The 144,179-nt window shown below is 40.7% G+C and overlaps 4 protein-coding genes, 1 non-coding gene and 1 pseudogene across 22 annotated transcripts; 2 read left to right on the plus strand and 4 right to left on the minus strand.

Annotated features, from left to right (window-relative positions):
- Nucleotides 1-7,561: 7,561 nt before the first annotated feature.
- LOC118730742 (5'-deoxynucleotidase HDDC2-like) lies at nucleotides 7,562-9,339 on the minus strand. The gene has a single exon (XM_045588845.1). The coding sequence runs from the start codon at nucleotides 8,208-8,210 to the stop codon at nucleotides 7,677-7,679; it is 534 nt and encodes a 177-aa protein (XP_045444801.1). The 5' UTR covers nucleotides 8,211-9,339; the 3' UTR covers nucleotides 7,562-7,676.
- Nucleotides 9,340-10,935: 1,596 nt separating this feature from the next.
- On the minus strand, nucleotides 10,936-23,319 carry SMIM19 (small integral membrane protein 19). 4 transcript variants are annotated; one of them, XM_036458907.2, is made up of 4 exons: nucleotides 23,178-23,319; nucleotides 17,879-18,016; nucleotides 15,498-15,622; nucleotides 10,936-12,453 (listed from the first exon to the last, which is right to left on the minus strand). In XM_036458907.2, exons 2-4 carry the CDS (start codon nucleotides 18,010-18,012, stop codon nucleotides 12,389-12,391), a joined length of 324 nt encoding a protein of 107 aa, XP_036314800.1. In that variant the 5' UTR covers nucleotides 18,013-18,016; nucleotides 23,178-23,319; the 3' UTR covers nucleotides 10,936-12,388. The 4 variants fall into 4 exon arrangements, with proteins under 4 accessions (XP_036314800.1, XP_036314803.1, XP_036314802.1 ...); XM_036458910.2 differs by lacking the exon at nucleotides 23,178-23,319 and adding an exon at nucleotides 22,697-23,042; XM_036458909.2 differs by lacking the exon at nucleotides 23,178-23,319 and adding an exon at nucleotides 22,657-23,042.
- Nucleotides 23,208-117,224, plus strand: SLC20A2 (solute carrier family 20 member 2). Of its 13 annotated transcripts, none has more exons than XM_036458894.2 (15): nucleotides 23,208-23,343; nucleotides 27,770-27,899; nucleotides 29,409-29,510; nucleotides 77,351-77,903; nucleotides 82,941-83,081; nucleotides 84,373-84,458; nucleotides 87,352-87,448; nucleotides 98,391-98,507; nucleotides 100,453-100,545; nucleotides 100,622-100,846; nucleotides 102,126-102,717; nucleotides 106,633-106,818; nucleotides 107,910-107,994; nucleotides 115,677-115,914; nucleotides 115,987-117,224. In XM_036458894.2, exons 4-14 carry the CDS (start codon nucleotides 77,615-77,617, stop codon nucleotides 115,839-115,841), a joined length of 2,076 nt encoding a protein of 691 aa, XP_036314787.1. In that variant the 5' UTR covers nucleotides 23,208-23,343; nucleotides 27,770-27,899; nucleotides 29,409-29,510; nucleotides 77,351-77,614; the 3' UTR covers nucleotides 115,842-115,914; nucleotides 115,987-117,224. The 13 variants fall into 13 exon arrangements, with proteins under 13 accessions (XP_036314787.1, XP_045444798.1, XP_036314789.1 ...); XM_045588842.1 differs by having other exon boundaries at nucleotides 100,643-100,846; XM_036458896.2 differs by lacking the exon at nucleotides 27,770-27,899.
- LOC118730929 lies at nucleotides 28,458-28,610 on the minus strand (annotated as a pseudogene).
- Nucleotides 62,822-62,948, plus strand: LOC118731030. The gene has a single exon (XR_004991732.1). It is a non-coding gene; the product is annotated as a small nucleolar RNA SNORA72 (small nucleolar RNA).
- A 10,859-nt stretch (nucleotides 117,225-128,083) lies between the features above and the next one.
- VDAC3 (voltage dependent anion channel 3) lies at nucleotides 128,084-141,923 on the minus strand. Of its 3 annotated transcripts, XM_036456941.2 has the most exons (10): nucleotides 141,684-141,923; nucleotides 138,928-138,996; nucleotides 137,831-137,880; nucleotides 136,676-136,678; nucleotides 134,955-135,107; nucleotides 132,951-133,003; nucleotides 131,303-131,530; nucleotides 129,939-130,089; nucleotides 129,083-129,140; nucleotides 128,084-128,612 (listed from the first exon to the last, which is right to left on the minus strand). In XM_036456941.2, the coding sequence occupies exons 2-10, from the start codon at nucleotides 138,992-138,994 to the stop codon at nucleotides 128,521-128,523; spliced, it is 855 nt and encodes a 284-aa protein (XP_036312834.1). In that variant the 5' UTR covers nucleotides 138,995-138,996; nucleotides 141,684-141,923; the 3' UTR covers nucleotides 128,084-128,520. The 3 variants fall into 3 exon arrangements, with proteins under 3 accessions (XP_036312834.1, XP_036312835.1, XP_036312836.1); XM_036456942.2 differs by lacking the exon at nucleotides 136,676-136,678 and having other exon boundaries at nucleotides 141,684-141,921; XM_036456943.2 differs by lacking the exons at nucleotides 136,676-136,678; nucleotides 137,831-137,880 and having other exon boundaries at nucleotides 141,684-141,922.
- Nucleotides 141,924-144,179: the final 2,256 nt, after the last annotated feature.

The raw sequence follows: 144,179 nt of genomic DNA on the forward strand, positions 1-144,179 counted from the left end.
ATTTAAGAGTCAGATAATTTGGAGTTTAGTTTTGCCTCTGCCAGCTTTGGTGATGTTACCTCAGATCAATCAGAAGGCTCTTCTAATGGTTAGTTTCTCCCTCTATAGAGAAAAGCACAATAAGATCATCTGTGTCTCAACCTCAGGTTGCAGGAGGCTCCCACGAGACCATGTATATAAAAGGCTCTGCCGGTAATCATAGCAACAGCTCACACCTGCAGAGCCCTTTATAATTTGCAAAGTACTATGACATTGTGAAATCATTCCTGTTCAGCAGATGAAAACCTTGGCAAGAGCGGTTTGATGAAACACACCTCACCCTGGCAGAATCAGAACTGAAATCTAGTGCCTATTCCTCCAAATTTCATTATTTTTTCACTTTATAATGCTGCCTCCTTATTACAAGAGGATTCCTTAACATTTTAAGCCATTAACAATAAAAGCTATTCACAGAGCTTAGTAATTTAAATTTTTTTCTATTTGTAATTTAATTTACATGCTAGTTTCAAGAGGTCACCTATTGCATTATAGTGCAATTAACGGTAATTATGTATTACCATTTATTACCTAAATATATTAAGTCATATCATTATGGCCAAAAAAGTGAAAAACAATTCTTTGAAGGTATTTAAGACCAGCAAGGAAATTAGGCCTGACATAAGGTGGCACATATTATGCTCCCTGGCACAGCCGCATACCATTTAAAAAAAAAAATATATATATATATACAATATATATTTTATTGATTTTTTACAGAGAGGAAGGAAGAGAGATATAGAGCTAGAAATGTCGATGAGAGAGAAACATCGACCAGCTGCCTCTTGCACACCCCCTACTGGGGATGTGCCCGCAACCAATGTACATGCCCCTGACCGGAATCCAACCTAGGACCTTTCAGTCTGCAGACCGACGCTTACCACTGAGCCAAACCAGCTTCGGCTGCATACCATTTTTTAATAGTTGGGTGATATTTTCAGTACAATAAAGAGCTATCCTGCATCTTAAGTTTTTTTGTTTGTTTGGTTGGTTGGTTGGTTGTTTTTTTTTTGTTTTTTTTTTTAGCATTCTAGCAAGGAACATAATGTTTACATTGCTTCTTCAGCTTTAGAATGCATCACTGCCTAATGAGCGTAAGTCCTCCCAATTGAATTTCTGTGAAGTTCTATTTAAAAAGACCACACAGACGTTGTACCCAGAGAGAGTTCATTAGTCTAGATTGTGTCCAGGTCTCAATGCAGCCTTCTCAGAGATGAATGAGCAAACAAGCCATTGAGCCTAGGACATGGGATAGCAAAGGAAACACAACAGACTGGGGCTGAGAAAAAAGGCAGAGACAGAGGGAGAAAGCGAAGCGAGAAAACCAGAAGTAAGAAAAAGGACTTTGTGTAGTCTCAGTACTGGCGCCATCCTGAGATGGGTAGATGCGCAGGAAAGAGAAAAGGGTGCTAATTAACATTCAGGTTACAGAAGCCAAAAGGAACAGTTTCCAAAAGTAGAGGAAATTAACTCTTTGCATATACGGGAGAGGAGCTAACACGCACTTACGGACTGTCTGCTTGGTTGGACTGGTGGGTTTCATGCTTCTAAGACCACAGGATCTCTCTGTAAGTTATGTCCCTGCCTGGAATCGATGGTAGCCAAGCCCGACACCCCCACACCCCTCGGGACTGAGGAGCAGCTGTGTTGCCCTCTGGCTGAGGCACCAGTAATGCCATCTACTAGTTGGACCAACCAATTAATTTCACAAGAGAAACTTAGGTTCAGCTTAAAGGGTTATAATTTGATTGCACCCTGCCTAAAACAAATCCTAAATTCGTCCAAATGACAATTAGGATTTAGTTGGGAAAATGGTAGATCGTGGGGGGTACAATATCATTATAGAAAATATAAAACGTATTTTGAAAAATCATCCATAGTCCCATAAGCTTACTTACATTCTTTAAATAATAATTTATGTATAAATAGGCTCTAAATTTTTATAATAGCCAAGTAAAAAGGAACTGTCTGGAACCACCAAAAGCTGCCAAAACTCCATCATCCAGATAGTATCAAAGCATAATAACTTTATTCTTAAGTCTTTATGTATCTTTTTTAAAAATTATCAGTTAATCCTTTATTCAAATTAACCAGAATACATAGTTTATGTATCTTTTTTAAAGAAACACTTTTAATACTTAGACTCTAGGATTCTAAACAATATTTTGTACAATAAAAAATGCATCAACAAACTGTTGCAAGGGAGGGGGAAAAAAACTGTGACTATTAAATATGATATGCTTCATTCTGGATTTACTTCTGATATTTATTAAATATACTCTGCCATTCTCACCTAGTAGTAGCTTGTGTCTGCGTACTATTTTGTATGCCATTTCATATATACATGCCCTGAAACCCTGAACTCATTTTCTAAGCTTCCATTTTCTCTTCACTCGGTTTTTACTCCACACTGCCATGAGTTTTGTTCTGGCCATGCCTAGAACATGGTCTGCTTAGAATGTTCTCTTGTTTCTCCATTGTCTTTAGAATCAAAACTTGTGACATAGAAAACTCTTCTAAGCTGGCCTCTCCACTTTGTGCCCTCCTCCCGCACTGGATGCAGTGTTCATGGAGACTTTGACAGGCACTGCTGGAGTGTTCTGCAGGACGCATGCACTGGTTAATACTGCTCCCATCCCAGAGCCGAATGCCCTCAGCCCCCACCCACACTTAGTGCTATCCAGCTTGCTCATTTTGCTGGTCTAATTGGTGTAAAATGATGAATGAATGAATGAATGAAGTCTGATATTTTTTGTTTTCTCCTCTGCTAATTGCTCATTCTCAATGTTTGCCCATCTTCTATTGGAACACCCATCATTGTTCCTTATTGGTTTGCATTAGCTCCTTCTCAGTATTAGATATTGCAAAAATCTCCTCTTGGACCTGTCAAGACTATATCCACAGTGTCCTTTATTGAAGAGAAATCCCCAACTTTGCTGTATGTGTATTAACACATCTTTTGCTTGACTGTGCTTTGAGAGTTTTCATACTCATGCTTCAAGGTTGCTCTAATATAATCTCCACTGTGAAATTCATCATCACCTCTTCTAGGATCTTGAAAGACTATACTTCTGGTATTTTATCCTCTTCAAAGAATTCTTTTAGATATTCTGTCATGGTTTCTGAAGCCTGATCTCTGGTCATTATTTGTCCTTGAATCCCCAGCACAGTCTGACTCATGGTAGTTTGGGGGTGGTGGAATGAATACATTATTCCATCATTTTAGTGGCCATGTCCTTGTCTATGTTGAATTCCAGTAAGTCATTTCCTCTTACCCCTACAATGCCTTAGCAAAGAACCTTATGCTCCTGTGGTTTCTTCTGCTCATAGTTATTTGGAGTTGGGTCTCAGACAGAATGAATCCTTTAGCATCTGATGATAGCCCCAAGTTTTGGAAGCATAGGACAGCCATAGAGGGTCACATATATTGATCATCAAGGAGAGGGAATGGACTGCAGAGAGAAGAGAACAAGAATCTATGGGGTCTAGTAGAGAGAGACGGGTGTTTCCTTTGTTCTTGACAGGTTTTCTGCTTTGATCCCTGGATGTCATAAGGTACCTCTATGTTCCTTTATCTACAGAAAGCTTGAGTAGCTTTCTCTTCTTTATAAGCAAAGTTGCCCAAAGATACTCATTCATATGTTTTCTCCATATGAACAGAACATTTACAATTTTCACTAGTGATGATAGTAACTTGTTCAATAAATATTTATTGTAGCTCAGTAATCTTTTTATTCTTTTAAGAGCCACATAAAAGTGGACTCAGATTTAACTTGTCATCTACTGATCTCTTTTTATTCTTCTTTTTTCCACCAAATATATTTTTATTTCAGAGAGAAAGGGAAAAGGAGAGATAGAAACATTAATGATGAGACAGAATCGTTGATCAGTTGCCTCCTGCATGCCTGCTACTGAGGATCAAGCTCATAATCTTGGCATGTTCCCTGACCAGGAATTGAACTCTGCCCTCCTGGTTCATAGGTTGATGCTCAACTGATGAGCCACACCAGCCAGGCTCTTTTAATTCTTTAAGTGGGCACTTCCATGCTTATTGTGGCTGAATTCATGTAATATGACTCATTACAATTTGATTCATCTTTTTAAATTAACAACATTGATCATGTATATTGCCATGTAAACTGTTACTGTCTAAAATGATATGAATTCTACTTTATATTTACAGTTGTTGGCATCTAAAATTTTTCAGATGAGAATGGAAACCTCGTTGAGTAATTTGGTGCCTTGGCGGAAGGACCTCCCTTCCCCCCCAAATATTTGTATATTGCTCCTATTTTATTAAAAACATAATGAAACCTCTCTAAATCAGTGTTCTATGATTTCACTTTGCAGTAGTTCATACAGCAACTGGGTTGAGTAAATGTTTTTACTTTAAAATGTTTTATTGGGTAATAGAACACAGGCAATAAAATCTACACAAAACACATATATAGTTTAATAAGAAATTAAAAGGCAGACACACCCCTGTAATTACTATCCAGGTCAAGAAATAGAACTTTGCCACACACTCCAGAAGCCACTCACAATCACAACCCACTTGAGGTTAATGTTTGGTTATATAGGTGACAAAAGGATTAGGTAACAATAGTGCAAATAATTTCCAAGAGAATGTTTACGTATATCAGACTATTTTAAAATTTTTCTTTAGAATACTTGTTTGATCCATCTTGTAAGAACACTTGAAACATGTTTACTAATAAAGTCAATGAACATTATGCTTTTTCTTTTATTAGCAACTAGAGGCCCAGTGCATACATTTGTGCATGGGTGGGGTCCCTCTGGGTGGCCTGCAGGGATCAGGCTGAAACCCACAGTCCAATGCCACCCACAGGTCCTATCTGCAACTCCCACTCATCGCAGCTCCACTGTGCCTGCTGTGGGCTCGAGTCCAATCAATCCCAATTGGGAGATGCTCACTCTGCCACAGCAGCATTCACCAGCCATGAGCCCTGTGTCTGGCGCCCTCCCAAGGGGAGTAGCCTGTGGGATCCAGCTGAAACCAGCTCTCTGACATTTCCCCAAGGGGTCCTGGATTGCGAGAGGGTGCAGGCCAGGCTGAGGGACTCCATCGGTGCACGAGATGGGCCAGACATGCCCTGGAGCCCTCCCTGTGTGTGTGTGTGTGTGTGTGTGTGTATATATATATATATATATATATATATATATATATATATATATATGCATGCAGCCTGGGGTATGATTTTGTGTATGGGTGGGGTCCAGCCAGCCTGGTGGGGTGGGGGGTTGGGGGGGGCCTGGGTGGTTGGCCAGCCTGCTTGGTTGAACTCCTGGTCGAGGGGACAATTTGCATATTAGCCTTTTATTATATAGGATATACACTGAGTGGCCAGATTATTGTGTGTTCAGACATCATAATAATCTGGCCACTCAGTGTATATACTTTTAATATGTCACCCTCACTACACTCCTCCCAAGTGTTAATTTAACAAATGAGGACGCCAAAGATAAATTTGCTCAAGGGACAGAGCTGGAATTGAAATCAAGTTGATTTGCCTAACACCTCTTTCCATTATATCCTGCTATGATAATTCTAAGTGGTTCTTATTTGTTCATTAAAACAGGTTTGCCATACTTCATGCATGTTACTGTATGTTATCAGAAGTAAGAAACTTCATATTTTTAAAAATATACAAATGTTTCACTCCCAAGAATAGCCTTTTTTCTTGATTCATCTTAGTAATACTTCCCTTGATTTTAGCATAAATTAGATAGACTGGCTCAAAGAGAGTATACAACAATGACAACTCTATGGAATACGTATTCTATCAGGCACCAGGTTAAGCAGTTAATGTGGTGAGTTTCATTTAACCCTAAAAATAGTTCTTTAAGGTGGGAGTTACTATCTCCACTTTTCAGAAGAGGGCACAAAGCCTGCTGGTAAGAAAAGGAGCTGGAATGTATCAGATCTTTCTCTGGCCACAGCCCACGCTGCTAGCTCCGCGCCCCCCCCCCCCCACCCCCCTTACAGGCCCTCGGAACACACGTACTCACTTCCCATTCACTGACCACTGATGGCCTCTGAACTGCAGGATCCCTTTTCTTTTTTCTTTTTTTAAAACTTGTATATTCTTGAGTCACTGAACTGAAATTGTGGCAAAAAGAGGAAATAGAAGAAGGGAAAGGGAATATACACACCCCAAGACCTGTATGTGCTCCTAAGGCTAAGTCTCTGGGCTTTCTTTCCCTGATTTGTAATATGTCAGGATACGTGTTTTGGAGGAAACACTAGATTTCATCCAATCATCAATAGAAAGCCCTGGTGGCTGTAGTTTCTGAAACTTACAAAATGGATGCACAGGAGGAGAGGGACTGAAACCTTCATGTCATGCTTATGAGTTACTGTGGGTATTTTAAAAAAAACATCGCAGAGTACTATGGCAGAGTGGTGATGAAAAAATAGCATTTTCTCTATCAACTGATTTTAAATTTAGATTACTTGGCAATCTATAAATCTATCACTATAAAAGGTCTTGTCTTCTTCATTTTCAAAGTCATAACTTAAATGACAACCAAATATGCTAAGTGGCTTTTGTGAACACGCTATGGTCTTTGCATGCCCAGACTTGCCTGGTACAAAGTGTACAAACCAAACAAACATGTGCTTTATAAATTGTGGGTAATCAAATGAATACAAAAGGAACAAAAAGAATCCTCAAAATATCGTAAGGAAAACTTACTTGCTGCCATTTGCTTGACTTCTATCTCAAAGGGACTTGAATGAGGCATGCTGTTATTTCCCAGCAATAATGTCGACATTATTCTCTACTGGAAACAATGCTTGAACCTCCTAACCACTCCGTGTGTGAGAATCATAGAGAAATAGAATGGAAAGGATCTCAAGAGAGAATGTAATTCTGGTTTTCAATATTGATCCTCTCCCCTAATTTCTCTGTGCCCATATTTCCATCTGAAAAATGGAGATAGTATCAGGGAAGATTTTTTAAATGTAGTAGTTGAAGTGAGTGATAATTATATATAGGTGACTTGATTCGTGTACTGTTTAAGTTCTCATTAACTGGCTGCTTTTCCTGGGACTGCAGAGAAAGTTAAAGAATACATATTCTAGCCAAAACCGGTTTGGCTCAGTGGATAGAGCGTTGGCCTGAGGACTCAAGGGGCCCAGGTTTGATTCCGGTCAAGGGCATGCACATTGGTTGCGGGCACATCCCCAGTGGGGGGTGTGCAGGAGGCAGCTGATCAATGTTTCTCTCTCATCGATGTTTCTAGCTTTCTATCTTTTTCCCTTCCTTCCTGTAAAAAAATCAATAAAATATATTAAAAGAAATACATATTCTAATGGCCTGGAGGGATTAGGGACTCCATTTTTGTCTGGCTTTTCTCTTTAGAACTCTTAAAAACATAAATTGGTTACACAGTGAAAGAATATTAAACCCCACCACCAACCACCAAGGGACTTGGCATTGAATTCCAGGGTGCTCAAGGGTTTTTTGTTTTTTTTTTTTAGGCAAAGTATCAAGATTTTATTTTTTCAGGAAAAGGAAAGCCACAGGTTTAAAAGCAAACCCTCAGGATGAATGGCGAGTCTAGCCGGCCCAGTTAGGCGGTTATAACACCCCAATACAGAAATAAGGAGGCCAGGCCTAGAGCAGACCTAGTGCTGCCGTGGAGTCATAGAAGTCCTTCAGCCTCCCCGGCGTGTTCTCCAGGTCTTCGTGCTCAGAAGCCTGAAGAATCATCTCACATTGGTCCAGCTGCTTCGCAAATTTGGCCTCCGCGCTAGCTTGGGTCTCATACTCTTCCCGGAGTTCATAGAGCTCCTTTCCGAGATCCTTGGGGAGAAGCTGGGTTAGTTGCTTCATAGCTTCCCCTTCTCGCCTATGTTTTTCTTCTTTGGGGATGTTATCTGCTGGTGCTATGTCCCCAACGATGCATTCTGCCTTATCGTGAACCAGGGCTAGGCGTACACATCTGTCTTTGTTCAGATGATCATCCTTGGTCACCAGAACCATAACTGCCATCCTGTACATGTGATCCGACACGCTCTCTGGCTTCTCGACATTTCTGTACACCCAGCCAGTCCGTGGGACTCTCTTGAGCTGCCCCACGAGCCGCAGGAACTGCAGCAGGTTCCGGGCGCCGCGGCCCGACCCGGCCACGGAGGAGGCCGAAGCCATGGGCACCGATCAGAGGGGCGGAGCGAGCCGCGTGGCCCTCAGGTGGTTTATTATTTAGAATCTGTCCACGCCTGGGGTAAAGGCAGTCTTATTCCTATTTAACAGATTTAACAAATTGAGACCTAGTAAGATTAATGATAAGCTCAAATTCAAACAGATACATCACAAATCAAAACAGTCTGGAACTTAGGTTTCAAATTCCGTGTTCGATCAACTAAATTGTTACCTCAAATTTTATTTGAACTTCTTAGGAGAAAGAAGTTCAAATAAAATTGTTGGTTGGCCAACAATGACAAGTAAAAGATTATTTGATCATGAAATGATTTCCCTCCATTCAGAATTGTTTAAACTAAATTGAAAAAGTTTCAGTCAAAACTGTCAGCTAGCAGAACAATTTAAGTGTCTGCATTTGTCATATACTGGTTAATACCTTCAGTTCAAATTTCTCCACAGCTTTAATTAAGGACTAGCGTTTCTAAAAATGTTATAATCCTTTTGAAGCATACTAGACTTGCCAGGGTCTTTTTTTTTTTTTTTTTTTTTTTTTTTTTTATAAACAAAGAAAGGGTATATTTTACAAGTATTAAGTTAGCATACGTAGGAATTATTATAAATTCTATTTCACCATATCAATGGGCCATAAGCCATTAAGTAAGGCACCTACGAAGTAGCCAGAAGCATCCAGCACCTTAGACTGCAACTAAACAAGCAAATGTTGAGTAATTAAGTTTCCAAACACCTGTATTCATTAATAAATTGTAGATAAGTGAACCTCTGTCCTTGGACTGGGTTTCTGAAACTCAACCTCCACTCCTCTTCAGAAAACATCACAGGTCTTGAAGATGAAAAGAGAAAGTGAACTCTGATGAGCAAAGTCTTAAGGAAGAAAAGGAGCAACTCCTTTCCCAAAAAGATTTGCCGGTAAAAGCCTCCACGGCCCCCTATGGGTGCATATATATAGTTTATCTGCAGTTAGCCAGGCCAGCATCCCCTCTCATGTTCTGGACAATTGACATATTTCCCCAGTCTAAGTTGGTTCCCAATCAACATTTTATTGACTAGAGGCCCAATGTACATAATTCGTGCACTGGGGAGGTTGGGGGGGTTGTCCCTCAGCCCAGCCAGCATCCTCTCCAATCTGGGATCCCTCAGGGAATGTCTGACTACTATATCCCTCAGGCACAAAGCCGCAGTCCGATGTCCCCGAGGGGTCCTGGATTGTGAAAGGGTACAGGTGAGCCTGAGGGACCCCACCGGTGCATGAATCCGTGCACCAGGCCTGCAGTTGTTAAATAAAATCCCTGGGATGGAGCTGCTCTTTTAAGAATCTCTGGAACCAGTAAACAAGAAAAACTGAGTAAGTGAACACAAAACAGTGCCCTTTCAGTATCAAATTTTGGGCTCCACTACGATCAATGGACCTGGACAGTAAGTGGCCTCCCCTTTGACTTATCCCAACTGCCTACTTAGGATATGGAATGTTACTAATATTCATATATAGCTTTAGTTTTTTACTCTAAGAAAGGGTGGAAAATACATCAGCATAGAATCCAACGCTAAATGCCACTTTTATTGTAGGTGAGAAGTCAATGATAGTAGAGAGATGACCTGCTGCTGAAAGTCCCCATATGTGTTCAGGCATTCTACAGGACTAAGGAGAGTTTACCACATGAGGTCTAAGCTTAGTTCCTCATCCTTACTTTTAAGTCCTCATTTAAGACCTGTCTTGCCTGTACAGACTTATAGGAGACTGCCGAGGGTCAGAAGGTAGGTGGGAAACTTGTCTTGCTTATAGTTTTATGCAAGTTTGGCTCTGGCTTTATTGGGTAGGTAAGTGGAAAACAGGTTAAGAATAAGATCCAGTCCCTATTCTCACTATTTTGCATAGATGATAAAGGTATGGGAATAAGTAACCATATTTCCTTTTAGTTTTCCTGCACCTGTTTCTATTCTAATTATTAAAATCTAAGTCTATAGACAACACATGACTAGCACACAGTGATGTATTTCACACCTATTTGTTGAATGAATTACTTCATTCCATACACTTTTGTCCTTTTCCTCCGATGTATTTGTTACTATCTGAAATTATTTTTATTACCACTATTTTGTTATTTCTACTCAATATTAAAAATACTTCTGACATTACACCAATTTTACCATAAACTCTCCACATTTCATCCTCTGACGAATCACATTAACTCCACCTGAAGCAGTGTGAGGTCAAGAGCAACATCTGTTTTCCCTGAGTGCAGCTGGCTGGCATCAGCTTAAACAACTATTTAACGTGCTCAAGCTGTGCACCGAGAGAGGTTGACCGGTGCTTACTTACTGCTCAGTATCTTCTGCATTTAAAAAGAAGAAACAAAAGGACACAAATGTTATTTACCAGCTTATTAGTCATCCCTCTTTTCTTCCAAAGAAAATAGCTCCACTGAATCTGTGGTGGATTGGGGGCAGGAACAGGACAATCACCTGGAGTCGCTTTGAAGTGTGGCTGCAGGCTCCCGCCCTCTCCAGCTCAGCTGTGGAAGCAGAGAGGAAACTTCAAAGGCAGACTTACTGCTGTTCCTGCCAGTGGGGGTGAGTGATTCCCGTGTTAGCTTTAGAGAAAAAAATCAGGAATTCATCCGCTCTTGCTTGCCAGGGTTTGATGCTCACCGAATGATCTATCAGTGTTTAGTAGGACTGTGTCTAGTGGACACAGATAAACACAATCACTATCTCATTGTGATTTACATTTATTTACATACACTATACAAATAATCTGAGATGGCCAGGTTTGTGATTGGTCCAGATTGTGTCACACCTCAAGGACAGCAAGTACACTGTTCCTGCTCGGTTTCATCCTCTGCTGATGGAAATACATGGTGTCTCCTAAGGAAAGTAGAGTTTAAGAAGGCCGTCTCCTTGCCACTCTGCTACCCCCAGCCTGTAATTAAAACTGTTTAATTTTACACGGTTGTAGTTATACATGGTTCTTCATCCTTTGTATAGGAGTGCATTCACTCACTTGTGAGTTAAGGAAGAATTGCTCCATTTGGTCAACAATTTACCTCAGACAGTATATACATTTTTGAATGATGTAATTTAAAAAGAAAATGCGATTTCCCTGATTTTATTTGGCCTAAACCCTTTCATTTAAAATTTATATTCTTTTACTTTACAACTAGAAAGGGAAAAGAAAATAAAGCTGACAGATTAACCTTAACTCCTAGAATTAAGAATATTTTGGCTCATAAAACTAATTCTTGGCCAGTTAACTGGACAGTTAAACTTCCCTGCCACTACCTTGAATCAGCTTTTACTTAACTACGACAAAGGAGGTAAAAACATTTCAACGTACAGTAGAAAATGGTACAAGATAGGAGTCTTCAGGGAAGCTTATTATGCTAAGAAAACATAAGAAACCAGACAGTTGCGTTAAACATCGACAGTCTTACGATGAAAAGCAAGTTGCTAACAACAGTTATAGAAGTGCCCATTTATTTGGCAACATGGCCCCAGTATGGTCGAAAGAAGACTCTTGTGATGGAAATGAAACTCTGGGATTAAAGAAAAAAGCAAACGAACTCCTAAGAACACATGAAGGGAAAATTCCAGAAGGCTTCCATAATCAGCAGATGGGTATGCTTCCTGATATAGAAAGACAGTCCACTGTGCAAGTTCTGAAGAAGCAAGTAGTAATTCAATTAAAGAGTAGTAACCGACACCAATGAGAACACAAATCAGTCAGTTATCCATGTTACATTTATCACAGAACACAATCTGAGAGGAAATTATACCAAGACTGGATTTCCATGTTTTATTTTGCAAAAATTTGAGCTCCAAGTGGCATAAGTTTCATAGTCTCGCTTCCAAAGATGGGTTTTCACTCCTGATTGCATCTTGAAGAAATCAAAAGTGTTCACAAAGTAAAATTACCACCTCTGTGGTTACAGTCTTTCTTCCCGTTTTCAGGTCTTCTGAGCCATTTTTTATTTGTGTAACAAACGACTCAGAGATGCAATTTTAAAAAAGTAAAAGAAAATACACCAAAAATGTTGGATAAAGATCACAAGGAAAATTATCGTATGGAGACAGAAGACTTTTTAAAGATGCTGTTCATGACTTGGTGGAATTAGGAGCTTGCTACAATACTGTTTAGCAATTATTTATGCTGTTCATTTTCTGAGATTTCATTCCAGTGAGAGCTGCACACTGTCAGCTTGGTTTTGTGGTTGTTGATGCTCATACTTCCTTGCTATTAAAAAAACAAAACAAAACAAAACAAAACAAGAAAAACAAGAAAAAAGAGATAAACTTAATAAAATAGCAAAATAATTACTAGTTAATATCATTAAACGACAAGTCATGAATCTCAGTAAAGAATTAGCTTAGAATTAACCTTTTTTCTGTTGGAGAAAATTTTTATTATACTTTATGATCCTCTAATATCTCAACGTTGCTGATATCCATTTTATATGCTATTGTTATTGCTATTATTTGTATATCAGGATTATTCAGAGCTTTAAAATATGGGGTAAATATTAATTAAACTGTTAAATTAATATTCTGCAATTTACTTCTTGCTTGCCCTCTATTACCACTTTAAGATAAATTAAGAATAATGCTTTTGTCCACATAATAAGGAATTTGACTATATTTTAACTAGTAAGCCTAAGAGATGTATTATTGAACTTTGTGATTACTATAAACTCGATGGGGAAAAAAAAAATTCTGTATTCTCTTTGTACTTCTGAGAAATGTTTATTTGAAGAATGGTCTTATCTGGGCTGGGAGAAGGGATGGAAAACTGGGGGACATCTATAAAACTGTCAACAATAAAATAAAATAAAATAAAATAAAATAAAATAAAATAAAATAAAATAACGGTCCCAAGCTAAAACTAGAGAAAGTACAGGGCTAAAATCTTTAGGAATGTCATCGACTATTTAACTTTAAAACTTTCAGTCTCTTCATTGTTTCTTAGCCAAGAAAGAGATACCTCTTGTTTACAGTACATGTGGGTAAATTCAGATTTTTGTGGCCTAATGCTTATACAACTTTGGGAATCCTTTTTAAGAAAAAGAATTTTGTTTGCTATTTCCTCTTGAACTGCCAGACTTTGTTAGGGCTAGATATGTCACAAAGAATGTTCCAATGATCAGGGGTTCACTAAACGTGCAGATCCACACACACACACACTCATTGTTTATAGAATAATGGCTTCCAAAATTGTCTACATCCTAATCCCGCCAATCTGTGAATATGTTACCTTACAAAGGGGACTTTGAAGATATGATTAAGGTAAGGTAAGAGAGGGGGAGATTACCCTGAATTACCTGGTCCCACCTAATCACATGGACCCTTAAAATTGGAGAACCTTTCCTGGCTGAGTTCGGACAGAGGGGAAGAGATAATAGAAGAATGAGGAGATCTATGCAATGCTGCTGGCTCAGAAAGAAAACAGCATTTCTGCTAGCAGAAAGAAATCCCTGTTCACATCTAGATTTTTATTCCAGCCAGACTGTTGTAGGATTTTTAACCTATAAGAACGTAAGACAATGTATTTGTGTTGTTTTAAACCACAAAATTTGTGATAATTTGTTATAACAGCAATAGAAAACTGATATGCCTTACAAAGACAGGAATTCTGATCTTATTTTATGCTGTTCCCATCAAAGAAGAAAAAAAGCCTGTACACTGTACAGTGGGTTTATAATTGTGCATGTTAAACTACTGAATATACAACTGGTAGGAGGTAACTTCTGTTTTGACTAGGCATCAATGAAAACTTAATTCTTCCCTTATAATTTTCCTTACAAAGCTTCTGACGTTATACTTAAAAAAAAAAAAAAAGTAATTTTTTTAAAGGATTTTTTTCTGTTGTGATAAAATATAAATTTGTATAAATTTGCCATTTTAGTCAGTTTTAAGTGTCTTCCTTTTAAAGGCTGAATTACATTGTGCTGTACTGGTATTTAAGTAGCATTGTTTGTGTATCCATTCATCCATCAAGGACACTTGGATTGTCCCCACCTTCTGGCTATCGTGAATAAAGCTGCTATGTTAGTTTTACTGCTTAGCTTGAGCTGGTACAGAACAAAGTGCAGAAGGAACAAAAGAAAAAAAACAGTGAAAGTGTATTTCTCTTAGCTGATCAGTCCTGTAGCTGCCTACACAGGTGCTTTCCTTAGAGGAACTGCTGTTACCAGTTCTTAGGACAAAATTTATGCTAAAGAATTTTTTATAGGTCTTAACTGTGTAAAATATATATGCATGAATATATTTTTTCTACTTTTCATCTAAAATTTCACTCTTTGGTTTTTCTATGCGTACACACACACACACACTCTCTCTCTCTCTTACATTTTTACACAGATATGTTTCTTTTAAAAAATATCATCTTTTTTCTTCAAATCCCACACTCTCCCCTTCAAGGTAATAATGTTAATAATCTGACGTGTGTCTCTTCAAACCTTTCTCTATGCTTGCATAGTTCCATAGAACATTTATATTATATGTAGATAATATAAGGTACGTTGTGGTCATTTGACTTTAAGAGTGGCATCGTATAATATACTATTATATTTTGCTTTTCTCAGCTTAATGATACACCACAGAAATAACACCCTTATTCTTTTAAATGGTGGCATACATGGTTGTGGCCTACGATTCATTCTAACTCCGTACATTTAAACCTTGTTTCTTCCCCACTACCTATACAGTCACCGTGTTCAGTACTATGGAACATGTTGATATTGAGATATGACCCCTGACCTTGCACGTTAATATCACATGCCATATTCCTGAAAGCCATTCCTCTTCTGCTTTGGCTTGCAGTAGTTTACTTATAATAGAAGAGACTGACAGCAAACTCCATAAATAAAACTTCTAAACCCAGCTAAAAGTAGCTCCAACTCAACTCTCCCTTAGATCCCCTCAAATGCTCCTGGCCACAGAGAGGGGCGTACAAAGGAGGGCAAATTAGAACAAGAACAGATAGCAATCTTACCTGGTTATTAAAATAGCTAATTTTTTTTTTCCCCCAAAATTGCCAAAAGAACAACCCCATATATTTATTCTTAGGGTCCTTCTCAGTCTTGGAAGGGCCGGTACAAGCACAGAGTCCTGAAGCATTAACTTCATGCAGACCTCCTTTGCTGACACTGTGATGAGCTTCTGAAAAGGGCACGCGGTTCTCATTATCAACTATTTCTGACAACCTTTTACTAACTGTGTTCAATTCCAAAAATTCTACTTTAAACGTGCTTCTGCATATACTAAAGCACAGAATATACTTACAAATGGAATACATTTCCAGTTGCTGTCTTAAACGAATTTTGCTCATCGTGTCATAAAAGTTGGGTTCTGACAAGGTTCCTGCTGTAGGTGGCACACTGAATATCCTCATAATTTTCCTCTTATTCCTAAAACACAAAACCAGTGCAGAAGAGAGATTTGTATTAATTCCTATAGGACTATAATATTCCCAGGATCGTTGTAATCGGAAACTACATTTAAGGACTTAAATGGCAAGGAATTCATCTTTTATTTTGTCTCTGTGGATGCTTCCTTGACTCAAGTTCTCTTTCTTTCACAAAAAGTACGAAGCTGTATGCCCTGGCCTCTATGGCTCAGTTGCTTGAGCGCCACTCCATGCACCGAAAGGTTGCCAATTTGATTCCCAGTCAGCGCACATGGCCCAGGGTTCGATCCCCAGTTGGGAGGCAGCCAACTGATGTTTCTCTCTCCCGTCTCCCTCTCCCTTTTTCTTTTTCTGAAAATCAATAAAAACATAATTTTTAAAAAGTATGAAGCGGTATATGTATAGCCACAGGGATATACAAAAGGAAAGGAAGTAGCTGAACACATCCACTTCATTCCATAGCGATGTGCCTCTGTTGTGCTTTCACTCCCTACCCTTCCAAAAACCAAATACTGTATGGAAAAATGCATAAACAAGAAAATATCTGATCCCCCCCCTTCCCTCTCCTGTCCTCCAAATAAAGCTAACTTTCTGGGTTTGATAATAAACAAAATGTAAGCAGATCTTAACTTTGGAAAATAACAAATAAGCATATTTCTCATATACAATAGCACGACTTTAGTGGAGCTTCTGTATGGCCATCTCTTTAAAATTGGTAACCGTGCCCCTGCTTTTAAAACTGTGGGGTGGGCCGAAACCGGTTTGGCTCAGTGGTAGAGCGTCGGTCTTCGGACTGAAAGGTCCCAGGTTCGATTCCGGTCAAGGGCATGTACATTGGTTGCGGGCACATCCCCGGTAGGGGGTGTGCAGGAGGTGGCTGGTCGATGTTTCTCTCTCATCGACATTTCTGGCTCTCTATCTCTCTCCTTTCCTCTCTGTAAAAAATCAATAAAATATATTTAAAAAACAAACAAACAAAGCAAAACAAAAAACTTTGGGGTGGGAGGAAGCAGTGGCTATTTTTAGTGGAACACTGTTTCTTGCAAGTGGGCCAGTGCTGATATGTACGGCCTTCCCTAACCCATCCCCTACAGTCTGGACAGCCAATGGGTTAGCTGCTTCAAGGGTCAGGCAGCCAGGAAGGATGAGCCTGTGTGTCTGAGAGCAAATATAGGCTTTGAACTACTTCCGGGTCAAACATCTATAATTTCTGGATTACTAATTATTTTGAGCTATCTATTGTCTTTTTGACTTTGGCAGAGGATACCAAAGCATGTGCCTGTAAGCAGAAGCAAGTCAGTTCAACTAATAGTACTTTTCCTTTCCAAAGCCGCTTCCTGCCCCCGCCGCCCCCAAAAGGGAAAGGAGCCAGAGAGAGTAAGAGAGAACAGTTAACATTATGCTACGGAATCTAGAATTAAAGTAGGGAATATTTATTTACACTATGTGACACACCAGGCCTTGTTCTCAAGGGACTGAAATTTTTGTGGAATAGACGAGTAATCAGATAATACTATATTGTTCAACTAGAGGCCCAGTGCACAAAATTTGTGCACTTGGGGGTGAGGGTGTGTCCCTCTTGTGGGAGCGGGCCTAAACTGGCAGTCGGACATCCTTAGGAAAGGCTCCCGCCACTGCTGCTGCACTCGCCAGCAGTGAGCCCAGCTTCTGGCTGAGCAGTGCTCCCCCTGTGGGAGCACTCTGCCAACTAGGGGGCAGCTCCTGCATTGAGCGTCTGCCCCCTGGGGGTCAGTGTGCGTCACAGCAGCCGGTCGTCCCGCCATGTGGTCGATTTGCACATTACCCTTTTATTACATAGGATAAGTGCTATCAGATAGTCTTGCACAGGAAACAGAAAGGAACACTTCAAATGTGCAAAGAGAGAATTGCTAAACACACAGGAGTCAGTGTCTCTGCATTTTAGGGACACGGGCCAACATGTGTGCTCATCCAAAGGTGCCCGTGAGCACAGGCTGGGTGTTAGATATGACAGAACGGGAACATAGTGCAGCGGGGCTGGGTGCCAAGGGCTGCACTTCAATCTCCATCTCCTAAATAACAGGGTTTCCCAAGCCAAACCTCAGTGCCCAGTGCTCAAGGGCGTCAGTAGACAGTGCTTTCTGAGCAGGAACAAAAATGTGGATGACATTATTTTTTGTGCATTTAATTTAGATCAAACAAAAACAAACAAAAAACAAACCTGTAGAGCTTTTAAGTGCCCAGTTTCTGATCTCCCCGGAAGGACTAAAAAATTTACCTCTTGGCGTACACGAAGAGACCAAAGCTGACGAGGATCACTACCAAGTAGACGTTGGTGGCTTCATTCCAGGCCTCGTGAACGCTGTAATCGATAGAGCTATCGTCACCCATCACTCCGTAATCCCCAGGCATGTGGCTGAGAGAGAGGAAAAAAGGACAGAGTTTCTGTTAGTGAGGGGTGGTATGACTGGAGAAGGGCTGGCCAGCATACGTACAGCCTCCTGGCCACCCCCAGCCCTGCCGCCTGTTTCTGTATGGCCCACGAGCCAAGAACGGTTTTACATTTCTAAATGGATACATTTTAAATGGTTGTAATAACCTACATAATGTCCTTGATTTATTTATTTTTTCAATTTATTTATTTTTTTTTTGCCTCACAGCTCTCAAAGCCCAAAATATTTACAATCTGGTCCTTTAAGAAAAAGTTCACATGATCTCACTCAAGTTCACATGACCTCACTCATTTATGAATAATAAAGAACATTATAAACTGATGAACCAAAAGATAGATATAGAGACAGTAAAGCAACAAGCAGACTGCCGAATTATAGTGGGGAGGGGAGGGAGATCTGGGGGAGATAATAGATCAACCGAAGGACTTGTATACATGCATGTAAGTACAACCAATGGACACAAAACTCTGGGGAGGGAGGACATGTCTGGGAGGGGGGGGCAATGGTAAGATATGTACACAGATAATAATTTCATTTTAAAAAATAATTAACTTACTCTTGAAAAAAAAAAAAAGAAAAAGTTGGCCGATCCCTGGTCTAGATAACTAAGGCATGTAACACATTCCCCCTTATATTTTATTTTTAAATTTTATTGTTGAAAGTATCACATATGCCCCCCACTTTTCCCCATTGACCCTCTCCAGCCTGCCCCCACCTTCTACCCCAGGCCTTCACCACCCTATAGTCTATGTCCATGAGTTATGCACATATGCATACAAGTCCTTTGGTTGATCACCTTCTCTTATTTTTAAAAAAAATATTTTTATTGATTTCAGAGAGGAAGGAAGAGGGAGAGAAACATCAATGATGAGAGAGAATCATTACTTGGCTGCCTCCTGCACACCGCAACCCCAGCCTGTGCCCAGACTAGAAATCGAACCCAGGATCCCTTGGCCCATGAGACAACATCCGATCCACTGAGCTACACCAGCCAGGTGTCCTCCCCTTATTTTTTTTTTTGCTTTGAAACATTATAGCTTCTACATAAAGGTTAAAACTTGGGATTAAAAAAATCATATTAGTAAAGAGATTCAGACTAAAATATCACTGCAGTCTCCAAACAGTGACTATCACCCAGATCAAAGCAATTGAACACTTTGAAACACAGGCCCAAACCACTGGCTGTGATGCTCAGAAGAGTGTTGCACTCGTGACAGCAGCTGAGAAAAGATGTGACAGCCACGACAATGCTCTTCCACAAGCCTCAGATGCAACTGGAAAACGTCTGGCGCTTTATCTAGTTTTGCTTTACTGGCCAAATGTGGTTGAAAGCAGCTATGGGATAAAAAGTTACTTTTTTCCCGCTATTTACACAGCTGTGACTTCTATTCAAAGAAATGCATTCTTTGAACATTCCCACAGAAAACAAGGTAACAGCAACTGTATTAACTAGACAGCAAAAGAGCAATGGTTTCTTATTTGCGTTTGGGAAGGTAACTGAATTTCTCCTTTAATAGGGAGTTCCTCCTTTTGTGTTCAACATAAAAGGTAAGCCTAAGTGAAATGACCTAATATGTGAAAGAAATCCAGAAGTGTTATTTTAGACATTCTATAAAAAGGAAGCTGAACAAAATGATAGGTGATAACTGTTCTGTAGTTTTTAAGAATAAGACAGCCATTTTCTAATACCAAGAAAAAGAGTATCTGAAATGTCCAGAAAATTGTTTTGCAATTTCCCCATAAATATTCTATAACAATGAAGACGTTGCAGAACTTCATCCACTAAAATATTTTTCAACCTGTAAGCCTCCAAAACAATCTCTAATGTAGATTCGGCTCAGTAAGTTGCTAAGTGCAAGCTAAGGGCAGAGTCTGTTTTCTTTCTTACAGTGGGCCTCTGCATAAAATTAATGACATTTCCTCAGAGGTCTGCTGCTAAGCCAGGTGGCATGTTTGCTGACATCTGAAGTCTTCTGTCAGACATTTGGGGACATAATATACTCATTTACAATAAAGTGAGTATCATGAATGGCATTGAACTTAAATTGTTAACACTGACGGCAAGAATAATTTCTTTAAAACATCTATTGGTGTCTGATGAATATAAAGATGTCTTGTAAAAATTAGCCAGAGAATAATAAAACAGAACTTACTTTAAATTATAGTAATCTAAAGATGCAAGATCTAAATATTAAACATCAGACCATATCCATATCCTATATATTAATATCTGGCTGTGAACTTTCTTATAAGAGAATAAGAGGCACAGGGAACAGGGGGATTTGGCACAGCTAAGAGTTTCAATTCTTATTTCTTAAAACTGAACTCCAGAGTTTCTCTGAATATAATAATTATGACCGATAGTAAGTAATCAATCTACTTTAGAAATGAAAAATTTTGGAAGACCAGAGATGAATAATTGCTTATGATTTATGATTTTGTTAGTTCTAAAATGTAAAATATCAATGTGGTTAAAAGCAGCTATGGGATAAAAAGTTACTTTTTGTGTTTGGCAAAAAGAAATGACTTTAGATGTCTGATTGAGATGCTGAAAAAGGCCTGGAACAATTATGCAGCAAGGGTGGTAGCTTTTAGGATTGGGAGTTATTAACAAGTCAGGGAGGAAGCAGGAAACATATAGTAGTGGCCACTAGAACATTTGGCAATTGCCATTTATCTGACAAATTATGAGTGTTTCTTACCTGTTTCCTAACACCTGAATAGATCTGAACCAGGTTAATTTCTGGCTTCAATTTTTCACAAAATTCTGTTTATGTACCACTCAATAAATGGTGTAGTCCTATAGTACTTATCTTTCTCCTACTACAAATATGCCAGTAATTATAGAGGATTTCAAGTTATTGCTGACCCAGATGGTAAAAATTTAACGTGAATTATATAACACTAGAGGCCCAATGCACATAACCTGTGCAAGAGTAGGCCTTCCTTCCCCAGCTGCTGGCACTGGCTTCCCTCCGGCTGCCGGCAGGGACCGGGGCAGCCCGGCTTCGTTCCTGGAGGACATCTGGTCTAATTAGCATATTATGCTTTTATTATTATAGATATATTAGACAACATCATTTGGTATGCAATGACACTACTGCTCCATAGTTCCAGGGAAATGCACTAAAGCAGTGGTCCGCAAACTGCGGCTCTCGAACCACATGCGGCTCTTTGGCCCCTTGAGTGTGGCTCTGCCACAAAATACCACAGCTTGGGGGAGTCTATTTTGAAGTGGTTTAGAAGTTTAAAAAATGTGGCTCTCAAAAGAAATTTCAATCATTGTGCTGTTCATATTTGACTCTGTTGACTAATGAGCTTGCAGATCACTGCACTAGAGGTATGTTTAGTAGTGTCATCATGAAAGATCTGTACTGAGGGCAGACCTTTCCTGTCCATTTCTCCATCATGACCAATGGCATGGCTTTGTAAGGCTGCCAGGAATAAAGACTGGTTTTGTCCAAAGTCACAGTACGAACTGAAGGCTCACATGTGGCCTGAGCTATGACCATCCCCTTCCAGCATGCCACAGTCGAACCAAGCGCACACACAGACACCTGAGCGGTTCCGCATACCACCACAGCCTTCCTCTCCAGTGTAAAGCGAAACGCCCAGGGGCATTGAAATGTAACTAGCCATGTGCTTGGTTCATGATTCATGGATTTCTCACATTCATCATTTGAGAAAACTAAACCTTTCCCCTACGTTTTCCCTGTACAGTAATGCTTGAACGTTTTCAGTAAGGAGATGCTAGGGTGAGCTGACTTAAGTCCCAGGTAAATATTAGCATCCAGAGATAACGTTGATAAAAATATGACAGCTAGGGTTTGGTTTTAGTTTGGCAGACTTTTATGTTGAGAACTAGATGTTTTCTAGGGATTAGTGATTATATCACAAATTTTAAAACTAGCTTGCTGAGCCGAAACCGGTTTGGCTCAATGGATAGAGCGTCGGCTTGGGGACTGAAAGGTCCCGGGTTCGATTCCGGTCAAGGGCATGCACCTTGGTTGCGGGCATATCCCCAGTAGGGGGTGTGCAAAAGGCAGCTGGTCGATGCTTCTCTCTCATCGACGTTCCTAGCTCTCTATCTCTCTCCCTTCCTCTCTGTAAAATATCAATAAAATATATTTAAAAAAAATAAAATAAAACTAGCTTGCTGATACCATGTCTAGGTGGTTCTGAAACAGATTATCACTTTGTCATCGTGTCTTGAGCGTTACCATTTTTGTCTTTCAAAGAGCGCTTTGTTGTTTTGATACAAATTCAGATTAGAATCACTTCCACAGTTCCAAGAGTTCCTCATAACACAATCCACTGCATAACTGTGATGTTCTTTCTCAGTCCTCTGAAACACTGAAGGATTGGGTTCCCCAGTCAAAAGGATACACAAGCTAACACAGGCCTTCAGGAGGAAGCCAAGGGGAGGTAGGCAAGTAACATTTGAGGGTTCACGTGCTGGGCAGCCCGCATGTTCTTTCATCTTCACCACCACCCTGCGGGGAGGCACTAAAGCTTCCTTTTACAGCAGCACCTGGGATGGTGGTGGTGGTTAGAGTATAACCTGCCCAAATGTCACAGTCGGGGGGAGAGGGGGGGCTGTCACATGCATTTTACTCCCAAGCCTTAACTCTTCCGGCCCTGACCTCAATCTTGTGACACCTGCTCCTCCAGGGGGGATAATAAAAATCCAGTTGAGCGGGTCCAGAATCTAATCCTTGTCAGGAAGTGGCCGCGGGCAGAGGCCTCCAGAGCTGCCAGGTGGCCGCGTTTCCGCCGCTCACTGGCGGAGAATGATTCAAGCTTCGCTCACTCCCGCTGAACCCCCGGCGGGGCCGCGCGCCCGCCCTGTGAGCGCTGCAAAGCGGCTACTTGCACGACGCCGTCCGCGTTCCTGGAACTCGGGGACTCCCTATTTCCGGCGACCCCGAGGGGCTCCGAGCACGCGAGAGGCAGGTACTCGGGGCCTCATAGCATCCGGCGGGGGGGCGTGGGGCGGGCGCGACCTCCATCCGCCTCCCACCCGCCCTCCCCTGCGGGGCCGGGGCGGGGCGGCGCGCGGGCGGGGGGCGGGGTCGGGTGACGCGAGATCAGGCCCGGGCCGCGCAGGGACCCGGGTCCACTCACACTGCTCGCTCCGGAGGCGGCAGGCGGCCAGGCTGCTCGGCGCGGGGCCCCTTTCCCCCGGAGTCGGGGCCGGGCTCGCGGGAACCGGTTACCGCACGGACCTGGACGACCTGTGCTTCGTCATTTCCTGCCGGCCGGTCGGTTTCCGGAAGAGACGAGGAACCAGGTCTTTTCCCTCCCCGCCCCCCTCCGCCCGCCCCACTCCGCCCCCACTAAGCGTGTATGAACGGGAGCGACGCAGCGACGGCCCGGTGCCGCCCCCGCGCGTGAGTGGAGCCGCGCTCCCTTCCCCTCCCCTCCCCCGTGGCGCGTCACCGCCGGCCCCGCCCCCGGCCCCGACCCTCGGCCGCGCGCCGCTCTCGGCGGGTCCCCGGCCGCGCGCGCGCCGCCCACTGCGGTCCCCGCCGCCGCCGCTGCCGCGCGATCTCTCCCCCGCGGGCGGGCGAGCCGGGGCGGCCGGGCTGCCAGTGGGCGTGGGTGTCGGCCCCCCGCCGGGCAGTCCACGTGGGCCTGGCGGCGGTGTGCCAGCCCCGGCGGGAAGGAGCGGTGCCAGGTCATCGCCCCGGAGTTCCCGGCCTCTCCCCGCCCCTCCGCGGCGCGCCCCGGGTGTGACTCGGCGTGGGAGGGGGAATGCGCTTTGTCCCACGGATCGAGATGAGGCTGGGAAACACAAGACTTTCCTTTTTCCTGATGAGGGCGTAGGATTACTTTTCATATTTACCTTCACATTTATTTTTAAGAAAGCATATGCTCTCCAAACGATCTTATCATTTTCCCGACGGCAATAAAGGATGTGTGACCGAGACTCTTGGAAGTGCTATAAAAAAACTGGATGCTATAAGGGTGACACTGTAGATATATATATTTTTTAAATTTTGTGTAGGGACTTGAAACATGCATTTTCTAGCCTGAGGCAGGTAATGGATTTCTGTAGGATTCCAGGGCTTGGAAGTGACCAGATTTCAGGGGTTGGTGCAGCAGCCTTGCGAATAGATGGTCCCTTGCCCACGTGCTGAGGTCTTAACTATTCGTGTTGAGCTAGTTCTCCAGGATCACCTAACGGCTCCTTAAAACTCATGCTAGACCCTGTAGGGATTGTATTCTTAATTGGTAAGCAAAGCTAAGAGCCAATTTTTAACACTAACCCTTAGGAAGTGTTCTCTGCTGCTTTGCGGATTATTTTGTTACTGTTAAACTTACTTTTGTCTCTAGATGAACAGAATTACTTCACACTCACGTACTGGCTTTACTTACAGTATTAATGCATGTTAGCTTACACATGGTAGGTGTATGCATAATCATGTAACTTTACAACCATTTAGGTTTACTAAAAAGTTGGAAAATTAGAAACAGTATTAATGAGCGATGTTGAGTAATGATTGTTTGCCAGGCCTGTGCCAAATGGTTTACATGCTTTATCACATTCAGTCTGCCAGGATAACTTTTGCGAAAGCATAGGTTGCTCAAACGTATTTGAGTAGATGAGTTTGATTTGAAAGTGCCCAAATGTGTGTGTGTGTGTGTGTGTGTGTATATATATATTTATAATACTACTGTTCGCTTTTGTAGAATGAAGGTGTTGGCAATATACAATGACTCATAGAGAAAATGAATGTGTTTCTCAAGGAGGAAGATGGCTTTAAAATTGTGTTAGAAATACAATTAGTCCATTTATTTGAGTATTCAGTAGTTTCCAAAGCCCTGTATCTCTTATTTATCCAAATTCCCATTGTGTTTCATTGTCACCCAATTCTTGGACATTGGAAAAAGGTAAACATTGGGAAAGCCTTAGTGGCCCTTTCTGAAAGGCTTCTTTCCATATTTAGTTTTGAAGTGACATTCCTAATTAAGGATTAACAAATGACAAACAGGAAGAGTAATTTTCTAATACCAAACCAAGGAAATGAAAAACGGTGGGCTGGCTATTGCTTTGTTAATAAGTCTAACATGTTATGTGAGGGTTAAGAATGTTATATTATCGACATTGCAGGGGTTCTCCCTAATATTTCAGATTGCCATTAAATAACTGAAACATATTCAGTGTTGTGTCTAGTACATTGTGCATTAAGAAGTTAAGTTTTTGGTTGGATTTAATTAAGCAGTTTGACTTCCTTAAGCAAGAAGTTTATTTTGATTGTGTTTCCACAGATACAATCTAATGATTTATATAGACACTAGAAGCCGGGTGCACGAATTTGGACGTCTTGCCCAGTCCCAACAGACTCGCCTAGTCCCAATCAGGACTGATCAGGGCTGATTGGGGTGGTCTGGCTTGGAGGAGGGACTGCAGGAGGTTGGTTGTGGGAGCGCACTGACCAGCAGGGGGCAGCTCCTGCATTGGGCGTCTGCACCCTGGTGGTCAATGCACATCATAGCGACTGGACAACCGGTTGAGTAGTGGACCAGTCATAATAGTTGCATAGGCATTATGTTAGATAGATAGATAGATAGATAGATAGATAGATAGATAGATAGATAGATAGATAACAATGATGAGAATGACAGTGGGACCTAACAGTTTGCATCTTATGAGAGTAGTAGAAGTTGAAAAGTCTGGAAAGGATAAGGGAAGTATTTGAAAATGTGTCTTATTTGTGATTAGAGCATATGGGACTTTACCTATCTTCTGATTCTAGTGGGCCATCATTGACAAGGAAAAGATTGAGACTGCTTTGCCGGTTAGTGTTTATAAGAGAGTTCCTTTAACTAAAGGCATGCCGTTTGGGGAAGGGATGAGCGGAGAGTTGTCACCAATGGACGGTTTAAGAGGAAAAAGATGCATATGCTTTGTTTTGGAGTTGATGCGCCATTGTGTCTAACTGACTCTTGCCACCACATCTTCAGGCCCTTGCCTCGTAGATGTTTGATATTTGTATGCAGCCACTGGGAGACAAAGTAAAGAGGGGGAACAAAGCACAAGGGTGTACAGCAAATAGGTTATGTTCAGACAAAATTTAGGAGCTGGGCCTTCACAGCTTCTATTATGAAAACCGTTCAAGTATGATTGAGTGTATGTGTTTGTAAACCTCTTATATGTTATTTATATGGCAGAAACATGGAGACTATCCCTTTCGTGTGCTTCATAACCAATGGAAGATACTTAGAGTACATTACATGGGAAGTTACTGAATTTTTCTTTGCAGCCATTTCTGTGTGTTTTGTCATTGTTAAAAAGCTGGAGTGACCATAATGCCAGCATTGGCTCCTGCTTAGCATTGAAGCAGTGTTGTGCTTCATCAGATTGGAAGACAAGTCCTTTTTCAAAACGTGTTTCTCACGTAGAGTGCCCTTTAAACTTCCAGAGTGCGAGGACCTTCTCTGTGTCACTCATTGCCATCTGCCCGGAGCCTCGAACAGAGCATAGCATGTAGAAGGTGCTGAGTAAATATTTGTGAAATGAGCAAAAATATATTGGAATCTTTTCTTTCCGCCGATGAAGGTCCCACTTACCATTAGGGGCAGGACACTCCAGTTTTACCCTCTCCACAGAGTCCACAGACTACGATGAGCCTTTGAGTGTTAGCTGTTTATTTTAGTTGGTAGTATTTTAGTTAGGCAAACATTGTGTACACACGTGAAACAGCGCGATAATTTGGAGCTGAATAATACAAAGTAATAATAGCTAACATTTATGTTGGGTTTTGAATGTGCCAGATGCTGCGCTAGGCACCTTTACATGTTAATTTATTTAACTCCTACAACAATTCTTTGAAATAGGTTCATAATAATCCCATTTTTCAAATGAGGAAATGGAGGCACAGCAAGGTAATTAGGTTACTTGCCAAATATCACAACGCACGTAGTCAGTAGGGAGACAGGGGATGTGAAACCAGGCAGGTCCAGCTCTGAGTTGGTGGTTTCTTTGGGGAGTTTTACTTTACCGAAGACAGAAGAGACATCTAAAAGTTGACACTACGTTCTCGGCTGTAAAAGTTCAAGGCAGCATAAAAGATTGCAGTGACTCCGAGCTGCAGAAATAATGCTGTGTTTTCCAGAGAGCAGGGGTTGATAATGAAGTTGTTTAAGAGGACACTGGATTTTGAAATTAGAAACTGAATTTTGAATCTCAGAACTACGTAAGGATTAAATGTAAGTCTTTAGGTATGGAATTCTAAAGCAGTAATTCATCAGGGCATAGAACAGTGACTGTTTTATTTAGTGTCAGAAAACTAATGTAAAATAAAGTAATATTAAAGACGCTTGCTATCTTACCTATAGTGTTTTTCTCTTTAAAACACCAGATTTAAACGCTAGCAGTAGTCATTTACCAGAATGTGAGTGTTATGGATGGTTTCCTGTGCACTTCTGTCCATTTGCTTTGTTGTGTGAAATCTTGACCCATTTTTTCAGCTTGTCTTGGGCAATAGAGTACCTTATTGGGGCCAAGAGGCCTCTTCAAACCAAGTTATATTTAAAGCCACCATAAAATTATGCTGTTGATTTGGTAACAAACCTGGAGTGAAGTCATTTTGAAGCCACGTGGAATTAAATGAGGGCCCACAAACAAAATCCAACAAGATGAAGAAAAATGGTATTCTCTGAAAGCCCTTTGTCGGGAGCTGACTGTTATTTTGGGTGTTGGGCATCAACAGAGTCACTGGCTCTCAATGACCACATACGTCACCGACCCACAGCCGAGGAATCAGAGGAGGAAGTGCCCTTGAATGAAGCGTGGGCCGCAGCCCTGGCTAGCAGCCAGGGAGGACGCCGCATGCCCTGCAGGTACGGTACTCTGTTACGGGTCACTTCTGCTGGATCGGAGGTCATGGCGCTGAGCCAGTGAAGACATTATGCATGCTGCTGTCACTTTAACATCAGCACATGTTTTGGGATGGCCTGTCATAGAGACAACTTATATCTATGAGTATTGTCCCACAGTCCTGTTCTATTTAAATCCCTGAGAAAATAATTTGGAAAATTTGGCTTAAAATCTGCATTTAAATTTTTTATCCAATTGGCATATGAGCCTTAATTGCAGGCTCTTCTCTAAAAGGGGTGTTTTAGGGAAAGGAAGGGGATACACTGGTTCATATTTTAAACCTGTCAAGCTGGATAATTTAATGAAATGTGTACCCTTATTTTATGGACGTTAGGGTTGAAGAACTGTTTCCTGAACATGATCTAGTGCGGTGGTTCTCTAAGTAGGAGTAGACATCAGAATGCCCCAGGCTTTATTGTAAAAGTATCATGTTTTAGCCTAACCCCAGGAGCATGGCTTGCACATCTGTATTTGAAACCACCTGCCCTCGTCAGAAGAACCAACCCTGTGTTTTATAGATAAGAAAATCAGGGCAAAGTCAGATGACTTGCCTACAGCTGGTTCGGTAGTAGGTAGTATCAAATGCTATCTATACTAATAAAAAGGTAATATGCTAATTAAACTGATAAGGACAAATACTACACTTAATCTTAGCCAAAAGGCTGGGAAGGATAATATGCTAATTAGACCAGACATCCTTCCTGACAAAGCCAAAGTGGGGGGGGAGGGGGTGTGTTGCATGGCCGAGGCGGTTAGTGGCCACCAGGCCAGCAGGGGAGGGCAGGCAGGCAGGTGAGCGGTTAGGAGCCGGTGGTCCCGGATTGTGAGAAGGATGTCCTACTGCCAGTTTAGGCCCCATCCCTAATGTTTGACTGCCAGTTTAGGATGGGGCCTAAACAGGCAGTCGAACATCCCCCAAGGGGTCCCAAAATGGAGAGGGTACAGGCTAGGCGGAGGGACCCCCCCTGCCGCCCCCATGAATGAATTTCATGCACCGGGCCTCTAGTCACCAGATAATATGTAATTTCATGGTTGGGAGAAATTTTCTAGGTCATCAGTTTAGTAGCCCATTTTATAGCTCTGTATAAACCAGGCTTGTTCATAACATTTCCAAGTAAGATATGAGTGTAGAGAAATAGTGTTTTCTCAAAGCCCATCTTTTATCCTGGCCATGGTAAAATTTGAAAAGTCAATCACCAGAATTTCTTTACAATCTCAACTGATTTTTTAAATTAATTTTAGGGACTTTCAATTATTTGACATAATTTTATTGTGTACCCTGAGATGCCCTGTTAAATTTTTGGGGAAATATAGTATATTTAAAGTTGAAGTTAGATATTAAATTCTTATTTGAATTACTTATTTTTCCATCTTAGCTAAACTGTAAGCCAGAAATGTGTGAGAATTTGCACTTTTTAAATTTTGTGTTTTAAAATGTGGTTGATTTTTAATCTTTTTTTTTTTTTTTTAAGGCATCTTACGTTGGAAATAGCACAGTTCGGCTCCCATGTTCTCTTTGAGTATGAGAGAGAATCCTAGTTTCAGCATGTCCCCAATAGAGACCAAAGAACCAGGTTTGTTTCTTCTTCAAGATGTCTACTAAGTCCTGTGGAGCAGCAACTATTTCTAAAAGTAAATGATAATATCAGGTGCCTGTGAATGGACTATATGGCCAAGGCACTCATTAAGATATTCCTGGAAGAATGGTAAAAAGCTGGAGACATGGCAAATTTCAGGAAGTGACCCCCTCCCCCACCCGCCCTGTCACTTAGGATTTCTGAGCAGCCAAAAGAAGATAGTTCTGAAAATATAAGTGATAAGATGCTAGCATATTTCTTTACATGTTTCTTATCTTTGTTAACCCACCTGCTTTTGAGTTATTTTCATCTACTGCTATAGTTAGGAATCTACTTAAGATCAGAGTTTTATTCTGTGTGGATAGAGATCTAGTAGATATAATAGGAGAAATAGGAACAATTTATTGGGATGTTGGCCTCTAGAAATTGACTTTCAATTAATAATTACTAGAAGTGCAGGATGTTGATGAATTGCTTCTTCATATGATGTACTTCTGTCTCAGTCTTTGTGACTTTAGATTCATCTTTATCTATTCTCAGCCTCTGTGTGTGCTTCCTTTTATTTTGCACATTTTTTTGGACTTAAGATCCGATGACCTTGTTTTTTCAGAGTGAAAATAAGAATTATATCTTCACAAATAAACCTTTGGTATGGTTGCTCTTTCCCTTAGGTCCGTGGTCGGCAAACTGCGGCTTGCGAGCCTCATGCGGCTCTTTGGCCCCTTGAATGTGACTCTTCCACAAAAATACCACGGCCTGGGCGAGTCTATTTTGAAGAAGTGGCGTTAGAAGAAATTTAAGTTTAAAAAATTTGGCTCTCAAAAGAAATTTCAATTGTAGTACTGTTGATTTTGGCTCTGTTGACTAATGAGTTTGCCGACCACTGGCCTAGGTTTTTTCCTAGGGTCAAGAATAGAGCAGCTGCTAATCTTTTTCAGAGTTGTTGTTCTTTACTATTTTTATGTTCTTGTTTAATGCTTTGTTTTCATTTACTGTTTCTAAGTGGAAATGAAGGATGAACTGTTTCCACTTCATCTGTGTTCTGTTTTCAGTTACCTAGGAGAAATGGGTAGTGAAAGTTTATAGAAAATTTATAGCATATCTTAACCCTTAGAGTTTTAACCTTGTTTTAAACTTCCATCAAACTTTCTTAATAGTGGGGATCTCTCCAAATGCTGACTAATAAGCACATAGACAGAGAGACAGAGAAAGCTTTTATAATTAACAAAGGTAGCATTTCGATCATTAAGGTCATTAATGTATTGGTATGAAAATTAATTTGTGGTTTAGAGCTAAGATAATTTTTATATTTTTCAGCTCTTTTTACTTTTTGCAGTTAAGTCAGTTGACTACATCAAAAATTTCTTCTCTGTAAGTTGAGGAAACCTTTATTCTTATGTATGAAGTTTACCCAACAAAGAAGTAGAAGCAAAAGAACAGATTTTAAGGTAGAATTTAATAAAGTGAAATTCCAGAAACAATTTTCAACAATATACTTTTTCCCTTCAGTATGCCTGTTTTTCACTTCATCCCTTTAATTCCCTTTCTACTCATCTGCTTACATTTTTTCTTGTCTGTTCATAATTTGTTTGGTGTCTTTGCATTTTGCCTACTTCTTGCCTTTTCCATGATTCAGCCTCCCATTGAAAATACTTTCTATTCTCTTTACTTCTCTATTTCCCTGGGCTTGCATCCTTCTAGTCTGCTACCTCCCTGCTTTTGTTGTTGTCTCTTGTATTTCAGCTCCTGTCATTTCTAGCTCCTTCCTGTCTTACCCACACCTCTGTCCACTTAGCTTCCTGTCCACCTACATTCCACTCTCATCTCCTTCAGTGGTGATCGCTTCTCTTCTACCACCTCAGTCTACTTCTATCTCTGTAGTTCACTGATCTATCATGAGTTTCATGTAGCTCTGATTTCTTCTCATCTCCAAATTTATGTTTTCTTTCTGTACTTTTTAGTCATCGTGCATTTGTTCCATGAGCTCTTTTTTTGTTTTCCTGTCCATGGGTGGTAGGTATTACTAGACAGATTTGTTGTCAGTATTTACATAAAACAAGATCCTTGCTGGGTATTTCCTGGGTAGCCAGGATGAATCAGTTACTATTAGTTTTTCTTGGAACACTGAGCTTCCTGTGTTTTGTGCTTCTAAGAATTAGATTGGTATTCTAGAAGACTAAGATTATTTTAAAGAGTTAGGGTAATTGTATGATACTGTCATTTTAACTTTATTTAACAGCTCATGAACTGTGAATTCACTCCCTGCCTTGAAAAATTTTACAAAAGACATCCAAAGCATGTTTGGGGGTCAGATGGGAAGAGAAAAGTAAATACTACAAAAGGAATCAGTCAATTTCTGGAACTGGGAAGAAAACTAAAACCACAAACCACATTCTTTATCATTTATTAGGTGAAAGGTTGCTTGAAAGAATAAAATGTATCAGGAGTTCTTTTAACTAGGTCATCTTTGTTTTTAACATTTCCTATTAAGTTCCAAGACCTTTCTTTAATGTTTAACAAAACAGAAACTGAATCTTATAAATATTTATTTTATTTTGAGAGGCTTGATTTCTACTTAAATATTAACCTGTGTCATTTTGTAATTATACTGTAACATTCTCAAAGGGCCTGTGTTAGTTTCTTGTGTGGGAAAGTATATAAATTGTATGGTCTCGCCCCTCAGAACTCTGTAGTTGTGTAATGAAAAAGTAGCTTCTTGGCAAAATTTTATTTTATGCTATTGTTGATTTACATTGTCTTATATTTTTCTTTTTTCCTTGTATATGGTATAAATGTGGTGTTTTCTTGTAATTTAGTTTTCTGTAGTGTGTCTGAACTGGAAGTAGACTACTGTGAGAGTAGATATGTAGCTTTATTAAACGTAAAAAAGGAATATCGCATACATCACATAATGTAGTGTCTAAGTAAGTTTTAAAAATAACTTTACAAATGGAAGTTGAACATTTTGAATACTCTTTCTTCTGAGCCTTCCTTAATGTGATAGTATTAAGGAAGTTAATATTATTCAAGTCACTGGATATCTTGAAGCTAAAGAAATGGCTAATGGTTTGATAATAATAGTACTGCAACATTCAAAACTCATGAACAGCTAGTAAAAAACATCAGAACTACAGTTAAGATACTAAGAAGAAATTTGTGTAGACGTGCTAAGTATAGGACTGTTCTGGGATTACAGAGGACTAACATAGTAGAGAACATTGTATAGGAATATACTCTTATTACTTAGATACTGTTGCTGCTCCAAGCTTGGAAATCCCATTTTAAATTTGTCTGTATGGTTTTTAAGAAAATTAACCTTATTAAAGATCTTACTAGTCAATTCCCTCCTTCAAAAAACAAAACAAACCTGAAGCTTATTAAGCTTGGTCTGTTTTGCCAGAAGTAGTTCTCAATAACAGTTGCCTCTTCTCATAAATCATAGCTGTTCTCAGAGAATTTAAAATTTGCTACAATTAAGCATATTTGACAAGAATATGCCCCAAGCTTCTAAAGTGGTCAGCAAAAATGACATCATTGGAATAGGTCTCTGTAATGACTGCTTTCAGGAAAGTTGGAGTAAGACTTAGGTAATTAGATACAGAAGCTGTGGGGTATGTTATAAAATCAGCCTTTGTATAGTTGTAATCCCAACACTGGGTTGTATATACTAACCTGAATATAGTTCCTGGATTACATCTGTGTTTTTATTATTATAAAAGGGGTTTAAATTAATTTCCTTTGACAAAACCAAACTGAACAGTGTGCATATTCTAATTCTAATGTAGTAAGAAAAATTGGCACAGTGATTTACTATTAATGGTTGATTAATTTCTTCCTAAATTAGCAGATCTTTAAAATATGGGTCTATGTCCTAGACCAGTGGTCGGCAAACTCATTAGTCAACAGAGCCAAATATCAACAGTACAACGATTGAAATTTCTTTTTGAGAGCCAGATTTTTTAAACTTAAACTTCTAATGCTATTTCTTCAAAAATAGACTTGCCCAGGCCGTGGTATTTTTGTGGAAGAGCACACTCAAGGGGCCAAAGAGCCACATGTGGCTCCTGAACCATAGTTTGCCGACCACGGTCCTAGACTATATGATAAATTACAATAGGTTGGGTAAAGTTTTCCCTTGAATCAAATAGATTCTTCTGATCTGGGTTTGGCTTTATTATAAAAGTTCATTGATTCATAGTATGTTTAGACTTGTCTATTATATTGTAATTTTATGTATTAAGGGTCGTATTTGGGATAATTTTAAAATATTAATGTTAAGATATATTCCCAGCCCAGAATTTTAAGTAATTTAAAAAAGATATTTTGATTGATTTCAGAGAGGAAGGGAAAGATAGAAACATCAATGATGAGAGAAATATTGATTGGCTGCCTCCTGCATACTCAATCCTAGGGATTGAGTCCCCAACTCCACACCCTAGGCATGTGCCCTGACTGGGAATTGAACCGTGATCTCCTGGTTCATAGGTCAATGCTCAACCACTGAGCCACCCTGGCCAGGTCCAATCAGAATTTTTATAAAGTTTAAAATATATAGGTCTTGTGTAAAACCTCTTTATTAAAGTCCATTAGTTACAATCAAGAGATTTATGGCTGGAGTTAATTTATATTGCTTTTACATTCATAGATAGAAAATTGCTGCAGATGATATAGAATAAGCTTTGTCTTCTACTGCTATTTGTTATATTCTTTGAGAAACTAATTTTTTTCTGATAACGTTTTATTTTTCTTGGATTTTTAAGTTATTATTGATCTCAGTAACAGTTACCATTATGAAGCCTCAGTAGGGGCCGGCTCTTCACATACATTGAACTCTCCGCTACTACATATTGAATTTTCTAATAAAATGTAATGTTATGAAATAGTATGTGTTTATATTGATAAATAAGTAAGTAAATGTTAGGGCAGTTCTGCAGTTCAGTGGATTTGTTGGAACATAACATATTCCCCATTATAAGATGAAGACATTGAAGGGGATTATTGAACTGCTCAAAGTCACACCGATAGTAAATGGTGAAACCAGGATTTTACTCCAGGTGTGATGAAATCACTTTTCTATACTGCCTTTTAAAGTATTTCCCCCTGAAAAAGCAAAATCTAGTGATTTTATAAATGCATATTGTTATTCTATTCTATGTACCTAATTTCCCACCCCCAAAGATAAAATTACTTTGTTATATATTATAGAAGTAATGGGGTTCATTATTATAAGTAATCATTACAAGTATTCAATGCTTAGTGAAAAAACAAAACCAGATAATACAGGAAAATATAAATAGGGGCTGTGAAAATCACTAGTGGTTCTACTATTAAGACATTAAGACTTTAAGGGTACATGACTTTTTACTGTTGATGTTGAACTTGATATCCTGCTGAGGTAGCCTTTGTCAGGTTTCTCTACTGTCAAGTTACTCTTTCTTTTCTCTTTTCTATCTTGTGGTCTTGGGAAGGAAGTCAACTCACACCTAAGAATTAGGGGGTTACATTCCACCTCCTTGAGGGCAGAGGCAGAGTATCTGCCTGTATTATTTGGAATTCTGCTTGGGGGAGATTTAGCTGTCCTCCCCCATTTAGTTATATCATTATAGACTAATGGATATTTATACTTTGGATTATAATTCAATGCAACTTTATTGCTGTATCTGTTGCTATGTTAGCCATTAGGAACTAATATTTGATTTGGCTCCTGTGTCCCTTTGTCATACCCCTATCATTGTGGATTAATATCTTCATTTTCTATATAACTGCATAGCATTCCATTATAAGAATATGCCATAATATATTTAACTAATCCTTTATTAAGAGGGTAATTTGGTTAGCACATTTTTAATGTTACAAACAGTATGTGATGAGTAGTCTTCAAAAATATATTTATGCAATATTGATAGTTTACTCAGGAAAAATGCTTTATTAAAGGGACTGCTCACTTTATGTTTTGTGATATGACTTTTTCTTAAAGATTCTTAAGTATATTCCTGAGGAGAGAGCATTTTCACTTATCAGTGGGAAACAGTGGTGTATTTATCACTGTAGTTGCCTCTCTTTTTTTTCAGTGACAATAAACAGTGAACAAGCTGAATTTAAACTCATCCGGGTAAAACAAAACAATTTTTCACATTCTCAGTGAGTAAAAGCTGGAAGCAACCTTAGAAATCATGTACCATCCTGCATTTAGAAAAAGGAAACTGGTATTGTTAGATGAGACGGGAACATGCAGAAGCAGAAGCATTCCAGAGTCTGGATTTCTGCATAAATCTCAATTTCTTGTTACATGGGTATGTTTTATAGCCTGTGTAAGGAAATACAAAACTTTTTATTATGGAAAATTTTAAACATATGCCAAAGAAAACAAAATAGTATAATTAATCACTATGACCTGATTACCCAGCTATATCAATTTATGGTCAATCTTGTTTAAAACTCCTGCCCACTCCCCCACACCATGTTAATTTAAAGCATATCCAGATATTAAATAATTTCATCTGTAAATATTTTAATATGTTTTTAAAAAATCTTTTTTTTCAAAGCACAATCACAATTGTCATTATCAAACCTTAGAAATATTTCCATTCAAGGATAGTTCTAAAAATTTCCAAGGTTTGCATTCACCAAGAAATTTGATTTGGCATTACTGAAAATGTACTTTTTTGGTATAATTCTCCAGAGACTATAGAGAAATTCTAATGTATATCTTTCCACCATGCATAATGGCACATTAAGTGGATAACTTGATTGTATATAACTTCAAGAGTGATGAATACTCCCAATGTTTTAAGTATTTTCCTGAGGTTTCAATGCATAATTAAAATTGAGATTCTATTTCTCTCTAGAAAAATACCCCATATCTCAGAGGCTTTACAACCAAAATAACAAATTTCATTTTAAATACCCATTTACTTGCATTGAGTTTATCCTAGAATTGCCTGTTTGTTTGCTGTTAAATATGTCTTTTCTAAGTCAGACAAATCACTCTAAACTATTCCATTTAAAACTATTTTATTACAAATATTCATCTTGTTATACCTATTGTTTATTATATGCAGATTCATATTTTATTCTAACCCAGTTTAGACTTTTCTGCCTTGCATTTGAACAGTGTTGTAGGCTTTCTTTTTTTCATTTGTGAATAGACTTTGTTTTAGGCAATCAGCTTTATTTTGCTTCCAGTTTTAGTGCCCTGTTCATATTATTTTTTAATATTGGCTCACTTTAATCTACTTATTTTTATTCAGCGAACACCTTTTAAAGAGGGGAAATCAATGCTATGTTTCTTCTAATTTTTAAGCAAAAGTTGAAAGATGAATAAAAATAATTCCAGTTTCAAATATGCACTGGTCAAGTGCATTCAATTATCCTAGGCTGTTGTGTAGTATGGATTTAAGTTCCTGGAAAATATAGTATTCAGTATAGTGTGTTGTGACTTTTGTAGCATTTCATTCATTTTACCTATTTTAAGCTACTTTAAACTTTTAAACACTTGGTCGATACACTAATGATACTTTTTTTCTTAAAATCCTCTTAGCTTTGAAATAGTCTTAATTTTAATTTTGACATTATTGCTACTTGCCAATTGTGTGACCTTAATTGAATTTCTTATCTTTCAGTTTCCTCATCTGAAAAGTGAGGCTATTAATTAGCAGCCACCTCATTTGTTTGTTGAGTTAAATGAGATAAGCTATATTGCCTGGCACATAAATGCTCCATAAATATTATTTCAGTCATCTTTTTTCCTTCCAGCCATCTATTATATTGTTCCCCTTTACTTGTTTGCACTTTCACTTAGATTAAGAAAAATGAGGGGAGAGGTATTGGGGATGAAGGGATTTAAAAAACCATCCTATCTAATAAAAGAGTAATATGCAAATTGATCATCACTCCAACACAGAAGATGGCTGCCCCTGTGTGGTCAAAGATGGCCACCCCATGTGGATACAAGATGGCCACCACAAGATGGCCTGCAGGGGAGGACAGTTTGGGGGGACCAAGCCTGCAGGAGTGGGCAGTTAGGGATGGCCAGGCCTGCAGGGGAGGGCATTAGGGGGACCAGGCTTGCAGGGAAGGGCAGTTGGGGGGGACTAGGCCTGCAAGGGAGGGCAAGTTGGGGGCGACCAGGCTGGCAAGGGAGGGCAGTTAGGGGTTACCGGGCAAGCAGGGGAGGGTACTTGGGGGCAACCAGACTTGCAGTTAGGGGCAATTGGGCCAGCAGCAGAGCAGTTAGGCGCCTATCAGGCTGGCAGGGGAGTGGTTAGGGGGTAGGCAGAAGTGGTTAGGGACAGGCAGGCAGGCAGGCAGGCAAGTGAGTGGTTGGGAGGCAGCAGTCCTGGATTGAGAGAGGGATGTCCAACTAAACAGGTAGTCGGACATCCCTCAAGGGGTTCCAGATTGGAGAGGGTGCTGGCTGGTCTTAGGGACACACATCCCCCTGCACAAATTTCATACACTGGGCCTCTAGTCCTACATAATAAAAGGGTAATATGCAAATTGACCGAACGGTGGGATGACCAGTCACTGTGATGCTCAATGACCACCAGGGGGCAGATTCTCATTGCAGGAGCTGCCACAGGGGGAGCACCGCTCAGCCAGAAGCTGGGCTGATGGCTGGTGAGTGCACCAGTGGTGACAGGAGCCTCTCCCGGCAGCCCTAAGTCCCGAGTGCTCGGGGACTGCAAAAGGGTACAGGCCGGGCTGGGGGACCGCACCCCACCCCTCGCCCCCCCACAAATGTCGTGCACCTGGCCTCTATGATGTGCACTGACCACCAGGGTGCAGCTCAATGCAGAGCTGCCCTCTGGTGGTCAGTGGGCTCCCACAGAAGGAGAGCCACTCAGCTGGCTCATGGCTGGAGAGCGCAGCAGCGGTGGCAGGAGCCTCTTCTGCCTCTGCTACAGGCGGGCAGTAAGGAGCGAGGGGTCCCCGACTGTGACGGGGATGTCCCAGACTGTGAGGGTGCAGGCCTGGCTGAGGGACCCACTCCTGCCCCCTAGTGCACAAATGTAGTGCACTTGGTCCCTAGTATATATATGACACGCACACAGACCAAAGTGTGTTGATAATCAGAGGGAAGAGGTGGTGGGTTTGGTGAAGATGGGCAAAGGGGGGATGAATGGGGACAGAAAGAGACTGCCTTGGGTGACGATTATGTTTTGTTAAGTTATACACTTGAAACCTATATGGTTTTGTGAACTAATGTCACCCCAATAAATTCAGTTTTTAAAAAAGAATGATTTATGTATCTTAAATAAAAGACCACCTTCATGTTTTCCTCAAATTAAAAACAAAACATTTTGTTTTGAAATGATTACAGATTCACAGGAAATTGCAAGAAATATAGAGAGGTTCCATGTATCCTTCACCAAGTCTCCCCAAAAGGTAACTATAGTATAAGATAAAACCGGAAAATCCTTATTGGTATGATCCACAAGCTTATTCAGATTTCTCCAGTTTTACATGCCCAGGCCAGTTAAATTAGACCCTCTGGAAGTGGCACCCAGGCAGTGGTATTTTTAACAATGCTTCCAGGTAATCCTAATGTTCAGCCAAGGTTGGGAGCCACTGAACCAACAGGAATGGCTTTGGTGCTCCTATTTCTTCATTTTAGAATTTGATAGCATTTGGGCTGCATGCATTTGTGTTCTGTGCATTGGATGAATGTGGGATCCACATACCTTTTATTTATGGCTTTACTGACATGTATATTTTCCTAAGGGGGAGGGGGAACCACACTTGTGAATTGTTGGCACATTTAACTATATGACACAACCTTAATATGTCTAATAGAAGAGTGAGTGCCTATGAAGTAGAATCAAACACCCCAAACAGTGAGAACCTCGGAATCATTGAAAGTTAAAAAGGAAGTTAGGTTTCATCCAGTACATACTAGATGAAACTTTTTGGGAAATTATTTAGAAAACCTATATGGAGAGTTTGGGTAAGAGATCTGAGTCTTTATCGGTAGGTCCTATTGTCAGCCTTATTTAGGTCCCCCCTTTTAAAAATTTTTAATGTTTTATTGTACTTAGTAAGAGCTATATTTACTTGTAAAAAGTGAAAGTATGCAAAGATGAATAAAAAAAGAATCCTCCACCCATGTTCACAGCCTGATATGAATTCTTCCACACATTTTTCTATTTTCATAAAAATACTTTTAACAACATAAGGTCTGTGAATTTTTTCTTTTTTAAGTAGGATCATACTCTGCATTATTCTGAAGCTTGCTTTTCTTACTAAATAGATCATGGGTATTTCTCCATGAAAATAGATGATAGGTCTAACTCTTATTTTTTTTAAAAAATGAATAAAATCTTCCACATACCATAATTTATGAACATTCAGGATGTTTCCTCTTGTTCTCCCCACCACCACCACCACTATAAACCAAGGTGCAATGCACATCTTTGTATATATAACTGTAGGTACCTCTGCTTTGTTTCTACAATGTCTGCTTTGGTTTTGGTTAGATTTCTTAGTTTCTGGATACCTTCTCTAGATCAACAATGAGTGAGTTAATGTCAGTTTCAAGTTAATTGGCTTCTTTTGGGTATTAAGTTTCACATTAGAAAAATCAATTATTTTTTAAATGGTTATTAATGAATCCTAGTGATCAGTTTTTCATAGATACTAGAATCCCTAAGGTAAGGCACCTTAGTAGGAAGCTAATGGATAGGCTTCATGAGGGCCCATGATTCATCTGATATTCATTATAAGATTTTATACAAATGCACATTCTATTACTTTCATCAGATTTTCAGGGGGCTCTTACCCTTAAGAAGGCTGAAAATTAAATATATATATGTGTGTGTGTGTGTGTGTGTGTGTGTGTACTTAGTCCAGAGAACCTATAGAGCACTTTGAGTTCCCATTGACAGCAGATTTTTAATAATAATGTCTAATAATATTTTCTTTCTGTAAAAATCTGGGTTGCCATAAGTTTACTTAATTTCAAGGTGACAAACCTAGAAAAAATGACTAAAACCATAGATAGCAGACTCTAGATGCAGAATCTGAATAGGTTGTAATACTATTCTAAAATTAGCAAGATGAAATATAGCAAGGATAAACTTTTTACATGAGTTGAGGTATGCTTGGGGTGGAGGACAATCTCCGATTCACCTGAGATGAAAAAGAGCCAAGAGTTTATTTGACCACCGGCTTATATGAGCGTCACTATAATGTGGCTGTTAAAAATCTGAGAGAGTTAGACCACACTTGATGAATTATGCTTATGTCTGTGAACTCACATTTTAGGTGAAACATTGGCAAGGGAGGGAGACATGCATAGTGATGGATTGAGAAGTTATGTCACCTGAGGAACCACTGCTGAAGGCGTTTGGTTGTTGGATCGGAAGGAGAGGGTATACAAGAACCATCAAAGCAACCCCTAGATTAGGGAATAGGAAGACCAGGGGTAGTATGTATAATTTGCATATTGTGGGGCAAAGGAGTGGTCTGTGAATGAATGAATGAATGAATGAATGAATGAAAATTACAAGGCAAAGAATTTTGACTTCCTCTAAACTCTGGAGATATCACTCAGGCAGTAAGGTGGGCTGCCCTAGGAAGTAACGACTTCCCATCAGTAGAACTCTTTAAGCATAGAGGCAGGTGACTGGGATAGGGGCGATAGAAGGAATTCTTGCTGTTAGTGAAAGACTGTGCAACAGGACTTCAAAACTCTTAATTGGAATTTTATGTTCTCTCACAAGTGTTAATTCTAAAACAGGATAAAATTCTAGGATAATATTGTAGGCTTTTTGAAAGTACTTTATAGGAGAAATGCTTTTGACTCAGGCTGTATGATTTTTAGTTATTTCGAAAATACTTAAACGTTTATTTGAAACTACAATGCATAAGCTATTCCACTGTTAGACCTGAAGTAACTAGTCTGGACTTGTTGAGTGTGGTTCAAGTTTTATTTGTTACTTTTCAAAACCACATTCTTTTCAAGCTACAAAAGAGTATAGAGAAGGAAATTTCACCACTTCCTGGCTGAGTTGTGGCCTCTGGAAACACAAGACGCTATCTCGCTATCTCGGGTAGACTGATTGTTCTGAATTCTGACTCTGATAACAACACTGTGTGGAATTTGTCTCATGCTTTTCATTTACATAGATTTGCACTCAAATTTGCATATTTCCTGGGAAAATGTGTCTCTGATATTTGTTTTAAGTTGGTTGAGACAGAAATAGCCCTTATTTCATCTTAAATAATTGAAACAATATAACATATATATGTGTGTGTATATAAGTACATACACACACACACACACACACACACACACACACACACACACACATATACTCACACAGAGAGCTTTAAAAGAAAAAATAATTCTGTGTTTTAGAACATGTTGGGAGCTGCTGCCATTATGACGCCATGGTTTCCACTCCTTGTTGTAATGCCAGAGAGTCTAGGTTAGGGGTTAAGAAGATAGTTTCCCCCACTTACTGCCCATGTGACTCTGATCTTCCATATCTGTGTCCTCACTTGTAACAGGAGAGATGATAGAGCTTATACCAATGGCCATGTGAGTGTCCTCACTTGCAAAGGAAAGATGATGCTAGAGCTTAGAGCACTGTGAGAAAGCACTTAGCACAGTGCCAGGCACATGGAGAGAACTCAGAAAACCTGCCGTATTTTCTGTTCTCACCTTTTGTGCTCCCATCTGTTTTTTTCTGATTTAACATATATTGTCATTTTTTATGTTTTGTACTGTCTTGAACACATCATCTCTAACTATTTTTTATATCCTTATTCCCAAACTTATCTCCTCCTAACCCTACTCCTGCTTTATCCTCCTGTCTCCTCTTTTTAATTCATGGGACTACCCACCAGAGGTAGTATGGAAACATACTAATACTGCAAATTCTGGAGTCATACTCCATCACTTATCATGTGTCCCCTTGGACACTACTTAATGTATCCACATCTCAGTTTCTTCAGTTGTGGAATAGGTCTGATGGCGACCTGGCCTACAGAATTGGGGAAATTCAGTGAAATAAATGCCTATGAAGTGCTCATTATGATTCCTGACACTTAAGTGCTCAATACCCATTACTGATAACTCTGAAGGTAGGAATGAATGGTAGTGTCATCCTTAGTTGTTTTCCTCTCACCTGAAAGTCATCAACGCTATGGATTCTACCTCAAAAGACTCTCCTCCTTTTTCATCATTGCCTTTAGGTCAGGGTTTCTTAACTTGAATCCATTACACATAGAGGTTCATAATTCCCAGAAAATATATCTACATTTTTTATATTATATATGTGCATTTTTCCCAAGGGTCAGTGACCCATAAAATGTTCGTAACTACTGGCAGACTTTTACCTCTTGCATATACTCAGTAGCCAATAAATGGACATTTCCCCCTAGTCCCTGTGCCTCTCATCTACTCTATACATTATTGCCCACTTTTTTTTTAACGTGTTACATCATCACCTTATACAGATGTGTTGACTTCGTGTTGCCTACAGTGGTGGTTCTCACCCCTGACCACATGCTAGAATTACATGGGAAGCTTACTGATGCCCTTGTCCTAGACGAACTAATTGATACTAATATTAGGCATCAGTATTTTATTATAAAGCTTCCCAAGAGATGTTATTGTGTAGCAAGAGATGAAAGCCTCAGGGGTATGGGATAATGAACTAATATGTTAGCATGGCACATAAGGACCTCAACAGCCTAGCACCAGTCTACTTTTTCAGCCTAATCTCCTACTTCTCCCATTCATATCCCATTACTTACACTCTAGACATGTATTTTTATTTTGCTAATTTTAGAACATGCTCTGTTGTTTCCTGCCTCTGAGCTCTTGCCTGTACTGATCTGCCTAAAATGCCTTTTACCCTTTCTTTGCCTGGTCATCCTATATAATAAAAGCCTAATATGCAAATTGACTAAACAGTGGAATGACCAGTAGCTGTGAGGCGCACTGACCATCAGGGGACAGATGCTTAAAGCAGGAGCTATCCCTAGCTCACAGGTCCCAGACCAGCCAATATGGGTGTCACAGGGGCCCCCTAATAGCTCTGCCAGTCGCCCCACAGAGGGAGGTGACCAGTGGCCAGTGCCCTCCCCCTCATCTCCCCGATTGCCCTGCCAGTCACCCTGCAGAGGGAGGTGACTGGTGGTGGGGCCAGCAAGTGGGCAGTGCCTGGCCGGCCAATGAGGTTGCCAGTTCTCCCCCCCCCCATCACTCCTCCAGTTGCCCCACAGATTGGCCAGATCTAAGGACCCTACCTGTGCACAAATTTCGTGCATTGGGCCTCTAGTTTCCACAGAAAAACCTTTCCTAAGCCCCAAAGAGAATTACAACTCTTACTTTTGTACAAACTCCCATTATAGGCCCTACATTGTACTGTAATTATTTGTGTATCTGTCTTCCACACTACTATGAACTCCTAGAAGATAGTAGGATCCTTATTTATTTCATTTATCTAGTGCTTGGCACCAGGTTAAGAAGCTCCCAGAGAGACTAATGATAAGTAAATGAGAATGAACAAATAGCAGCTTACTCTGGCGAATCAGAAATCTATGGGGTAGAGGTATGTATGTAAATATGGTATACTAGATATGGCAAGGAATGCTCAGCAGAAGTTTTATCCTCTTTTGCTTTTTTCATACTTTTATAAAAAGAAAAGATCACAGAACACGAAGTTTCTCGTCTGGGGCCAGGAAAGTTGAGATCAGTTTTGAAAATACCTCCAAACATTGCTGAGCATTATGGAATATGTAGCATAAAGTCATATTTGTCTCCTTGGGCTCAGGGATTTCTGAATGAGAAATGGAGAGCCAGCCTTTCTGATGATTGCAGCTGTTTATTTTGCCCAGTGGATTATCCTTACTTAGTACTGATTTAAAGATACCCTTATATGGACAGTTCACCAGACATTATATGTTTCTAATTTTGATCTCACCCCTGGCCTTTGTGTTTTAGCTACTGCCTAGTCCTTCTCTTGGCTATTTTTAATTTTTTTTTTCTTCCCCTCAGTCTGTCTCAGAATTGTCCAACACATTTTAAAGAATCGTAACTCAAATGTGACTTACTCTTTCTGTTTCTTCAGTGTCCAGAATTAAGTTAAAGATGATTTGAAAGAGATTAATTTAGTAACTGGTCTCATGCTTTGGGGGGTATTTTTGGGTTATATTAATTATTTTTCCTGGACACTGACCAACGCCTACATGTAGGAGAAGAGATAGCTTGTTTGAGACTTATACAAAACACAGTGAGTACTAACTAGTCTGATGCCGTGATTTGGGTATACTTTGTTGTATGCTGTGTATGAACAAATAGAATATCCTTTGTCTAACTGGTTGCTTAATATTTTATAATTATATCTTTTAAGCTTGAATAATAAAGACAATATTTTTCTCATTCAAAATCAGAATCATAGTCGGAATTTATTAATATGCTATCCTTTTATGCTTCCATTCATCTTATTTAAAAAGAGTATTTTAGGCCTTAAAGAAATCAGATCTATCAAGAGCTCCTCCTTTAAATGTGGTTTACAAGAAAGGATCTCTATTTGCAAAACTTTTTTTTTTTTTTGCAAAATTTTTAAAAATAATTTTTTGTCATTTTAAGAGCATTTTAAAAAACAGAAATAGGAATATAATGTCAACAATGAGGAAAACAACTCTTACATGGGAGCAGTAGGTCTAAAATGGATAGTTGTCTCCTATTGCACTGTCTACAGTCAACCACAGATATCTCGGTACTGTTTGTCCTCTGTGAACCAGGGCCTCTGTGACAAAACTGGTCTCTGCTGTTTCTGAGAATGGCTTCTTGGCATATTATATTTACTGGGCTATTATAGTTCTTAGAACTGAGTTGTTAATCCTGTTCTTTTGTTTGTTTGTTTATTGCTGCTACTTTAAAAAGATCACTCATTGAAGCATTTTAAAATTAATTATTGGTGCTTAAGAGATATAACCATGTACATCAAGAGAATAATAGGCTGTACAACCCCGAAGAAACTAGCCACTGACTGGACTCTTGAAGTCAAGGGAAGTTAGAATCCCTTAGGAGTATTTCATCTCTTTTAGTTTGAGGTTGATTTTGAACAGCTTACCCTAAAAGTGACTCCTTCTCAATTTATCTGGTTGGGAGTAAACCATATCCATTTACAGCAAAACTATTTTTTTTAAATATATTTTATTGATTTTGTACAGAGTGGAAGGGAGAGAGAGAGAGAGTTAGAAACATCGATGAGAGAGTCATCGATCAGCTGCCTCCTGCACACCCCCCACCGGGGATGTGCCCGCAACCAAGGTACATGCCCTTGACCGGAATCGAACCCGGGACCCCTCAGTCCCCAAGCCGATGCTCTATCCATTGAGCCAAACCGGTTTCGGCATTTACAGCAAAACTATTAAAAGTTAGAGAATAAAATACTGATTTCAATATCTTGGTAAATTGGTACCAAGTGCTGTGTTCTACCTCACACTTGGATATCTATCTACCTTTTGAACAGATCTTAGATTTCCCTGTTCATAAGCATATAAATTGGTACTCTTAATCCATTTCTGAAGTATTGACAGGCTAACTAGCTATGAAGTATGCCAGTGTAATCAATCTTAAGGCTAGGACAGAGAAGTCATTGCTTTAGGGTATATATAGTTGTAATATTGAAGGACACATAATATTTGTTTCAAATGATGGGTTGAAATAAATAGAACACTATTTTAGCAATTTTGTTATCAGAGCATATCACTACTTCATTTTAGTTTAACATAATAGTTGATATGGCAAAAGTAAATTTGGTAATCAGGATTGAAATTTTCTATAAAGTTGTAAATTTTAAGAGTAATGTAAGTAAATCTTAAAAGGTTTCGTTTCAAAGCAAAGGAATGGAGTATTTTAGACTTTTTGAAGATTTGCTGCATAACAGACCACCTAATACTTAGAAAAACAAACATTATGTCTCACTACTTTATAGGTCACCCGGGTGGTTCTTCTGGTTTGAGCTAGCTTGGCCGATCTCTGTGGCTAGCTGGCTGCTTGGCTGGGGCCTCACTCATGTCAGGCAGTTGTCTTGCTGGCTGGCGCATCTTTGCTCCATGTGGTCGTCCCATTCTCAGTAGGTTAGCAGGGCTGCTTCATGCAGTGGTCTCAAGGTTCCAAAGTGCAACAAGAGAAAGTGAGCCCAGTGGGCCTACACTTTTTAAGTCTCTAGGTTATGTTTGCTGTTGTCTTGCTGGCCAACCCAGAGTCAGTGTGGGGAGGGACTATCCAAGGGTATGAATGTAGGGAAGTGGGAACAAATAGGGGTTATCACTGCACAATCTACCAAAAGGTGGAATTTGTACACATATGCTATTTAGTCAGTGTCTCTACATTCCCCCCCCCCTTTTTTTTTAAATATATATATTTTATTGATTTTTACAGAGAGGAAGGGAGAGAGATAGAGAGTTAGAAACATCAATGAGAGAGAGTCATCGATCAGCTGCCTCTTGCACAGCCCCTACTGGGGATATGCCCGCAATCAAGGTACATGCCCTTGACCGGAATTGAACCCGGGACCTTTCAGTCCCAAAGCCAACGCTCTATCCATTGAGCCAAAAATATTTTTTATTGATTTTCTTACAGAGAGGAAGGGAGAGGGAGAGAGAGTCAGAAACATCGATGAGAGAGAAACATGGATTAGCTGCCTCCTGCACACTCCCCACTGGGAATGTGATTGCAAACAAGATACATGTCCTTGACCAGAATCAAACCTGGAACCCTTGAGTCCACAGGCCGATGCTCTATCCACTGAGCCAAACCAGTCAGGGCAAGTGTTCCTACATTCTGACTCAGCCTTAGACTAGCAACAAGAGGTGATAGAATAGAGAAAAGTTAATCAGGCTTTCAAAGCTATAGAGTTTTCAGAGAGAGAGAGTTTATAGACTCTTGGTTTCTCTGAAATACTTAATCATCTAAACCCCCCTTTCTACTTTTTTTTTTTTTTAAGCTTTGAGATATAAAAATAGGGAAGCTTTAATCCTCACTCAATAAATATCCCAAATTGATCTTCATCAAGGACTATATTCATGTAGAAGGCGTGTGATCATATGGCTATGGCTATCATGGAAAGCTCTTATGTGTCTGGACTCTGTGCCCTTTGTATGGGCTCTCTGAGAGTTATAACTAACTCTCCCCTTGATGTCAGCATTAACACTGTTTTACAGGTGAGAAGGCAGACTCACCAATGCTGGCTAAGTGACCTGAGGTTATATAGCTAGATGCTGGTGGACTACATTTTGAACTCAAGTCTTTCTGACCTCACAGCTATAATCAAAGAGTTTCTTCCTTAATGGATTGGTAATTTTTTTTTTAATGCAACATGAAGCCTTTGAGTATTTTACATCTCTGAAAAACGAAACCATGGTAAAACATGAATTGTTTCCCCCTTTGTACTCTTTCCCTTCCCTACCACCTTCATAATTGGACCAGATAATCAGGTTTAATCTGAAACTGATGAATAGCTCAGAATGTAACTTTACTGCTAGTTCCAGATGTCACTTTTAAATATTTTGGAATAACCAATCTCTTCATGACTTTTCTAAAGTTCCAAAATAAAATTCAGAATCCTGAGATAGCCTGGAACATCTGTTTAAAAATTTATTAGAAAATAACCTTTATTTAAAAAATAAGCTGTGCTCCCTGCCCCCATCCTCACATGTGCTCCTGTAGCGTGTAACCAATAACTGTTCCTACTTACCAGAACGTTGTATCTGCCTGGGTGGGCACTGGCAGTGAGCTCCGTGAACACGGAGCCCTTGTCTTTCCTGTCTGTAGCCCCCGCTGGAATGGGAATATTCCCATCTTTGTTACATGCTTGACAGGGGAATTCTATGCCTAGGAAGAAATTCTTTTCTTCTCTTCTTCCTTTGATCTGTTTGTCTTCTATTTAGTTCTTCCTCCTTTCTAAAAATCATTTTCCTTTCTCTTTCTGTCTGTCTCAGTTCTTTTGCTTTTCATTTTCCCTACCATCTCAGTAGTCATTTTTTATTTGTTGTTTTGTTGTTTATCCTCACCCAAGAATATTTTTCCCATTGATTTTTTGAGAGAATGGAAGCGGGTAGAGGAGTAAGGGCCCGGAGAGAAATATCGATGTGAGGCACATCAATTGGTTGCCTTTGCACAAGCCCCTACCGGAGCTGGGGACAGAACCTTCGACCCTTCTGGGGGAACGGAAAGGGGTGAGGAGAGCAATTCTCAATCTATTGAGCCACACGGCCAGGGCTCATTAGTCATATTTTATATTCATTACACGTTGACATGATAGTGTCTTGGATATATTGAGTTAAATAAAATATATTATTAAAATCAGTTTCACCTTTTTATTTTTACTTTTTTAATGTGACTTAAAATTTTTTAAATCATATGTATCTGCTCTAGAGAATCTATATTTAGGTTAATTCACTCGTGCAAGTTCATAAAAATAGTTGTTTTTCTTTTAATTCCATGGATCTATTGGACTAAAGATCCCTTAGATCACCACCCTCCACTGGCATAGTGCTGCCTATCCCTCCTCCCCCACTACTAAAAGTTCATGAGAAGGAATGGGAAGAATTTATCTTGCTTTTAATGATGCACAGAGATTTTTTCTCTATTGGTATAAGTATGCCTGGAACAAAAGTACAGTTTACTCTTAAATTATTTTCACTAACAAAAAGGAAGCAGCAGGGTGACTAATGTAAATTGGAAGATACACTATTTTCTTTGGAATGTTTTAGTTCTTGCACTTTGGAACAGGTGTGGCCACTGTTGAAAGAAACAGTAGAGTCATACTCAGCATGATCATAAGGAACTGGCTTCAGTATAATCGATATAGGATCCGTCATATTGTTCTCTGATGAAAAATTCGATGCAGAAGTAAACTTGGTATATTTGCTTTATAGTGTTTTCTACTGAACTATGATGTAATAGGATAAGGGTAATTGTGTTTAAAATAGCCTCCCAACATCCTCTTTTGGCTTTCAGAATTCCAAAGTAAGTTTGCTGTGGATTACTGAGGAGTGATTATATTAATCGGAGGTCAGCCATCTTTTTTCACCTTTGGCCGGAGTGGGAAATGTCCACTTCCAGTGCCGTGGGGCTGGGGTGGTGGTGTCACCAGCCATCATCTTATGAGGGTGACATGGGTGCTGGCGACAGCTGCCTGAGATGGATCCGTAGGGGTGGAATCCCAGACTAGAAGCTATAGCTTTGTACAGACGGGAGGGGGATTGTGCTGGGGTTACTGGCTCATGCCAATGACAAGCACAGAGTTTGCCACTGGATATGCATGCCACAGGTGGACAGTGCTTTATAAGGACATGGTCAAGTCCGTGTTACAGGACACTCGCCTGCAGTCGTGAGTTAAGTGAGCCCCGGGAGCTCAGACCTGGAATTTGAGAGTTGAGCTGAAGAAATCTCTTGAAGTCTAAACAGAGGACATTTTAAAAGTAGGAAAACAACCAGCTCTGAAAAGATCTACCGGATTATAGCTAAATGGAATATGGAAGACATGTCAGAGAGAGGCTAGGATAGGGTTGGGATAATCCATTGCTGATTCAGAAAGAAGCCTTGGACAATCATTGATTGAATATCACTGTTTATCATCTGTTTTTAAAAAATGGGAAAATGACATCTCTCACAGTTGTTCGGAAAGTTGGTTTGATATTTTTCATAAAAGTGTTCAGTAAGAGTCAAATGTGTCATCAGAACTTAAATGTCTAAAATAAACTAGCCCGAACCATCTTGAATAGATAGTAAGCAGTTCTGTTCTGTGTCTTTGGTATAAGTTATACTTAGTAAGGGAGTTTATATATTTTTTTAAAAGTTCCATGTTCTAACTTTCTTTTGAATATTAACTATATACTTGTGTTCTTTAGCTGTTAACCTGGCTTCAATATGCTTTATAGATAGAGAAGATAGGTCACTTACGGATGACTATTAACTAGTACAGCCAGCCAGGCAGTTAAATACACTTCAAAATGCTTCTTGCCAAGAACAATGCCTTTTTCAAATATTTGAGATGTTTGTTCTCAGTTGTAATTATTAGTGAACCTGTGTCCTCATCGCAATTCCTTGTGAGGTGCAGAAAACAAAGAAAGCTAAAAAGCAAGCCAATGAAACACGTTCATTATGTAGGATTTACGTTCATTATGTAGGAAGGAAAAAAGCTTTCTTTCAAGGAGACTTATCGATAGACTCAGTGCTGTGTGTGCTTGCTGCCTATTTAACCTCACATAGTACCACTTCGGGCCACGCTGAGTAATCTGACAGAATGTCCTTTTACCAGGCTTTTCCTTGTGAAGTGCATACAGCACTGCCACCTTGTTGCCAAAGTTTTGTCTGATCTGAATGTGCTTTAAAAATCAAGTGAGTGCCTGTAGAAAAAGAAAGCTTACTCTTTCTTTGTCAGTACTTGCAAAAACAACTTAAAAGAAGTTAGTATCATTGGACTGAGTTCAGTCATTAGCATAATCATGATGCTGTGCATTGTTCACCAGAGCACGCCCCTTGGCCACATTTCCCATTAAGAGGACACCAGCGTTGTCCCAGTGAATAAATCCAGGCACACATGATGCGAATCAGCTAGTTCCTGCCGCTGGGGTGCAGTTAATTTTAGCCAGGGTTTGTTCTATGAGTTGTAAAACTGTTTACTCAAGTAGAAGTTAGTAAGCTGAAATGTGACTTCTCCGGCCGGCCAGCGTGATAGGATATCTATTTTAGACTTCAGATTGTGTTCACGAGCGAGCGGGAGAGCAGTCTTCTGAGGAATCGCGGCTCAGATTTCCTTTGAAAGTAATTGTAAGTACTGGGAGAATTTTTAAGAGTTCTCTTTGTTCTTTTCTCCTTAAATCTTCTTAAACGTTGCTATAATAGTCATTTTTAATTTCCTAGGAAAACCGGAAACTTTGGGGTGAGTGCTTTTGAGGATTCTAAGAGTGCTGGCAAGAGGTTTTTCTGCAAAAAAACCTGCTTTATTCAGTTTTCCCAAGAGAAAGTATTTGATTCTTACTATTTTTATCTTTGCAAGGCAGTCTGTAGGTTATTACTTATTGTATCTGTTAAAGTATTCGATTAATGGAAATGGTTGTATCACTGAGCTTTATTTTCTATGGTAACCTAATTTCTGTATGTATTAAGTTAAAAGGATTCCTTTTATATTATACTTATCCTGAGCAGCAAGCTATGGTCCAGAAATATTGAGAGAATCAAATGTAATTTTGTAAAATGTGTAAATGGACAGTTTTTATTTTTTTAGGGAGGATTTTGTACTCAAGAATAAATCCATATATTCCTAAGGAGAAGCACTGAAATGAAATACTTTTAGAATGAAGGCTTTAGAAAGTGATTGAAAGCATCCTCTGGAAGTTTGAGTTAATTACCTAAGTTAATCAAGGGCCATGAAGTTCTCTAATTTTAACTGCTCTGAACTTAACAAGTCTTTGCCAGCATCAATTTGGACTGAAGAAAACGAAAGATTTTTAATAATGAGTATTTTTAATTAAATCTGAATCACCTTGTTTAATTTGAAGTGTTTTAATTCAGAGAACACGGACTCCATGCCAAAACAACTTGCTTATAACAGAGCCTTTGGTAAAGGAATTTCTTTTATCAGTTAATGTGTAAATTATATCCCCTCTAGGAATATTCATTTTAATGAAACAATTCTTATAGGCTGTGTAGTAGCTTACCAGGCATCCCCGTCTCTCTCTTCACTATGAACAAGGGGGGAGGCATGCTCTCTAATGCTATTTTCCCATTTTGAAAGCTTTATTTAATGACTTCTTTGTTATGATGTGTTGTCTGATTTTAAATCCAAATGACCTGAGGTGTCAACAATGAAAGGAAGTGTTTCACTGCTACATTTAGTAGGAAAAGAATGTAAGAAGGAAAAAAAGAACTGAGTTCTTGGCTATTTTTGGAAATACACTTTTTTTTTTTTAAACTTAAAGATTTTATTGAAGGAAAGAAATTTGCAGTCCAGATTAATTGTAATTATAACAAAAACATCTGTAATATCATCTTCAGCAGTAAAAAGGTCTTTGATTCAGCATATTCTTCATAATACATACTTTATTCAAAGAAAGTAACCGTTCTTATTCTTACTTTAGTTGTCAGTAATGCGCCATCAGAATCTCTGGAGTGTTTTTAAAGGTACACTGTTTTTACTACTCGGAAGCGTGTTCTTTTAAGAATCGCTAAAAAGGCTCATAAACACTTTCAGGTTGTTTGTTTTAATGATTTATGGAGAGAGTGATACAGGTGAATGGAAAAGGAGAGAATTTTTATTATGTGTCAGTGTCGGAATTTGTCATGTTTGCTGGTGCTGTAACCCTGAGGAAGTGATACTAGTTATGGTTCCTTCGTGAGTAGAGGCTCTGTTGACTAGTTATGACCTTGGCCATGACAGTTCACAATGAGCTCAACTCAGTCACAAATGCGGATCCAGATGCTGAGAAACACAGGCGGCTTTGTGGCCTTTACAAATGTCCAGGATCCCATGGTCTCAACCATGTGCTATGCACTCCAGCACCTCCATCGCCATCGCCGTCATGGTCATTAACATAGTGCATATCTGTCCTCTAGTCCTGTTTAAGTTACTTTCAGTGGTGGCCTGCCCTCTCCTCCTACTCCTTTACCTCTCAAAATAGTCACGAACCAAGAGGCTCTGACAGAGTAGTTCCTGACAGAGCAGATTTATTTGCTGTTACTTTATACCTAATGACTAGCCTGTGAGAGGCTTTTTCAGGCAGCAAAGTGCAATCTTTTCTCTGTGTCTCCTTCATCCACATGAGGTGCTTCATAGGTAACTTGGCTGCATAGCTATCTGGGAACTTATGTTATCTAACAGGTTCCCTTTGTTTTGGAGCCTAATGCAAATGCTCAGTGATGACATCTCCAGAACATTTTCTTTCAAAAGATTTTGTAGGAACAGGCTTTGCTAAATTGAATTTCAATTGTTTTATCTAAAAATGAAAGAACTGTAAGCAGAGGGATGCCTTCCGCTTTGCCTGTCTTGTATATAAGTAGGTGGTAGGATCTGCCTGTGGGCAGGAATGCTGATTTCTCCTGGATATACTGGATCTGTTGTTATTATTTAGCATGTATTAAGCACCCCCAGAGCACATACAATACACAAAGAAAGCATAGTTCCTACTCTTCAAAGAACTCGTGCTAAAATTAGGCAGGACACAGAGGCTGGGCCCTTGACGTACACACAGAGTACACTGGGAGAAAGAACACGGAGATGAAGAAAAGGAAAACAAGATGGTGGGGGAAGGTGAAGGAGAGCGTGTGGGTTAGCTTTCAGTTCGTGTGGACTTCTGCCCAATTGGATTAGAACAGACTGCAGTGCCACCTGGGGTGCTGGTACACTCTTCCAGCAGCTGGACAAGTGATGAAAACGAGTGAGAAGACTGACCCCAGAAGCCTTATCCACAACTTCTGTTCTCTATTTCAGTGTCCCCTCCAAAGGAAGGAGTTTCAGGAGTTTGACCTACACCTGGATCTGGTACTGTCATGTAAACTAGGTAAACTTGATATCTTACAAAGTCCAATAAAATGCAAGAAGGGTCTTTCTCCATATAATTACCTTTGGATAGAATTCTGAATTTGGGTTCCAGATTTTCTGTCCTCCTGAATGGCTATGCTATAGAACAATTTACTTGTCTCTGTACTGGTGTAGGATTTTGAGTCAACTGTTAAATTAGAGAAGTGCTTTGAGCATCTCAGAAGAAAGGCATTATGAAGGTCAACGAAACATTACTGCAGCCCATAAAGGAGTCAGAAGAGCATGAATCAGAAGGGAGCTAATAAGGCAAGCTTGGGTATTGGAGATTAAGAAACAGGAGTATACTGTATGAATCTGTGAGTCATTTTCCCCTTTATCCTCAGCCTCACCCAGCCTCTGACTAAGGACCTGGGTCTAGTTCATGTCTCTACAACTAAAAGCAACTTGGAGAGAGCTCAGCAAAGAACCTTTAAAAATGATTAAAGGGTTGAAAAATGATACCTATAATAAGATGTTGGGGGACTTCTTTTATTTAGCCTGGAGGAAAAAAAATGGTTAGGGACTCTTGAATTGTTATTCAAGTATGTGAATGCCTTAATACCAAGGAATAATGACCAACTGGTATCTATTTCCATTGCAGGAGTTCAGTCCAGTAAGAGTTAGGTTAGAACCAGGGTCCTAATATGTGGTCCCAGTACCCTCAGTGCCAGTGCCACCTGGAAACTTGTGAAAATACACACTCTCAGGCCCAATCCACCAGCTACTGATTCAGAAACTGTGGGAGTGGGGCCCAGCAATCTGTGTTTTAACAAGCCTCTCCCCCCCAATGATTTGATGCACATTAACGTCTGATGATCTGAAAAAGAGTATTATAAAATGGAGAATTTGGATCCTGAAATCATCCAAAAATGGGCTTTTATTTCTTGGCAATGTTTTCAGTATTCTCTCTGAAGTTAGGAGATAGGTGACCTCTCAAAGTCCCTTCCAGCTCTGACTTTGCTCTGGATTTCCTCTGGCACTTGCAGAAAATTAATCATCAACCAGGAGAATTTTGCAATCACGTTTCTGAACTTAGTTGTTAAGGCAGTGCCCGTTTTCAGTGAGAATCAAATGAGATGATGTGATAGTGGGAACGTTGTATCACCACAGGTATCCTACTTATCACAGTGTTGTTTGATAGACCCCTTCTTCCCCATGTGACTTTTTCCCTAGAAGGGAAACTAGGGCAGAGGCAAAACAAGGAGCCCCTTGATGTTAGCCCGCAGACCGTGGCTAGATGAGTTCGTCTCCTCGTGAATCCCATTTCAGAAGAAAGGTAAGCTGTAGGGAAAGTTTGACTTCGCCCCATTTTTCCAGTTCTGCCATTTCCATCGGAGGGGAAGTTGGTGGGGGAGCAGTTTTAACCAGCTGCAGGAATGGCTTTCCTCACCCCTGCGGTGGTGAATTTCACTGGGCGCCCTGGAAGGAGGGGCGAAGTGGGGGGGTCCCAAGAGGATGCAAATACAGGGATGATACCTTAGAGGTGGAGGATAGGGAACTATTTCATCTTAACATTTTGTATCTGGGAAGCAGCCAGTGCTACACATTATTAGGGACTTTATACAAATAAGTGGTTATTCAGTTGAATGTCCTCTCCCATATAATTAATTATCTAGAGGCCGGCAGTTGGCAGTTCTTACCTTTGCCAGACAAAATAGTTATTCCTAAGAGTCCCTCTAGTTATCCCAACCTCGCACCCCCTTCCACTTTTTTTTTTTTTTTTGCACCTGATAAAAATGCATCTTAATTTAGTTATGTCTTTGCCCTTTGTGTATTTTCCCTTTATGCTTTTGCTTGACAGAATTGTCTTAGGTTGAAAACACAAAGTGCCGGGAGTGTGTCTATTTGTTACACTTCGTATAGCATTGAGTACAATAAAAGCTCTCTGTGATCACGATGAAGAAAGGGTTCTCTGAGGACATGTTTTGCCAGTGCTGCTCAAAAAGTATCCCACAACCGATGCACTGCTGTCTCCAGCGTAGACATGCTCTCCCTCTGCCAGGGCGTGTGGCCCTAATGTTTTAACACTAAAAAAAAACCGGGATAGGAAGAACCATTGACTTTTATAGCTGTAATTAATTACACATTTGCAGGGTATTAAAAATTCCTTGAAGTGAGAAAAGACAAATGAAGACATTCTAGCTCAAACTAGTTTGCCTTATAATGGGAGACAGAGGAATAAAGGTGGCAAGTGTGTATACCGATGCTGTCATACAATCTTGGGACCTTGTTGTGTTTGAAGAAACTGACCTCTCAGACATTAAGCTGCCTGCTCTGTTTTTTCCTACATCTGTGTCTATTTACAGAGGATATGAGGCCCTGTGATTGTGGTGGTTGAGATATGATAAGATATGTCTCACTAATCCCGAGGGCAGAGGTAGCTGATTTTTAATACCCTAAATTAGTCTCCGAATGTAAAATATTTTCTTGAAAACCTGTAATCGCTCAATCACTTTATATCCAGTAGGAAAATTCCAAGTAGTTGGTTGATTTGGTTTTTAATGACGGCAGGCAATAGTGATTATTATTTCTATATAAGGAGAAATTTCCAATTCATTTTTTTTTTTTAGGATTTAGCCTTGGCAAAAATAATTTTGTTTCTAAAATCAATCTTGCCCTGCCTGGTTGGCCTAGTGGATAGAGTGTAGGCCGGTGGAGTGAAGGGTGTCAGGTTCAATTCCATTCGGGGGCTCATGCCTGGGTTGCAGGCTCGATCCCCAACAGGGGGCAAGCAGGAGGCAGCCAATCAATGATTCTCTCTCATTATTGATATTTCTATGGCTCTCTCCCTTTTCCTTCCTCTCTAAAATCAATAAAAAATATATTTTAAAAGTATAAATAAATAAAATCGATCTTATATCTAGTCCACATATGTGTCATTAAAAATAAGAGTGGTTAATTGGTACCTGGCCAGCATGGCTCAGTGGTTGAGCATTGACCTATGAACCAGGAGGTCATGATTCTATTGTGGTCAGGATACATGCCCAGTTTGCAGGCTCGATCCCCAGTAGGGGGCAGGCAGGAAGCAGCTGATCAATGATTCTCATTTTTCATGTTTCTTTCTCCCTCTCCCTCTTCCTCTCCCTCCCCTTCCATCTCTGAAATCAATAAAAATATATATATTTTTAAAAAGAGTAGTTTTAAGTGGTTTAGGATAAATTTTGCTTCATTATATTTGTTCAGTCAAGAAAATTAAACTTGAAGAGAAAGAAGGAAAATTTGACTACACAAAAATTACTGACCTAATAATTCAATAAATATCCCCAGAAACAACCCAATAAGAAGCTAGTTAAATAATATGTGGTGTTACCGTATAATGCAACACCACGCAGCCATTTAAAATGATGGTGCTAGATCTGTTTTGAGTAAAACTAGCAGGTTACAAATTACATGTGTGTGAACCACTTTTTAGTGGGAGGTATTTTTAATGGCTTTCATTCTGTTTTTAAATGGTGTCACTTATATGCCCATGAAAAAGGAATGCCGTGAACCAAATGTAAGCAATAGTTATCACTAGCAGATGAGCTGACGTGTGATGTTCTACCCTTTCTTTTTAATTACCTATTTTATATATTTTTCTTCAATGAGCATATAATACTTAATGTAATAATGAAAAACGTTCTTTTCACAAAAGAACTATGTAATTCATTTTTGTTTAACTTTTGTGTTTTGTTTATTTTGGTAGTGGCCTCTTAGTGGTTTATGTGAATAATGCCTACCCCAATTGATAAAACTATTATACACAAAAATGTGCACATAAATAGTGGTTATATTGCAATGGTAGGCCAGGAGCATTTCTTTTTGCTTTATTTTCTACTTTTCTGTAGTTAACAAATTTTTATATGCATGCATATTATTTTTGTAATGAAAAAAAAATCTTATTTTTAAGAGAGAGTCTTGAGATCTAGGCTCATGGGAAGCGGCCCATACAATCTGACATGTAGCCATTAATTGATGTTGATTAATCCTGTTAATTCTATAGTGTGAAAGATATTCAGCAAGGGTCTGCTTTCACTACTTACTGTTCTAGATGTTCAGTGAACTCTGATATGACCTCAAATTGTCCAGGATCTCAGGTTTTATATTGTTTGGAGAGCAAAGGAAGGGAGTTGGGGGATACAGCATATTTTTAAGCAATTACAATAATACTTCTGGGGTTAAGATTATCCATTTAAACTTTTTTTCTAGATCTTACATATAAAGAAAGGTGGAACTATATGTCATAGACCTTAGAGAATATTTTGAATGATGGTGATGAGGGATGAGGGAAAGAAAAAGTCTCCTAGCTAGTGTTTCGAAAGCATTTATTTTTGCAATTTCAAAGTGTATCTCATCATTGTTTACGAAAAGTGATTCTACCTTAACAGAGTGCTGGTTCCCTCAATTATTTCTGCCCAGTGCTGCTACGATGATCTTGTGGCCTTAATCTGAAGGTTATTTTGAGTAACTTTTAGTACTAGGGGCAATTGATTTAAGAAAATCTTGAGCAAAAACAGTAGGCCCCCTTTCAGCCCATTTAGTATAGTGACATGTGAGAATAAGTACTTTTGATGGTTATTTAAAGGATCTCTCTTTGAACTGCGCTCCTAAGCTTAGGCCTAATTGAGTGGAACCTGTCACCAGGTTTACCTGGCCATAGAGGTTTAGTTTGAGATTGAATGGAATCCACTTTCAGCAGGACTGATACCTTAAACTTTATTAAAAGCCAAAGAGCCTTAGGAAACCAAATAGAATCTACTATCATGTACTACCTACCACACTTTGGCCTAACCCTTGGTTCAGAGGTTTTGTTACTCAAATAGGAGTGTTGCATAAAATATTTGGAACTAATTAAACTGGATTTTCAAATTTCCTTACAAATAGTGTTCGTCTTTTCATCTTTTCCTTCCTTTCTTTATTATCCTGCCTCTTTCTCCTGCAATTATATTTTAGGAATAATTGTGTGATTCCTCTCGCCACTATTGGCTCCTTGTAGAAGTAAGGACACATACCTCGTGGGTTTATCTTCATTTTCTCTGAGTGAAGGAGGGGAAAGATGTGGGTGAACTATTTAACCCAAATAGTCAGATATTCAATGGATCAAATACTGTTCCCAGTGAGAATTATGGTAGCCACATCAGCATGTCATTGCTGCCAAGTGATTTCAACTTAGGTGAGTCACAAAGCTCTACTGCACAGGATGAGCTCGGATGTAGGAAATGCCCCAAGCCACCTCAAGATGAAATAACTGGGTGGTTACGTGGCAAGTTAAGTGGCTCAGAGGAAAAGGAACATCTTTTTAAAAGGGGTAGAGCAGGTATTTCCTGAGACTATAGATGAACTTAGAAAAAGTAAAAGACTGGATGGTGTCTGTCAGGGGAAAGGATGACTTTTGTAAGAGCCAGAGGAAGATAAATCTCAGTTTAGGATTTGGACTGAGTTTATTTTCTTCCTTTTAGGCAATTTATTTGTTTGTTTGTTTTGTTTTTGCCTTTATTTGATGACTAAAAGCAAAAGTAAGAGGATATGAATGTACTCAATATAGTGAGGTGATTGGGAGTTACAAATGGGACCAGCTATTAAAAAGATTTTGGTGTGTGTGTGTTTTTAAAAGAATGATTACTATAGACTTGACTTGAAATTGAAGTGGTGGCTTGAGCAGGAAGAATTGTAGTGATGTTCTGTCATTTTCTGCTTCCACCTACTGTGCAAAGTTAAGTATCCTTGGGGATTTGGAGGGTAGAGCATCCAGCCACACACCTTTCTGTCAGGCCTGATTTTTGCCATCTCTAGTTCTGTTTGATATCTCCCCCCGATCTTTGAGTCATAGTATCTTCAGGCTCCATGGGACTTGTCAGTAACAATTAAATAAATTCAGATGCTTACTTGAACAAAAATGACTTGAAGACTGATCCAGAAGAAACTTCTTTTGATCATGTACAGGCATACCTCAGAGATACTGTGGGTTCAGTTCTAGACCACACTAATAAAGCAAATATCCCAACAAGGCAAGTCACATGCATTTTTTTGTTTCTCAGTGCATATAAAAGTTCTGCTTACACTATAATCACTATACTGCAGTCTATTAAGTGTGCAGTAGCATTATGTCTACAAAAACAATGTACATGCCTTAATTAGAAATACTTTATTGCTAAAAAATGCTAACCATCTGTGAGCCTTTATCGAGTCATGTTGCTTTTGCTGATAGGGAGTCTTGCCTCAATATTGATGGCTGCTGACTGATCAGGGTGGTTGTTGCTGAAGTTTATGATGGCTGTGGCAATTTTAAAAAATGAGACAATCAGTCTGCTGCATCGATGGACTTTTCTTATCATAAACTCTTTCTCTGTAGCATGCAATTATTTGATAGCATTTTATCCATACTTTTTTCAAAACTGGAGTCAATTATCTCAAACCTCACTACTGCTTTATCAACTAAGTTTATGCAATATTCTAAATCCTTTGTAATCATTTCAACAGTTCTCACAGCATTTTTACCAGGAGTAGATTCCATCTCAAGAAACCACTTTCTTTGCTCATCCATAAGAGAAAACTCCTCATTCATTAAAAATTTTATCATAAGATTGCAGCAATTCGGTTACCTCCTCAGGCTCCATTTCTAATTCTAGTTCTCTTGCTATTCCCACCACATCTGTAATTAATTCCTTCACCAAAGTCTTGAACTCAGTCATCCATGAAAGTCGGAACCAACTTCTCCCAACCTCCTATTAATATTGATATTTTTAGTTCTTTTAATGAATCACAGGTGTCCTTAATGGCATTTAGAATGGAATCCTTTCCAGAAGATTTTCAGCAGATCCACCAGAGGAATCACTATCTGTGACAGTTATAACCTTACCAAATGTATTTCTTTAATAAGACTTGAAAGTTGAAATTATTCCTTGATCCATTGGCTGAAGAATGGATGTTGTATGAGCAGGTAGGAAAACAACATTAATCTTGTTGTACATCTCCATCCGAAGTCTTGGGTCCATGTCAGTGAGCAATAATATTTTGAAAGGAATCTTTCTTTCTGAACAATACATAGTTCTCAACAGAGGGCTTAAAATGTTCAGTAAACTATGTTGCAAAGAGATGTGTTGTCATCCAGGCTTTGTTGTTCCATTTACAGAGCATATATAGTAAATTTAGCATATTTTTTAAGCACCTTTGGATTTTTTGAATGGTAAATGAGTATTGGCTTCAACTTAAAGCAACCAGCTGCACTAGCACCTAACAAGAGAGTCAACCAGTTCTTTGAAACTTTGAAGCCAGGCATTGACTTCTCCACTTTAGCTATGAAAGTCCTACATGGCTTCTTCCAATAGAAGGCTGTTTCAATCTCTTGTTTAATGTATCCACCTTCATTAATTATCTTAGCTAGATTTTCTGGATAACTTGCTGCAATTTTTATGTTAGTACTTGCTGCTTCACCTTACACTTTCATGTTATAGAAACATCTTGTTTCCTTAAACCACATGAACCAACCTCTGCTAGCTTTAAACTGTTCTGCAGCTCCCTCACCTTCTCCCAGCCTTCATGGAACTGAAGAAAAGTTAGGGCCTTGCTCTGGATTAGGCTTGGACTTAAGGGAATGTTGTGGCTGATTTGATCTATCCCGCAAAGTACTAAAATTTCCTCTGTGTCAGTCAAAAAGCTGTTTTATGTTCTTATCCTTAAAAATAGCACTTTTAATTGCCTTTAAGAATTGTTTTTTTCCATTCACAATTTGGCTGTTTGGCACAGGAGTTCAAGCTTTCAGCCTGTCATCAAGATGCTTTTAAGAATTAGAATGATACCTCTTTTAAAAAGTTTAATCTTTATTGTGTTTTGAAAGGAAATGATCCCAGTAGGCAAAACTATAATAAAAAAGATTTTGTTTTCTGTCTCCCCATTAAATACTAAGTAGTGAACTTCCAAAAAATTCAATGATCAAATTGGATACAATTATGTAAAAGCAATATAGATATAAAGGTATCTTTTTTAAAAAAAAGGCAAATCCTGACCACTTTAAAAAAAGTTACAGTAAAGTCTACTTTTTCTGGTATACAGCTCTATGAGTTTTTACGTATGTTCAGGGTTTTATTACCAAACAGACAGGATCCATAATTACAACTCTATTAAGAGTATTGTTGTATAGCTCCTTTATACCTTTACTTCCTGAACTGTGAAAGTATTTTCTAATGGTAACAGCTGAAAATCTAGCTAAGGGGGCTTAAGTACAATCTTTGACCATTAAGTGGCTTTTGTTGTCCCATGGGTCACTCCTAGCAAACCAAACTAAAATATAAATACAAAGGGGGAAAAAATGGGAAAAGGGACATCAAAGGCTGCACCCTGTGGGGAAAGACTTCACAAAATTGGGTTCAACCAAATAAACAACCAAATAAGAACAGCAAATCTCGGGGGCGGGGGGGTGTGTGTGTGTGTGTGAGTGGGGGGGTATCAGTACAGAGTTGCTCCAATATATTTTCTAAAATGTACAGTTTTTAACTCAATTTTTGGAGACATAAAGAAACTGGAAAGTGTGATGCATATAGAGCAGTAATAAAACAGATAATAGACACTGTTTTTGAGGGGACCCATATATTGAACATAGAGGACAAAGACTTCAAAGCAACTATTACAAATCTGTTCAAAGACTTAGAAGAAATTATTCTTAAAGAGCTAAAGGAAGCTGTAGTATCAGTGACTCATCAAATAGAGTCTATCTTTAAAGGAATAGAAATTATTATTTTTTTAAAGGACCAAATGCAGCTGGGACATCAAAAGCACAAGCAAATGGGTAAATTGAACATCAAAATTAAAAGTTGTACATCAGCTAAACATTCGCTATATTAAGACCATGCATGTGTCCCCAGACCTAGTTCTTGCCCTAGGTCTGGTTTTCTAAATGCTGGTGATAAGCCAAGTGTGAAAAAAAAAAAAAAAAAAAAAAAAAAAAAAAAAAAAAAAAAAAAAAAAAAAAAAAAAAAAATAAAAGTTGTACATCAAAGGACAAAATCAGTGAAATGAATATATGTCTACATAATGGGAAGAAATATTTGTAAATCATATATCTGTTAAGGGGTTAGTATCCAGAATATACATATAAAGAACTCCTACAATTTGATAGTAAGGAAACAAACAACCTCATTAAAAATATGCAAAGACTTGAATAGCCATTTCTCTAAAGAAGATATGCAGATAAGCACATGAAAAGATGTTCACCATCAATACTTATTAGAGAAATGCAAATTGAAACCACAATGAGATATTACCCCATATCCATTAGAATGGCTACTATTACAAAATAAAACAGAAAATAACATGCTGGGGAGGATGTGGAAAAATTGGAACCTTTGTGCACTGTTGGGAGTGTAAAATTGGGCAATCACTGTGCAAAACAGTGTGGCAGTTCCTAAAAAAATTAAAAATAATTACTATATGTCCCAGAAACTCCACTTCTAGGTATATATCCAAAATAATCGAAAGCAGAGACTTGAAGAGATATTTGTATACTCATTTTAATAGCATATTTACAATAGCCAAAAAGTGGAAGCAACCCAAATATGCATCGACTAATGAATGGATAAACAAAATGTGATAAACACACCCACACAATGGAATATTATTCAACCTAAAAAAGGAAGAAAATTCTAACGCATGCTATAACATGGTATTATGTTAAGTGAAATAAGGCAGTCACAAAGAGACAAATACTGTACATCATTCTTAGGGTGGTCAGATTTACGAGGATAGAAAGTAGAATGGGTTTTAAGGGGATGAGGTAAGAGAGAATGATAAATTACTGCTTAATGGGTATTGAGTTTCTGTTTTATAAGATGAGAGTCTTGTAGATGTGGTGGTGATGATTGCACAATGTGAATGTACTTAATGCCACTGACCAGTACAGTTAAAAATTGTTAGATGGTACATTTTATGTGTACTTTATCACAATTACACTTTTTTAAAAATATGTATTTCTTTTATTGGTTTCAGAGAGGAAAAGAGAGGGGGAGAGAGAGAGAGAAATTTCAATGATAGAGAATCATCGATTGGCTGCCTCCTGCATGCCCCTCACTGGGGATGGAGCCTGCAACCCAGTGCCCTTGGCTGGAATCAAACCTGGGACCCTTCAGCCTGTAGGACAACACTCTATCCACTGAGCCAAACCAATCAGGGCACAATTACATTTTTTTTTAAAAAGGAAATTTTGGAGTTGGAAATTATAATAATCAAAATGAAAAACTCACTAGAGAAGCTCAATAGTAGATTTGAGTTGTCAGAAAAAAGAATCAGCAAACTTGAAGATAGAGTGCTAGAGATTATGCAATCTGAAGAACAAAAAGAATAAAGAATGAAGAAAAATAAACAGAACCTCACAAAAATATAGGCTGCCATTAAGTATGCCAATAAGAATACCAGAAGTAGAAGAAAGGAGCAGAAAAATATTCAAAGAAGTAGTTGCTGACAACTTCCCAAATTTGATGAAAACCCTTCATGTAGGTATCCCAAACACTTAAACTCCAAGTAGGATAAACACAAAGAGATCCACACCCAGGCATATCATTGTCAAAAATGGAAAGACTATGTATGACAGAGATCTGGAAAGCAGCAAGAGAGAAATGACAACACATGTGAGGTAACCCTAGTAAAATTAACAGCTGACTTCTCATCAAAAAGAGTAGAGGCCAGAATCAGTAAGAAGACAAACCAAAGGGCTGAAAGAATTCCATATCTTGTAAAGCTGTATTTCAAAAGTGAAGGTGACATAACATAGTAAATAAAAACAGGGAATCCATTGCTAGCAGATCTGTCTCACAAGAAGTACTAAAAAAGGTTCATTGGGCTGAAAGTAAGTGGCACTAGATGGTAATTTAAATATACACACACAAGAGCACCAGTAAAGATAATTAAATAGGTAATGACAAAAGACAGTATTATTGCATATTTCTTTTTCTTTCTCTTAATTGATTTCAAACATTACTAAAGAACATCTTGTGTCTGGCTGCTTTCTAGTTATTATAATAAACTTTTTAGTTCACATCAAAGCATCCCCCTAGCTCTTCAAGTTTTCTAAAAGAAAAACAGGCCAAGGGAGCTACTGTCTTGCCCAAGAAAGTTTGTCTTAAACATACATTAGAATTAAGGCCAGGAATACCCTCAGAATTAGGAAATAATTTTTTGTTTTTAAAAATATTTTTTTATTGACTTCAGAGAGGAAGGAACAGGGAGAAAGAGAGAGAGAACTATTGATGGGCTGCTTCCTGCATGTCTCCAACCGGGGATCCAGCACACAACCTGGTCCTGTGCCCTTATCAGGAGTCGAACTGTGACCTGGTTCATAGCTTGAGGCTCACTCACTAAGGCATGCCAGCTGGGCTAGGAAATTATTTTCAAAGAAATCTTATAAACTGGCTTATATTTCTTATAGTATTTTAAAGCTTATTTCCATGGTTCCTTTAAATTGATTACAAGCAAATACTTATGATTTCTTAATTTAGTAAAAAGATTTCCATTTCAGGAGTCTCAGTGGGAGATATAAAGAACTAAATTTTCACCTGACTTACCCATCTGATGAAAAATTTTGTGGTCTTATTGCCTTGTTTAGGCTGTTTACACTCTTAATTTGGCAAATTATTGGTGGAATTGAATCAGATTTGCAGATGAAACTCTTCAAAAACTTGAACAGACTTCCCTATATTGCAAAAAAGGAAAAGTATGACTAAATCAATTTAATAATTATTTGCCCTCTGGTGCTTTTTTTGCTGCCTAAGAACTATTGCTTAACAACCTCTGGAATGAGAACAAGAAATAAGGGACTATAAATTAAGCATGGGAAATAGTTAAGATAATAATCTTTATCAACTATTCTGTTTAGATTAATTCTATTAATAGAATATCAAGAATCAATGTTTTTTATAAGTATTCATATTTTTATTGAGCTTTTAGTGTAATTGGAACAATTGGCAAATATGTATGTAAGAACCAAGATATCTGTTTAGATACATAGTTCCATTTTAAATTGTGACTTAAGGGAAAGTATTTTCCTAATATAGCTCTTGGAATGTAGCCAAACAGTCCAGCACTTAAGGGCACAGAATTGGAACAAGTCATCCTAGTTTTGCCATTTGATAGAAGTGATATTAAGTGATTTGCTCATGAAAACTAATCTATTTTTGGTTATGAGAGAAGGAAAAAATTACCTAGACTATCTCGGGGAAGGGAATATCTATCTATAGTGCATACAGAAAGGGAAATTGTGTAGCAGCTATTTCTATCTTAGAGTGGGAATAAATGTGTAAAGTTCAACTAGTCTAACTCCTTGCTTCCAAGCAATGTTTTACCTAAAACACTCGAACAAGGTGGTAATATCTATTTCAAAAATCTCTACTGCAGGTAGAGATCATTTCAGTGGGAGATCATTTCAGTGTGCAGCAACCTATTTAGTTACAACTTTTTTCTTTCAGAGTGTGGCCTTTCTTATTATAATGAAAGACTGTTTGCTGTATGTTTAAATTAGGTAGAATGGCTAATATGTATTTCCTTATAGGGACTTTTTGTGTGGAATTATTGAATTGCATATTTAAAAAATGGGGGAGGGGAATAAAACTTTCTTTAAAAAAAATATGTTTCATTGATTTTTTACAGAGAGGAAGAGAGAGGGATAGAGAGCTAGAAACATCAATGAGAGAAATACCGATCAGCTGCCCCCTGCACACCCCCCACTGAAGATGTGCCCACAACCAATGTATATGCCCTTGGCCAGAATCGAACGTGGGACCCCTTAGTCCGCAGACACTCTATCCATTGAGCCAAACCAGCTTCGGCGGAAAAAAAATAAAACTTTCTTACTATAACTCATCACACAGTCATCAAGATTCTATTTGGACATCTCCACGGAAATAGCACCTATGCCTCCTGAGGCAGTCTTTCAGTTGTTAAAAGATATCTTTCATGTAGGATATTCTAAATTTTCTCTTTTTTTCAGGCCAAATCATTCTCTTTTAACTTTATTTCATTTAAATTATTTTTGCTTATTTCTTTATCCTTTTAAAAAATATATTTACTTAATAGATTCACATAATGCCTTCCAAAAGAGCAAAAGTCTGTGTTGAAAACATCTAAATAACACAAATGCTTTAGAGCCAACAAATATTTAAATGTCAGAATGTCAAAAATGTAGGAGAGAGAGTGATTATAATAGGAATGAGGCCTGGAGACGAAAAATGGTTTTGAAGGGCTGAGTCGACAGGATCTGCAGTGGAAATTTTAGATAGAGGACCAAAATAAGTTTGTTCGTGTTCCATAAATTCATGAAGGCTATTGATTGCACTTGTTCAAGAAAGGGTCAGTAATTTCCACCCCCTCTCCCCACAGAGCAATCCTGTGGTTCATTGTTCCAGGCTAAACTGCCTCTTCCTAATCCTGTGGTCTATGGTTGGTAGAGTAATAGAGTTGGAAAGGAATTAAAGATATCATCTAATCTTGAAAACTTCCCAGGATGAAGGCTCTGCAGCATTCTTAGTAATCCATTCTCTTTATCTCCCTTTTCTCTTTGTTGTCTCTGCCTCTCCATCCCCAGCTTAGGCAAGCACTCCAGAATAGGAGCTAGCATCGTTAAGAAGGCCTGATGAATGTCTACCAGGAGCATCACTTCCTAGGGTGGAAGTACCTCCTGCATAGTAAATAGATAATGCATTTAGGGAATCATTCAGTTATGACAGTCACATCTTCAAAATTACCAAAATTGGACTAGAGTATTTCTAAGCCCCTTCAAATTCTAATGTTTTATGATCCTCTTATTCTGTGAACCAGAGTAGGAGTAAATAAACGTTATAGGTTGTTTCTTGTAAACATTATAGGTTGTTTCTTGTAACCTCAAATACTGTTTTAGTAAAAAAAAACAAAACAAAACAGCACTTGGCTCCATCGGGACATTTTATTATTTGGAATCATTTCAATCCTGATGGCCAACCCCTCAGGTGAAGCATAGGGAAGATTAGGGGAGAATCCTAGAGAAAGACCAAGTGTGACTGAGGATGGGTCTATAGAATCCTGCCAATGGAAATATGATAGAAGGTTCTACAATGGTGCCAAGACCGAGTATTCAGGCACCAGAACAAAGGGTAATTCTTGAAAGTGGAAAAATAAGGTAAAACAAAAGAGAAGATGTACTTTCAGTCTTAAATTGTAGATAGTAAGCTTGAAGAATTGTCTGAGAGATTTAGACTGAAAAAAGATTCATGTGTTTATTAGCGAAAACTAAGTGTATTTTGATGGTACATTCCTAACTTTTTAAAAAGTATACTTTCCTTTGTAGTGTTTTTCCTAATGATAAAAGTGGCAGGAAAATGGCAAAAAATTTTTGATAATATTTAAAAATGTAAAGCGTACCTAGAGAGAGCCACTCTTAACCTTGGGCATGTGTCTGTAGAGTCTTATCGCCAGTGCATTTGTAAACACAATTGAAATTATATGGCACATACCATTTTGTGTACTGAATTTTTATTTAGTATTACTATGTTTCAATGTCAGGAAAACTCTTGAGTTAATCTATTTTAATTACTACATAATAGTTCATCTTCTTCCCGGGGACAGTTAAATAGTTTACTCTTTTTCATGATCATAATATATGATAATGTTTTTATTTTCCCATAGAAAATAAATGCTGTTACTTAAAACTGTTTTAATTATTTCTAACTGTACCTATGGGAGGTAACATTACAGAACTGATTTTAGAGTTAGTCAACAGAATTGCACACCACAGTGACATTATTGCTTTCTCATACTCTCATTTACTTTAATTAATCTCCTTGAAGTTTTTAGTATATGAAGTGTCCACAAGTCCAGATGTAAAGTAGGTTTAATCTGTGGCCCCCCATAGTGGATTTCCAGCTAACGTGTTCATATTTGCCCTAAATGTGATGCTTACAGTGGTTTCCACCATTTGGGTCCGGTAGAGGCAATGTTGAAGACCTATCTCCCCAGGAAGGCCCACCTTCCCTTTTCTCTGTAGAAGTGCTAAGTGCCCGGTTCAAAGAGAGATCAGTAGTCTGTCCCAGCAAAGGGAGATCAGTAGTCTGTCCCAGCAGCAGGCTTTCTCTCTCCTCTCTGACCTTGGAAGAGTTGTGTCTGAGGAATTTTCTATTTGCAGTGCTAAGTCAGCCACCTCCTCTAATTGATCTGTTTTTGCTCTTTGCTTCTTGAGCAATTGTTTTAAACATGGTGTGACAACTTTTCCCTGAGCCTTTGCTCTATTGGTTGAACTGGCTGTTTTTCTGTATCTGAATGTTACAGTATTCTTTCATTGAATAATGGAATTGCTCTTTAAAAAAACAACAACAACAACAACAACAACAACAAAAAAAACTAATATATTTCATCCTGGGGACTTGGAGGCCAGGGAAAGACAATGCTGGCAGTATAGGAAAGGAAAAATATTGAAAGTGAATATTACCTTCTATGACTAATACTGGTTTCCCCCCCGCTCAGTTTTATTGATGTATAATTGATAAAATTGTAAGTTATTTAAAGTGTACAATATCATGATGCTTTGACATACGTATATATTGCAAAAGGCTTCTTCCCATCTATTAACTTACTCTTCACCTTGCGTATTTATATGCAGGTGTTATTTTCTGATCACTTTACTCAGGTATAATTTATGTATAGTAAAGTTTGCAATTTCAAGTATATTAATAGTTTCATGAGTTTTGACACACATGAAAAGTAGTGTAACCATCACCATATTCAAGATACAGAACAAAAAGTTTCCTGTGTAGACAGGTTTTCGTTTCTTGGGTAAATATGCCTTGGAATAGGACTGCTGGCTTGTGTAAGCTTATGCTCTATAGGACACTATCAAAACTGTTTTACAAGTGGCTTTACCATTTAGTGCGATTTTTAAGCATTTTTTAGAGGTTTTTTTTTTAAAAAATTTTCTTTATTGATTAAGGTATTACATATGTGTCCTTATTGCTCCATTGCTGCCCTACACCCGCACTCATGCCCTCATTTCTCTGGTATCTATGTCCGTTGGTTAGGCTTATATGCATGCATACAAGTCCTTTAGTTGATCTCTCCCCTCTACTCCCACCCTCCCCTGCCTTCCCTCTGAGGTTTGATGGTCTGATCAATGCTTTTCTGTCTCTGGATCTGTTTTTGTTCATCAGTTTATGTTGTTCACTATATTCCATAAATGAGTGAGATCATGTGATATTTATCTTTCTCTGACTAGCTTATTTCACTAAGCATAATGCTCTCCAGTTCCATCCGTGCTGTTGCAAATGGTAAGCATTCCTCCTCCTCCTCCTCCTCCTCCTCCTCCTCCTCCTCCTCCTCCTCCTCCTCTTCCTCCTCCTCCTCCTCCTCCTCCTCCTCCTCCTCCCCCTCCTCCTCCTTCTTTTCTTTTTTTTTTACTGCAACGTAGTATTCCATTGTGTAGATGTACCACAGTTTTTTAATCCATTCATCTGCTGATGGGCACTTAGGCTGTTTCCAGATCTTAGCTATGGTACATTGTGCTGCTATCTAATTTCTTGGGATATATTCCTAGAAGTGGGACCACTGGGTCAAAATAGTTACTTTTCTCTGCCTCTTCGTCCCCCTCAAAAAAAGTTCCTGTGCCTTATAATATATGTCGGCCTTTAACCAAAGACAAGGCTAGAGTTTTTACATAGAAAGAGGTGGGCTGGATATAGCCACAAACTAGTAGAAGGATTTGGAAACTTAGTAAGTTCTTCTTGTGACTACAGCCGATACCAATAGCTTCCGGTTGCTTGATGCTAAGCACAGTTTAGAAAACACTTTGCTTATGTGAGTTTCGATTCTGCAATAAACCTGTAAAGTACATGTTATTACTATCCTTCCTTTACAGGATTCAGAGTGTCCGTGACTTATCCAGTGTCACACTGCTAGTTAGTAGCAGAGCCAAGATTGAGCCCCAGGAGTCTATTTGTTAACACCGATGTTAGTCAGCATGCAGTGATTCTGGCACTGAGCCAGCACCTTTACACAACCGCCATGCTGTGTACATTATTGTCATTCTTAGATGAGTCATTTCAGTGATTGTGTAGCCAATAGCTGGCTGGACTGGAATGGACCCAGGTCTTCTGACTGCGGGTCCTTTACTTTTTCCCCATCTCCATTCAGGAGAAACAAATGTTCCAATTTTTTTAACAGCAGAGAGAAAGGACATTCAGTGCTGGGTAAGAGCATAGCAAATTATCAAACTGCCCTTGCCACTTTTCCACAATACTGTTAAATCTGCGGCTTATTCACTTTGGATGTTTGATATCTTTACTCTCAGGCTTTATGTTCGTGCTGGTTGTCCTCAGTGAGTAAACCTGCTTTTTCCTGCTTCTGAATCTGCGGAGTTTTTTGCCTCCGTGACCCATGCTGTAAGCTGGGCTCACAGGTGGCTTGATTGTCTTGTCTGGCCTTTGAACATCATTTTCTTTCCCCTTCTTACTCTCTCTCTCTATCCCCTTGTCATCCTCTCTTCCCCTCCCTTCCTTTCTTACTTTTCTCTCAGCCAAAATGTCATCTGCCTTCCTCCAGGCTCCTGGGTTTCATAGACTGCTTTGCATATTTGCAAATTTGCCACTTAAAGGAAGTCTCAGAGCTGTTTAGAAGTGTTTTGATCTTTTACCGTTAGTGTGAAAATATGAAGCTCAATATTCTCTATATAAACATACTATGACTTTCCAGTAATTTTCTTAAAATTTAAGTGTGTGAGGTAGATGTTTTCATGAGCTATTCAAGAAAGTTGTTAATATATACTACTTATAACAAGATCTACATCCTGAATGTTGAAAAAAATGTTGTTTCTACTGTACTATTTTATAAATAATAAAATTCCAAAACTGATTCTTCTTCTTTGTTTAAATACTAGAGGCCCAGTGCATGAAATTCATGCATGGGGGGGGGGGGTTGTTCCTTAGCCCAGCCTGCACCCTTTCTAATATGGGACCCCAATCCAGGACTGCTGGCTCCCATCTGTTCGCCTGCCTGCCTTCCTGATTGCCCCTAACCGCTTCTGCCTGCCAGCCTGATCACCCCCTAACCACTCCCATGCCAGCCTGATTGATGTCTAACTGGTCCACCCTGCCAGCCTGTTTGCCCCCAATTTCCCTCCTCTGCTGGCCTGTCATCCCTACCTGCCTTCCCCTGCAGGCTTGATCGCCCCCAACTGCCCTCCCTTGCAGGTCTGATTCCTCCCAACTGCCCTTCCCTGCAGGCCATCTTGTTGTGGCCATCTTGTGTCCACATGGGGCATGATCTTTGACCACATGGGGGCAGCCATCTTGTGTGTTGGAGTGATGGTCAATCTGCATATTACTCTTTATTAGATAGGATAGAGGCCTGGTGCAGGGGTGGGGGCCAGCTGGTTTGCCCTGAAGAATGTCTGGGATCAGGGTGGGGGTTTCCTTGGGCTGTGGGGTGGCCTGAGCAAGGGGCCTGTAGTGGTGAAGCCAGCCATACCCCCCAGCAACCCAAGCAGAGGCCCTGGTATCTGGAATTTATTTACCTTCTACAATTGAAACTTTGTAGCCTAGAGCGGAGCCAAGCTTCCTGCTTGTTACATGGCCGGCAGCCGTTTCTTTTGGGGTTGTGTATCTTCTATAATTGAAACTTTGTAGCCTGGAGCAAAGGCCTGAGCAGGCCAGGGTGTGTAGAAAGCTTGGCTTCCTCCATTGCCGGGGCAACCCTAACCTCCTGCTCTTTCAAGCTCTGTGGCTGCCGCCATTTCTGTTTGGATTTGTTTACCTTCTATAATTGAAACGTTGTATCCTTGAGTGGAGGCTTCGGCTGGCTAGGGCAGGCAGAAAGCTTAGCTTCCTCTATTGCCTGGGAAATCAAGCCTCCCTCCTGCTCTCTGTGGCTGTAGCCATCTTGGTTGGGTTTATTTGCATACTCCCTCTGATTGTCTGGTGGGCCTGACTTGTGGGGGTAGCGGAGTGATGGTTAATTTGCATATTGCTATTTTATTAGGTAGGATTGTCAGGAAAAGCTAGTAATTTTAATGTCTGAGCTATCAGGCTGACTGACAAGTAGCAGTTACTAGATTTTACATTGTACCATTGAAGAGATATCTGTGTCTTCATATTTCTACCTAAGTGTCAGAATGCTCGAATCAATTTTACATTGTTAGAGGTTTTAGGAGAGGAATTGGAAAAATTATTTCCGAGTACCAGGTCTGCTGCGGGGAGTCCTGGCTCCTTCCCTTCCTGAATTGGAAGGGGGCTTGATCTGGGGGCAGTCCATAAAATCTCAGGAAACAGATCCCCATAAGCCAGAGCGCATGGAAAGGAGGCTGGCCGTGGGTCAATCCTTTATTTATTTTTTAAAAGTTTTTTTTTTTTTTTTAATTATCTTGGGGGAGGGGAAGGGAGAGAGAGAAAAACATCAATTTGTTATCACACTTATTTATGCATTCACTGGTTGATTCTTGTATGTGCCCTGACTGGGGATCAAACCCACAACCTTGCATATCGGGATGATGCTATAACCAACTGAGCTACCTGGTCAAGGCTGGGCCAGTTTTTTAAAATGTCAAATCCCCCAGGGACCTAAGCCACAATTCACTACGGACCTGGTTGTCTGGGACTGGTTGTGCCAATTGAGGAGATGACTAGAGTCTGAGGCTGAGAGAGGAGGGATTGCTGATGGTAGAACTGAACAGACATCTCCATAGCACATTTGCTTGGAGAAGTCACTTTGGGTGTTACCTTTGGCAGCATTCAAGAGAAAAGATTCTCCTACGCAAGCTGCTTCTGGCAAAAATTTCCATTAAGTGTTATAACTCAGCAGCATTCCATTTTAAGCCATAATCATATCTGTCTAGAAATATTCTAAGAATGTTTATTTTCACTTGAACATTCAGATTTCTAATGTTGATAAGAGGCTAGAGTTGAAGCATAATCTCACAGAGAAAGTTATAGGAAAAGAATCCATAAACACCTGAGAGTCCTGACAGGGCACTCTTTAGGCTGATGAGAGTAGAGTTGATTCAGAGATCGAGGAACAAAAGCGACGGTGGGTGGAACCAAAAGTTGAGAAGCTTGTTCAGAGGGCATCAGGGTCCTGAGAAAAGAAAGTGAAGCTCTTATGTACATTACAAGTTTGGAAAACAGAACTTAAGAAACCACTCAGTGCTTCCTATAATAATTCAAAACACTCTAAGGTCCCTCTTCCTAAAATGCAAGAGGTTGGTGGCATTTGAAAATTGAAAAGTAACCAATCAGAAAGGATATATGCACCCCTATGTTCATAGCAGCACAATTTACAATAGCTAGGATTTGGAAACAGCCTAGGTGCCCATCAGCAGATGATTGGATCAAAAAACTATGGTACATCTACATAATGGAATAATATGCTGCCATAAAAAAGAAGGAATTCTCATCATTTGAAGCAACCTGGATGGAACTGGAGGACATCATGCTGAGTGAAATAAGCCAGTCAATGAAAGAGAAACACCACATGACCTCACTCATTTATGAATAATAAAGAACATTATAAACTGATGAACTAAAAGATAGATATAGAGACAGTAAAGCAACAAACAGACTGTCAAATTACAGCTGGGAGGGTAGGGAGATCTCGGGGAGATAATAGATCAACTGAAGGACTTGTATACATGCATATAAGTACATCCAATGGACACAAAACTCTGGGGAGGGAGGACATGTATGTGTGTGTGGGGGTGGGAATGGTAAGATATATACATAGATAATAATTTAATAAAAAAATAAAATAAAAAAAGAAAAGTAACTTGTAACCTTCAGTCCTGTGAATGCCACCCTTGTAGGACTTTCACATCAGGGAAAGGAGAGAGAGTTAGGAAGCTTTCAATTTTTTCAAGCTCTTCAGGTTTCAGTCTTTACATCTAATTCTTTCATTTGCTTTGGTGTGAGGTAGGGATTTAGCTTTTTCCCATTCTTTTCAGATAGCACTTAGCAAGTTATCCCAGCATCATGTCTTGAGTAAGTCTAATCTTTCCTCACTGATGATTAAAACCTTCCCCAAGCAAAATTGGACTGAGGACACACCTGCTGTAGGGCCTCAACTGACCACACTTTTGTGTGCCTGCGTTTTACCTCTTTGTGTAACATGTCTGAAGTGAACCTGTGGTCAACCCTATCCTACCACCTAAAAACAGTGCAAAAGGGAAAACACCCACTCAGTTATTTTTCAGTCCAATTCCACATGTCAATAACCATCTATCCCCTCGCAACACCCATATGTAAACCACCACCAAGTCCTGTTGACTTTAGCTGCTGAAGTACCTCTTAACTCATCACCACCACCACCCTGGGTCCGGAAGGCCTCCCTTGTGCCTGAACCATGTTGTAGCCTTGTAATTAGTCTCTCCACACTTACTCTCACCTTCTAGCCAATTTATTTTCCACATCACAGCCAGAATAATCTTTGAAAGCAATCAGATCTATAGGGCACACATTCCATTTCACTGTCTGCCTATAGCATTGCATACAGAGGTAATGCTCAATCTATGTTTATTTTGTTTATTATATATTATTTTAACTTGAAAAGCACATAACTATATTTGGAGAAAAGGGGAAAAATCATCTATAACGCTAGCATTCACACTCAACTATTGTTTTAATATTACCTGTTGGTCTTTTTATAATATATGAATTTTTAACATTGCCATAATCACAGTGTACATAACATTTTGTGTCCTGCTTTTATTCCCCTACGTAACCTTGATGTTTATTGATCATTATATTGTGTATGAGCCTAATTTATTCAATTCAACAAGCATTTATGAAGGATTTCACTTTGCCAGTCATCTTCCTATGTGCCTATTGCCATCAAAGAAAATACACAGATATTGTACCCTGTAATAATAGAATATTGTAATTCTGAAGCTTTTAGTGATATTTTAACTTTACAGATATATTGATTTTGTGACATCTGTTCATCTCAGAATGAAGACTATGCAAGACTTCTCCATTTGTTTAATAACTTCTTTATTTATTCAACAAATTTATTAGGGCTTACTGCTTGCCAGGCACTGCTCTCTGTACTGGAAATACATTAGTGAATCCAACAAAGTGTCTGCATCCTGGTGAGAGAAGACAGACAATGAGTGAATGCATGCATGAATGAATAGATGAGTAGGAGAGAAAAAAAGTTAGGTGATAGGGATGGCTAATGGTGTTGGGGAGGGGCTGCTCTTTCACAAGGTCAGGAAGGCTCTCAAATGGTGATGTTTGAGCAGAGACCTAAATAGCGTGTAGGGTGAGCTGTGCAGCTGTCAGGGAGATTTTTCCTGGCAGAGGGTCAGCAGGTACAAAGGCCCTGTGGTGAGTGGTGAATGTCTGCATGGAAAAGCAAGGAACCAGTGAGGAAAGAAGGTGAACAGGAGCTGAGGTCAGTGAGTTGGGGGTGGAATCCTGAGGAGTTTAGAGTGTCTTCCAGGCCATGGTAAGGCCTCTGGCTTTTCCTCCAAGTGAATGGGAAGTAGTGGAATAGTGACATGCACTGTCTTGTGCTTTCATAACATGCCTTCGTTCACCAACTTTCTCTGTGCCTTCTGGGCCACCTTGGGGATGACTCTCTTTGTACCAGAACCTGTAAACTTCCTTTTAGACACACATGATGCAGCCACAATGCCAAGTCCATACTCCTTATGCATAAATGTGCAGGCAGGTAGTCACCCCCTGAGGTGTCACAGATTCAGATTTGGTAATCTGAATTTAGCCAAAAAATTTTACATATTTCACGCACTTGAAAAAAATTATAATTGAATTTCTCAAAAATTATTGGCTGATTGATTTGAGAGAGAGAAAGGGAGAGAGAACAAGTGAGAGAGAAACATTGATTTGCTATTCCACCCATCTATGCATTCATTGGTTGCATCTTGTATGTGCCCTGACCAAGGATCAAATTCACAACCTTGGCATATCAGGATGATGCTCTAACCAACTGAGCTACCCAGCCACGACTGATAAATTTCTCATTTCTTTATCATTTGTTCCTTTGAGACAATTTTCTTTTCTGAAGAGAATGACCAAATGTATTTTTCAGACTGTATAAAAAACTTATTCCATTAAGGCTTACTATCAGTTTTGCAATTATAAAGCATGCCTCAACTCCTGACATTCTAGAAATCAGCTTTTGTTTTTAGAGGGGAAGAGTTAGTTAACCTAATTATAATCTTCCTTGTGTTGCTCTATGGTTAGATCTGTCACATGCCCAAGTTAGATCCCATTAGTAGGCTTAAAACATTTATTTATGAAAGAACAAACTGTTACAGGTTGCTTGGGATAATTGATTTCTTTTGTTTTCTTTTTGTTACAGGAGGAGACATCACAGCTTTCCCAGATTGGGAGGAAAAATATGGAATGTGTTTTACCGCTGACTGAACACAACCGAATGAACTGTACTGACAGTAGTTTGAAAACCAGCAGTTAGCAGTTTGTTCAGGCTCTAACATTGTCCAGCACTTTCCAGAGCAAACTCACTGTTTACAAGAACTCTCGGCCTTACGACGTTTATAACCTCAAGCTTCGTTTATTTAAAATATTTCTGCGAAAGAAAAGTACCCAGAGCCCACTTTCCAAAATGGCCATGGATGAGTATTTGTGGATGGTCATTTTAGGTTTTATCATAGCTTTTATATTGGCATTTTCTGTTGGTGCAAATGATGTTGCCAATTCATTCGGTACTGCTGTGGGCTCTGGCGTAGTGACCTTGAAGCAGGCGTGCATTTTGGCTTCAATATTTGAAACCACGGGCTCGGTGTTATTGGGAGCCAAAGTAGGAGAGACCATTCGAAAAGGTATAATTGATGTGAACCTCTACAACGAGACAGTAGAAACACTAATGGCTGGGGAAGTTAGTGCAATGGTCGGTAAGTAACCTGATTCTTTATACCTGTGGGAAGTGTGTCCACTGACCTTCTCTATAGTGCTCTTGTCATATCCATAAATGTGTTTTTTTCTTTAACTTTGCAAAAACTGGTTTGATGTTGTATAATTGCTGTTGTCTTATTTTTGCTTTCTGCATTTTAATTTGATTGGTTTTTTTAGTGTTCAAATATTAAGCAAACACATTTTCTTAAATGGTTGTTAAAATAGATTCAGCTGAGTACTTTTTATAAAGTACAGGCAAAGATATTTGTAGGACAGCTCTTATTAGAGAAATAGTGAGCATATCTAAGAAAATGTCTGTGAAAGATTTAAGAGATTTTCTTTAAGGTTTATTTCTGTTTTTTTTGTGGATTTTTTAATATATAAATTAGGATGCAGTTGTTTTTGAAAACTTGGATGCCAATAAAACAATACTTATTAATTTAACTTGTATTCTCAGTTTAAGTTTTAGAGCAGTTACCAAGTAAATCGTGTTTGTGTTTCAAGAAATTCTGGTCTGCTACCCTGTTTCCCCGAAAATAAGACAGTGTCTTATATTAATTTTTTCTCCCAAAGTTGCGCTAGGTCTTATTTTCGGAGGATGTCTTATTTTCGGGGAAACACGGGTAGTATAGCATTTGTAATCCTCTTGCTGGCTTTTGTTTTGATTTTCTGATTCTCCTTCTGGGTGCTCCATTTGGTATGTTTGTTGTGTTTTCTAATCAAATGGTCATTTGTATACCACTTCTGGGTGGTTTCAGGTTGCCTACATGAGAGAGGAGTGCTGACGGCAGTGCAGTATGTTAATGAGAGATTGGGCTGACAAGTGGGATCTCTCCATTGCCCAAGGTGACCGTAGACCCAAGCACTGTGGGGGCGCTTCCCTCACTGTCCTTGCTTCAGAAAAGGAGACTCAGACAGAGATGCCTGAAGTGCAGCTGACCTGATTCTCTCTGCTTGCCTGGGGGTAGAGATGAAGGCAGACAGCTGATCGGTTCAAGTAATTTGGTTAGGGAGGAGAGGGACAGAGAGGAATTCTACCACCTTCTGCTTTAAACTGGACCTACCTTTTGTACGAAAAGTCCTGCAGTAGGAGGTAAGATGCTGGTGTACCAAGAACGCAGCTCCTTCCTAGTTATGTTTTGTCACTGGCATTGTTTAAGCACCCAGGATGTGGAAGTGATTTGCCAAATTTAAGATAACCCATCATCTTTTTATTATAGCAAGTTAGTCTGAGTTGTTGAGGCACTTGATCTGAAGCAGGCCAATGTACTAAGAAATTAAATGTGACTAAGCGTGGTGGGCTGGTAACTTACGCTAAGGAGTGCCTATGTCTCCACTGAACATTTTGTGTTTTAAAGATGTAAGGCTCACGATTGCTTTAATTCCAACAGCTCTTGTAATGATTGAATCTTACTTAACTTCAGTGAGCATATGTTTTTATTAAAGTCAGATATAATTGAAATTTCTCATAGAAAAATAAGTTACTTGTAAAATTCACCCTTCTATAGCTGTGATAGATGTCCAAGACATAATCATATTGACCTGAAATTAAGCTTTTTTTTTTTCAGTCGGGATGTTGTGGGCAAGATATGTTGAAAGTAGGGAAGAAATAAAGAAAAACACGGATAGAATTAAATATTTACAGAAATTTCTCCTTTCATTGGATGAAACTTGAAGAATTGTGTGCTTATTAAAGACTTGTCAGTGAGGCCACACTGAGCCTCAGAGTGACAGAAAGTCTCGGGAATGGAGCTCATGCCATCGCTGGCTTGCTTTTCTGTGTGGGCAGTAGTTTTCCCACCCCTGGCTCTTTACTGAAAGAATGAAGAATACTTACCCCAACTAGAATTTAGGTTAACCAGAGCAATTTGGGGTTTTGCTTGAATAACTTGGGTTTTGTTTGGTTTCTTTCTTCTTTCTTTCCTTCCCAAACCGCCCCCCCCCCCTCTCTCTCTTCTTTCCTCTCTCCCTTTCTTCTTTCCTCCTTCCTTCCCTCCCTCCCTTTCTTCCTTCCTTCTTGTTCTCCTCCTCCTCCTCCTCCCCTTCTTTCTCCTTCATCTCTTTCTTTTAGTCCAGTGGTTGGCAAACCCATTAGTCAACAGAGCCAACTATCAACAGTTCAATGATTAAAATTTCTTTTGAGAGCCAAATTTTTTAAACTTAAACTATATAGGTTGGTACATTGTTATTAACTTAATTAGGGTACTCCTAAGCTGGCTTTGCTAAAAACTCAAGTGCCAAAGAGCTGCATGTGGCTAGCAAGCCGTGGTTTGCCAACCACTGACCTAATCCTCCTCTTCCCTCTCTCTCCCCTTCCCCCTCTTCCTTCTTTTTTGTATGGTTACATGCATCTCAAAGCCCATTTTGTTGGGAATTTATATGGGTTACCTAGATTTTCAAAATTGGTTTCCTTACAAATGGGAGCTATGTAAATTTAAAATGAAGGTATAATTATTACTGACCAAAATCAAAGCTGATTCTCTTCAGATGCCTGATTCTCTCAATCTTCCTTTTCTACATTCTATATCCATCTCTCTCTCCCTTGCTTCCCCTGTCCTTTTATTCTGTTCTATTTGTTTTCTTCTCTTTAAGAAAGTTCTCCCGAAGCCCATGGCTCTCTGCTTTCTGATAAAGTTGTGGTGGTGTTAGTTGGTTGGGTGGAAGAAATGGTTAGTGCTAGCTAAACTTCTTGAACAAGTTATCTTTTGGGACTCTAGCTTAATACTAAAGCAGTAGTGAATCCACTTAATGTGAAACCATCAATGGTTTCAAAAATCTGAGAACCCAAAACCTACCACCTTGCCATAGAAATGCCCACACCTGCATGAAGAAGCCATCTCCTTGAAGCACACTAACAAGTGCATACTCCCCATGAGACTCCCTCCCTGCCCATAACCACTGAGCCTTCCCCCTGCCCGCACTCACTCGTACCTGCCTGCCTGTTTGCCTCCATGGCAACCCTGAACCTCGGCTCTGCCCTTCTTCCATCTTCCCAGGAACCTATTGCCTCAATGATGCCCGTTTGCACCCCTGCCCACCCCCAGCCAACATTTGCTAGGCTTTGTCTTATGCTTGCATCCTGTATTTAACCCCTTTCATTTTTGTAGGCTAACACATATTTTTCTAGGTTAAAATATGTTTCTCTTTCTTACTGTTTTTCTTAACACAAATGTAATCCTACATGCCTTCAGAAATTCTTGGGGTTAGGGAGGCCTCTCACTCTCTCACTTTGCAAGGTCCCTACAAATACCTGCCTTTTTCCCCCCTCCTCTCAGCTGCTCCTTCACTCTTCCCACTGGCCTTCTGAGTCTTTCCTTCTTCCTTCTCAGGCAGCTCATTCTCCCTACCTTTCCTTACAAACCATCCTGCTCCAGGATCTACATTATAAAGTTAGCCAGAGAGAGGATAGCCGCTTTCCAGGAAGGGAAAAAAATCTCATGGTCTCGATCATATGGATGACTTTATACCATGCTCTTAACATCACTAAATTATTTAAATTTTGGTAAAGAAATCATCGAAATCACGAAGTCTGCATTTTAAGTTATGATTCTATGCTGTGAAACATGCTCCAAACTCTGGCTTTATTTTTAAAACAACTATGTAGTCCCTGCAGAACTCGGGGCTTAGCTGTGAGGGCTTAAGGAATTATTCACCGGGAAGCCTGGGTGCAGCCAGGGAGCCCTTGTTACCGGGCAGGCAGCACAGGGCTGGCCCTTCTCCTTCCAGCACACGCGTCAGGGACAGGCCCGGGGCCACAGCCCAGGGCAGCTCAAAGGTCAGCATGCCCAGCGCTTGTGGAGCAGTTGTCAGCCTTGCTTCACAAACGACCTGCACAGCCTTTCACGATCCCCCTTAACTCCGATTGTTTTGAAGAAAATGCCAAGGATCTGCTTGAAAGTGCTGCTGCTGCCAAGCAACCAGATTTCCAGAATTAACATTTGGGATTAATAACGGGCCTGCTTATCCGCCAAGCTCTTGTCCCCTTCAGCTCTATATGAACTTTTCAACAATTGTGTCTGAGAGTGATCCCTCCCAGCTGATGCTTTTAATACTCACTGCAAAACCTGATCTGCTTATGAAAATATCTGAACCATAGCCTAGAAAAGCATTAAGCCTGAAAACGAGTGGTGAAATTGAGGTAAAAGGACATAAAGCCAAACGAAGGGATCCTCTTAACTCCCAAGAAGTAGAAGACGTGAGAACGTGTAAGGAAAAGCTCCATCATTCCGGGCAGGGGCTGAGAGGAGAGGCCCAACTTCGGGTTAAATATCATAGCTCCTTCTCACATGAGAGGCAAGAATGAAAAAGCAACGTGGTGGTACACACTCTCGTGTACAGATAATACGACAGCCGATATTTAACCCTCATTATGTGACTACGAGGCCTAACTATGGTGAAATCCTTTCTCGTGTGCAACCTTTCTCGTTTCTCTGTTTATTCAAGTCCTCAATCTCTTGTTTGGTCTTGGCCACACTTCACATCAGAGCAAGTTCATTATCAGCTCTCTTACCTAAATGTGACAAGGGCAGTTAGTAACCGGCATTAAGAGACTTTTCTTTAAATAAATGATCATTTTCCCTCCAGGGTTGAAGACTTCTTTGACTCAAGTTAATTGGGTAATTTTGTCAGGATACTAGTGCTTTGTAAAGGAGCCACCACAGAAAATGAACCCCATGGGTGTTGCTGTGGAGAACAGTAATTTATATTTCTTTCTTTTGTGGCTGTTGGAGATGCTGTACCTCAAGCATGTCAAACTCAAAGGCTAACACGGGCCAAATAAACAAAGATTAAGTTTTTGTGGGTCGCAAAAAAACAAAAGTTTTAATTTTCATTGAAACATAGGTTTATTTAGAAAAGCATAGTATAAAATAGAAGAAGAGCAATGATAAAATTAATGTTTTCTTACATACCATTATATTGGCTGGGCTGCAAAAATATTCCTTGTGGGCTGCATGCGGCCCGAGGGCCGTGAGTTTGACATGCTTGCTATACCTTATACCTGACTTTTTTCTTTTTTTAAATCTTCCCACTTCTAGGTTCAGCTGTTTGGCAACTGATCGCATCCTTCCTGAGACTTCCCATCTCAGGAACTCATTGCATTGTTGGTGCAACTATAGGATTCTCACTTGTTGCGATTGGCACCAAAGGTGTACAGTGGATGGAGCTGGTCAAGATTGGTAATTGCCATTTTCTTTTACGTATAAGAAGGAAAGTTTACATTCTCTAGAGTAAGTTTTATTAAAAGATGCAATTATAATATATTTTTCCTTCAAATGTTAAGGTTTAGAAGATCTATATGGGTAAAATAATTTTCCTTAAAATTCTGTATTTTGAATTGTTAGGTGTTTGAGATTTTTTTTTTTTTTTTGCCTTCAAACACTCCTTGAAATGTTACATTGTCCTCCAGCTTTGAAAAAAATCAATATTTATCTGTTATTTCCAAGCAGAAAAGAAATTTATCTCATTGAAATCAGTCTGTAGTCAGAGAAAAATTAGGTCCTAATGAGGAAAGTACCCTTAGTGTCTAGGAGTCGGAGTTCATGGTCATGGGGAAGCCTTGAAATGAGCCCCATGTTGTTGACCTCACTACAGTTAAGAAATCGCCCAGTCTGCCTGTACAGAGGAGGCGCTCCAGTGTTCCGGGCTGTAAGCTGCTCAGCAGGTCTGTTTTAAGAGGTTTGGCAGCTTGTTTCCTGGCCGTGGCTCTTTGCAAGAGGGAAATCCATTCAGCCCCATAAGCACCAACCCGCCTGTTGTAAGAAATGCCCTCTCCCCATCTCCATCCTCTGGGTTGCTGTCCTTTTAAGAATCACAGTGACTTTGGGAGCTCTAGGTTGGGTCCCAAGCAGGGACTCAGATAGCCAGGAAAATCACTTTAGATCCCAGGCTCCTAGAACCATGGTTCTCAACGCTTCTGCCCACTGGAATTATCTGGGGGAGCAGATTTAAAATATCAGTGCCCAGGCCCCATTCCAAACGTTTTAAATCAGAATTCTGGGGGTGGAGCCAGAGTGTAACTAGTTCTGAAAACTCCCCACATATTTCTTCTGTGCAGCCAGAGTTGGGAACTACTGTCAGGATGACAGGCTCAGGCTGGAGGTGGAAAGTGAAATGGAAGGTGGCCCACTTTTCAAAGCACCTTTATGTTGGAACAAGGCCCAGGTCTCCTTGTGGATTGATGAGAACAGCAGGCAGAAGGGGCTCGTTAGGAATCAAGTTTATCTTTGTGGGACCGTTCCTGTGTCTGTGCAGAGCTGTGCATGGGTGCATGTAAGCTTTGCCAGGGCAGGGCTTGTTGGGGTTGAATTAAGATGAGTGATTCCAGGAATATTTATTATTATTATTTAAATATTTGTTATATTTATATTTGTTATATTTGTATTGTATTTGTTATAATTGTATTATATAAATATGTCTTGAATTACGTAGAATTTCAGCATTCACTACACTTTTTTTTAAATTATTCAGTGGCTTCTTGGTTTATATCTCCACTATTGTCTGGCTTCATGTCTGGCGTGCTGTTTGTACTGATCAGAATTTTCATCTTAAAAAAGGTAAGTGAGGCTGGTTTCTAAAAATCAAGTTTGAGAACTAATTTTGGCTCTACTCAATAGAAATTAATTGTGAGAGGAGGCAGAGAAATACTTGTATTTTTACATTTTTAAGGCACTGCACCTGGGAGTTAGAATCAGACTTTACTATAAAATAGGAGGAAAGATTCAAGGCAGAGTACCCGGGGGTGAGGGGAACCCCTGAACCCAGCATTGCAAATACTCTTTCTCGCCCTGTGATTGTGTTCATGAGTTGACAGTCCCAGGCATTGTGCTTGGACCTCAAAAAGGAAAGGTAATTATTTCCTGAATGTGAAGCAGAATAGTGACATAGTGTTGGATTTTGAAATTGACTATTACTAAAAACAGCTGGAGAATTCCTTTTCCCAAATGTAAGGTATTTTCTTTCTTTCTCTTTGTTTTAATGAAGAAAGCAAGCTTGAGACACTGACTTTTTCCTCAACTCAAAAGGATAAAAAGAAGGAAATACATCTATTGGGAGGGCAGGTTATCGAAAATAAAATGAGATTAAAATGAAAACTTACTGAGATTAGCGTTCTAGAAAAAAATGGGTTGCATTTTTTATCTGACTGACTAGAGATTGGTGCGGTGTTTTGTCAGCCATAAGGCAGCCTGGATCATTGGGTCACACAGGCTGGGCACATCAGGACATACCTTCCTTCAGCTGTGCTCTTGCTTAAAGATGCACGGGGTTGCCTTGGTAGTCCGCTGAAGTGCTCATTCTCTTGGATAAGTACAAACTTACCATTCCTTCTCCTGGGTGCCCGCCATACTAATATTGGTTTACATCTTGGAAGGCGCCAGCCCTCCTGCCTGCTAACCTTCACCTTTTGTATGTCCTTTGCCTGGAATCCATCCCTTCCTGGAAAACTCTTGCTCCTACTTAACTTCCAGGTGTCACTTCCTGGAAGCCTTCCCTCTCCCACCCCAAGTTCCGCTTGGTTCCTCTCTTTTATATCCACGGCACTCTGCACCTGCTATCATTGCACTCTCGTGGTGTATGGTGTTTTATTTCCTGCTTAGTGGTCTGTTTGCTATTTTTCTATAATTTCTGTGAGAGTAGAATCATAACTGTCTCCTTAACTTAGTTTGGGTGGGTGGCAGCAGATGGTTGGATGAATGGATGGGAAGAAGGAAGGAAGAAAGGAGAGGGGGAGGAGGAGGAAAAGAGACAGGTTGCAATGAGACAGTTGTCATTTGAGTTACAAGAGTAGATTATTTGAGAAAACACAACATGATTTATTGAACTCAGGACTTACACACCTTCAGAAGTTATTGGTTGGGCATCTTTCTTTAGCATCCCTTGGCCCCTGGAAAACAGCATTTTGGAAAACAGAGGCAGTAGGCATTTGAGCATCCCAGTGTTAGTTTTCTATACAGCCAGGGCTCTTTAAGATGAGATGACTGCTGTGCCTCTTGCCCCAGCTCCTGCCCATTGGTTCTTCATGTTTGCTGTTCTTTATCTGCTCTTCCTGATCTGCCCGTGACTCTCATGCAGTTGAATCATCTCCTACCCCTGCTCTTACTGTTCCTTACACCTCAGTGCTATCAACTCAAGCCACTCGACAAATGCTGGTGGCTGCTTGGGATATTCCAGAATAGGTTCTTGATGAGGTGTACTGTTCTGCAAACCTACTGATTCCTATACGTGTTTGCATTTGACAGTGGAAATCTTAGAGATGGTCTCTACTTCTCCTCATTCTGTAGCTCACATCAATGTTTAGGTCTAATCTTCCTTTTATTGTGGGAAGATAGCATATTCATATTAAGTATGAATATCTTACATGGTTATTAGAAGTCATTTTTTAAATTATTCAGGCAACATCTATGTGCCAGTGCTATGTTGAGGAGTTCTCAGTCTGCATTTTTGTTCCAAAATCCTCTGTATATCTGCTTAAAACTCTGAATTTCTAATATTCTCTGAGATGTTATTTAGCCTAAAACATGTGCTGTACCTTACTTGTGAAGTAATAGTTTTAGGGAGTGTTGTACCAGAACCCTAACATTGTAAATACATGTTTTATTAGATAAAGAACCCACAGTTTTTGTGTACTGTTTATTTATTTGTTTTAATATATTATTGATTTCAGAAAAGAAGGGAGAGGGAGAGAGAGATGGAAACATCAATGATCAGAGAGAATCATTGATTGGCTACCTCTTGCACACCTCCCACTGGAATCGAGCCCATAACCCGGGCATGTACCCTTGACCAGAATTGAACCCAGGACTTTTTAGTTTGCAGGCCAATGGTCTATTCACTGAGCAAAACTGGCTAGGGCCAGTTTTTTAACTTTTAATAATTGAAGCATAAATACTGTGCCTTATAAGAAGTTTTAAAAAACCATGGCACATGGCAATTTGCTTTCCACATTTCGATAGAGCTGAAATGCGTTGTGTAATAGAGTGACATAAAATCTATAGCAATGCCTTGGCATTCAAGTTACTTGGCTTTTATCAGACATTCTTAAGGAGCCGAGCCTCAGAGTATTTGTTAAAAGTAGGGTTTTTTTTTTTTTAGCACCAACCTGAACTTAGAGTAGTATGTCACAGATTTTGAAGTAGATGCCAATCTCTGCACTTCGGTCCCAGAAATGGACCTAACCTGACAGTTTCTCTGTCTCTAAAGCTGACATCAGCTCATTTGATCCTAGTGCTCTGAAGTGTCTGCTGGGCACACTTGTGGGCTCTCTGAAATGGCATTTGTGTGGGAGAGAGGCCCAAGCCACTGCGGTCCTGTGAAGCAGGTCACCTGGCAGTGCCATGCCAGCAGAGTTTGGGAGGATTTTCGTGTAGCAGTGTGTTAGACCCTGTTGCCTGCGTTGGCTCCAGGTGCTTCTTGAGTCCTGACCTTTCACTTTGTCTCATTATCACGCAGGAGGACCCTGTTCCCAATGGCCTCCGGGCCCTGCCAGTGTTCTATGCTGCTACGATAGCAATAAATGTGTTTTCCATCATGTACACGGGAGCACCAGGTAAGAATTCCTTGGGCTTACATCCAGGCAGGGCGTTACCATCTGATGGTTGGTGTGCTGGGTGCTGGCATGATTGTGGGTGACAGTGGAAAGCAGCACTCGTGGTCATTATGGAACCGTAAAAAGAGCAGCAAATGCATTTACTAGTCTTAAATACTCAAGAGATAAGTGAAATGCAAAGGCATCAGACTTTCAAGTTTAAAAAAAGAAAATTGCAATTCCTATTCTGCTGCTTACCCAGCTCTGTTGCCTTAGTGGCTTCTCGCACCTTCTGAGTCTCAGAATGGGATCTAACTCCTCACACCTCCCTGAGCCGGGGAGGGGTGGGGAGCACATGTGAGAGTGTCCACACATTGGTGACACACCAGAGGACAGGCCAGTGTGGTCGAGAGCACAAATACCAAACTCGCTGGAAATTGTCAGACAAATGAGTCCAGCAACTGTTGTTTCTTAGATACTAAAACCAATGGTGATCTTCTTTTCAAAATTACTCCTTTTCTTCTGATCCCGACAGCTTTTGTTCTCCTTTACAAGGGTTTGGGGTTTGGGAGAGCAGGGTTAAAAGTCCTGTTCTTTTCCATTTTCAAAGGATAAAAAAAAAAATTATGTATATTATTCTCATTTGCCCACATTTCAATGTGGGTGGACTGGTAACATTCTAAGTCAGTATTTCCGTACATGTTGTGGTAGAGAGGATGCCTCCTGGTTCTCTGGGAGGTGCCCTCCTACAGCCAGAACCTGAATAAGCCCATTGTGTGGGGAGATTGGGAGTCAGTAGATATGTTCGTTTGTGTTGTTGTTCTTGTTTATGTCTTTGATGGAGTAAGACTCAGTTATTGGCCATATCTGACAAAAGTCTTCCTCTCTAATCAAAAGATACAGTTTCTCGAAACAGCACGTCAGATTACAGTAGAAAAATACCCTCATCCAAAATGGGAGGAAACCCTTGTGAATTTCTCAACTTGGGCTTTCTTACAGCAGTTTTACTCAGATTTAAATAGCCATCTGTGCCCTAACTGGTTTGGCTCAGTGGATAGAGCATTTGCCTGCAGACCCCAGGGTCCCAGGTTTGGTTCCCGTCAAGGGCATGTACCTTGGTTGTGAACACATCCCCAGTGGGAGGGTGTGCAGGAGGCAGCTGATCGATGTTTCTCTCTCATCAATGTTTTTAACGCTATCCCTCTCCCTTCCTCTCTGTAAAAAATCAATAAAATGTATTTTTTAAAAAAATAAAATAAAAAAATAAATAGCCATCTGTAATTATATGCTGTGCACGTCAGTGCCAGTAATAAAACACTTTCTGAATGGTCCCTTAGTGTTAGATGGCTACTTTGGCATCTCTGCAGCGTTGGAAACGTCGATCATTACTGTCTGAACACTTGTGATCAGGACTTCAGGCTCTGGGTGGCAGCCTGGCTGGAGGCCCCACAGCTGCTTTAAGTTACCGAGAAGCCCACAGCTGAAGGTCATGGCGGTTGGAGAGATGAAACCCTAGCCTCAGATAACAGCGGCCTGATGGCCCTTCGGGTTTTGTAACTCATGGACTATGGCGTGTGTTTGGCAGGCAGTTTTCCTGATGTATAAAAGAGAATCCAAGGCAGAGGAAAAAAACAGTGCTGGGCAGGCCTGGAGCCCGGGTAGGGAGTGAACCGTGGCAGAGGGATTCTTTGTCCATCTTCTCGCTCCTGGGTCCTCATTGTTAACTTTGTTTAGGCTCTTAGAGTTCAAGTAGCTGAACCAAAAGCTGGGCAACTGTCAACAGCCAGACACCTGTGGCCTAGTGACTGAAGACTGAGCCACGTGAAGGCCGGGATGTCTTTGTAGTGCCCAGCCCTGGAAATGGGAATAGGTTCAAATAAGGACAATTTTTTTTGTTTTATTTTCCCACCCTCTCTTCTTGCTCCCCAGTTCTTCCAAATGTCAGAAGAAGTCAACTCTATAATTTTTTTTAAATTAAAATTTGACTTTTTTAAACTTTGCATATTTTTCCCATCTCTACTTTTTCTTTTCCTCATCTGCTGCCATCTCTACTTTTTCTTTTCCTCATCTGCTGCCTCACCTTTACTGCAACTTTGCTAAAAGAATCATCTTACTGGGAGACTTAATTTATTCTAGAGAAAATTAAACTACATAATGGATAAGACAGTAAAGATTATATAAATACTACAAAAAGAGGTTGTGAGAAATAAATACTATAAATGCGAACTTATATTGAGCTTACTTTTACATGAATTCATCTTTTTAGTCATCCACACTCCTTTAGAAAATTGGTAATATTGCTTTGCTGGCTTTACTTTACTAATGGGAAACGGAGGCACAGCAATACTGGGTACTCAAGGTCATGTAATAGTGAGGTGCAGAACCAAAATCTGAAGCAGACAGTCTAGGCCCGAGCCATGGGCTCTTTATTATGACATTCCTAGAAAACAGGTATAGAAAATTCATTTAAATTTAAAGAATCAAACACTCGACTTCTGACATTGGTAACTGGCCTGGGGAAGATACCTAGCGCATAGTACCTGTCACCTCCTGTCACCATGAAGGACAGTCAAAATACATCAGCCTTAATACATTCTTTCCCTTCCCATCACTCTCTTTAAAAATGGCTGCCAGCCCTGGTTGGTTTGGCTTTGTGGATAGAGCATTGGCCTGCAGACTGAAGAGTCCCGGTTTAATTCCAGTCAAGGAAATTGCAGGCTTGATTCCCAGCTGGGTTGTATGCAGGAGGCAGCTGATCAATAATTCTTTCTCATTATTGATGTTTCTCTCTCTCATTTCCTCTTAGGGGGGAAAAAAAATGGCTTCCAGTATATTTTGAAACTTGTATATTTAATAAAAGGAGGTATAAAGAAGGTGGTTTCCTCTTTAATTAAGAATATTTAAGCTGAAACCAGTTTGGCTCAGTGGATAGAGTGTCAGCCTGCGGACTGAAAGGTCCCAGGTTCGATTCCAGTCAAGGGCATGTACTTTGGTTGCTGGCACATCCCCAGTAGGGGGTGTGTAAGAGGCAGCTGATCCATGTTTCTCTCTCATCGATGCTTCTAACTCTCTATCTCTCCCCCTTCCTCTCTGTAAAAATCAATAAAATATTTTTAAAAGGATATTTAAAAAATATATACAAGTAGCTTGAAGATCATTATCCAATTGAAAGCACAAACAATATTCTGAGTGGAGAGTTAATGTTAAGTTCTTGTTTGGATGCTGTCAAGAACATATTTCCATCCTGGCCAATATGGGGCAATGATTAGAGTGTTGGCCCGTGCACTAAAGGGTCTTGGGGTCAATTCCCAGTCAAGGACACATACCTGCGGGTTCCCTCCCCGGTCGGGACGAGTGCAGGAGGCAACCAGTCAGCGATGTGTCTCTCTCACATCAATCTCTCTTCTCTCTTGCCTTCTCTCTCCCTTCTCTCCCTCCCTTCCCTTCTCTCTGAAATGCAAAGGAAAAAATATCCTTAGGTGAGGATTAACAAAAAAACAAACAAAAAAGAACATCCTATTTCCTGACCGTCTCATAAAGTAAGGACGTCTGTAGGACTCCGTGAAAGGGACGCTGTGTTTCAGGAGATAATGCGAACAGGACACTTAGTGCAGCGCTTGGCACATCATAACTCTTCATACGTGTTAGGGCTTAGTTTATTACATCAATGTTAAGTAGCCTTATCTTTTCAGCCTTAAGTTGCCAACATATCCTGAGTCATCCTGTCTTTCTATTTTTCCCACACTTACTGGTGTAACATACTTCCTTCTTAACGTTTGGGGCGCTCGCCCAGAGGAGGAGGAAGAAGGGGGTCACGTCTGAGGGACCCACCATGTTGTTCCTCCACTAAAGTCAGAAAAGGACTTTACAAATATTTTGTTTTGTGGGGCATGTTTCTAAAATCTCCTGTAGGTGAGTTTAAATCCTATTTTTATTTAAACATTGAAAGTTGACTTCTGCCCTTCAGACGAGACTTGAATTACGCACTGTTTCTGCATGTGGGGCCTCTCCGCCTGGCCAGCTGTGCCATAAATAGCCGGGTTGTTGTGTGTGGTGACGAGGCTGAGCTGAGAGTCACTTCAGCATTGACTTGATCAGTCTGCTCCTTGCAGAGTAATGTCTGTCTTTCTGCCATGCTGGGGGTGATTCCTCGGGGGCCCCTTTCTTCCCTAGAACACTCCAGAGGGGCCTCAGAGAGGAAAGGAAAGAAGGAAGCTTTCCAACAAACAAGAGTGCCTGCATTAATCCTACCCCAGTCCGCTTGAAGGGATTTGGTGATGAATAGCATTTTTGTGCCTGGAGATGGATTGCATGGGATTGGCTGGATGTTGGGTTACCGTGTTTTATTTTGATTTCCTCTGTTCCTCCATTCGTAAGTTATGTTGAAGTTGTTTATGTCTTTGACTTAGTTTGATTTGTTTTACTTTGCATTTGACATGACTTTTCTCAAATAAACGTCAGTCTTACACTTCAAAGACCAAGGGAGCACCTTCAAAAATTGCCTTCGCATGTTTTTGTCCTTTAAAAAATAATTTGCAAGAAGCAGAAATAGCTTTAGGAAACAAAGTGCTCACTTGGGTTGGATGCAAGCCTGAAGTCTATTTTTAATGAGAAAGACCTCAGTTGTATGGGGCCTGGTTTTTGTTCGGTGTCCAAAGAATGAATGGTGAAATTCATTGCATGCCTCTCTGAGTAGTGCAGGCAGCTCTCCTAACCAAGCATCCAGCAGTTACACATTACGCAAAACTTCTAAGTCAGACCAACAGCACCAGCTTCTCACGGTAACCTGTCAGAATGCAGGTTCTCAGGCCCTGCCCCAGACCCACTACAGCCTGACAGTCTGTGTGGTACCAGAATCTGGGTGATCTTGTACACGATACACATAGAGAACCACTGCTGTAGTCATTCTTCACCAAAATCTTCTACCACAAACACTGCTCCCTTATCACAGCTCTGATGCAAGAGGTACTACTCAAAGTTCTCACTAGCAATGTTTGCTCGCTCTGTTTGCCAGCAAATGAGTTCTCAAACTTACCCAGGCTTGGTTTCTGGCTTCTTGAGAGCAGACTGTACCTAAAACAGGGCTGATACTCCCCCTCCTCTCTGCTTCCTCCTCTTCCTCTAACACCTCTCGCTTCTCCTCTCTCCCTTTTTCCTTCTCCTCTTTTTTGTTCCCTCCTTCTCCTCTTCCTCTCAACACCTCCAATTTCTCCTTCCCTCCATCTTCCTCCTCTCTCCTTCCTCTTCTTACTCCTCCTCCCCTTCCTCCTTCATCTCGTCCTCTTTCGGTTGTGGCTCTTCTGATTCTGTCCCGGGAAACGAGAGCATCAGTACCCCCGCAGGCCCCTGTTGGCTTTGTAAGAAGGAGCTTGTTCCCAGAGGGTCTCCTTATTCCCTGCTACCACTGCAACGTTTTGAGCTATAGAGAAACCAGATGTTTCCACGACAGTGACTCTTGACCCCGGGTCAGGAAGCCCTGGGTGAGAAGAGCCTCCATTTTTCACCAAAGGCTGGATTCAAAGCAGAGTGATTTGAATTCACTTCCTTTTCAGAATTATTTTAAATAAATCCTGGTTTGAAAAGGGGGAAATCCCAATTATAAGAGGAAATAGCATTTTTAATTTCAAAAGAATGCTTCATTTTCTTAAAGTTGCTCCAGGATCTTTTATACCTATTATTCTTTTCAATGCTTTGAACACATTGATGTAAAACAAGCTAAACAAAAACCATTACTTAGTTTATCTGATAAGAGAGGGCTGGTAAAATGTGATTCTGCAAGTGAGGTAAATGTGTGTATGGGTGATACTGTGGAAAGATGTCGACAGTGTGTTGTTATGTGAGAATCGAAAGTACAGAACGGTAAGATTCTGCATCTATTAAGTTAAAGAAAAGAGGGGGACAAACTTCTGGCCACCACTCCACACCGTGTGGTTTGAATCTAAACGATGCCTGGAAAACGACACACCAGGTAGTTGACAGTGTTTCTCTGGGGAGTGGGTTCAAGAGGGGAGTGTGGTGAGGAATTTTATATTTGTACCTCGTACGATTTTTTACTGCTGACATTTTTATAGCAAGCATATATTATAAATTATACTAAAAGGAGGGAGAAAAAAGAAGGAAAGTGTAGGGAGAAGCTGATGCGTAGGGCTGTAAGGGAGTTAATATGGGCTGAAGCCTTACTGGTTGTATAACGGTTTTAGTTATTTTGTAGTTTCTAATAATGACTGTCAAAGATGAAAAGCAAGAGGTGTAACAAAGCAATGACTCTGGAAGACTGTGCTCATTTCTGAAATGCTCTCTTTACTGCTTGAGTCACTTGAATCTTCTGATCTTTGGGGCATTTGGAACAGGATTGTAATGATGCTTGAGGTTGGAGCTAAATCACTGTTCATCATAGCGTTGCTGTTCAGAGAAGGGAAAGGGCTGGAGATGAAAGGGCCCTGAACGGCTGGAGCGGAGGACGGGCTCAGAGCTCCCGGCCTTGGTTCCTGGCAGTGCTTTGGGCTGCGGCAGCTGGAGCAATTCAAGCCATGTCCTACTTTGCTTGTCCGCAGAGTGAAGGACAAGCCGTGCTTTATCGCCCTCCTAAGGTGTAATTATTGCAAAACATTTTGAGATCCTCAGGGGAAGACAATTTAATACCAAGTATTCCTGTCAAAAATCTTGTTATGTGTAACTCAGCCTTAACTTTTCCAGGAGAAAAAGTTCTCCCTCAGATGCACATTGATTCCAGTGCTTTCCTCTGCTGATATTTTGTATTTAATTATGTTTTACCCATGAAATTGGATTTGATGTGTTTATTACAATTCAGAGTTATTTACAAAGTAGAGGCCCTGTGCATGAAATTTGTGCATGCGTAGGGTCTTTAGACCTGGCTGGCAATCAGGGCTGATTGGGGCCTTCCAGCTGCTAGCCTGGCCTTCCTTCCGCTGCTGGCCAGGGCCTTCCTTCATTTTACACCACCCCCTGGTGTTCAGTGCACATCATAGTGAGTGATCAAATTCCCGAGGGGACAATTTGCATATTAGGCTTTTATATGTATAGATAATTGTCAGTTTGCATTTCTCATATGGAAGCTTTAAAACAAATCCTCATGTTCTTTTGATGCTCAATTATGTTACTGATTTGGTAAGATTTAAATTCTGCCCCTTCTAGCTACAATGTTTGGCTTAGTGGATAGAGTATCCAGTCCGTGGACTGATGGGTCATGGATTCAATTCCAGTCAAGGGCTCATACCTTGGTTACAGGCTCAATATCTAGTGCTGGTGTGGAAGGCAACTAGTACATGTGTTTCTCTCACATCGATGTTTCTTTTACTGTCTCTCCCCCTCCCTTCCACTCTCTCTAGAAAGCAATGGAAAAAATAAATCCTCACATATAAGTACAACCAATGGACACAGATCTCGGGGGGGGGGGGGGGGGGATATGTTAAAATATGTACACAGATAATAATTTAATAAAAAAAAAAGAGTTAAAAATAAATAAATAAATAAGTCTTCAGGTGAAGATTAACAAAAATAAAAATAAATTCTGTCCCTTCTTTTCCCCTGACCTTGCTCACTATCAATGACTTTCTCCTATTTTCCTTCACGCTGTCCCTCCTTGATGTTTTACTTAATCCTGCCCTCCTCCCTCTGGTACATGTTTATCCCCTGCCCTCTCATCCAGTGCCTTATGACTGGGAGGGCAACTTCAGAGCCTGTGGCCATGACCCAGGCCAGACCAATGGCAAAGGTGGTTCTGACAGTAAAGGTTCAAGGAGCAGGTGACGTTGTGGCTTGTTGTCTAAGAAAAGGATCAGAAGCTTATAACTGACCTCAGGAAACCCTTGGGCATGTTGGCCCTGACACCCTTGGAATCTGCTCGAACCCAGCAGTGAGTGTGGAGATGGGCTTGGAAAAGGCCCATAAAGCAGCCCTTCTCGGCTTTTGTTGTGGGCTCTGCTTGGCATGGATGGAGCAAATATCTCTCAAATTGTTTCTCCCCACAATATCCATGGCTTGCCTCTCTTAGGTCAGGTTAACACAACGAAGTCAAAAGTAGCACAGTTGACAATTTTACCACCAACTAAACCAGGAGCCAAAGGAAACAGGGGAAACCTCTTCAAAAACCAAGTACTTTTAAACTGTAAGAGTGATGCGTGTTGATGTTGGGTGGTCAGTTTGATGTGGGTAATTAACAGTTACCATTCAGTTTGGCAGGAAACAGCTTTGGAGTGATCCTCTGTCACATGTATTAGACACTGACATGGAGACAGAAAGCAGAAGCTGGGATGCCATGGCCCACAAGCATGGCCTGGTGAGGTCAGCCCCAGTGGTTTTATAAGCAGCTTCAAGCTTTGGATTCTGGGGCAGAGCCAGGGCTGGAGCTGGCTGCCAGCTGAAGGGACATGGCCCCACACCAGCCCCCCCTTTCTGAGGTACCCAGGAAAAGAAACAACCTAGCCCCCAGTGTGCTCTTAGCTATAGATGAAGTAGGTGTTTCTGGTGTTTTGTTTTTCACATTTATATATGCTAATTCATTCCTAGTATTGTATTAACTAAATTACCAGTAAATATCCTATATAATAAAAGGCTAATATGCAAATTGACTGAACTGTAGAACAACCAGTTGCTATGATGCACACTGACCACCAGGAGCAGACACTCAATGCAGGAGCTGCCCCCTGGTGGTCAGTATGCTCCCACAGGGGGAGCACCACTCAGCCAGAAGCCCTGAGCCAGGCTTACATCTGGTGAGTGCAGCAGCAGTGGTGGGAACCTCGGGAGTGGCCTAACCTGTCAGTTGGACATCCCCTGAGGGCTCTCAAACTGTGAGAGAGCACAGGCTGGGCTGAGGGGACACCACCCTAGTGCACGAGTTTCATGTACTGGGCCTCTAGTATTTAATGATACCTTAATTGAATAACTTTGAGTTGGTTTCTATGTATAAAATCATTACATATGTAACAAGCTTGCTTCATTATAGGTTCATTTAATCAAATGACAACTTTTTATTTATTTTTTTAATATATTTTTATTGATTTCAGGGTGGAAGGGAGAGGGAAAGAGAGTTAGAAACATCAATGATGAGAGAGAATCACGATCCACTGCCTCCTGCACACCCTTCACTGGGGATCGAGCTTCCATCCCGGGCATGTGCCTTGACTGGGAATCGAACATGACCTCCTGGTTCATAGGTCGATGTTCAACCACTGAGTCATGCTTGGCTGGGCAGAGGGCGATATTTTAAATAGTTCACTCCTCTAACACTTTTTAAAAACACTTAACAATTTACAAAAGTGCATGTTTATTATATATTTTCCAATTTACCAGTGCGAATGTGTATGTAAGTAAGAATTGAAAGCCCCCTCCAATTTCACATCTCTCCCCAGGAGTAACCATTGTGTTCTCCAGACCTTTTGCTACACATTTACACATGTGATAGGAGTAAATGTGGGGTCCTTATCTTTTTAAAACACAAATTGGGTCATGCTGTGCATACTGCTACCCACCCAGCCTTTCTTACTTAACTAGATCCTGGGCCTCTTTCCTTATCAGTACATAAATCCACCTCATTTTTATGATTTAAGACTATAACTATTTCACATTTCCCTAAGGATGCATATATTAGTTGTCTCACAAATTCTTGCTATTACAAATAGTGCTCTCATGGGTATTCTTGTATGCCTATTGTGTGCCCCTGTGTAAGCACACGTGTTTAAGTTGTACACCTGTGATTGTGTGTGGAATGGTGCCTGTTGTCACCAGTGACAGAAGACAAGGATTCAGAGTGATGAGCTCTGGAGATGTTACAGTGCCAGGGAAACAGGGCGTTCCTAAATCATGTACACCCCATCCTTCTGTTGGCTGATGTAAGTGCACGGTAGTGCATTACCGCATTTCTGATGAAAAGCTTTTCTGTGTTGTAATTCTATGAGTTGATATTGCAAAGACGAGTTAAGTTTGAAGGTCAAGATCCTTTTAAAACTTTTATTCCTAAGCTGATTTTTAAAGAGATTCATGTATGTGGTCGGAGTGACATGTCCATTTAAAGCAGCGTGGCTGTATAGAGACAGTAAAGCAACAAGCAGACTGTCAGATTACAGTGGGGAGGTTGGGGAGATCTGGGGGAGATAAGAGATCAACCGAAGGACTTGTATACATGCATATAAGTACAACCAATGGACACAAAACTCTGGGGAGGGAGGGTATGTACGGGGGAGGGGGGGGCAAGGGTATATGTACAAAAATAATAATTTAATAAAAAAATATTAAAAAAATAAATAAAGCAGGGTGGCTGACCCGTGAGAGGCCAGAGAGGCAGGCAGTCAGCGGCTCTGTGCAGCGTCCAGACCTCAGCCTCTCCCACCCAGAGGGCTGGTGATAGGACATGAGGTGATGGACTCCTTTCTTAGCCACATGTGTCTACTTGGGAGTTTAGATATTAAGATTAGATGTAAATGATTTTATTGCCAACTTAATATGCTGCTTGTGCCAATTTGGTTAAAAAAATTTTTTTTTAATATATTTTATTGATTTTTTTATAGAGATGAAGGGAGATAGTTAGAAACATTGATGAGAGAGAAACATCTCTCAACTGCCACATCTATCAACTGCCTCCTGCACTGGGGATGTGCCTGCAACCAAGGCACATGCCCTTGACCGGAATTGAACCTGGGACCCTTCAGTCCACAGGCCAATGCTCTATCCACTGACCCAAACCGGTCAGGGCAAATTTGGTAAAATTTTAATAATTAGATTAGGACCAATTTAAACACATATTCACAAGGTAAAATGTGTCTTAAAAACACACAGCTTTCTGTCCTGAAAAGCATGGCACCTGTTTTTGGCTGTGGTTTTATTAAACACAAACTCCAGGTGATTGATTGGCTTAACTTAGAGGGACGGAAAGTATGTTGCTGTGAGGCTTGACCTTTCAGAAAGTAGCCACTGAGATCACTGCTGTCCTTTCTGTTCTCAGTGCTCGGCCTGGTCCTCCCCATCTGGGCAATAGCACTCATCTCCTTTGGCGTAGCGCTGCTGTTCGCCATTTTCGTGTGGCTCTTTGTGTGTCCGTGGATGCGGAGGAAAATAGCAGGTAAGCGCTCTTTTATTTTTCTGATATAAAAAAGTGCTCCTGAGTTCCAAGACTTCCGATGTGATGCACAGTCACCCGTACTAACAGAGGGAAGTGGAAGCATGGGTAACGCTAGAACACTCACTGCGACACACGTCTAGGCCTTGTCTCCTGGGCCTGGCTCACCCAGCAAGGCCCTAGCTGCCGTGGATAACTGGAAGTTACCTATGCCAGGGAGCTCTGCCAGCCTGGTGAACATTTAGTCATCTGGGAAGTGCAAGCTAACACCACACTAAGGTACCACTTCACACCCGCAAGTAGAAAGACTAGCAATATCAAGTGCTGGTGAAGAAGTGGAGTAACTTTATTTATGGTGAAATGTAAAGTGGTGCAGCCCCTTTGGAAATTCGTTTAGCAGTTTCCTATGAAGTAAAGTATACACTTAGCATATGACCCAATTATCCCTCTTCTAGGTGTTTGTCCGAGAGCAATGAAAATGTGTGTTCATGAAAACACTTGTACACAAATCATTTGGTCGTAATTGCCCCAAATTGGAAACAACCCAAATGCTCATTAACACATTAATAGATAACCAAGTTGTGGCCTATTCGTACATTAGAACAGTGTTTCCCAACCTTCTCTCATGATGAGAATCACCTGGTGGAGTTGTTAAAACACAGATTCCTGAATCCCAACTAAGAAGTGCTAAACTAGAATTTTTGAGAACATATAGGTAAAATTGCATACCTAACTTAGTGCTCTGTATATAAAATCTGTCTTAGAGCACTAGTTAAGTATACAATTTTACCTATATGTTCCCAAAAATTCTAGTTTAGCACTTCTTAGTTGGGATTCAGGAATCTGTGTTTTAACAACTCCACCAGGTGATTCTCATCATGAGAGAAGGTTGGGAAACACTGCATTAGAAGACTGCTGAGTAATACAGGAATGAACTGCCTACCACCGTGGGCACAACAGGACACCCTTCCAGGACTTTCCCTGAGCGAAAGAAGCCAGACACAGAAGAGTGCATGCCGTATGATGTCAGAGAAAGTTGATCTATAGAAATCACTGGTTGCTGAGACCAGTGCGGGGCCGCAGGAGACGGACTGCAAAGGGGCAGGAGGGAACTTTGCTGGGTCAGGGAAATTACTGTCTGAATGCAGGAGTGGGTTTAGGGTATACTCCTATGTTGTCACAGGGCATCTACCTGGACATTCAAAATGTATGAATTCTACAGTTCTACCTCAGTGAAAACAGTTTTTAAAGAAAGAAGAATATGGCTTAGAAAGCTGCCGGAGCTATGCCAATAGATCTATATGTATTGTACATTTCTTGTTCCCTGTAGTAAGTAAGAATTTAGTTTTTAAAAATCTGTCTGACTAGGTAGATTCAGAGATAGAGATGATAGGGAGAGAAACTACGTGTGTCTTCAGCCAAGAAGAGCATTTTCATTTCATTGCTGTAAGGGAGAGCTTAAACATTTGCTCAGGGAATTTTACAAAATCATTATATTAGTAGCGCCACAGAACAGATTTGACTCAGAAGAGTGCTAGCGAGCTATAAAAAGGCTTCTTAAAAATCTATTGTTTCTTTGGAAAGTAAATGATTTTTCAAAGTAGAATCTTCAGTTGGTGGTGGTGGGTTTTTTGTTTTGTTTTGTTTTTTGAGAAAAATGATTTACTTGTTTCTTAAGATTTAGTGACTTGAAGAATTCTGAGACCAATAATTTATTGAATAGAAGAAAACCAAACAGACTATAACAATATCAATGAAGACAAAAAAGGATAAACATTTCAGTGATTCTGAGGTTAGTTTAAGAAAATAGAAGGCGAACCCTAGATGGTTATAGAATTACAGAATCCCACTCTGAACAGGGACCCTGGGGATCAGATCTGACCATCTCTGTTTGCTGGTTTTTGATGAGATAATTCAGGCCCTACATACACCCTCATCTTTTCCTCAGTCGCTGAATTTTCTGGCCTAAGTTTTCCAGACAATCGATTGAACTCTCCATTTTCTCTGTCTGGCTGTTACTTTTTTTTGTTTCATTTCCAAAGTAAGAACTAAGGTATAAAGATAAATATTCTTTTTTTGTATTTATTTTTTAATAACAAGAATTCTAAAATTTTCAGCTATGACTATACTTTCTTTAGGCAAATTACAAAAAGAAGGTGCTTTATCGCGAGTCTCTGATGAAAGCCTCAGTAAAATCCCGGAAGCGGAGTCCCCCGTATTTAAAGAGCTCCCCGGCGCCAAGGCCAGTGATGACAGCACCGTCCCTCTCACGGGCTCGGCTGGGGAGACGTCTGTGGCCCCAGAAGGCACATCCGCCATCAACCACCCCCGGGTGGCTTATGGTAAGACCACAGGAGCCCTTATGGTGGCCGAGAGCCAGTCCTCGGGGTAAGCAGCGGGGCCTGTATGTGGGTGGCTAGGTTTCCAGGCACAGAAGTGTCCCCCCATTATATGTTTTGAGAAAACCCAGAAACTCAAGAGGCCTCAGGAGATTGGCCTTCCTTCAGCACAGCAGAATTCCTCTTGTCCTGTGCTTTCCTTCCAGGAACTATTCACAGTCCATCAGGCGCCAGGGCACAGTGGTGCCAGGGCGCTCAGCTGCGTGTGCGCTCAGCTGCGTGTGTGCTCGCTTGTTTGGTGGTCCAGGTACCTAACTGCCAGAGGCTGGCTTATCCAACTTCGTAAGGATGCCTCCCTCTAAGGCACAGGGAGAAAGCTAAACTTGGAGCCAGGGCCATCTCCCGCCATAGAATCACAGAAACCTCTGAAAACATCAAACCTGCCCTGGCGTGTCTTTTGGTCCATAAAGTTTGTAGATGATGGTGGGCGAGCCTCTGCCCTGCCTGCCAGGGCAGCTTCCCGCCTCCCTCAGAGTGGGGCCTGGCACCCGTCTGCTGGGTGCGGCCTCAGACTTGGCCCAGGGGAAGCCCACAGAGCTGACAGACACTGCCTTCCACAGTCACGTTGGCCTTTTCCCGTGCACCTAGAATATCCGCCTCCCAGGAAGCTGGGCTTTGCCCCTTTTAATGAAGTTTCCTAAAGTAAGTTCCTTACCGGATTCTCCCTTTATTAGTTACTAGAAATAGGAAAGAATGCTGTAGTAATTTCTGGAAGACACTTTTTAAGAGAAAAATAATGTCATTTCAAAAATACCTTATTATTAGCGTTACCTTTTTGTCTTATGTTTACAGGTTTTTTATTTTATTTTAACCATATTACATGTCCTTTATAGTCCATTCAGAAAACAAGGCATGTGGGGAAAGTTTTATTTATTTATTTTTTAAATTATATTTTATTGATTTTTTTTTACAGAGAGGAAGGGAGAGGGATAAAAACTTAGAAACATCAATGAGAGAGTAACATTGATCAGCTGCCTTCTGCACACCCCCTACTGGGATTTGCCCGTAAACCAGGTACATGCCCTTGACCGGAATCGAACCCGGATCTTTGAGTCCGAAGGCCAATGCTCTATCCATTGAGCCAAACCGATATGGGAAAATTTAAATCACCCATAATCCAGCCTTGCAGAGATTAGCATCCTGAAGCAGCGGGGAGTATGTCCTTTCGGACGGGGTTTCTGTTCCTGAGGCCGGACAGTAAGGCTCTGTCTGCCCCTCCCAGGCAGGGCGCTCTCCATGACGCACGGCTCCACCAAGTCACCCATCTCCAACGGCACCTTCGGCTTCGATGGCCACACGAGGAGCGACGGCCACGTGTACCACACAGTCCACAAGGACTCGGGGCTCTACAAAGACCTGCTGCACAGGATCCACACGGACAGGGGCTCCGAGGAGAAGCCCGCCCCCGAGAACAACTACCGCTTCCTGCGGCGGAACAACAGCTACACGTGCTACACGGCGGCCATCTGCGGGATGCCGGTCCACTCGACCTTCAAAGCTATCGACCCTTCGCCCGCCCCCGAGGACAGCGAGAAGCTGGTGGGCGACACCGTGTCCTATTCTAAAAAGAGACTTCGCTACGACAGCTACTCCAGCTACTGCAACGCGGTAGCCGAGGCGGAGATCGAGGCCGAGGAGGGAGGTGTGGAAATGAAGCTGGCGTCGGAGCTGGCAGATCCTGCGCGGCCACGGGAGGACCCTGTGGAAGAAGAGAAAGATGAGAAAGACACGTCCGAGGTCCACCTCCTGTTCCACTTTCTGCAGGTCCTCACTGCCTGCTTTGGATCCTTTGCACATGGTGGCAATGATGTGAGGTAAGGAGACTCATTCATTCAACAAGTATGTATTGAGCGGGTGCGTGTGCCAGGCACTGTTCTGGGTGCCAGGTTACAGCAGCAAACAGGGAACAAAAATCCCTGCCAGTCCTGGTGAGTGTGGGGCACAGACAGGACACAGATAAATGAAGTAGCACTTGTAATGTAACAGGCCGGGCAGTGATGTTAAAAAGAAAAGTAAACTGGAAAGGAGATTGGAGCAGCTGGGGATTGCGGTGCTTGATAGATGGCTCAGGTAAGGGCTCACTAAGTGAGAACTGAAAGGGTGGAGGGACCCAGTCATGTGAGCATCTGCAGGAAGAGCATTTCAGGAAGAGGGAACAGCAGGTGCAAAGGCCTGAGCTAGGAATATGCCCGGTGTGTTCTAGGAAGAGCAAGGTGGAGCCAAGAGGGAGAGGGCAGGCTGTAAGGTTATACGATCTTGGAGTCCCAGAATATGTAGGAAATATGTAAGAAGATACCAACAGACCCTATTTCTCTTTTTACCAGCTAGGTAGCTAGCGACAAGTCACTTGATTTTCACAAAGCCTCAGTATCTCAACCTGTAAAATGGCACTAAACAGTACCAACTGTCATGGGGTTTTCATGAGATGCTTTCTGTAATGGGCTTAGGACAGTGCTCCTCCCGTAACAAGTATCTAAGCATTGTCACTGTTACTGTTACTGTTAATTATTATGCATGGCTGATGTTTCTATCCAAATCAGGAAAACATGCTATTGTTGCTTCTTTTTTTAAAATTTAATCCTCATCTGAGGATATGTTTATTGATTTTAGAGAGGAAAGAAGGGAGGAGGGAGAAGCACTGATGTGAGAGAGAAACATCAATTGGTTGCCAACCATACATGACCAGACCGGGGATTGAACCCACAACCTGGGTATGTACCCTGACTAGGAATTGAATCCACAACTTTTCAGGTCACAGGACGATGTTCCAACCAACCGAGTCACTTGGCCAGGGCCTAGTGTTGCTTTTTGTTGTGAATCCTCACCCGAGGATATTTTTCCATTGGCTCTTTTTTAATTTTTTTAGAGGGAGTGAAAGGAGAGACAGAGAGAGAGAAACATCATTATTGTGAGGGAGACACATTGATTGATTGCCTCCTACGTGTACCCAACCGGGACAGGGATTGAGGCTGTAACTGAGGTACACGACCTTGACTGGAATCAAAACCAGGACCCTTCAGTTCATATGCTGTTGCTCTGTCCATTGAGCTAAACCCGCTAGGGCTGTTGCACTTTTTTATTGCCCAGTTACATGACTCTACACTTTACATCCATGTGTTTTTATGCACTGCCTATCCATGTACAACTGCATTTCTGTTCTTTTTTTTTTTTAAAGCCTCCAGCAGACAGGAAGCTTGGACATCTTGTGTTTTGCAGTATTATAGAGGTGCTGCCATGTTATTTTAATCAAGGCACCATGTTCTGTCCTGTCTTAATGTTTTGACTGCCCCTCCCTGGACCTATCCTACTTCCTTCTCCTTTTTGAGAATTGTTATTGAAGACCTGGTACTGTGAGGTGTGATGAATTGGGTCCCTGTCCTTCAGGAGTTTAAACTGGAGATAAGAAATACATTTAATGGGGAAATAAAAAACCATTCCAAAACAGTAGTTCAGGGCCAAAGGAAGAATTGAGACAGTAACTGCTACAGCTGACCAGAGGTTAGAGCATTTGTTTACAGCTTGGGGCTGGTTTTGAAGCTTTTGAGTAAAGATATGGTCTGATAAAAGCAGTGTCCTAGAAATAGTAATGTAACAGTAAAGAGGGGGCTTCTGTTTATTCACCAAAAGGTCAAGTTCATACCAGGCCTCCATGCTGAACCATTTGTAATTGATTCTAATCCTTCTTAAAACAGCCCTTTGAGGTCATCGGTGATGTTAGTCAGAGATGGGGAATCAGAATCTCAGAAATGTGACATTTCTTGCCCAGGATAACACAGCTAGTGAGAAGCAGACTTGAGAGCTGGCTCTTTGTGACTTGCTGCCCACACTCTGTCTACAGAGTCTAGACTGGGATGGGAGGAGGAGCCTGGAGCTACAGAAGCTGTTAGGAGCCTGTGTGTAGCTCCACATGTAAGGAACTTGGAAGTTGCATACTATCCTAAAAACAAGTGAAAAACTGAACAGACTACAAAATCTACAGCTCTTTTTCGATCTGGAAGAGAGAAGAGGACACAGGGCAAACCACTGCCCCAAGATTGCGGCTACAGTCAAATACACGGAGTCGCGAGTGGAAGCTGCTGTGGGAACCAGTGCCCAGTGGGAAAAGTGAACTGTAATGATGAACCCTAGAGGCTCAGTGGAGACAAGGCTGAGAGTTAAAGACTCCAAGGGGACCAACCTAGTGGTAGAAACAGTTAAAAAAAGAAGTATAATCAGTACATGAGCAAAGGAGAGAAAATAGAATCATATAAAATGCTCACTTAAGACAAAATAGAACAAAAATCAAGTATAACAAATAGAAAAGAGTAACAGATATGATAGACATTAATCCAGCTATGTCAAAATCAGTCAACGTTATTCGTCTTCATGCACCAGTTAAAAGACACAGATTGTCAGACTATGTCAAAAAACAAGACCCAACTATATTTTGTCTATAAGAAACACACTTTAAATATAAAGACACATACAGGATAAAAGTAAATGGAAGGAGGAAAATATACCATGCTAACACTAAGAAAGCATAAGTAGCTAACTTAACATTAATTTCAGACAGAGCGGACATGAACAGATTCAGGAGGTAGAAAATCAGTAAAGACATAGTTCAACTCAACAATACCATTAGTCAACTCTATATCATTTATATCTGTCGACTTTCACAGGTGAATTCACATTCTTTGCAAGCTCACATGACGCATTCAACAAATAGGCCATATTCTGGACCATTAAAACCTTGTACATTTAAAACCATAGCACTAATAAATGCCTGCTCTCAGACCACAATGAAATTAAGCTAGAAATCAGAAAGATAACTGGAAAGTCTCCAAATATGTAAAGATTATATAAAACACGATTAATTAACACATGGCTCAAAGAAAAAACATCAAGATAAATTTTTAAATATTTTAAACTAAATGAAAAGAAAAACACATCAATATTTGTGGAGAAACTGGAACTCTTATGCAGTTAGTGGAATGTAAAATGGCGCAACCACTATGGAAAACAGTCTGGAAAAAATTAAAAATAGAACTACCTTATGATCTAGCAATCCTGCTCTGGTGGTTTAATCAAAAGAAATGAAAGCAGGGTCTCAAAGGGATATTGTACACCCATGTTCATTGCAACATTATTCTCAGAAGCCAAGAGGTGGAAGCAACACAAATGTCCACCAGCAGCTGAGTGGATAAAGAAGATGTGTATATGCATGCAGTACAGTATGAGGCCTTAGGAAGGACGGACATTCTAACTCTTGCTACAGTGTGGATGAATCTTGAGGACATTATGCAGCTACATAAAATAAGTCAGTCTCAAAAGACAGATACTGTATAATTCCACTTTCATAGGTACCTAGAGTAGTCCAATTCATAGAAACAAAGTAAAATGGCCGTTACCAGGGACTGAGAGCAAAGAGCAAAATAGTTATTGTTTAATGACTCCAGTTTTAGGTTTGCAGGATGTAAAAGTTCTGAAGATGTTTCACAACAATGTGAATATATTTGATACTACTGAACTGTACACTTAAAAATTGCTAAAATGGCAAATTTTCTGTTATATTTTTACCACAACAAAAAAAATTGGATAAATCGCTTTGATCACCACTGGATTATACATAGGCAAGCCATAAATACAGTAAGCAGGGCTATCCCCAAGACTGAGAAGTCCCTGCATGTTGTGTACCGTGTCATTTGTCCATACAATGTTTGTTTAACTCATCTACCTCTTCTCTCTCCCAGCAATGCCATTGGTCCTCTGGTGGCTTTGTGGCTGATTTATGATCAAGGTGGAGTCCTACAGGAAGCACCTACTCCCATCTGGCTGCTGTTTTATGGAGGCGTTGGGATTTGTACGGGGCTCTGGGTTTGGGGAAGAAGAGTGATCCAGACCATGGGCAAAGACCTCACTCCCATCACGCCATCCAGGTAAGCCCGGTGCAGGCTGGAGCCGCAGGGCTGCTGCTTTGAGGCCAGGCAGAGTTGACATCCTCTTATGCTGCTTTTATGCTCTGAACCCCTCAGCTCAGCCAGTCTGCTAGGGGTCACAGTGAGCAGGGGGTGGAGGGTTAGCAAACCCCACCTTTGCTGGCCTCTTAGTAACGCCCTCCCTCATGCACTCTTGGGCCCCCATCCCTGTGGCACTGAGATGAGGGAGAGAAAACGAGAGGGTGGGAAGACAGAGGGAAGGAGAGGCTGAAGCAGAGCAGGAGGGAAGATAACAGAACCCACCCAGGAGTCCCCATTTTCTCCCCCTGGTGGTCTCACCCAGCGTGAGCTCTGGAGAGCAAGTGGGGAGGCCGGGATGCAAACCACCCCCGTGGCCCAGGGCCTGCCTTCCCCCAAAGTCTCTGCCTCACCAGCTCCACCTGGTGGACGAAGCAGCTCTCACCTGCCACCCTCCTGCTGAGGTCACTTTGTGCTTGCTTCCCCTCGCAGCCTGTGCCCTCAGAGGTGGGGTCCCAGATTCATGGTTTTCTCTGTTAGTCCTTCCGCTGTCCTTTTCACTCATCTTTAGCTAGATTAGGGAACTTTAGAAGGATACAGCTAAAACTTGGAATTACCTATTGCAAGAAATCTTTTCCTTCTTGAAATTAGTTTCAGTGATTGTTCTATAAGGTTGACTTCAAGAAAAATTAGTCATCTGAGCAAAAATACACCTGTTTTGGTAAATAATTACACATTTTTTGAACGAGAGCACAGTTTTCCGTTCGCCACTTTATTAATGAGCAAGTGACCATTCTCTACGCAGCAGGAATTTCTGACCCAGTTACTACAGTGTGGGTTTTGAAAACCTAGCGGAAAAACAAGGCTATTCGGGGCTGTAAACAGTGTGAGCAGAGCCTCAGTGTGAATCGCTGCCATTATACAGCAGTTTCTAGTTCTATTGATGCCATCTGGCCCAGTCAGGAGTCTGCAGTCAATTCAAAGGATGTCCTGGTGAGACTTTGGCGCCCCTGGGTGTCCGTGAGGCCCACACAAAGGGCGCCTGTGACGCGTCTCCTGTCTCCCTCCCGCAGCGGCTTCACCATTGAACTGGCCTCCGCGTTCACGGTGGTGATCGCCTCCAACGTGGGGCTTCCTGTCAGCACCACTCACTGCAAGGTAGGCCCCTGCCAGCGCCTCCTTCCGGCTGCTGGGATGGCCCAGTCACCCAGGGAGATGGAGAAAAGCTGGTGACGCTGTGTATGCTGCTGTTTGTGAACAGTCATCTGCAGGCTTGCCGGGTGTGCATGTTGGATGTGGGGCGATTGCTCTCCTCAGACTATCCCTCTCGACCTTTCCCGCTTCGCAGTGTGCACTTCGCTTTTTCAACGCATGCCTGGCGAGAGCCTTCCCTCCCCAACGTGTGCTTCACACTTTCCATGTGTCCTGTCTCTCTCATTGTCTCCACAGTGATTTTGCATTGAAGTCATGTGTGCGCTAACCATATTCCTAGGCTCAAATGGGGGCATGCCACTCAGTGCCAGCCCATTGCAGGGGACTGGGAGTGGACAGTGGAACTAGAGATAAGCAGAAATCATCTCAATGGACCTGTAAGACACAGTTGTTTCAGTTCTTTTTCCTTATCTGGTGGTCAAAGTGACTGGATTGCCTTAGAGAAATTCCAGAGGAAGGGTGATGCTCACCATTGCTCACAGCCAACGTGTAAAACTCAGGGCTGTGCAGGAGGGGATCCCTTGTGTTAGGACCGGAATGTTGGAGCTGTAAGGACTAACGAAGAGGAGAAGGGCTCCCTGGGTTTCAGGGAGTTATCCAAGGTCCCTCGGGTGCAGCCAGGACTAGAACCCAGGTCTGATAACCCAGGTCCGGAAAATTCCCAAACATCTTTCATGGGCCTCCTGTTGACAAAAGTACTCCCCAACCTCAACAAAGCAAAGTCACCTCCAGATTTTCCCTAGGTTCATTTGCTTGCATCGTTCAAGAAAAACTCTTTCATACCTGCTGGGTGTGTGATACTGTGCTAGGCACCAGGAAATGACCCCGGACTTCTACATTTATACACAAGCCACTGTGTTTATAAACAAATGCAAATGACTTTGACTGTTAGGGCCAGGCAGCTTTTATGGGAATCTTCTGAGTGGGCTATCTCATGGAAGGGCAGCCTTATGGGAGAGGGTTGTTTTCTTATTCCTCCTCCTCCTTCTTTTTTTAATATATTGATTTTTTACAGAGAGGAAGGGAGAGGGATAGAGAGTCAGAAACATTGATGAGAGAGAAACATTGATCAGCTGCCTCCTGCACACTCCCCACCGGGGATGTAACCACAACCAAGGTACATGCCCTTGACCGGAATCGAACCTGAGACCCTTCAGTCCGCAGGCTGATGCTCTCTATCCACTGAGCCAACCCGGTCAGGCTGTTCCTTCTTCTTTTGCTACAAAATAACTTCAATTTCCACACATTTTCATTGTAAAAGTTATTTCTACTTACTGAGCATATATCGAGTGTCAGAGACTGTGCTTAGTGTTCTATACTGTGTGCAAAATATGTCATTTAATCCCCACAGCCATCATTTGAAATTGGCACTGGTGTTCCCAATCCTATATAATAAAAGTCTCATATGCATATTGTCCCCTTGACCAGGGGGCGGGGCCAGCTGTCCATCTGCCCATGGCCCCTTCCCCCCCATCCGGATCTCACTCGTGTACCGGGCCTCTAGTTTACATCTAAGAACACTGAGGTTTCCAGAGTTAAGTCACTTTCCTAATATTATATATTTAACGTGATAGAACCATGCAGAACTTCACCTCATGCTCCGGACCTCCTAAGCATAATCATCAGAATCAGAATCGTGGTAACCAACCGTGACTAAAGTGTGTGGGCAAGTGCTCTCTGCTGGGCACCGTTTTAAGTTTCATCTCCCCGCACACCTTTGAGGGCAGTGCCCTGTTTTACCAATGAGGACACTGACACACAGAAACGTTAACTCACTGTCCAGTAGGGTAACAGAATTAGCAAGTTGCCCTTGAGGTCCGGCCTGAGCATCGTGGCCCAGAGCCTGACCTCCATATGCTGCCCTAGCCTTTCAAGTCCAAAGAGGAAGGCAGGAAAAGGAAGGTGGTAGGTGACCACCCGCCATTCTCCTAGCATTATTTTTCTGATTTCAGTTATTTAAAAATTACAAAGAGCACATGTTCACTGAAATACAACAATACTGTTTGGAATGAAAAGGGATCATCTTCCCCTCACTCCACCTCCATTTCAGCTCACTGTGTGTGGGAGCCTTAGAGGAAGTGATGTTACTAAATATATTCCTTCCCAAGGAAGTCAGGTTTGAACTTCTCTGTAGGCGTAAATAGTCCTTGGGGGTGCTTGGAAATAAACATTACGCTGTCTTTTTAATGATTAACCCTGCGCTTGAGCAAGCCTAGTGAAGGCCAAGTGCTTTCACACCAGTTGAAAGATCTCTGGAAAACAACACAAGTTTGCTTTTCCTAGGTTGTAGGTGTTACTTACCGAACTCGGTCTGTAAGCTAACCTATGCTGATGTACATGTAGTGAGACTACTAATTTTGCTAATTTAACACTAAATTCTTTAATACATGTGTGAATTAGATGAAAAGTATACAATGCCTATAAAAACTATATTCTTAAATGTCATTTTCTCAATATTTATATCTATACTACAATAAGGAAGTGCTACTAAGGGAGTTATCCAGTTTGTGCAGGACCTTCGTGAATAAATGTGGATGTGAATGAATAGCTGTACAAATCACATACGAGGTGTTGTTCCTGAGAGCTGTTGGCTAGTGTTAGAATAGCTTATTGGCACTTAAAACAAGTCTCCTTGACATGGGACCACAGTGAGGCAGACAGAGCTCAACTGGATTCTAGTCCGTTTGTCCAGGCACTGATCATGGACTGTGGACAAAGCCCAGCTCAGATACTGCAGGAGCTGAAGGCAGAGTCCTGGCTCTCGGGACCCTCAGGGGTGTGGACAGAGATGCTTCGTGCTGTCCACATAGGAAGGAGAGTTCACGGTTGCCAGCCCCGTAACACTCACTCGGTTTCACCACATTATCTTTTCTGCTCGCAAGTCCCCAAATGGCAAATGTGGGATGAAATATGAGAGACGTGGGATGGCATTAAGAATGAGGCCCTTTGTGAGTGAAGCTGTGAATCCGGAAATATTCAAAGGGTGTTGACATCCACATGAAACCATAACAATCCCATCAGATTTCCGTGAACGATCAGACCTTGTGTTTGATTTGTCCAGCTCTCTGCTTCCTCTCCCATCTGCCTGTTAGGTTTCTTGCTTAGAGCCACCTCCATTAAAAAGTGGGGAAATTGGCAGGAAAAAATAGGGAAACGATTGTATAAAATGAGCTTTTTAAATTTACCTGGGTAGATTTTATTTATTCATGTTTCTTCTAAGTGCCCCAGTATTTAATGCAGATAGTCCTTTGTGGGCGCTTTTGTAGGAATTCAGAGTGGTGTGATCCGAATGTTTTAATTCCATATTGGGGTGGTTTGGGATTACCCTTTTTGTGTGAATTACCCACATTGTTCATTTCTAATGATGATTACTCAACTAGCGTTGTATTTGGCACAGCTTACAGGAAACACTGCTGACTTTAAATTCTAATCTAATTTACTGAGTCTTGCTCCCCGGTCTCCCCACTTCTCAATAATCCTATTGCTGTTGGTGCCTGGTGATGGCGTAAGCTGGGAACACCCTCGGCTTCCTCAGAGGGAAGCTAGGACACGGGAAAGAACACCTTTGTAGGAGATATGCTTTGTTATGGATGGGGAAACCAGATTTTGAAAAGATGTCAGTTCTCAAATAAAACCCCAACCGAATTTTATTACAACTTTACAAAGTGAATCTAAAGTTCATTTGGTATATTAAATTAGCAAGAACATAAAATTACCTAAAAAGAAAAGTGATAAGCTTAATGTTTATTTCCTTTGCCAGGTAGAAAGTTTATTATAAGGAAATAAGAGTTAAAAGTAGATGGAAGTGAGGGGCTGGGGAATTGTGTTAAGGGGAACAGAGTTTGGGATGATGAAGTTCTGGAGATGAATGCTGATAATGGTTGCAAAACACTGTGAATATACTTTATGCCACCAAATTATATACTTAAAAATGGCTAGAAATGGCCCAACTGGTGTGGCTGAGTGGTTGAGCATGGACCAGTTAACCAGGAGGTCGTGGTTCGATTCCCAGTCAGGGCACATGCCCGGGTTGCGGGCTCAATCCCCAGTAGGAGGTGTGCAGGAGGCAGCCGATGTATGATTATCTCTCATCGTTGATGTTTCTATCTCTCTCACTTTCCCTTCCTCTCTGAAAACATATATTTTTAAGTGGTTAAAAAGATAAATTTTATATTATGTGTATTTTACCACAATAATAAAATACTTACATACTTATCTAAAAACAGTCGATAGGCAAGAGAGAGAGCCTGTTATATTTGAGCATATATTGTAGTTTGAGGAAGAGAAAATTTAACCAATAAGGGATGTTAGCTGACTATCAATCTAGAAAAACAAAATTAGACCTACAACTCTCAAAATATATAAACATATATCTAATGGCTTAAATAATATTTTTAAATATTTTAAAATGTAGAATAAAATATGACTTTGTTTTAAGAATTTAGAATAAAATAATTAAATATGTATCAAATATTCAAGCTAAGGATAAATTACGGAGGAAAAAAGCAGAATATTTTATTGCATGAAATTATTTTTTTTTCATGGTTGAAGAATTTAACATTTTTCTTTTTTTCTAATCTTATTAAATGTATTGGGGTGACATTGGTTAATATGATCACATAGGTTTCAGGTGTGGGTTTCTGTGTTACAAGATCTGTATATTGCACTGTGTGCCCACCACCCAAAGTCAGATCTTCTCCCGTCACCATGTATTTGTATCCCCCCTCCCATTCCCTCTGGCAACCACCACACTGCTGTCTGTGTTCATGAGTTTCAGTTTTGTATCACACATATGTTAAATCATATGGTTCTTAGCTTTTTCTGACTGATTTCACTTAGCATAATATTCTCCAGGTCCATCCATGTCATTGCAAATGGCGCTATTTCATCCTTTAATGGCTGAGCATTACTCCATTGTGTACATGCACCAAATCTTCTTTATCCAGTCCTCTATCACAGGGCACTTTGGTTGTTTCCATGTCTTGGCCTCTGAGAATAATGCTGCAATGAACATAGGGGGGCATATTTCTTTGCGTATACATGTTTTCCAGTTTTGGGGTAGATACCCAGAAGAGGGATTGCTGGGTCATATGGTAGCTCTAAATTTTTTGAGTAATTGCCAGTCTGCTTACCCAGTCTACGTTCCCACCAGCAGAAAACCAGGGTTCCCTTTTCTCCACAACTCTCCAGCACTTGTTATTGCTTGTCTTATTACTGCATAAAATTAGAAACTTAAAAGGGAAAACTTGGGTTGGGAAAATATTTGCATTAATATTTTCACATATAAGTAAATAAGGGACATATTTACATCTAGATTCCATTATGTTAAAGGGGCAAAATATACGAAGAGACAATTTTTATATGTCAAGACTAGAGGGAGTAAAATTGGATAAAGTTCAGCTTTAGTCATAATCAAAGATATACAAATTATAGCAACAGTTGTACACTTTTTTGTTGATTGGCAAAAATGAACAATTTACAGGATTGTTGTGGTGTGTGAAGTTCACAGGTTATGGACGACCTTGTATATTCACATCTGTTATAACACTTGGGCAGCAGGTACTGAGGTCCTAGCATGTAGTGGGAGACAAAGATCTTCCTCAAAGCAGCATTCCATTGGGTGCACGGGCAGGCCTTGGTAAATCACCATTTTGCAACCAACATATTAAAGATCAGATTGCTTAATCTCTAGCAGAAGAGAAGAGGGAAGTTGATGAGGAGCAGGATATTTTAATGGTATGAAAATGGTTCTTTGTAAATTATGGCAAAAGTTAAACATTGGCGGATTTTGGTAAAGTGTGTGGGAGTTCTTGCAGTTTTTCTCTAAGTTTCAGATTATTTCAAGGTGTTTTATAAATATCCCCTTTAGTGAAGCATCCATTTCAGGCAATATTATTTTTTAAAGCCTACACATAAGTGACATGAGTTAATAGGTTACTCATGGAAAAATTGGAAGCAAATTGGAAATGGGTAATAAATTAAGGTACATCCACCTAAAGTATGTACCATTTTACATGATAATCATAAAGGCTGTGAGTACAAGGGGAAAATGCTTAGAATATAATGTTAATTTTTTAAAGAAAATTGGTAGCCTATCCTGTTTACTCATAAAGGTACATTTATAAAAATACTAGAAAAGAATATATAAATATAACAGTAGTTGGGTTCTCATTAATTGTACCTCCCTCATTACATAAACTTGGTCTAAAATTATTTTATTACCTTTATGTTTAAAAAAATAAGTTCTGCCGAAACCAGTTTGGCTCAGTGGATAGAGCGTCGGCCTGTGGACTGAGGGGTCCTGGGTTCGATTCTGGTAAAGGGCATGTGCCTTGGTTGTGGGCACATCCCCGGTGGGGGGTATGAAGGAGGCGGCTGATCAATGTTACTCTCTCATCGATGTTTCTAACTCTCTGTCTCTCCCTTCCTCTCCATAAAAAATCAATAAAATATATTAAAAAAAAAATATATATATATATACACACACACACACACACACACACACACACACACACACACATTGCTATGCCCTCTTCCTTTCTCATGTTCTAAGAAAGGAAGAGGGCATAGCAATGTGACTATGTCCTTATTATGAAGGTACTCCAGAACAGTTGAGGTGCACACACACGCTCTGGGGAGACAATGAGTAACAAGAATTTAATCTCAGGAGATAGTGTTTGTGGATTTGATGGCTTGAGTCAACAAAATGTCACATAAGTAACTGCCTTTAAATATGACACCTTTTTTGGCGTTCTGGTTGGCCTCCATAAACAATTTAAAGTGTTAGATTTTATTTTCGCTACTTGAATCTCCCTGGCCACTGCTGATTCTGAAGTATTGGAGGGTCAGCAGACAAGCCTGTTTTACGGATACCTTCAAGAGCCACATTACACGTTAAGCTCTCTGAGCTTCCCCAGAGCCCGAGGGAGGCGTGAGATGGTAAAAGGAATGTACCTTCTTAAAATTTTTAGGATACTTGAAGTGTCTTTTTTTTCTTTTTCCTTTTTAGACTTTCAGTAAACCATAAAATGAACTGCAAGTATTTAGAAAAATATTTGCATCAGTATTGATACTCTAATTTCCACAGATCTCAGTCATGCCTCTGTGATGCGTTGTTGACACTAGATCCAATATTTATGCTCTATTTTTTAAAATTAGCTAAAGTGCAAGGACTGAAGGCAGTTTGAGATAATGGAGGAAACCAGTTTAATGTCAGAGGCCTGACTTCTAGTCCTCAGACTGCCGTGACCTGTGGTCTCTCTGGCGCCCCTGCGCCCTCCGGGGCTGTGTGATCTCATCCTCTCAAAGGTCTTCTCCAGCTCCAACATGTTGTGATGCTGTTTTTCTAAGAGGAAGATACATCATTGCCATTTCATTGTGTAATTAAAGCCGGTTTACATACTGTAGTAAGCAGTAGCCTATGTGGGGAGTGTTTAAAACAGGGGCATTAATAGTTTATAAGGTACAGAAGCAGAGACAGTATACCTAGAATCTAAACCCGTTTAGAAGCTTTTAGGAAAGTTAGGGGAAAGGACGGGTCATTTTATCATGTAATTTATGTGGGATTAGCCAGTTTACACTGCTTGAGCTTGTGGGCCGCCTCTAACGTTCAACGTTTCTGCTCTCAGGTGGGCTCCGTGGTGGCTGTGGGCTGGATCCGCTCCCGGAAGGCCGTGGACTGGCACCTCTTCCGGAACATCTTTGTGGCCTGGTTTGTGACTGTGCCCGTGGCCGGGCTGTTCAGTGCTGCTGTCATGGCTCTCCTTGTGTACGGGATCCTTCCATATGTGTGATTTGTCTTCTTCCAGCCAGCCAACGAGGAGAGTCTGGCGTGGGAACGTGTGGGAAGCGTGTGCCCACATTTCTCTCTCTCTCTCTCTCTCTCTCTCTCTCTCTCTCTCACACACACACACACACACACACACACACACACACACACACACACACACACGTCCTGCCCGCGCACGGGCTGTCTCCCAGCCAGCTTCTCCACGCCCTGCAGGTGGTTCCTTCCGACCACAGTTCACCTAGGTGGTAGTCATCCTCCAGAGCTAACTTAACTACTGTACATAATCATGTGCATTAAACTGGTATTGTGGTGACATAACATGGTGCGGTTACTTATATATTAAATATATATTGTATACATAGAATAGGTAGCATTATTGCAAATATATCCAAAATGGGAGTGAATTGCCTAGAATTCAGTATTCAACCAATTTTTGTACATAGTGATTTCAGTGGCAAATTATGAGAACCTTTTAAAAGGAAAGTGTAGATTGGAAAATGCCTTTGTTCCCATTTAACATACTGTAAGATAACAGATACAGGATGTATGATACAGATTTGGGAGGTGTGTGTATGTTGAAGTGATATTGAATAATACTGGAACAGGAGTTCCCAAGTGCTTTCACTGAAGTTTGTTCATATACTGTGTATTGATTATGTAATATATCATAATTGCTTCTGTAAATACTGAAAACTGTAATTTTTTAATGATGTGCGCTTCCTAGCTTTTTTGATCAGAGAATTTTTGGAGAGTACCAAAGAAGCAGGGGAATAGTTTGCCAGTATTATATTTTCATACTGTTTGTCTCCCCTCCTCGTGAATCGTACCGTTAACTTGGGATGTAGCAATACCGCCAGGCTCTGGCCTGCCCCCGAGCAGTGTGTGGGCTGAGGCACCATCCCCCACCGTGTGCACGTCCCACTTCCGGTTCCCTTCCCACCCTCCCCCTCCCCTGCTGCCACATGCAGGCATTGGTCAGCCCTGCCATGGCCGCTCATTGTCAGTGGAGAGAATGTACAGAGGACATGCGCTCAAGCACTACATATCAAGTCGTTTTATGTTCACTCCTTTCTCCCCTGCAGCCGCAAGGCATTCTTGCCTCAAACATTGAGGAGACATCCTAGAAATTTGGGAAAGGGGCGGTTGAGATATCAGATAATACACTGGATCTGAGGATTTCCTTGAGGCCTTCACTAAGCTGAACATCTTGATGCTGATGTATCCCATTGGATTATTTTTTGATAGCGGGAGGAAGTATGACTAATGTTAGAGCCTGAAACTGAAAATGCTGCTAAAATTTTTATATTGACAGACATTTTCTCGGTACTTCATTGTGATTTTTCATTAATCAACCATATTAAATTTATAATAAAAAAATGCCCCTCAAGTTTGCCTCTGAAGTTTCTTTCTAAATATCTATATAATGTTTTTTTTTGCCCACAGTTTCAACAAAAATAAAAGCTATAAAATTTGGTTACTTCTATTTTTCAAATACCTTTTCCCCCTTATCCTAGTACTATTACATGCTTGTGCATAAAATACACGATTAGGAAAAGGAAAGAATGACCCACACAACTCAGCATCCAGAAAGCCCACTGATAACAAACACAGACATGATCCTTCGGTCATGTACTGTCTGATGAGTTTGCCACTCTACGCTGGCCAGATTTCAGGGCTGTGGTTGTAGCAGGAACACGCACATCCTTTCTTCTTGGCGTAAGCAGCCAGACAACAAAACAAAAACACACCCACTTGGAGCATCAAAAGGAAACTCCTTCCTGAGCCAGGAAGGTAACAGAGGTGGAGCAAACTGGCCGGATGTTAGAAATTTCTCCATCTCCACGAAGAAATGTGCCCTTTCCAATGTCAATGGCATTTTAGGCCTTTCATTTCTTCACTTAAGATAAAAGCATAGAATCCAAGTTTAATTTCTTTCTAAGTTTATTTTTTAAAAAAATAACAGCACAACAGTGCCACAATGGCAGTTTTGCAAGCTGCCATATTGGAAGGGCTACCATCTCAGCCTGGCACGCAGCCAGAGTGGCAGAGGCAGAGGCCCAGGATGCAAAGTAGGATAAAGGTCACACCCACACCGAGTCTTCAAATGACTAAGCACCTAACCTCGTCACCAGCAATGTCCAGAGAGAAGGCTTGCCCACTGCCCCTTGGCAGCCTCTCTGTTACCTGACAGAGGGCCTCCCTGTGAGGGCAGGGAGTGAGCTCAGGCAGAGGATGGGTCCCCTTGGAGGGGCAGAGGGGGGAGGGGGGCGGGGGGGGAGCTGGTAGTGGGCTCCCCTGCCTGGGCCACCTGAGTCTTTTCTCTAACCTCTTCCTCTAAAAATGCAAACATTCCTGGACAAGGGTTTCTCCTGCATCTCTGTTGAGGCTCCTCTCCTAGCAGCAAAGTTTAAACCTAAAACCACTCCATGAAACAAAATGAAGGTTAAAAATCATGATATCAATAGATGCAGAAAAATCATCTGACAAAATCCAGCATCCATTTATGATAAAAATCCTCAGCAAAGTGGGAATAGAGGTAACATACCTCAACATAATAAAGGCCATATATAACAAACTAAAAGCTAACATCATTTGCAATGGGGAAAAGCTAAAAGTGTTCCCCCCGCCCAATTTATCTTAAAAGTATTACAGATGTTTCCTCCCCCTGCCCTATTAACCCCTCCACCCCAGTCCCATCCCCCTCCCCAACTCTTCCCAAACTTATCTGTGGGCTATGCATATATGCACATAAACTCACTGGTTAATCTCTTCACACCCCCTTTCCCCACCCCTTTCCTCTGATATGCCGTATTTTTCAGACCATAAGACGCACTTTTTTTCCCCCAGAAGTGGGGGGAAAAAGTCCCTGCGTCTTATGGTCCAAATATAGCCTACACATATACTTTAAAAAAAAAGTTTTTTTACTTGCCCGGCTCTGTGTGGTCTCTGTGTGCTTGCCCGGCTCTAAAATGGTTCTAAATGCTGCTGTTTACTTTACAGGGTTGATTACATGTGTTTATGACTGTGATGTTGGGTTTTAATGCACATAAAATATTTTAGGACACTATTTGTTTCAGAATCTTTTTTTCTTCATTTCCCTTCTCTAAAAACTGGTGCGTCTTATGGTCCGGAGCGTCTTATGGTCCGAAAAATACGGTACATCAGTCTATTCCATGCTTTAATGTCTCTGGCTCTTTTGTTCATCAGTTTATTTTGTTCACTAGATCTCAAATATAAATGAGATCACATATATGTCTCTCTCTGACTGGTTTATTTCATTAGCATAATACTCTCTAAAAGTATTTTTTTAAAGATCAGGGAGCAAGACTGGATGTCCACTTGACTTATTGGAAGTCCTAGCCACAGCAATAAGATAAATATATACATACATACAAATTGGAAAGAAGTAAAACTCATTATTTGCAGATGACATGATACCAAATGTAGAGAACCCTCAAGATTCCATCAAAAAACTACTGCAATCGATAAATTAAGTAACAGGGTAACAAACATTCAGAAATTGGTTGCATTTTTATACAGCAACCAGAGGCCTGGTGCACAAATTAGTGCACAGGTGGGGTTCCTTCACCTGGCCAGCCATCGGGCTGATTGGGACCGGCTGGCTGCGGGGAGGAACTGGGGGTTGGCTGGTGGCGGGAGGTTGGCTGTGGGAGCCCATTGATCATCAGAGGGCAGCTCCTGCAGTGAGTGCCCCCTGGTGGTCAGTGCACTTTCCTAGTGACCAGTCATGCATTCGACCAGTTGTAATGGTCACTTAGACTTTTATATATACTTAGAGGCCTGATGCATGGAATTCGTACAAGAGCAGGCCTTCCGCTGAAACCGGTTTGGCTCAGTGGTAGAGTGTCGGTCTGCGGACTGAAAGGTCCCGGGTTTGATTCCGGTCAAGGGCATGTACATTGGTTGTGGGCACATCCCCAGTAAGGGGTGTGCAAGAGGCAGCTGGTCGATGTTTCTCTCTCATCGATGTTTCTAGCTCTTTATTTCTCTCCCTTCCTCTCTGTAAAAAATCAATAAAAAATATTAAAAAAAAAAAAAAAAAGAGTAGGCCTGCCTTCCCCCAGCTACCAGCACCGGGACCCGGGCTTCCCTGTGGCCGCCAGCAGACACCTTGGACCTGGGCTTCCCTCGCAGCCCCAGCTTTCTCCGGAAGGTCGTCTGGAAGGATGTCTGGTCTAATTAGCATATTGCACTTTTATTATTATAGATAGTGAACTATAAGAAAGAGAAATTAAGAAAACCCACTTTCCTGGCCGGGTTGGTTCAGTGGATAGAGCATCAGCCTGCAGACTGAAGGGTCCCAGGTTTGACTCCTGTCAAGGGCACATGCCTGGGCTGTGGGCTCGATTCCCAGTGAGGGGGCATGCAGGAGGCAGCCGGTCAATGATTCTCTCTCATCATTGATGTTTCTATCTCTCCTTCTCCCTCTCTGAAATCAATAAAAATGTTTTAAAAAAAAACAAACACAACTGCATCCAAAAAAAATGAAACAGCTAGGAATAAATTTTTATATATATATTTTTTATTGTTTTCAGAGAGGGAAGGAGAGCTACAAACATCAATGATAAGATAGAATCACTGATCAGCTGCCTCCTGCATGTCTCCAACCAGCCCACAACCTGGGCATGTGCCCTGACCAGGAATTGAACCATGACCTCCTAGTTCATAGGTCAACACTCAATCATTGAGCCATGCTGGCCAGGCCCTAGGAATAACTTTAACAAGGAGGTAAAGGACCTGTACTTGGAAAACTATAAGACATTTAACGAATTAAAGATATAAATAAATGGAAGCATATATTGTACTCACGGATAAGAAGAATTAACAGCATTAAAATATCCACACTACCCAAATCAATCTGTCGATACCATGCAATCTCTATCAAAATATCAATGGCCTTTATCACACAACTAGAATAATCCAAAAATTAATATGGAACCATAAAATACTCCAAATAGCCACAACAATCTTGAGAAAAAAGGACAAAGCTATTACGCTACCTGTTATCAAACTACACTACAAGACTTTAGTAATCAAAACAGCATGTTGCTGGCATAAAAAACAAAATGGATCAAAAATAGATCAATAGAACAAAATAGAGAGCACAGAAATAAATCTCCTGGTATGATCAATCAATACATGACGGCAAGAACATACAATGGGATAAAGGCAGTCTATTCAATAAATGGTATTAGGAAAGTTGGACAGATATATACAAAAAAGATGAAACTAGACTAGTCAATATGCATTAAACACTTAAGTGTAAGACTCAAAACCATAAAACTCCTAGAAGAAAACATAGGCAGTAAACTGTCTGACATTTCTCTTAGCATATTTTTTTCCTGATATATCTTCCTGAGCAAGGGAAAGAAAGCAAACAAAAATAAATAGGATTACATCAAATTAAGAAGTTTTGCCCAGCAAAAGGAAACTATCAAAATAAAACTATCAAAAGAAAACCTGCATGGAAGAAGAAATTTGCCAATGATGCATCTGATAAGGAGTTAATATCCAAAATTTAAAAAACTCATACAACTCAACACCAAAACAACCCTCCACAAAAACAAAAAAACAATCCAATTTAAAAAATGATCAGAGGACCTTAATAGACACTTCTCCAAAGAGGGACATACAGATGGTCAATAGACATATGAAAAGATGCTCAATGTCACTAATCATCAGAGAAATGCAAATTAAAACCACAATGAGATATCACCTCACAACTGTCTGAATGGCTATCAATAAATTTACAAGTGTTGGTGAAGATGTGATGGAAAGAGAATTCTCATGCATTGCTGGTGAGAATACAGATTGCAGCCACTATGGAAAAAGTATGGAGGATCCTCAAAAAAATTAAAAATAGAACTACCTTATGACCCAGCAATTCCACTTCTGGGTATATATCCAAAGGACCCAAAACTCTGATTTGAAAAGACATGTGCACCCCTATTCACTGCAGCATTATTTACAATAGCCACGATATTAAAGCAACCCAAGTGCCTTTCAATAGATGAGCAAATAAAAACATGGTGGTACTTATATACAATGGAAAATTACTTGATCATAAAGAAATATGAAATCTTTCCATTTGTGGCAACATGGATTGACCTAGAGGATAGCATATTAAGTGAAAGAAATCCGACTGAGAAAGACAAATACTGTATGATTTCACTTATATGTGCAATATAAAACATAAAATAAATGAGCAAACAAAACAGGAATAGACTCATAGACACAGAGAACAAACTGATGGAATGGGTTTGGGGCTGGGTGAAAAAGGTGAAGGGATTAAGAAGTACAAATTGGTAGTTATAAATAGTCATGGATGTAAAGTACAGAATAGAGAATATAGTTAATAATATAAGAACTACTAGGGTCCTATTGCATGAATTTGTGCACCTTGAAAGGAATTGTGGGCCACAAAGCTGTGGTAGGCACAGGGGCAGCTCTTGGCCCATCCTCTGCACCTTCACCTGGCCCCTCCCATCACAGCCCCCAGTTCCCTGTCTGCCAGCAGCCCGGCGCCCCACCTTGGTCTGGTGCCCCGCTCACCTGCCCCACCATCCTGCCTCAGACGATGCCTGCTATGTTCCATGCTCTGCTGCCTGCTGCTGTGACCCACCATGTTCCATGCACAGCCCCTGGTGGCCAGCACACGTCATAGCAACCGGTTGCTTGGTTGTCCCATCATTAGGTCTATTTGCATATTATGGTTTTATATATATATATAGATGTATAGTGCCAGATGAGTACTTGAGTTATTTGAGAGGATCACTTCATAAATTATACATGGTGGGGCAAAAGTAGGTTTACAGTTGTATGTGAAACAGTTTATTCTTCTATCATTTATTGTATTATTTTCCATATGAGTTGTAAACCTACTTTTGCCCCACCCTGTATAATTTTCTAACCACTATGCTACACACCTGAAACTAATCTTACCTAATAATCGACAATGGGGGGGGGGGGGTGAAGAGACCTATAGGATATGGTTAAAGTCTCGGGAGGGGTAAGGTAGCCTCTTCTTGGATTGTCACCCTCCTCAAAATTTTCGAGCACACCATCCTTTATCACTGAAAAGACAATAAAACAATCCTACAGCATATTCTGAAAAAAGGAAGTCACCTCTACCACACTGTCCCACTGCCACCCTTTTTGAAAGCCTTGGGACTGGCCAGGCACTGGGAAACAAGGCCCGGAATGAGATAAAGGTTAGGCAGCCAAATGGTAACAGGGCCAGAGGCGGCCCCGGGCCTCCTGACCTTATCTCGGTCTCCCTGAGCAGCTGTCAGACTGTCCACAACCGTGGTCTCAGAAAGCGGAGGATGGTGCTGTAGGCCTGGGGGAGGATTCAGAGCAGGAACACTGAGAGGTAATTAGGAACTTGGAAAGGAACCCTAGGAATAAAGGGTGAGGCTTATTGGTTTTACAAGGAAATTAAATCTGATTTTAAGAGAAGAATTTCAGACTCAACAAAGGTAGTCAACTGTTGTCCATCTCCACTGGCTAGAACAAAACAGAGAAAAAGGGATTTGGGCCAGAGTAGGATGAACAAGCTCCTTGCCTTTCCCCAAGGCTTGACATTTAGAGGTTAAACCAAACTCTCATGCAGAGATCCCAAACCATGAGCAGGCAGGTGTTGAGGAAGGGAGTCGGAAGCCCAAAGGGAGACAGACTGAGCTCATGGGCAGAAGGCATGGACCTCCCAGCAGGGCCCTCATCTTCCATTGGCAGGAACAATAGCGGCACCCGGTGGGGCCAAGGGTAATTGCAATTGTGACCATCTTTCCAGAACCTTTGAAATCACAGTAGTGAAGTCACCTCACAAAATGTCAATTATACCATAATTCAGGATTACCAGGAATTATCCGTGCATCTTTGATGGCCCCATGAAACTATGATTACTTGCCGAAGGAGAACCGTAATCCATATGCAGAAATCTGTATCACTTGGTAGCCAAACAGGCCCATCAGCCAGATGGCAGCAAACTTCCACCGGCCACCCATCATGTGCCAAGTGCTGGCCTGGCCAGTGGAGGTAGGCAGACAGACAGTCCTCCTCTAGGAGTTCACAGGCAGGAGGAGAGACAGTAAACAAAACTGCAATCCAGTATGATTGCTGTCACAGAGGGTGTTTCCAGAGTAGGAGGAACGCTGGGGAGGGCTGCTTCGTGGCTCAGGGAGGTCAGGAAGCTTTCACAGAAGAGGCAAACTTGGCTGTGCAGTGCACAGTAAAAGCACTGACTTAGACGGGTTAATGGTGAGCCTTCGTTACCTGCAGGCTATGGAAAGAGGTGTCCGCCAGGAAGGCAGGGAAGGTTTGGCGGTCAGCAGAGCCTCCTTGGATGGAAGCTTTGGGAATAGCTTTAGGCTGTCCAGGAAGATGGTGGTGGTGTTCAAAGGCTGACCAGAATGGGCATATGAGCATCACCAGGAAGGCGTGTTTAAGCACATACTCCACTGACCCCAACTTCAAGGTTTGGGTATATTTCCTAAGTGAACAAGCAAAATCTCTTGGGGAGGAAGGAATTGGCTATAGCTTAAGCCACACACTGTTAAAATTGGGCCCCATTCTTAAATATCTCCTGCCATGTGACTGGGCCACCTTTAGCATCATACTTTGGCTGCTCTCTACCCTCAGTCCCTCCACGAGAGAAAAGGATGCCTCTGATTGGTACATTTAGGAAGAACAACCTGAGCTTGTTGCAGTAGGGAGGAAGACTGACCTCAGAGCACAAGAATCCCCCTCCTCATGCCACCAAAGCTGGGCAGAAGAGGCCTGCCCTGGCCAACACTGCAGTCATTCACCCTGAGCAAGAGTAGCAACAAGCCTTCAGAGGTAAAGATGGAGCTTTTGAACTCTAGCCACTGACAAGTTGTCCTAATTGACAATTAGTTTAAAATCTGAGTAAGAATACTCTTATCAGATTACCCTTATTTTGAGAAGGCCCCTGAGGCATTCCGGAATCTAAGGAACAGCAGAGGTAATTTGAAAAGGCTCCTCGCAAACATATCACACCAAGGTGTAGAGGATAGAACCTGAATGCCAACAGGTAAGTGAAGGGCAAATGAAAAAGGGGATTTGCTTCTAAAGGGAAACAAAGGAGGGAACTGAGAGGACGTGGAGCATGCGCAGGCAGAGAGCTAGTCTCAGAAGGATGGGCCGTGTCTGTAGGTAACTGTAGAGGGGCCCAGAAATGGCTTCAGCTCCTCCTGCCCAAGGTTCTAGAACCTGAGGTTTGGCCATGTTGGCAGCAAGCTTTCAAGGACAGACATTTAGTAACTTAAGGAAACTGGGACATTTATCGCCCTCTGTTCCTCGAGCAGTGGTGCTCAGAGTATGAAGATGGATTAGCAATACACTGCCGCCTTTCTGGTCTCTTGCTATAATTAATATTTAAAATATGATGTGTGAACTCTGTTATTACAAAATGAAGAAAAACCTCATACAGAGGTGCAAGTGCTCTCACCACAAGGGGCTCGAGGCCTTTTCCAAACAATAATATTAGGAGTTTTCCCTAATGACAAGAGATAAGAAATTCACTTTAGAAAACTGGCATTAAGTGGATTAGATGAATGATAACGGATGACCAGGCCCTAGCTGTTTTGGCTCAGTGGATAGAGCATTGGACTGCAGACTGGAAGGTCCCAGATTTGATTCCAATTAAGGACACATGCTCTGCTTGCAGGCTCAATCCCCAGTAGGGGGCATGCAGGAGGCAGTCAATAAAGGATATTCTCATCACTGATGTTTCTCTCTCACTCTCCCTTCCTCTATGAAATCAATAAAAAAATAAAAAATAAGGGGTGACAGACACAGTGCATGGCACACAAGCTCCAGAAATGTGTGGGTTTTTATTACAACCTAATGACTTGCACAATAATGAGGGTACTCGGGACACAGACTAGTCAGCCATATAATTAAACAAAACTACTGAATAAACACTGAGTTTAAATTACCTATGTTTACATATGGATTACTGTATCAATGCAAAAAAAAAATCTGGCTCTATAGCTCTGCAGTAATAAACAATGTAAAAGGGATAACACAGGAAAGGAAAAAAAAAAACAAAAAAGACACAAGTCTGTTTTCTTCCCATTTAATTCAGGCCATAAATAAAACGAACTTCAACAGGTAAATAAGAAATTAATTAGAGGTATATCTCATCAGTGTTTCCTTCTATTTCCTTTTGACTCCTGACCTCATCATTTGTAGCCTCTATCCTTAACACCAGACCAAAGAGAAATGGCCCACAGCATCACTCCTCTAACACAGCAGCTAGCTGCCGACTCACTCGGCTCATTTCTCTGCTCCAGAACATAAAGATACACCAGTCAGCCCATCTCAGCATCATCCACTCTCACGCTGTATATAAAACTCATCCACTAAGAGACAGAGTTAGCTAGATGCAGGTGTTAACAAGACAATGAATGTTGCTTATCTCTTACCCTTTTCCTTTCCTGTTATATTTTATCTTCTGTAATAGTGGTTCAACCCACAAAAACAGTGAGGAAATAAAATTGTATCATGTGGTTGGTATCATGGGCAGAGGTGGCTGGAATTTGGGTCATAATAATCTTTTGTGGTAGGGAGAAATCCCTGTAGCACTGAAACGTTTCAAAAAGCAACCAGGTGTAGTTGTTTTTCAGATGACTCACTGGGAAACTGAGCAAGGAATCCGAACAGGAAAATCCGAGAATTATGAACAGAATTTAAATGGTGTTCTTCCACTGGCTTAGTCACATTTCAAGTGCTTAACAGCCATGTGTGCCTGGTGACCACCACCTGGGGCAGCACAGACATGGATCATTTGCATCCTCACAGGAAATTCTACTGGGCAGTGATGCTGCTGTGGAAATGTTGAGAAGCGGGCAAAAATAAATGGACAGAGATAGTCAATGCAGCACTGTTTGTAAGGCAAAAAAACTGAAAACAAGAAATTTTACCTAATAGACAAACATGTAAATTCACTGTACCTCCACTACGCCCACAGCCAATCAGAATGAGCATGCAAATTAGAAGGCCAAAGATGGCAGCTACCCAGTTGCTCACCTGCAGACTGGCCGGGTGGGGCAGGACACCTACCATGAGAGGGAGGGCGGGGGACAAAGGGATCTACAGGAGCAGAGTGCCGCAGCTAAGACAAGACTGCAGACTCTGGAGTTTGCAGCGAAGACAAAGATGGCAGTTTTGCAGCGAAGCAGTAAAAACAAAGAGAGCAGACTCCGGTGTGAGTCTGCAGCAAACATGAAGAAGGCATACTCTGGCACGAGTGAAGGCCTGGGTCCCAGGTGCCGGAGGAAAACCAGTATTGGAAGCCAAGAGAAGGAAGGCCTATTGCACAAATCTCTTCATGCAACAGGTCTCTAGTAGTTAAATAATAAATAATGTCACATTTATACTAAAGTATAAAATAAACATGAGGCAGATCTATATAAACAAACAAAAAAGGGCTCTGTTAAAAAGTTATTGTAAAACAAAATATGCATTTTCACATCATATATATAGTAACTCTGCCACTGAAAAATATCTGCAAGGATATATATCAAACTGTTAGTGGTATAACAAATAGGGTTTGAAGAGAAGGATGGCAATTTTCAGTTTTATTTATGTTGAAACTGACTGAATTTGTTATAGTGGCATATATCCTATGTTTTAAAAATATTTTTCAAAAGGCGTTCTACTTTTAGAAAGATGACTTACCCATAAGTTGTAATCATACTCTACTCATTTTTTTTCCTAAACCGGAAATTCCATTCTTTGCTTACTATTTTTCTAGACATAGTAATCAAAAACATTTTCCTGATGCCTGGGAAGAGCCACAGATGTTTCCGCCTCCAGCTTTGGCCTCCTCCTACCACACCTTCTTCCCTACAATATTTCCTTCCCAGCTGTCCTCTTTCCTCTGACGGTCTTTGAACCACTCACACCCTCAGTCTTTCTCAAAACTACCAGTCCAATTCTACTCTACTCTGTAACACTGCTAAAGGGAGCCAGTGTCTCCACAGAACTGCTTCTGCCCAGCAGAACAAAACTCATCATTGCACTCCTTGGCCTGAGTGCAGAGGAGTAGTAAGAGTGAGGTACACTGAAGTAGAAGGGACAGGCAACAGCATAGATATTTCAGACATACCACTTCAGGCATAAATCCCACCTATGATAGTATTTTCCAAAGCAAATCACACAATATGTAAGAAAACCACCACTAGCAAATCAGATGAATGATTATGTTAAATGTGATGGGTTTATTTTATTTTACTCTGATGAAAACCAAAGATTTCCACTACAGCACAGAGACCAATATATCAAAAGGTCATGAAAATGTGGTGTGGGACATGCAGGACGTGATGTACAAACTGGAGGTCAGGTTATCACCTTTGTAACATGACACTACATTGTCACTGAGGAACACATTTAAAAGAATACTGCGGAACTGAACTGAAATGTGGCACACACATGACAACTTCCAGGCATGCCTTCAAGCACCTCCCTTAGGATGGACTTGCGATTTCTAGACTTCAGTGTAGGGAAAATTACCATTCTTTGGAAGAATAAAAAGTTTACACTTTTGAAATTTCAGAGAAGAATTTTAAGGCCAAAACATAGTGGGTTCATTTCTCTTCACCTCCAGGGAGAAATCTGATGCTTTATTCAAAATCGCATTAAGCTTCTAGTTCAAATCCCAACCCAACCTTGTGACCTCCTGCATTGAAGTTCTTTCCGTCGATTAAAGCTGATAGGGTCAGTTTGACGCCTAGGAAGAAGAAAACATGACAATGATTTGTGACAAGTGTTACAATCAGATCTGCATTTCCTAGAAACAACGGATGGAGTCAATGGAATGGGTTATGGCTGGGTGTAAAAGACATTACGCATGCAGCTATTACTAAACTCAACACATAAACTCAACTCCATAATCAACTGATCTGTAATGAGGAAAGCATAATCATGGCAAACTCTAATTGGAGTTCAGGGTTAAGAAGAATGAGTGATCAACCAAATTCACAAGCCAAAAATTTGTGTCTATTTCTAGCTATAACTGACCAAGTTATAGTAGAAATAGACACAAATTTTTTAAGCAAGAGTACTTGATCTGTTTTACTTTGTATGAACAATCAAATGTTACAAAATGGTTTGAATCAGTCTATAGTGATTGTAGGTTATTTTCATTATTCCTCTATCACCTTCTACCTAAACCCCATTGTTAATAATTTCTTTACTCACCTGGCCGAAGAGTCTGAGTATAACCCAGTCCAATCAGGCTGGCATTATTTACTTTAGCCTAAGATTAGGAGATGAAATAGAAACAGTAAGAAAGCAATCAACTTCATAATATATAAGTTCAGTACGACCACCACTTCATGCATCAGATTTCCAAAGCTAAAGCACCTTAGGGTAAATCTAGAATGACTGAAACTGAAAATTCAATTAATAAAAAGATAAACCTTCTAAGTTAAGAGAACTGGTAGCAACAGCAGGGACTTTGAAAATGCATGCATAAAGGCCTCCAGCAAATCTTTTTTAAAACACCATGCAGTCAAATATCCCTGTGTACTCAATTCCTTGAGATGCAAGTTTACAGCCTCTGGTTAGAGACAGATTTGGTTCAAATTTTGGCACTGCCACTTATTGTGTGACCTTGGGCAAGTTATCTGACCTCTGACCTCTCTAAGCCTCAGTTCCCTCATCTGTAAAACGGGCATGAGGATACTACTCACCACCTATATAGTGAGGACTAAATGAGATAATACACATAAAGCCCTTAGCACAGTACCTGAAATTTAAGAGCTCAATTAGTGCTTTTATTAATAAAAATTACTAATACCAATAGGAATAATCAAACCCCATGAACTTATAGGTAAGAAAATTTTGAGGCCAGAGAAAATGACTTGAGAAGGTCAGACAACAGCCAAATATAGGAGGAACTAGGACTAGAACCCAATATCCTGACTTCAGGTGTAATACTCTTTTCAATACACAATGACTAGCTCATAAAAGTTAATACAAAACATGCAAACTACAACCATTAACTACTTAGATGAAACCCTAAAAGCAGACACATCTGGTAGCACATTCTTACAGCTAGAGAAGTTCTACAATCCAACTTGTATTTAGCAGCGATGCCAAAACGGGTGTTGTTACTGCCAGCTGTCCAAGCAAGGTTTATTGACGTTTCAACCTTCTCATTAACCTTCTGGTAGATAGACCCTCCAAATTCAGTGCCATCATTCCTGTTTTTATGGTATAAGAAAAAGTAAAAATATTTAGTTTGTACCATTGTTGTGATATAGAAACAAATTCTAAGACTATCTAAACAAAGATGTCATTTCAGCAAACTTCTGGCATAAATGACTACCAATAAAACAAGGAACTAAACCCAGTTATGTAATTTAACCACCTAACTAAAATATAGTTAGCACTTGATTCATTTACTTGGCTCCTCCACGATATAAATTTTTTAGTCACAAGTTATATACGAAGGCAGACATCTCAGGTGAATAGGACCTAGAGATCTTTCTGGCGTTCATAATTTATAAACTTCAAAGTTGAGTTCAACAAAGATCCCACATAAAATACATACAGTGATACAAGTATGGGAAAAACGCCAACACTGGATTTCATTTAAAAGCGTCCTAGTTAGAAAGCACCCTCCCTACAGTACTTAAGGTGCACTGCTCCAAAGAGGTACCTAAATTGCTGCAATGCTTCCCAGAAATTAGTCCCTGAGTTTTCATGGTTTTCCTGACAACACTGTTCATCAATCTTAAGGCCACTGTCCATACCACTGTTGACTTTATTTTAGTCATCACAAGTGAATTATTGTAGAATATCTAGTGGAGGACAACATGCAACACTTCAAAAACACATGGCTCATCCTTGCTTTCTCTTTCTGGTAGAGCAGCAGAGCCTAGTAGCCCAAGACATAAAATACAATTTAAAAGTTCAAATCATTTCACCAATAAGGAGCAGTCTACAGAACTGAATCCAGAACAGCTTTGAGGATCTGCTGCTCCAGGCCAACGGTATCGGAAAACCTCCAGAAAATTACTGGAATGCTCGTTCTTCATGACCCAAACAGACCTGTGTCAGAAGACTGCAAGGCTGAGTAGGCAGCAGGGGAAGGACCACCTCCAAAGGATCCCTTGTATCAGGAGGTGACCCATGTCTGGGCTCTCTCCATCCCAATGCTGCTTCTACAGATTCTAGAGTTTCATAAAGTATGGGTGCAGGCTGAGAGGCCAGAAACTGCCAGCAACACAGCACAACGCACCAAGTGCACTACCTTTGGCAATGTTTTGCTGACTATGAGAACAGTACAGCAAGGCTGGATATCCATCAAGGCATATTAAATGCAAGTACCATCAATTCTCAACATGCTAATGGCCACTAACTTTTTGGGTGACTGTACTGGCACTAAGGGAGGAATAAATTAGAAACACTCACACATGAGTGTGCAGCTGGAAGTCTGCAGCCTTGTAACCCAGGGCAAAATTATTCTGTGACAGTTTGGATTTGGCTGTGTCAAAACTCATCTGATAGCCAGCAAGCCAACCTTCAAAGCCTAATACTGCCCAGCCATAGATGGTTGGGCCAGAAAAATCTATATCCACATTACTGCCAAGACTGAAGCAATCCCGTTTATAGGAGGCCTTCAATTTCCCACTCTTCTTTCTGTGAAAAACACACAAACACAACACATGTAAACAATAAGACTTTCTAATTCTGTACAGGAATCTTTACAATAAGATCCTCTCTACCCCAGCAATAGATGGCACACATACAGCAAAAATGTTTCAAATTACTTAGCTTTAAAAATATAACTTTGTTAGTATTAGACATATATGTACTATTTTTACTTTTTCCTCAATATAAATTCAAATGATGGGTTATTTCATGATTAACTTCTTAAAGGCATGAACAAATGTATAAAAAGGCCCTAACCAGCTTGGCTCAGTAGATAGAGCATCAGCCCAGGAACTGAAGGGTCCCAAGTTCAATTCCAGTCAAGGGCACATGGCCTGGGTTGCAGGCTCAATCCCCATTAAGGGGTGTGCAGAAGGCAGCTGATCAGTGATTCTCTCTCATCATTGATGTTTTTCTCTCTCTCTCCCTCTCCCTTCCTCTCTGAAACCAATAAAAAAAAGTATAGAAAGGAGTAAGATATTTCAGAACCAAATAATCTGAATTATATATATATATATATATATATATATATATATATATATATATATGTAGAAGAAGCCTGATTTCTTTAAATATTTTCAAATGCCCAAATGCTACAAAAGGTAACAACACCTGACACACTTAGCTTCTAAATTAACCTAACCTATCAGGAAGAGAAGTGTATTTTTTTTTTTTTCTTTCTTAAAGGGTATAGCCCTTTTGTAAACACAATTATTTTCTTTAGGGTCAGTTTTTTTTCTATAGACAATGTTAGATAGATGGAAGAGAAATGTGCATTTTTGAAGGAAAATACTGAAATTAGTTCTTAATAATCCTTTTCTATTCCAATCAGGCCTCTTATGTACTATGTGTCCTGAAGATAATTAAAGTGTGGCAGGAAAGATGGATGCACCTGTCGCTACAGCTAAGAAATGCCACTCTACACCTTTGTTCTTTTGATAGGCAGAAAGGGAACAACACAAACCCATTTTTAGATAAAGAAATTGAAGCCAAGAAGTTGGAGGATTTATTAAGGCTAAGAAAGCAAGTCAATAGCAGAACTAGTCATTATAGTGTTCTACAGCCAGATTACATTGTTTTCTTAAGAAATCCTCAGCAAAATACCATATCCATGAATCCTTGGAATCGCTTAGGAATTATCTAATGTCAGGCCCTTCTATTGTAGTTCCTACTTTTTCTACTATGATGTGTCTCTTTGGACCAGATGCAAATTTTTGTTCATCTGTTCAATTTTCAAATAACGAATTTTTCCCTGCTCAAGGGAATCTTTCTTTCTTTTTACTGCATACACAAGGTCTCTAATATTCCTAACAGCAACCTCTGCAGCATCAAAACTTTTTATTGCAATTTCCTACTTAAAACACTTCAGGCTAAAAAACATGTCAGAAAATGGGGTTTGGATAATTACCCTGTGTTCGGTACAAATGTGGTATCAAGAGTCAGTTTCAACCCTTCAGCCAACTGAAAAATAAAGATTTAAAATTAATAATTAGTAACTTTCAATTCTTATTTTGACTCAAGAACCAATTCTAAAGTTTTCTCTAACTACCTTTCTAACAACAAAAAAGGAAGTTGTTAAAGAAAGACAAATATTAAATTATTAAATAAATTACCTCTTTATCCTTCTTTGTCCCTTTACCTCTTTCTCCTTACCCCAGGCTTCATCATAATTCTCTCATGAAAACAACAGGTTAAAATATAAAGGTCAAATTCTCTTCCAGGCAGTAATGTAGATCATAGTACAAAAACAACAAAATACTCTCTTGAAATTATAGTAATAAGACAGCCTGATATTTAACAAGCCAATTTAAGCACTTCACTGTATATATCCTATATTAAAAAAAGCCTAATATGCTAAGTGTCTGGTCTTCCAGTTGACCATTCAATCAAAGCATAATATACTAATGATATGCTAAGACCACTCAACCGCTCACTATGATGTGCATGACCACCAAGAGGCAGACGCTCTGACGGGTAGGTTAGCTTGCTGCTGGGGTCTGGCCTATTAGAACTGAGTGAGACAGTCCAGAAATGCCCTGGAGCCCTCCTGTGGTCCCTCCCTGGCTCACCAACCTCCCACATCCCTTCCCAGCCCCATCATGCACCAGTGGAGTTCCTCGGCCTGGCCTGCACCCTCTCGCAATCCAGGCTGAGGGACTCCCCCCCTCAGAGTGCATGAATTTCGTGCACTGGGCCTCTAGTATATATATTGCAAGGGTAGGCCTTCCTTCCCCGGCTGCTGGCACCTGGGCTTCCCTCTGGCTGCTGGTAGCCGGCCCTACCCCCTGCCCATACCCACTTTAGCCTAGTGCTGCCCATGTCTGCCACTACCCCCATCTTTTTGTCCCCCAGATTGATTGCCCTGCTGGCCAGTGGCCTGGGCCTCCCTCTGTGGGGCAATTGTGGGGTGATGGTGGGTGCCCCCCCACCAATCACATCGCACCTGCCTTGGCTGGCCTGGCGCCAGTATGTGTCATAGTGTGGTTGTCCAGATGGTGATTCTGCTGTTCAGCTATTCGGTCAATTTGCATATTATGCATGTATATATATATATATATATATATATATAAAGTATGTATGTATAGATGTATACTAGAGGCCCGGTGCAGGAATGGGGTCCCTTGGCATGGCCTGCAGGATTGGCCAAAACCAGCAGTCCAACATCCCCTGAGGGATGTAGTAGTGCACGAAGCGGCAGGTGGCCAGGTGCCGTGTAACTCCCACTCAACCTGGCCCCGCTGCGCATGCCACTGCACAGCTTGGTAGGCTTGCTGCCGCTCTGCTGTGGGCGCCACCACAGCTGCACTCACCAATCACAAGCCAGCGTCTGTTGCCCATCAGTCAGCTGAGCAGTGCTCCCGCTGTGGGAGTGTATTGACCACCAGGGGGCAGCTCCTGCGTTGAGTGGCCTCTGGTGGTCAGTGCGTGTCATAGTGACTGGTAGCTCTGGCTTTTATATATATAGATTACTTTTATAGGGTAATGTACATATAGACAACTTCAAAAAAAGTACCCTGTACATAGCAGGCCCTTGACAAATACTAATATATTTATCTTTGAAAACATCATAGAATTTTAGAAACATTTTTCTGTGGAGCAAATTTTGCAATGATTACAAAACAAAATTAAAATTAAATCACTGCAAATAGCTTGGCCTACCCAGGAGAGGCTTAGATGTATAACAGAATAAGTAGAACAGTTCAGAATAAAGATGTAGAGTGATAATTATGTACTCACAAAAAAGCCCAACTTTCTATACATATAAGACATATCAAAGAAGGCCACGAACAAAGAAAAAACATGGCTCCTGGAAAGGTGGTAAGATTTCATTCAGATTACATTTGTGGATTGTTCATCATCTTATCTGCAAGATAAATTTAACACACAAATATCTGCTAATGCTTTCTCTTACCTTATTCTCCCAAGTGATTTCTGTTCCAAGAGTATTATCTGTGTTCCATTTTTGGGTGAATGTAAGTCCATAGTTACAGATTTTATATTTTGTCTCTAGATTGCCTGATGCTTTCCCTGTGTCAGTATAAGCATGACCAGAAGTAGAAAATTCCTAAGCAATAAAAAATAACTTTAAAGAGAGCTCATCAAATAGCAAATCACCATTTCAGAAAGCTGTGTTTAATGCAGTAGACACCAGTACAATTAACATTTACCACAGCCCCACTCTACAGCAACTCACTGCCTGCTTTCCTCCTTTCTAATCTCAAAATATTTTAACCAGTTTTAGAGTTTTCCATTACTCCATCTCTCTTATTTCATATATTCTCTTACTAAATGGAAATCATATATTCTCTCTTTTTTTTTAAAGTATCTTAACTGAAAATTAATGCCTTTATCAAAAATGACAAAACTATAGAATCTTAAACATTTTACTTTGATAGCCTGAAAAAGATTATCAGTTTTCTATCATCATTTAAACTATTAGTTAAGTTTAAAGTTCTTAAAATTCACAAATCAGTGGAAGCACTAGCCTCTCTTCTTCCTTTTAATAAGGTCGGAATTCTATCGCATTTTTAAAAAATTATTTTTATTGTTATAAAATAAACTTAAAATAATATTTACAATTTTAACCACATTTTAATGTACAGTTCAGTGGCATTTAGTACATTCATACTGTTATGAAAACTTTCTTACTTTTTTCCACAAAATTATAATTTATTCCTTTTCCTTCCTTCTCCCCTTGTCTACGGTACCTTTAAAGTGCTTTCTATCAAATAGCTATTATGAGTACCTTAAAATAGATCCTCCTCCCTAGTTAGGTATCATTTTAGTCATATGACAATAAGCAATCAGAAATAGATATCCTTCTAGGGGAAGCAAACAGTCAACACCTGTCACTGACAATCTATGAACTGTCAAGAAAAAAACATTCTGATTGGCCCTGTTTTTAAAGAACATTTCTGAAATACTGCCAACCCTGACCAGTTATATTTCACTGCCTGCAACATGAATCCTCCTTTCAACAAATACCCTGCTCCCTAACTCTGTTTCTAGGCTGATGAAACAACTGGGAAACTCTGATCTGTTTATCAACACCACACAGAAAGCTTTCAGAGAATATCATGCTGCATATTTAGGGCAAGGCCTTAGTAAAAAATGATAAAAAGCTAGTCATGTTTAACAGTTCACACAATTATTTAATGTGGCCAGCACTGTCTTTTAGTAGATCCAACTACCCAGTGTTTTATTTTTTACATTTACCTTTCATAAACTTGAAAGTATAGTAAATATACTCAAAGGAAGTCAGTCTACCTTTCTTTCTTATCATTTCTTAGTTTAAAATTTTGTCAAAAGTCTAAAATACCAGTTACAAATTTCAAAGAGAAGGCTAGTATTTTTCTAAGTTTAGTTCTAAGCTCATAATTGCTTGTTTTTCTCTAATCTCATAATTAGCTCAAACAGTGCAAAACACATTTATAACATGCACATAGCTCTACATTATTAAACGCTAGAAAGCAACAAAATAATCTTAAAATGTTACTGTTAATAAAGGGCATATGACAAAAATATCAAGATGCAATCTAAGAAATTTGGAGCAATGGATATAATTTATCATGAATCAGTACCAGAGACCAAAAGCAACCATAAAAATAAGCACACATATGCTGTTTTTCTTACCATCTGAACGAATATTCCCACACCACAGCAGCATGAAAGGGAGATAACATTTTTAGTTGATGGTTTTTGCAACATAAACCTAACTTGACCAAATTCTGAATGAGTATATTTCTATTTTAACAGAACCATATACAATGTACCCATCCTAACGGTGCAGCTGCATATGTATTTATTCACCAGTAGAAAATCCAGGGAAAGAAAGTGACAAATCAGGTTGATACAGAGTCTGAGACAAAGTATCATAAGAATTCCACACACCTCTTCCCTTCTAATTAACTCATTATACCCAGAAATAAACTTGGCATCTGTTTGAATAGGTAATACCAAAAAAGATGAGGCCAATTAGGAGATATCAGAGAATGAGGTGAATGTAAAGGTAATCTAGTTGCTGAGTCTTAATAAAAGCTCAGGTTAATGATGCTTTGAAAATATGCACATATATCTTTTACTATATGAACTTAATTTCCAGTAAAAAAGACTTTATGAACATCAATAAAAACTATACACTAATTTCTACGAGCATTTTATTTCTACATTTGCTTCAATTAATCATGAAGGGGCAGAGGCTAAAATTAATTTATTCTTATAAAAGGATGACAAAACTTGTATCAACCCAATACAACAAAAGGAAAGTCTTTTTTTTTAAAATATATTTTATTGATTTTTTACAGAGAGGAAGAGAGAGGGATAGAGAGTTAGAAACATCGATGAGAGAATCATCGATCAGCTGCCTCTTGCACACCCCCTACTGGGGATGTGCCCGCAACCAAGGTACATGCCCTTGACCGGAACCGGGACCTTTCAGTCCGCAGGCTGACACTCTATCCACTGAGCCAAACCGATATCAGCAAAAGGAAAGTTTTCATTGCCCATTCTCATGAAGATTGGGTCAAATACATATACACACACATTATACATTCTGAGAGTAAGACTTAAGAATAGTCTAATTATGACCCCCAAAAATTCATCATGATTGTTTCTGGGCTTAAGTGGCTGAGTGAGGAATCTCACTGAAATCTGAGAGTGGAATAAAACAGAAAGAGAGCATAGAGCCAAAAGTATGCTGCTTCACATAACCAGACTAAACACTAATTTTTAAACTGGTTCTTTTCAGTTCATGAGGATACATTTATTGAAAATACATAAGGTACTTACCACTCCACTACATGACTTGGTTCTCAGATCTATTTTGACCATGCCAAACCCTAGACACACACAAAAACACAGTAATGTACAAAATGTGACATTCACTCCAGTTTTTGTAACTTATAAATTATGAAAATAGTCCATAATCACTTCCATTTGGAAAATATACAGTATTCTTGTTAAGTGAGACTTCCGTAAGAAACAATTATAATGAACTAGCTTAAGCATAATTTTTAAACCCCTAAAAATAATAAAGACATATTTTAAAACTGTAAGTTAAAGAACAAAAGAATGAATGGAATATGTACTATTTGAGAACTAAAATTATTAGAAAATACTATGCAGACATTATATACAAGCTTAAAATATTCATATGTAATTAACAGTACTAGTTAATAACAAAAATCAAATGTGTACAACACAAAAAATTAAAAGTTTAAAGACTAAACTTTAAAAACTAAAAATAAATGTCTACTGAATCAAAGAATATATGTTACTCTGAAGAAATTAAAAGTTGGGTCTTCACTTTTACAAAAACACTGCCATTATTTAGAGAAGGAAAAATGTACCCTCTACTTTAATTGTAGCCAGTGAAAACATACATATTACAGATTTATATTACTTGGTCTTATTTTGTTTGTTTTGTTAATCCTCACCTGAGGATATTTTCCCATTGATTTTTAGGGAGAATGGAAGAGAGAGGGAAAGACAGAGAAATATCGATTGTGAGAGAAACACATTGATTGGCTGCCTCCTGCATGTGCCCCGATTAGGACCAGGGCGGGGAGAAGCCTGCAATCGAGGTATAGGCCCTTGACTGGAATAAAACCCGGGACTCTTCAGTCCACAGGCCAATGCTCTATCCACTGAACCAAACCGGCTAGGTCTGATCTTATTTTTAAACAATTGTTTTTAAAACTTGTGTGACTCCTCTAAAGAATGAAATTTAATAATGTGTTAATAGTTATCCCCTTAAATCTTGTGAGACACATTAATGTTAACCTCATTTACTAGACACATTAATGTTAACCTCATTTTACTAGCATGGTGTAAGCATTCAATACTAACATTTACCTCAAATTCGAAATTTACAGTTGCATACTTACCATATCCTTTGTTGAAGACATCCTTGGCAGCCTTTCCTAGGTCACAGTAAGTTGGTGTGTTACACATCTCTTATAGAGAAAAATGGGGACAATGGAATAAAAATAACCATTTAGTATTTATTCAGCCTTAGTCTTTCTGCTATATAGTGCTGTGAGAAGAGGTACACGTTTTCTCTTCTTTTGCATCATTAATGCTTACACCCTAATGCCAGCAAAACTGAAAAGGCATACAGATCCTTTAAAAAGAACTTTCCTGAACACTGAAAAATAAAGGGTGTTTCCCCCCCCCCCCCCCCCCCGAGAGTCAGAGGTCATCTTCTGATTGCATTTCAAAGAAAAGAAATTTCTCACAGGCCAAAGGAGAAATGTGTTAATTTAACATTTTACTTTTAAAAAAAGAAAAATTTACATTAGAAAAATATTTCTTAGGCTCTTATAAAGCCAAAAGGCTGTATAAGGCAACAGGTAAATTTGTTAAGGAACTGTAAGCTTAAACAGATGCACTGAAAATCTTTTGGGTTAACATTTTTGCTACTCTGAAATTAAGCTCTTAAAATAAGAATTACCATATTAATTGAAATATAATCATCCAGAATATGCCCTCTCAAAGCTCTTTTTTTAAATTTTTTTTTATTGATTTCAAAGAGGAAAGGAGAGGGAGGGAGAGAAACAGCAATGAAAAGAGGATCATTGATTGGCTGCCTCCTGCACCCCTCTTATTGGGGATGGAGCCCAAAACCGAGGCATGTGCCCTTGATCAAAATCAAACTCAGACCCTTCAATCCCTGGCTGACACTCTATCCACTAAGCCTAACTGGTTAGGGCTCAAATATAAAGTGCTAAAATAGTACCCATGAGCCAGAAATAGGAATAATTCTACCTGCGGTAATTTCCTTATCAAAAATTGGTGTACTCTAAAGTTAAATCCCAAAGTGCCTTGACTTTTTATCTTGCTTACTTAGTGTTCACTCAGCTTTTCTACTGCCAATGCCTCACATTGAAATGCTCAGTTCTGTCAACACTGCTGAACATACCATTCCTTTGCCCTTAGTGTAAGGGGAAATCTTTTCCTACAGCAATCTCAAAAACCGTGTGTAACCAACTGTAGAGCCATCCGAAGCAACCCAGTTAGCCCCAAACACTAAATCAGAAAATTCCAGAGCACCAGCTAGCCCTTACAATTCCTATGCCTACACATTCAAACTAATATTTATTCAGCCCAGGTCTTAATCTGGCCTTCTGTTAAGGTATGCCATCTCCCAGGATGCCATCATACCTGAACTTATAATGCACTGCTTAATTGTGAATTCATTACAAATTTGTTCTTTAACCTAAATCTGTCAAATCCGACAGACATTATGTGTTAAGGGAACAGCGTAATACACACATACACATAAAGCTAGGAGGGAAGAGTAAAGATGAAAGAGTCAGGATAAATGTACTGTCTCAGACCATGAAAAAACTTTGTCCTAAGCCACAGTTTCCAGGAAAGAGTATAGTAAAAATGAAAGGCTCAGGATAATAAAAGTACTGACTCATTCCATAATAAAAGTGTTTTTTTTTTCTCTCTAAGCCATAGGGTTCCAGAGTTCACTTCCAGAGAAATTATTTTACAATTCAGTTCCTGTATTCAAATGATAGATTCTATACATTTTACACCTTGCCACTGCAACCTGGTAATGCTTTTTATGATCACTACTGATGCTGGTATCTGTTAAAATTTTGCCAGAAGACTATAATTTGGAAAGGTAAGTACAGAAAGGAAAACAAAAAAACAAAACAAAAAAAAAAACAAGCACTATCCATTCAAATAGAAATGTTAAGGCTTTAGACTCTGGTTTTTTATCTCCTGACAAAAGAAAAGGTGCTCTTGAATGTTTAGAAACATCCATCTAGGGGCTCATCACGACCTTTTAGCATTCTGCCTTCTTTTTTCAAAACCACTGCCAGGTACAGGCGCTTTGCAAAAGTCGTGCAGCTAATTTAGTTTACCAAGTGATCTCAGTTCTGCCCAGTTCAAGCTTACATTTTCAGGCCCACGATTTCTGATAGGAAATGTGCGACTGGTATGATCAAGCAAAAAAAAAAAAAAAAAATCGAGAAGCCAAGAGTCTTCACGTTACCCGAGAGCGAGGAAAGCTGTCATCATGTTTCTATTCGCGCTACAAAATGCACTTGCTACGTGTGGACGCGCACAAGAGGCCGAGGAGAGGGCGTTAATGGGGTACCGCTGCTTCACACAACAACCAGCCACACAGTCAGGGCAGAGCCCCGTTGTGTCCCCCGTTTGTCCTTTCCAGGTTGCACAGACAGCATCCTCCCTTGGGCGGGCGGGAGCGGAGGGGCTCCCAGGATGCTGGATCACAATTCCAGAGAGGAAGCTGGGGAGCGGGGAGTAGGTTCGGGGGTTCGAGGACCCAACTTCCCTAGAAACCAACCTCCTTTCTGGCTTGACGCCTGGAAACAAAGTCCAGCGAGCACCCCAGGCGTCGGGAAGGCGGCGGCCCGGCGCTCTCGGCGCCGCCAGCCCCCCGCCCCCGCCGGCGCAGCGGCTCCATCACCCAAGGCGGCCAGGACAGAGCAAGGTCCCCTTTTGCCCTCCGCGGCCCAGCCGGCCCGGCCGGCGCCCCGTTAGGCTGCGCTCTCCCTCCCGAGCCCCCTCCGTTAGGCTCGCCTCCCCGTCGCGTCCCCGGCGGCTCCATGGCGACCCACCTCCCTCACCCCCCGGCACGCCCCGCGGCCTCGGCCCCGCTCACCTCCTCCTAGAGAGCAGGTCTCTGCTCAGCCAGGGCAACGCTGAAGGTCTTCTTCAACCAACGCCGTCCGCGCCTGCGCGGCCTCACTTCCCCCGCGGCGCCTGCGCGCCCCCCGCCTCCCCGCCGCACCGCGTATGCGCCGTGGTGTCACCGCGGGGTCGCGCGCCGCGGAGCTGCGTGCCGAGAGGAACAGCTGGGGCGAACCAACACCACCAACTGCCCGGCCCCGAGTGTGCGTGTGCGCGTGCGCGTGCGCGGCAGGCCCTGCGCGCAGGTGGCCAGGGCGGTGGTCCACGCGAGAGGAGGGGCGGGGGTGGGGGTGGGGGGCGCGGAGGGAGGAAAGGCCTGCGGGAATCGCACCTTTGTCGCTGGCGGGCTGGCTCTCGCGAGAACGCCCGGTGGTGGCCGGTTACTGTTGCTATGGGCGGGGCCGCACGGGCGGCGTGCGGGGGAGACTCGGTGCTGCTGGGCTGGTGGCTGCTGGGCGGCTGGCTGGCCATCACAACCAGGCCACATTGCAATCTCTGGCGGATGCCTTGCCCATCTTTATGGGAAAATGTGAATTTCAAGGATGTGGCCCATAGGTCCTCTCACCTGAAGGATGAGAAAACGTGGGCCCTGAGGGATGTAAGTATTCAAGGTAATTCAAAAGGAGAGAGGTGGAGGAGGGAAACCTCTTTCGAGAAGAATACCAATGAATACATGTAGAAGAAATGATAGAAATAGAAGATCACCACGTGGGGACCACCAATAATGGATTCAGGCAAAGATGATCAGTGGATGCAGGAAGGTTGAAGACACTCATGTTTCAAAGCATCACCCACAGATTGCTTACTGAAGAGAAAAGGGCACCTTCACATCAAAGAAATCAGACTGACATCATGTGCTCGCTGCTTTCGTGCACAGAGGACCGACCCGATGATAGTTACTCTTGCCAAAAGTGTGTGATTTTGTGTCTATTGGTGAGGAAACAGACGAACTCGAATGAGGGGCATTCTGCAAAACAACTGCCCAGTCTCCTTAAAAAAAAAATAAAATTGTAAATTTCATGAAAGATTAAGCAAAAGGCTAACGAACTGTTCTAGATTAAAGGAGATGAGCCCGGCCGGTGTGGCTCAGTGGTTGAGCCTGACCTATGAACCAAGAGGACACCTGATTGATTCCTGGAAGGGGGGGCGGGGGGAGGATGGCGGAGGTACAAGCCTGGGTTGCCGCTGGATCCCCAATAGGGGGAGCAAGAGGCAGCCGATGGATATTTCTATCTATCCCTCTCCCTTCCGCTCTAGAAATAAATCAAAATAAAAGGAGATGAAAAATATACTAAAAGTAATGTGATCCTAAATTGGACCTCGGAGTGAAGAGCAGCTATTGAGAAACATTATTAGGACAAAATTGGGAAAACTTGAATGTAGACTATATTAGAAATGCAATCAGGTAAAACTTTCTGAAGGAAATAATTGCATCTTAGTTATGTAGACAGGGCATTGTTTTTAGGAGTGGAATAGCATATATCTGCAATTAACTCAAATGGTCAAGAAAAAAAAAGCAAATGTACAAAATGTTAACATTGGTGGGATCTAGGTAGAAGATATGTGATTGTTCATTATTCTTGAAACTTCCCTGTAAGTTTAAAATTTTCAAAATAAGTTGAGGAGAACCCACACACAGTCTGTGATGTTCAGTTCACAGACTAGATCACTGCTTGAATCAATGGCAGATATCACTATTTCAGGCTAATAGGAGAGAAGTAAAGTGCTCCCGGAGGACTCATAATGCAGAACTTGGGCAAAAGCCTGCAAAATGAGGCAGAATGCGATGAATATCTTAAGCAAAGCAATAGGACTCGGCAGGCTAAATAAAATGAGCTTTGGAGTCAGAAGAGCCTGGGCTTGTATCTCAGATCTGCCAACTCTGTGGTATTAGACAAGCAACTTCACCTCTCTATGCCCCAGTTTCTACGTCTGTGAAATAGACTAAGATCTACTTCAGAGTATTGTGGTGGATATTAAGTGCAATAATGTATTCATAGCACATAACCTACCTGGCATATGGAAATGTTCACGAATTACTAATGCAGATGAAAATTAATATGCAATAAGAGTTTAAAACGTATACAGCCAAAACCCTATTTATCCTATGTAATAAAGAGGTAATATGCAAATTGACCATCACTCCAACACATAAGATGGCTGCCCCAATGTGGTCAAAGATGGCCACCCTCATGTGGACACAAGATGGCTGCCACAAGATGGCCTGCAGGGGAGGGCTGTTGTGGGTGATCAGGCTAGCAGAGCAGGGCAGTTGGGGTGACCGGTCCTGTAGGGGAAAGCAGTTGGCTTCAGGGGAGGGCAATTGGGGGTGACCAGGCCTGCAGGGAAGGACAGTTAGGGCAATCAGGTCAGCAGGAGAGCAGTTAGGCATCAATCAGGCTTGCAGGGGAGTAGTTCGGGGGTGATCAGGCTGGCAGGCAGAAGCGGTTGGCAATCAGGTAGGCAG

This window comes from Pipistrellus kuhlii, unplaced genomic scaffold (genome assembly GCF_014108245.1).
Source record: "Pipistrellus kuhlii isolate mPipKuh1 unplaced genomic scaffold, mPipKuh1.p scaffold_m20_p_3, whole genome shotgun sequence".
In the NCBI taxonomy this organism is placed as follows: Eukaryota; Metazoa; Chordata; class Mammalia; order Chiroptera; family Vespertilionidae; genus Pipistrellus; species Pipistrellus kuhlii.

Bases quoted from the DNA above. Each gene is read 5' to 3' on its own strand.
- LOC118730742 (XM_045588845.1), bottom strand. From the start codon at position 8,210: ATGGCTTCGGCCTCCTCCGTGGCCGGGTCGGGCCGCGGCGCCCGGAAC.
- SMIM19 (XM_036458907.2), bottom strand. From the start codon at position 18,012: ATGCCTGGGGATTACGGAGTGATGGGTGACGATAGCTCTATCGATTAC. The intron at 15,623-17,878 runs GTAAATTTTTTA...TTTGTGTTTTAG, and splicing joins CTCTTCGTGTACGCCAAGAG to GAATAAGAGGAAAATTATGA. The intron at 12,454-15,497 runs GTAAGTATATTC...TTTTTTTAATAG, and splicing joins ACTGGAAATGTATTCCATTT to CAAGGAAGTATGAGCATCAA.
- VDAC3 (XM_036456941.2), bottom strand. From the start codon at position 138,994: ATGTGTAACACACCAACTTACTGTGACCTAGGAAAGGCTGCCAAGGAT. The intron at 133,004-134,954 runs GTAAGAGAAAGC...TTTATTTTTCAG, and splicing joins AAATCACTTGGGAGAATAAG to TTGGCTGAAGGGTTGAAACT. The intron at 129,141-129,938 runs GTAAGAATGTGC...TCCTAATCTTAG, and splicing joins ATTGTAGAACTTCTCTAGCT to GCTAAAGTAAATAATGCCAG.
- SLC20A2 (XM_036458894.2), top strand. From the start codon at position 77,615: ATGGCCATGGATGAGTATTTGTGGATGGTCATTTTAGGTTTTATCATA. The intron at 100,546-100,621 runs GTAAGAACTAAG...TAAAATTTTCAG, and splicing joins TTTTTTGTTTCATTTCCAAA to CTATGACTATACTTTCTTTA. The intron at 106,819-107,909 runs GTAAGCCCGGTG...TCCCTCCCGCAG, and splicing joins ACTCCCATCACGCCATCCAG to CGGCTTCACCATTGAACTGG.